Source organism: Hylobates moloch, unplaced genomic scaffold, assembly GCF_009828535.3.
Source record: "Hylobates moloch isolate HMO894 unplaced genomic scaffold, HMol_V3 SCAFFOLD_11, whole genome shotgun sequence".
Lineage (NCBI taxonomy): Eukaryota > Metazoa > Chordata > Mammalia > Primates > Hylobatidae > Hylobates > Hylobates moloch.
The window spans coordinates 82,911,233-83,037,036 of NW_026652286.1; the positions used below are offsets into that span (position 1 = coordinate 82,911,233).

The 125,804-nt window shown below is 42.5% G+C and overlaps 1 protein-coding gene and 2 long non-coding RNA genes across 3 annotated transcripts in view; 2 read left to right on the plus strand and 1 right to left on the minus strand.

The window, feature by feature from the left end:
• Positions 1–16,910: 16,910 nt before the first annotated feature.
• LOC131384634 (uncharacterized) lies at positions 16,911–76,904 on the plus strand. The gene is made up of 4 exons (XR_009215693.1): positions 16,911–16,985; positions 56,310–56,422; positions 70,981–71,096; positions 76,331–76,904. It is a non-coding gene; the product is annotated as an uncharacterized LOC131384634 (long non-coding RNA).
• Positions 22,719–26,172, minus strand: LOC131384635 (uncharacterized). The gene is made up of 3 exons (XR_009215694.1): positions 26,128–26,172; positions 24,917–24,975; positions 22,719–22,874 (listed from the first exon to the last, which is right to left on the minus strand). It is a non-coding gene; the product is annotated as an uncharacterized LOC131384635 (long non-coding RNA).
• A 25,492-nt stretch (positions 76,905–102,396) lies between the features above and the next one.
• The window catches only part of FDX1 (ferredoxin 1), a 34,536-nt gene continuing 11,128 nt past the window's right edge, over positions 102,397–125,804 (plus strand). The window contains exons 1-2 of the mRNA XM_032167330.2: positions 102,397–102,763; positions 108,294–108,418. Coding sequence (XP_032023221.1) covers positions 102,579–102,763; positions 108,294–108,418 — 310 coding nt within the window. The 5' untranslated portion in view covers positions 102,397–102,578. The remainder of the gene's footprint in view (positions 102,764–108,293; positions 108,419–125,804) is intronic.

Here is a 125,804-nt window from a genome sequence, read left to right on the forward strand (position 1 = left end):
CCCGCCTCGGCCTCCCAAAGTGCTGGGATTACAAGCGTGAGCCACCACGCCCGGCTGGAGCTGACCACTTTCATTACACAATTTAAAAACACAAAAACAAACACACATATATACAGCCCTGCTTGCCGCCAAGGAAACAGGGGGGATGTTTTTACCACAATTCTTAGATTTCTCAACCCCCAGCTTCTCTTCTACAAAGGTGTAAAACCCCTGACCAAAGAATTATGGCGCCCTGGCTGGGCGCGGTGGCTCACGCCTGTAATCCCAGCACTTTGGGGGACCGAGGCAGGCAGATCACGAGGTCAGGAGATCAAGACCATCTTGGCTAATGCGGTGAAACCCCATCTCTACTAAAAATACAAAAAATTAGCCAGGCGTGGTGGTGGGAGTCTGTGGTCCCAGCTACTCGAGAGGCTGAGGCAGAAGAAAGGAGTGAACCCAGGAGGCGGAGCTTGCAGTGAACCGATATTGTGCCACTGCATTCCAGCCTGGGTGTCAGTGAAAGGGATGCCGGCAAACTCAAACCACACCAAGTACAGCCAAGAGATCTTTATTGGAGAGGTTGAGATCAGGTTGCGCAGGAGAGAGAAAGAGAGAGCTGTTGGGTGGAGTAATTTATAGCCCCCAGGGCTATGTGGGCACTGATGATTGGATGGGGGTGGGCCTGAAGGGAGGAGTAGGAGGTGCCTTCTTTTATTGGGTCTCATTTAGCGGGCCGACGTAGTGCTGGGTGAAGAAGAACCCGGAACCAGCGCCATCTTTTGGCGCCTTGCGTCACCTAACATTCCTCCCTTTTGTTTCTCTTACAGGTGGGTGAAGGGGCGTCGTATCTCATCTGGCTACTTCTGCCGAGTGGGGGCGTTGAGGGGGAGTAAAGGGAGGACTGTTAGGGGCATCTATCAGTAGAATAAGCCCGAGTAGTGTGGCGGCGTATGTAAACACCTCTTGGGGTGTGAAGTCCGTGAAGGTTCCTTGAAGGTATAAATCCTCTAACATTGTGATCCATTTGAAGGGTAGCGATGGATTGGCTATGAGCCAGCTGTCAGCATGGAGATCGTTGAGAAACTTGTGGAATCGGTTGGCGGTTGTCATGACTGGCTTGGGTTAGCAGGTTGTGAGCCCGTCTGTGGAATCCGTCCCGTCCTCGCTGGTGGCTAAAGGTTGGTAGTTTCTGAGGAGAAGCTGGTTAAATGTTTGGTTATATATGGAAGAGATTTGGTTTTTCATAAACTTAATGAGGCAGGGGAGTAGTGTGCAGAAAGCGAGGATACCCATTAGGGGGCCTAAAAAGGGAAGGAGCCAAGCTAAGGGGGGTTTTGAGGGTTTCCCAAAGGGAGGGAGTTGTGCTAGCATTCATTAGTTTATGTTTTATCTGATGTAGGTTTTTAATGCTAGTTTCGATTACTTGGGACTCATTAATGTAATAACAACAGTTCTCCTGTAAGAAGATGCAAGTACTGCCTTTTTTGGCTGTGAGTAGGTCGATGACGTGGCGGTTTTGAAGGGTGACACCAGCTAGAGATGTGATTTGTCGTTGGAGGGCGGCTAGAGACTGTGCCATTTCCTCAATGGCCATCTGCAGCTGGGTTTGGAAATCTGAAAATTGGGATATGCTGTATCCTAAAGAGGTGGCTCTTAGTCCTGTACCTATGAGAGAGGTTGTTAGAGACATTCCAAGCATGATAGGTAGGAAGATTGCTCTCTTTTTCCGACGGTCCTCAGGAGAGTTGGGCTTAGGGTGATCAAACTGATAGGCTTGAAGGCCTTCGGAGAAGGAGAGCAATGTGAGTTGAGGGACTAGTGTGGTGGGTATGCAGGGGCCAGGGATAGAGGAATTAATGGATTTGCATAAGGAGCCGTTACACAAAAGAAAGAGGCCGTCTGGAGCTGGAAAGTTGGGGGGGTGACAGTTTGTTTGCATGTTACATTGTGGGGCGATAGGGGGTGGTAGCTGGTGTTGTAACAGGTAGAGATAGGGACGCTGAGGTTGGCAAGGAGGGGGACATGGGAGATTACAAAGCCAGTGGTCGGGGGTGAGGAGTTGCTTGTGTTTATGGAGCTAGATAGTGGAACCGCAGCAAGAGGGGGTTTGTTGATGTTTGTGCATAAGAAACAATCAGAAGTGGGGACCTGAGAGGTGTTTAATAGTAGTAATCCCTGATTGAGGAACAGAAGCCAGGAAGCCTGTATGGAGGTTGTGTCGGCCTGTGGGTGTAACTGGGATTGTATTTCAGTCTCTCCTTGAGAAATATGTATGTTAATTTCGGCTAGAACCTGTTGGGAGTCAGTTTTTAGGGTACGGGTGATGGTTATAGTTTGTGCTGGATAAGACCAGGCATTGCTTGGGTATATTCCCCCTGTGGCTGCCTGGCTGTAGATTGCGTTGGCTGGGTCGGTGATGTGAATTGCTCGAGATGAGGCATTGTTTTTGGTGACATATGAATGGGGTCTGCCTGTCTGTTTTTTTTTGGTGATCCAATTCATAACACAGCTGGTCCAGGGACACCTATAGTTTTGGGGCCATTCAGTTTTACAGGCACTGCAGGATTGTTAGTGTGGAAAGCAAATGGCAAAGTGGAACATGTGGAAATAAGGGTCCTAACCGCTATCTATCATGGTGAGTTTAGGGAGGGGAAGATCTACTGAGGATGCGTCGATGGAGCATCGGGTGTAACTGATGACATTGGTGTGTGACCTCTGGTTAGCATTGTAGGTTTCTTTGAGGGTGAACAGGTAGTAGGGTTGTGAAGGGGGCCTGTTGGCAGAGGAGGGTCCGTAGAAGAAGACGTAAGAGGTGGAGAGCCAGAAGAGCGGGCTCGGAGCAGGCATGAGGGCGGCAGCTTACGCCTCAGGAATAGTAGGAAGGGAGGACGTTTTAGAAATGCGAACTTTGAGAGGGTTGTGGGGTATGGACGTGCAAGTGTATTTGGTAGGAGCAGGTGGATTCTTCGTTTGATCCGGGTGGGTGGCCGGCTTCAACCTAGAAATGTGAAGCCAGGGAGTTAGTTGTCCTGGAGATTCTTGGAGTCTGGCAGCGGTGGGTGTGCAAAGGACAATTTGAAAGGGACCTCTCCATTTGGGGGTTAAAGACACCGACTGTGCATGGCCGGATGGTGAATAATATACCTACTCACCTAGCATGAGTGGAAAGGTGGTTTGTGCATTCTTGGTATCGGGCAAGAGGCACTCCTGTTTTTTCCATAGCTCACAGCGGATAAAGTACAGGAGAGGGTAACTTGGGTGTTGTGGGATATGGGGGAGGAGGGAAGAATGCCAGGTGGGAGCGCAGGGCGGCCATACATGATTTCAAAAGGGGATGTATGGTTGGGCTTTTTTGGGAGGACCCAGAGCTTAAAAAGGCTGCAGGAAGTAATTTTATCCAATCTAGCTGTAACTCTAGGGAGAGTTTAGTGAGGGTTTCCTTGAGTGTGCAGTTTGTGCGTTCAACTTTTCCGGAGGATTGGGGGTGATAGGGGATGTGGAAGTGCCATGGGATGTTGAGAGCGGCTGCTATGTTTTGTGAGATATGGGATGTGAACTCGGGGCCATTGTCAGTTTGCAGGGATGTGGGGATTCCGAACCACGGAATTATCTCAGACAAGAGGATTGAGGCGACTGTGTACTCCTAGATAGGTGACTTGAATGAGGGAGAGCTGGACCTTTTGGAGGAATACTCGGTAGCCTCGGTCAGCAAGGAAGTTGAGAAGAGAGGTGGTGTCAGTTTGTGAGACAGTTAGAGAGGGACTGCATAGGAGGAGGTCATTAACATATTGTACAAGGATGGACTAGGGAAAGTGTAATTTTTGTAGGTCTGAGGCAAGAGTTTGACCAAAGATATGGGGGCTTTCTCTGAACCCTTGGGGAAGCACTGTCCCTGTGAGCTGTTGTGACTGTTTAGTGTCTGGGTCAGTCCAAATGAAGGTGAACAGGTCTTGTGACTGAGGGGAGAGGGGAATGGTGAAAAAGGCATCTTTAAGATCTATGACTGAGAAATGTGTGGCACTAGGAGGAATAGAGGATAAGAGAGTATAGGGGTTGGGGACTGTGGGATGAATGGGCTTGACAGCCTCGTTAATGAGTCTGAGGTCTTGGATGAGGTGGAACGTACCATTGGGTTTTTTTACTGCTAGAATAGGGGTGTTAAATGGAGAATGGGTTGGCCTGAGGAACCCTTTTCTTAAGAGGTCTAAAATAATTGGTTGTAATCCTTTCAGGCTGGAGACGGGGAGAGGATATTGGGGTTGGCTGGGGAAGTGGTGTGGGTTTTTAAGGAATATTTGTATGGGAGGACAGAGTGCTAATGAGGGGGTGCTGGTGTCCCATACTATGGGGTTGATGCTGGCTGGGAGCGAAGGCAGAGTAGGAGCAGGAGTTTGATCTATGGAACTCACCACCAAGGCAATGAGTGAGGTGGATTGCAGGAGGGTGATTGGGTTGAAGGTGATGGAGATTTTAAATTTAGAGAGAATGTCTCTTCCTAACAAAGGTAGTGGGCATTGTGGAATCGATGGGAAAAGATGTGGCCGGAGAAAGTGCAGGAGAGGGGAGGAGTGGCTCTTGGACGTATGGTTTGGCTTCCGACCCCGACTATGGGAGATCCAAAAAGGGAAGTGACACCCCAAAATTGTCTTAAAACGAAGAAAGTAGCTCTGGTGTCTAGGAGGAAGGTGATGGGACGTCCATCCACTATTAAAGAGACCCTGGGCTCCTGTGTGGTGATGATTTGTGTCAGGAAGGAAGTCCCAAGGCCCCATAAGTCTTGAATGGCCAATCCTAGAAGATCAAGAGTTGGGATGGTGGCCGGCCCGGCCCCTCTTTGGGAGCTGGGGCAGTCTACACCCCAGTGGCCAGATTGGTGGCATTTAGGACATGGCCGGTTGGGGGGCCTGGGATTTGGGCACTCTCGGACCCAGTGCCCTTCCTTTCCGCATTTGAAACAGGGCCCTGGGGGCTGTCGTTGGGATGGGTGGGCAGACGAAAACTATGGTCGTGTGATCGAGGCGAGGCTTGAAGGGCTTGTGCCAGTAACTGGTAGTTTTGCCTCTTTGCCTTCTCATCTCGATTGTGATACACCTTAAATGCCGTCACTAAGATCTTGGTTTGAGGGGTGAGGGGGCCTTTGTCCAGTTTTTTTTAGTTTACCTTTGATATCAGGAAAACTCTGAGAAAAAAATGGGACACGAGGAGTTGCCTACCGTCTGGGATTTCGGGATCTATGTTGGTGTATTGTTGGAGTGCCTGTGTAAGGCGGTCTAGAAAAGCGGACGGGTTTTAAGTTTTTCAAAGGTAACTGCCTTTTGAGCTGCCCTCAGTAGACCGGCTATGATGCAAGTAGTGAAATGGTCTCAGGCTGATACTCCATTTTGGGTGTTATAATCCTAATTGGGCTCATGCTCAGGTACTGCCTGCGCTCCCAGCGGTAGGGCTGGGGTTGTTTGAGGAACCTCATCTGCATAAGTTCGAGCTTGTTCCCAGACTCGCCTACACTCCTCGGGGAGGAGGGTGTTAGAGAGAATCATAAGAATTGGAAGTGTAGGAGCCTAGGCGTTTTTCTATTTGTGGTAAGTCAGCCATAGAAAAGGGGACGCGGACTCAGACAATACCTTCAGCTCCCTCCACCTCTCTAAGGGAGGTAAGGGGGGGAGTGTGACTTTGAGCGAGTAGTGGGGGGGGCTGAAGGCCAGGGCTGACGGCATAGGCGGTTGAGGGTGTGGAGGTGGGGGGGCAGCGGGAGGCTGGGCGACTTCCGGTTGGGTGGCAGCCGGAGGGCGCGGTGGAGGGTGGTGGTATGGGGGGGTTCGTCGGCTGGGTCGAAGTCAGGGGCAGAGGGAGAGGTTGGCGGTTTAAGAGCGGCAAAGAGCTGCTGTGGTTTGCAAGGGAGACAAAGGTTAGGTCTATCCTGTAGGAGAAAGAAGCCGTGGATATATGGGATCTCTACCCATTTTCCTGTTCGCTCGCAATAATTGTAGAGATCCTGGAGAATGTTAGGATCGAGAGATCCATAAGTGGGCCATTTGCTTTGGTTGTCTAGGGGATATGTGGGCCAGTTTTGAGTGCAAAATTTGACTGAGCGTTTAAGTTTAATATCGGCAGCGAGGCCTAGGGCAGATAAATTGTTTAAGAGGCAGGCTAAAGGGGAGTTGGCCGGCAGGGATGCAGAGCCTCCTATGGTGAGAGAGGAAGGGGTATATGTATATGGCAGCTGGCTAAACAGGGCATCCCCTATTAGCCAATGGCCGTGTCGCAAGTCAGAACCTTCGAGCCGGTCGTCACCGAAACAAAAGAACTGATGGGCCTCTGTAAGGCCAAGGGCCGTGGGTTACCTGGTACCAGGATTTTTTGAGCGAGAGAAGGGAAGAAACCCAGGCCGGACGAGTGAGGAGGGAAAGGAGAAAACTCAGTTCCCTGCGGGCCGAGTTCACTCTCAGCTATTTGGGGTCTACCGTGGCCTTAGGGGCTTGAGGCGAGGCGCTTCGTGGGGTCTCTTGCCTGCCTAGAGAGGTAGACCCCGGAGGGGAAGACTTACCGAGACGAGGCCGGTGTTGGGCAAACAGGAGAATGGGTGAAGGCCGGTCGGGGGTTTGGGTTGAGTCTAAGAAGAGATCGGGATCCCACTAAAAGTGGGGAGTCCCGATCCGAGTCACGGCACCAAATGAAAGGGATGCCGGCAAAGTCAAACCACACTGAGTACGGCCAAGAGATCTTTATTGGAGAGGTTGAGGGGAGAGGGAGGGAGAAGAGAGAGGGGGAAGAGTGACTATTTATGGAATTCTCGGTTGTGGCTGATGATGTTGGATGGGGCCTGAGGGAGTTTTCACATTAAACAGCTGAGCTTCGAGGGGCAGGTCAAATACATAGGCTCTGGGGTAGATCATTGGATTTGAATCCTAGCTTTGCTGGTTATTAGCTGATTTACTATTGGCAAATTACTTATTAAGTCCTTGCCTTAGTTTTCCCATCTGGAATATGGAGGGAAATAGTAGTGACTACTTTTATGGCTACTGTAGCAATTTAATTAATACATATAAAGAACATAGAACAGGGCCTGGTACATTGTAAGTACTCTGTAAATATCAGCCACCATCATTACCACGGTACAGGTCTCTTGGACAGTTAGATTTTAAATAGTAATGGTTGGTGTAGTGGTGTTAGCAGTAGGATTGAAACTAAAATTTAGAGATTAGTTAAGGGTAACTGCAATGTTCCCTACAATAATAGTTGAGTTAAAACAATGAACAAGATGGACGATGAAACAGTTCATTGAAATGTTAAACAACATTGTTTCTGTTGCAGGGTTCAGGAACCATCTAAGAGGTCTGCAGCCTTTTGTATTTGTGCCAGTGTTCACCTTTTCTGGAAAGTATCCACCAAAGTCATTTCTTTTTATGACTAACTCTTCTTGTTTCTTGATTTTCTTGTCCAACTCTCCAAGCTCACTATGTATCTAGATTCTATCTAACGTGGATTTTAGGGTGAAAACATTCAACCTTTTGCCATTAAGTCTCACGTTAGCTCTATGTATTTTATAAAATGCCATTCATCAATTTAAGTTCCCTTCTAGTCCTAGTTTGTCGGGAGTTTCTATCATGAAAGGGTGTTGAATTTACTTGATTGTTTTTTCTATTGAAATAATCCCATAGACTTTTGAAACAAAATTTTTGTAAGACAAGGTCTTGCTATGTTGCCCAGGCTGGTCTCAAACTCCTGGTCTCAAGTGATACTCCCACCTTAGCCTCCCACTCTGCTGGGATTACAGGCATGAGCCACTGTGCCTGACCATCGTTTCAATTTCTACTGGGTGTACGGTGTGTCCTCTCTCTCATTCCTGACTTAGGTAATTTGTGTATTCTCTTTTATTCTTGGTCAGTCTAGCTGAAGATTTATCAATTTTGTTGATCTTTTCAAAGAAACTACTCTTCATTTTATTAATTTTTTTCTGTTGTTTCCCTGTTTTCTATTTCGTATGTTTCTGCTCTGATCTGTTTTTTCCTTCCTTCTGTATACTATGGGTTTGCTTTTCTTCTCTTTTCTTTTTCTAGCTTCTTAAGATGAAAACTTACATTGTTGATTTTGGATTTTTCTTCCTTTTTGATAGAAGCATACAAAGCTATAAATTTTCCTCTAAGCCTACCTTAGCTACATCCCATAAATTTTGACATGTTGTGTATTCATTTTTACTCAGTTTAATATATTTTAAATTTTTCCTTGTGATTTATCCTTTGACAAGATTATTTAGAAGTGTGTTGCTTAATTCCCTAAACTTCTATCTGTTATTGATTTATAATTTGATTCCATTGTGCTTAGAAAACATAGGGTGTATGATTTCAATAATTTTCAATTTATCAGGACTTGCTGTATATACTAGTATATGATCTCTACTATAAAAAATGTTCCGTGTGTGCTTTAAGCTAGCTCTGGTAGAGAGTGAGATTCAGCTTGTATCCTCATCTCCCTTCACACACCAAAATAAATATTTGATACATAAAAAATGAAATTTTACAAAGTACAGAAAAAGATAAGAGAGATTTGAAGTAAATAAGATAGACTGAACACATACATTTTCTTTTTTTTTTTTCTTAAATCCTATCTCAAAAACTAACCTAAGCACCTCCAAGGAGAAGGTAAAACAAGAAAATAAAATTATTTTTGCCCATGAGTTCCAGAAAGACTTAGGCATGTAGTCCCCAGTAACCTTTGAAAATAGGGGCATAAGATTGGGCTGAAAATAGAAGGGTTGGTTGAAAGGAGCAGTTAGTCCACTCAGACCTCCTCTTCTGTCCTATGACCTGTCCCTCACTTCTATAGAAAACTGGAGCAAAGTTTACTCTCTGGAGAAGTTGAACCAGAGAGGCTTTGAACTCTGGAAGACTAAACACGGTGGGGGTTAGCCATCACCATACTGAAAAGTGGGAGTGTCAAATTAAACTTTTTTTTTTTTTTTTTTTTTTGAGATGGAGTTTCACTCTTGTTGCCCAGGCTAGAGTGCAATGGCATGATCTCGGATCACCACAACCTCTGCCTCCCGGGTTCAAGCGATTCTCCTGCCTCAGCCCCCTGAGTAGCTGGGATTACAGGCATGTGCCACCACGCCTGGCTAATTTTTCATATTTTTAGTAGAGATGGGGTTTCTCCATGTTGGTCAGGCTGGTCTCGAACTCCCAACCTCAGGTGATCCGCCTGCCTCGGCCTCGCAAAGTGCTGGGATTACAGGCATGAGCCACTGTGCCTGGCCTTAAAGTCTTAATAATAAATCGTGGGATCTCCCAGAGGTCTTACAGGCAGGCTTATATCATAGACCTCCAAAGTTTGGAGGATGTCTTGCTTGTGAAACTGACCAGCCCAAAACAAAGGCCCTTTATATGCTGATACATAGAGGAGGTTGCCCAAAGAAACAGCTGCATCTCTGCTCAAGTAATTTATTGTGAGGCCCCTTCATTCAAAACCCCCTCTGCACATAGGACTTTCTGTCAGCTATTTGTTTCTTTTAGGAATTATTCTTCAGTAAGTCTTAACAATTTATTGCAAAATATTATTTATTTTAGTGATGACTTAAAGCCTGGGCTCTGGGGCATTGCTCAGCCTTTCTCATCCACTGAAAGGGTTAGTGAAGGAACATCATTTGTTAAGACTGGGTCTATGATCAGCCCAATGTTGGCAGATCCACACCTCCACCTTTGCACAGGCTGATACAAATTTTGTTAGCTGAAAAGAGCCAATGCTTCAGAAGAATCTAATAGCTAATTTGACTTTGCATTGTAGATCATGCTCTTCTTATCAACTCTAAGGTGCCTCACTTGTAATCTAAGAATTTTCAAGATATAATTTAGTTTTTAAAATAAGTAATCCATTCCTCATGCAGAAATATAATCAACTGGTGCAAAAAAGTATCCTCAAACTTGAGCAGCCTCATCTTCTTCTCGGAAGAAAGAAACAGAAGTTATCCTGCGCTTCCATTATTCAGGGAAAAAACAGACAAAAGACAATGAAGGTTGCGGAGATGACAGTGGAGGATGATGGTGGGCCAGCACTGGTGGGGGCTGTGGCTGCTACTAAGGAGATGGAGGTGGAGAAGATGACATTCGAGACAATGACTAAGGAGATGACGGCAGATGTGATCACAATAGACCCGATGGCTGCTGAGGCAGAGGTAGCAGAGACAACCTATATGATAGGTGGTATAACATGGTGTCTCCTCTGTGGTGAATCTGAAACGGGAAAAGTTCCCTCACTTCCCTCGAAGAGCAAGCTATGGGAGTGTGGCTCACTTCTTCCGTGCCACATTCCTCAAACTTCTAGGGGGAGCATGCAGACGGGCAGGTCGTGGGGATTGCATCCCACGGCAGTAGCGTCTAGGGTTGAATATTTACAGCTCCTGAAGCCCCAGTGGGCGTTATGTCACAGTGCGTTCTTCCAGTTTAGCCATCCGCAGGCTGCTTGTGTTACTTAGCTCAGTTAGACCCCGTCTTACCGCAAGGACAGAGGGCTTTCTGTATCCCAGGATTCTTGCCTTAGTGTACTGGAAAAATCGGATGACACGTGGGCTTGGGGGACGGGTGCAAGGTTTTGTATTGAGTGATGGTAGCTCTCAGTGAGGTGGTTGGGGAGGCCAGAGGGGGATAGAGTGGGAAGGTACTTTTCCCCTGGAGTCGGCCACTCGGAGTCTGGGCTCTCCTTCCACCAACCTGGCCAAACTCCGCATGGTTCTGCCACTCAGTGGCCTGCCGGCGTCTGCTAGTACTTGTTGATGTGCTCTTCCGCAGGTATGTTCCTCTTGACGTCCAGCCGCTTGTGTCTCTGCCCACTAGGGTCTTGGGGTTTTTATAGGCACAGGATGGGGATGTGGCCCAAATCCAACATTTGGGCACTGAAAACAGAAATGCCTGTCCTCACCTAGGTCCGTGGGCACAGGCCCAGGGGTGGAGCCCTAGCCAAGGACCTGCCCTTCTCCACCCAGAACTTCCCTGACCCCCTCCCATTTCAAATCCAGTGGCGACAGCAGGTGAGGTGGCTGCAGCCCAAGAAAACAGGCCTTATTATTTATGGGGAGGCAGCAGCTGCTGGTGAGGAGGAGATGACAAAGTTGATGTGGCCATAATAACTAGAGGTGGGAGGTAAATGAGTTTTCTGCAATAATCAATGAGATCGTCCTTCATATCCCAAGGGGACCACAGTGGCAAGTAGAAAGAAAAGCCACTGCAATCTATAGAATTAGCCATTCATCATGATTCTGAAGTGTGGATGGAGAGCGCTACACACACTTCCAGAGAGTCTTGTTAATCCAAGGTGTTTACAGGTGAGCAGCCCCTTCCATGGCCCAGGGAAGCTAGAAAATAGAAAGAAACCAGTAACTGGTTGTTAGAAACAAGAACCACAGATCTATACGTCATTGCAACATCAGAGCTCCAGCCTTTGGGTTCCCTTTCTTGCTTATGCAAGAAGACAGTTCCCATCTTGAATTCCCATGGGTGTAATTAGAATTGCTGTCCACTTGGGGGTGGGCATATAGAGATAAGGAGAGAGACTGTTGGTCAGGAGTGAGGATTCTGTGACAGAGCTGATCAGCTCGGAAGGGGCTGGTAACCTCCATGTTCTCTGATGCTTTGATACTGTTTTCTCTGTGTCACTGACCAGCTCCTCATTGAGAACAATAGCAAATAGAAAATGAAATCTCGTGTTTGAGAACAATCACACATAAGAAATGAAAATAGATACGAAATAAAAGTGTCTATTCAATCACACACAAACAAACGTATTTTGCCTGGATATTCATGAAACTGAAAAGTAGATTCTTTTATTTAGAATTTAGAACAGAATGACTTTGCTCTTACTACATAAATAAATGTTTAAACTACACCTAACTGGCCGGGTGCAGTGGCTCACGCCTGTAATCCCAGCACTTTGGGAGGTCAAGGCAGGTGAATCACTTGAGGTCAGGAGTTCGAGACCAGCCTGGCCAACATGGTGAAAACCCGTCTCTACTAAAAAATATATAAAAATTAGCTGGGCGTGGTGGCGGGTGCCTGTAATCCCAGTTACTCCTGAGGCTGAGGCAGGAGAATCACTTGAACCCAGGAGGCAGATATTGCAGTGAGCTGAGATCATGCCACTGCACTCCAGCCTGAGTGACAGAGTGAGACTTCGTCTCAAAAAAAAATACTAATAATAAAAGAAAATAAAAATAATAATAAACTACACATTAACACAATCCAAAAAAGTGATACTTTACCACACACCCAATAGGATGGCTACTATAAAAAAAAAAGTGTTGACAAAGATGTGGAGGAATTAGAACTCTTTTTTTTTTTTTTTTTTTGAGACAGAGTCTCACACGGTCACCCAGGCTAGAGTGCAATGGTACGATCTCAGCTCACTGCAACCTCCACCTCCTGAGTTCAAGAGATTCTTCTGCCTCAGCCTCCCGAGTAGCTGAAATTACAGGCACACAACATCCAGTTAATTTTTGTATTTTCAGTAGAGACGAGGTTTCTTTGTTAGCCAGGCTGGTCTCAAACTCCTGACCTTGTGATCCACTCGCCTCGGCCTCCCAAAATGAGCCACCACACCCAGCCCAGGAATTAGAACTCTTGTGCACTGTTGGTGGGAATGTAAAGTAACATCTGGTATGAGAAATAGTATGGTGATTGCTGGTGGGAATGTAAAGTAGCAGCTGGTATGAGAAATAGTATGGTGATTTTTCAAAATTAAAAGTAGAATTACTACATAATCCAGCAATTTCGTTCCTAGATAAATACTCGAAAGAATTGAAAACAGAGTTTTGAAGAGGCATTTGTACACCAAAATTCATAGCAGCATTATTCATACTAACTGAAAAGTGGAAGAAACCCATGTCCACCAGTGAATGAATGGATAAACGAAATGTGATATATACATATAATGGAATATTATTCACCTTTAGAAAAGAAAATTCCATTATATGCTACAATATAGATGAAACTTGAGGGCATTATGATACGTGAAATAAGCCAGAAACAAAATGACCAATATTGTATGATTCCACTTATATGATATATTCAGAGTAGTCAAATTCATGGAGACAGAAAGAAGAGTGGTGGTTGCCAGAGGCTGGGGAGAGGGGAAATGAGAAGTTATTGTTTAACAGGCATACAGTTTCAGTTTGGCAAGATGAAAAAGTTCTGCAAATTGGTTTCACAATAATGCGAATATACTTAACACTACGGGATGATACACTTAAAATGGTTAAGATGAAAAAATTTGTATTTTAAATATCTATATTTACCATGATTAAAAATAAAAATAAAAATTAAAAATGACCCTGACCTGGCGCGGTGGCTCACATCTGTAATCCCAGCACTTTGGGAGGCCAAGGTGGGCGGATCACGAGGTCAGGAGATCCAGACCATCCTGGCTAACAGGGTGAAACCCCGTCTCTACTAAAAATACAAAAAATTAGCCGGGCGTGGTGGTGGGCGCCTGTAGTCCCAGCTGCTCGGGAGGCTGAGGCAGGAGAATGGTGTGAACCCGGGAGGCAGAGCTTGCAGTGAGCTGAGATTGCACCACTGCACTCCAGCCTGGGCAACAGATCGAGACTCCGTCTCAAAAAAAAAGACCCCATGAGCAATTTATCAAACATGAGACAGGGTGTGTGTTTATGAGTGTATTTGTGGTCACACTGATGTTTCATACTGTGGCTATCAAGTTGATTATGTGAGTAATTTCTCGCACCTGCACAGGAAGTTGACCCCTCCCCTCACTTCCCCTCCCCTCCCCTTCCCTTCCCTTCCTTCTGTTAGAGTCGGGTCTTTGTTCTTAGAGCTCCCAAGATGGTGGCGGCCCGCTCCCAAGGTGGCAGCAAGACTTTTGTTCTCTGACCTGGGGTTCTTGGCCTCATGGATTCCACGGAATGGAACCTTGGGCCATGCGGTGAGTGTTACGGTTCTATTAGAAGCCGTGAGTCACGGAAGAGAACTGTGGAACCCAGTGACTAGTGTTCAGCTCGATTAGGACAAACCTGGGCACTTAGCCGTGCAGGAGCAATAGTGAGCCTCTAGCCCGATCGGGAGCGGCAATGGGCGCCTCGCTGGATCAGAAGTGCAGCGGACACCTTGCCTGATCCAGAGGGGTGGAAGTCAGTGGCAGGTCTGTGACAGCGGCATTCAGCAGTGGTGGACGGTGAGCAAAAGCTCAGCTCGACCCAGAACAAACACATACCAGAAGAGTGTGCAGTTGCAAGATTTAATAGAGTGAAAACAGAGCTCCCATACAATGGAAAGGGACCCAAAGGGGTTTGCCACTCCCTGCTCGAATGCCTGGGTTTATGTCCCGATCATTGTCCCTCCCTTTGTGCTCTCAGGCGATATATGATTTGACTATTTCTTTACCTCCTGCTTTTAGCCTAATTTGTATTTTAGTGAGCCCTCTTTACTACCTGATTGGTTGGGTGTGAGCTGAGTTACAAGCCCCATGTTTAAAGGTGGGTGCAGTCACCTTCCCCAGCTAGGCTTAGGAATCCTTAGCCTAGGAAATACAGCTAGTCCTGTCCCTCCCTCCCTCCCTCCCTTCCTTCCTTCTTTCCTTCCTTCTTCCTTCCTTCTCTCCTTCCCTTCCTTTCTCTCTCTCTCTCCCTCTCTCTTTTTTTTTTTTTTTTTAGACAACGTCTTGCTCTGTCATACAGGCTGGACTGCAGTGCCCTGATTGTGGCTAACTGCAACCTCAATTTCCCAGACTCAAGCAATCCTCCCACCTAGGTCTCCCTAGTAGCTGGGAAAACAGGCAAATACTACCATCCCCAGCTAATTTTTTTGTAGAGACAATGTTTTACCATGTGCCCAGGCTTAGGTCTTGAACTCTTGAGCTCAAGTGATCCACTTGCTTCTGCCTTCCAAAGTGCTGGGATTACAGGTGTGAGCCACAACACCCAGCCCAGGCTTTTCCATACATCCTCTGAAATCTAGGTGAAGGCTGCCAAGTGTTCCTCACTCTGGCATTCTGTGCATCTATAGAATGACATCACATGGAAGCCACCAAGACTTACAGCTTACATTCTCTGAAGTGGCAGCCTGAGCTGTACCTGGGCCCCTTTGAGCCAAGGCTGTAATTAGAGTGACTGGGATGTGGGAAGGTGTGTCCTGAGGCTGCACAAGGCAGTGGGGCCCTGAACCTGACCCATAAAATCATTCAGTCCTCCTAGGCCTCAGAGGTTATGATGGAAGGGGCTGCTGCAGAGATCTGTGAAATGTCTTTGAGGCATTTTCTCAATTGTGTTAGATATTAGCACCTGGCTCTCTTTTAATTATGCAAACATGTCTAGCAAGTGGTCACTCCACAGCCTGCTTAAATTTTTCTCCTGAAAAAGCTTTTTCTTTCTCTGCCACATGGCCAGGCTGCAAATTTTCTAAACCTTTATGCTCTGATCCCTGTTTAAATATAATTTCCAGCTTTAAGTCATTTATTTGTTCCCACATCTGAATATAGACTGTTAGAAGCAGCCATAACACCTCTTGAACACTTTGCTGCTTAGAAATTTCTGCTGTCGGTTGGGAGTGGTAGTTCATGCCTGTAATCCCAGCACTTTGGGAGGCCAAGGCAGGAGGGTCACCTGAAGTAAGGGATTCAAGACCAGCTTGACCAACATGGAGAAACCTCATCTCTACTAAAAATACAAAAAATAGCCGGGCGTGATGGCACATGCCCGTAATCCCAACTACTCAGGAGGCTGAGGCAGGAGAATCACTTGAACCCAGGAGGCAGATGTTGCAGTGAGCTGAGATCACGCCACTGCACTCCAGCCTGGGCAACAAGAGTGAGACTCTGTCTCAAAAAAAAAAAAAAGAAATTTCTTGCCAGGTACCCTAAATCATCACTATGAAGTTCAGACTTCCACAGATTCCCAGGGTATGAAAAGAGTGTAGCCAAGCTCTTTGCTAAGGCATAACATGCCTGATTTTTGCTCTAGTTTCCAGTAAGTTCTTCATTCCCTCTGAGACCTCCTCAGCCTGGACTTTACTGTCCATGTCACTATCAGCATTTTGGTCACAACCATTTAACCAGTCTCTAAGAAGTTCTAAACTTTCCCTCATCTCCCTGCCTTCTTCTGAGCCCTCTGAACTCTCCTAATCTCTGCTTGTTACCCAGCTCCAAAGTTTCTTCCACATTTTTGGGTATCTTTATAGCAATACTCCACTCCTGGTACCAATTTTCTGTGTTAGGCCATCCTTGTACTCCTATAAAGAAATAGATCGAGACCATGGTGAAACCCCGTCTCTACTAAAAATACAAAAAATTAGCCGGGCGTAGTGGCGGGCGCCTGTAGTCCCAGCTACTCAGAGAGGCTGAGGCAGGAGAATGGCGTGAACCCGGGAGGCGGAGCTTGCAGTGAGCCGAGATTGCGCCACTGCACTCTAGCCTGGGCGACAGAGCGAGACTCCGTCTCAAAAAAAAAAAAAAAAAAAAAAAAAAAAAAAAAAAAAAAAAAAAAGAAATAACTGAGACTCAGTAATTTTTAAGTAAAGAGATTTATTTGGCTCACGGTTCTGCAGGCTTTACCCGAAATAGAGCAGCATCTGCTTCTGGGGAGGCCTCAGGAAGCTTATAATCATGGCAGAAGGCAAAGGGGGAGCAGGAACATCACATGCTGAAAGCAGGAGCAAGACAGAGAGAGAGGTGTGGGGGACGTGCAGAGGTGCCACACGTTTCTAAATGACCAGATCTCATGAGAACGCACTATCACAAAGATAGGACCAAACCATGAGGAACCCACCCCTATGATCCAAACACCTTCCACGAGGCCTCACCTCCAGCTTTTTCATTACAATTCAAAATGAGATTTGGGCGGAGACAAATATCCAAATGATATCACCCTCTTAGTAGTTAAATACCTTATATTAATAATTTATTCTTTTAAATTTCCCTCATTCAGATTACTGGTGTGATTACTGTCTCCTGACTGGACCCTGACTGCTATAGAATTGGTACCTGAAAGTGTCACAGAAGACAGATTCTAAAAGGTGAGTTTTGGGATTGGGTGAAACGTTGAGATTTTTGCCAATGGGAATTAGATGCTAGTAACCCATGCACGCAGCAACATTACAATTAAGCTATCACCTCTGGTTAATTACAATTAAATGCTAATTACGTAACTGTTGTTGGAGCTTATACAGCTGCTGCACTTGACCATTATAGATTCTTCCAAGTGTGTTGGAGCACTTAGAGAAAGAAAAAATGACAAGCTCAAGTCCTTTAACTCTTAGATAAAATGATGGTCTTTGAATCATACAGCTTCTATGGCAGCAGTAAAGTATCTCATTTCTTGTAGTGATAGGGCTAATGCTGAAAATCAAACATAAAACTTACGTTGCAGAATTACAGCATTAGTTGAATTCACAGCTCTTCCAAATATCTCTTGTGAGAGTTAGGGTATTCATTGGGAAATAATGGCTCCTTGAAACTTGAGATGAGAACATCTGATTGGATTCAGATTAGCCTGAGGATTTCTGACTCCTGAGACACTCTAAGCCTCCCTTACCAGTAGAAGTACCTTTCCTTCTTATGTTGAGATGTCTAGCTTTCCTGTGATAATCTCAGTGGGTCATGCATTGAAAAAGGATGTCCTTTCTTCCCAAGCACAAGCACCCTCTGTTTCCATCAGCCCCATAACTACAGCTGAGTGTCAACATGCTTATAGTGCCAGAGCAACTGGATGGTAGTAGGTTATACACCTAAAAAATTGCAAGGTTTTGTGAATATGTGTAAACAGAAACTGAAGAATATGTATGAAAATAGATTCTAAAGGTATTAGATCAGCAGTCCCCAACCTTTATGGTACCAGGGACTGGTTTTGTGGAAGATAATTTTTCCATGGACAAATGGAGGGGTGGGGATGGTGGATGGTTTTGGGATGAAACTATTCCACCTCAGATCATCAGGCATTAGAGTCTCATAAGGATCATGCAACCTAGATGCCTTGCATGTATAGTTCACAATAGGGTTCATGCTTCTATAAGAATCTAATGCTGCTGCTGATCTGACAGGAGATGGAGCTCAGGCAATAATGCTTGCCTGCCTGTTGCTCACCTCCTGCTGTGCTGCCCAGTTCCCAACAGGCCACAGACCAGTACCAGTCCATGGCCTGGGGTGTTGGGAACCCTTGGGTTAGACCAAGGAGGGCAGAATATCAAGATGGGTTAAATGATATGATATGGTTGCACTTACTAGAGATTTCAGATTTAATGTATTAGCTCATGCAGCTGTAGGTGTCTCTAATAGCGTGCTTGATGGATTTACTAAAACATGGACTGACTGGACTGACTGGTGGTCTGTGTCAATGAGGTTGATGTCAGAGCTTCCCTAGCATGATGTAGAAAAGGGAACCCAGAGGCTTAGGAAGATAGGAAGTTTGGAAATGGGTTTATTTATTTAATTTTTAAAAATAAAAAAAAAATTTTTTTTTGAGACAGAGTTTTTCTCTTGTCTCCCAGGCAAGAGTGCAGTGGTGTGATCTCAGCTCACTGCAACCTCCACCTCCAGTGTTCAAATGATTCTCCTGCCTCAGCCTCCCAAGTAGCTGGGATTACAGGCACCCACCACCATGCCTGGCTAATTTTTTTTGTATTTTAAGTAGAAATGGGGTTTTCCATGTTGGCCAGGCTGGTCTTGAACTGTTGACCTCAGGTGATCCGCCCACTTCAGCCTCCCAAGTTGCTGGGATTACAGGTGTGAACCACTGTGTCCTGCAGAAATGGGTTTATTATGTGCAACTGCATGCCTACCCTTCAATCACAGCCCTTTTAAGTCTTGACACACTTCCAGGGTTACCTGTACCCCAGTTTGAAGGCCACTGCTTGAGTTTGACAGCAACTCAAGAGGGATGATAGAAGATCAAGAGGGATGATGCAAGATCTAGAGAGGTTTTCTTGTTTTTGCTTTAAACCAATAGACTTAAATATGTTAAAGATCTGGGTAGAAGAAGTCAATAGACAGGGAAAATGAAAATCTAGGCATGAGAATACACACACACACACACACACACACACACACACACGCACACATACACACACCACAGCAACTGTCTAAAAATACGGTCCTGAGGATCCTATGTGAATGTGGCAGGGTTATATCTCTGGGAATTCACTTGTTGGTTTGTTTTCTTACTCCCTTCCCTTCCATTCTCTCACTAGGAAGGACACCTTATTTCTCCTCCCCAGAGCACTATGATGGCCATAAGTTACTTACTTTGTGAGCAGAAACAAAAGCTCAAAGAAGAAAGCTGTGGAAGCTTTAACTTCCAGAACCTACATAAGACTCTGGCTGGGCAAGAGTGGAGGAAGATATGTAGAAAATTAGGTGTGAAAAGATGAAGAAATAAGGATGTTTTCAGTCCACGAAAGCAGACTGAAAACAGCCTCTTGCCCCTAACCACTCAGTGCTCCAATGTCCCACCCAGTCCTCCCCTCTGCCTGCTCTCTGTCTATGATTAACCTACCTTGTAGCATTCTCATGCTCTAGTAAGTCTTCTCCTTTAGACACCCTGTGGTAGGGATGATGTATCCCTTTCCAAGTTGGGATGGAAAGACCCAACTGGAAATTTCCCTATATACTGGGCCAAAGTGGACATAGAACCTTGATGCTTGTGTAGGCCATACCATTTTTTTTTTCGATAATTGACACTGCTAGTCTTTTTTTTTTTTGAGACAGATTCTCACTGTGTTGCCCAGGCTGGAGTGCAGTGGTGCTGTCTTGGCTCACTGCAACCTCTGCCTCCTGGGTTCAAGCGATTCTCCTGCCTCAGCCTCCTGAGTAGCTGGGATTACAGGCATGTACCACCACACCCAGCTAATTTTTGTATTTTTAGTAGAGGCAGCGTTTCACCATGTTGGTCAGGCTGGTCTCGAACCCCTGACTTTGTTGATCCGCCTGCCTCGGCCTCCCAAAGTGCTGGGATTACAGGCGTGAGCTATTGCACCTGGCCTGTTTTTTTTTTTTTTTTTTGTCTTTAGTAGAAATGGAGTTTCACCATGTTGGCCAGGCTGGTCTTGAACTCCTGACCTTGTGATCCTCCCGCCTTGGCCTCCCAAAGTGCTGGGATTACAGGCATGAGCCACGGCGCCTGGCCTAAAGATAACTGATTTTCTAAAACAAAAATCAATTGTATCAATGCATTTGTTTTTATAGCATATATGAAAGTGTTCATGGAAAGGGGTACCGATCCAGACCCCATTCCTTCTTGCATGGACCTCATGCAAGAAAGAATTCAGGGCCGTGTGCGGTGGCTCATGCCTGTATTCCCAGCACTTTGGGAGGCTGAGGTGGGCGGATCACAAGGTCAGGAGATCGAGACCATCCTGGCTAACAGGGTGAAGTCCCATCTCTACTAAAAATACAGAAAATTAGCTGGACGTGGTGGCACGTGCCTGTAGTCCCAGCTACTAGGGAGGCTGAGGCAGGAGAATGGCGTGAACCCAGGAAGCAGAGCTTGCAGTGAGCCGAGATCACGCCACTGCATTCCAGCCTGGGCGACAGAGCCAGACTCCGTTTCAAAAAAAAAAAAAAAAAAGAAAGAAAGAATTCAAGGTGAGCCCATAGAGTAAAGTGAAAGCAAGTTTATTAAGAAAGTAAAGAAGCAAAAGAATGGCTATTCCATAGGCAGAGCAGCAGCATAAACTGCTCAACTAATTACACTTATAGTTGTTTCTTTATTATGTGCTAAACAAGGAGTGAGTTATTCATGAGTTTTCCAGGAAAGGGGTGGGCAATCCCTTTAGCTGAGGGTTTCTCCCCTTTATACACCACACAGGGTAACTTCCTGATGTTGCCATGGCATTTGTAAACTGTCATGGTGCTGCTGGGAGTGTCTCTTAGCATGCTAATGCCTTATAATTAGAGTATAATGAAGAGTCAGAATGACCAGAGGTCTCTTTTGGCACCATCTTGGTTTTAGTGGGATTTGGTCAGCTTCTTTATCACATGTTGTTTTATCAGCAAGGTCTTTGTGACCTATATCTTGTTCTGACCTCCTATCTTATCCTGTGACAAAGAATGCCTAACCTCTTGGGAATGAGCCTAGTAGGTTTCAGCCTTATTTTACCCAGCCCCTATTCACAATAGAGTCACTGTGTGATTCGAATGCCTCTGACAAAAGTAAAATACATGATAACACAGAGGCTGAAAGGCCTATACTGTTGCATGGTTCTCATGCAACACATGAAGTGGTATAATATTATTTGAAGATAGACTGTGATGGATTAAAGATGTATATTTTAAACCCTAGGTTAAGCACTAAAAATGTATGTGAATGAAGTATAGTGAGCCAATAATAAAGATGAAATGGAGTCACTAAAAATACCCAAATATAGAAATATAGAAATAGAGGAAAGAGGAATCACAGAACAAAAAAAAAAAAAAAAAAGAAAAAAAAACTACAAAATATTAAGGCTGAGCACAGTGGCTCATGCCTGTAATCCCAACAATTTGGGAGGCTGAGGTGGGAGGATCACTTGAGGCCAGGGTTTAAGACCAAACTTCAGCAACATAGGAAAATCCCATCTCTACCGAAAACAGAAACAAAAAAGTAAAAGAATCAAAGAACAGATGGAATAAATGGAAAATGACTACAAGATGGTAGATTTTAATTCAACCATATCGATAATTACAAAATAGTCTAAATATACCAATTAGATGACAGAAATTATCATTTGGATAAAACTCAAGATTGAATTTTTTAAAAAATCTCAAGAATATACTGTCTACAAGAAGCCCATTTCAAATGTGAAGATATAACTAGGTTAAAAAAATCTAGCCTAATCCCCTGTTTATTAGCATCGACAAAACGTCTAATGTTAGGCATTACTGCCATGTCTTCTCCACCCACAATTAGACTGCACAAAAATATAAGACCCTCCAAGGCAAACAGGAGACCTAGTCCTCGATCTCCATAGTAGCCAGAGTTTCATTTGCTCCTTCTATTACTACATGATGCCATTTTCACTTCCTCCTCATTTATCTTTGAGCTTTGTTGCATTGGATAGGAAGAGAAATGTTCTTTTTTGTTTGTTTGTTTTGAAACGGAGTTTCGCTCTTGTTGCCCAGGCTGGAGTGCAATGGCACGATCTCGGCTCACCGCAGCCTCTGCCTCCCGGGTTCAAAGCGATTCTCCTGCCTCAGCCTCCCAAGTAGCTGGGTTTACAGGCGCCTGCCACCACCACGCCAGGCTAATTTTGTATTTTTAGTAGAGACAGGGTTTCTCCATGTTGGTCAGGTTGGTCTTGAACTCCCAACCTCAGGTGATCCACTTGCCTCGGCCTCCCAAAGTGTTGGGATTACAGGCGTGAGCCACTGTGCCTGGCCTGAGAAACGTTCTTTACAATGATCTCTTCTACTGACCACAGGCTCAGCCACAGGGAATCCTACCTTTATTACCAGGGCTACAGCGCTTGGTGACATAGATAACACCCATCTGAGGTCCTACCTTTTCACAGCTCCACTATTTGTAGAATGTAATAGTTCTCCATCCTTCCCTGTCTCTAAACTCTTAGATAATTCAGCTCTATCCTCCTCTTAGCCTCAATGGAAAAACAAAAGTGTCTTAACTTTCCAGTGGTGATCAAGAAGCCCCAGCCTTCAGCTTAAAAAGCTCTGGCTTTTCTCTTTAAAGGGGACTGCTCCGTGGTGGTAAGGAAGTGCTTGTGCATCAGTTAGACTTGCATTCACAGGCAAATAACAGAAAAACCACCTGTAGTCCCTTGACCACATAGAGGTTTAATTTTCTTCACTGATGTCTATCTGTAGATAGCTGCTGACCTTGGTTCTACAATTTGGTGATGTCAGAGTCCTTGCATCTGTGCTTGTCCTGACTTTTCTCTCATGGGTACAAGATGACACTGTAGATTCAGCCATCAGTTCTGCATTCAAGAGAAAAGGAAGTGGGTGAAGGAGAACACAGACCTTATGTGTTCTTTCTTCAGCGAAGCAGAAGTTTTTTCTGAACCTTATCTTCCTTGATCATGTTAAATGAAAAACTTCAGTTGCATTAAATTTAAAAGAGCTTAATTGGACAATGAATGATTTGCATTATCGGGCAGGCTCCTGAGCCAGAGTAAGCTCAGAGACTCCAGTGCAGCCATGTGGTAGAAGAAGATTTTTGGATAGAAAAAGGCAAGTGATATACAGAAAATGGAAGTGAGGTACAAAAACAGCTGGATTGGTTATAGGTTGGCATTTGCCTTATTAGAACACAGTTTGAATGCTCAGCAGTGTATGAGTGGTTGAAGAATGGCTGCTGGGATTGGCTGAGACTCAGCTCTTGTTACAGACACATACTCCTAAATTAGGTTTTCAATCTTGTCTACCTACTAAGTTAGGTTACTGTCCATTCACAAGGGCTCAAATATGGAAGCACAGAGTCATTCTCAGGCCATATTTAGTTCGCTTTAACAATCATCAGGCCTCATGATGTCCCATGGGCCAGAACTGGGTCCCAGGGCCATCTCTAGATGTGAGGAAAAACAGAAAAGCAAGTATTCTGCTTTTCAGGCTGTATAGTAGGAAGCATAAATGGATAAGAGGTTCGGGAATGGCTTTGGGTAGCTGTTCAACATTATCTTTCATAATCCCTTGTTCCTTCCTGATGAGTAGAAAACAAGGCAGAGTTAATTTCTCAAACACAATATGCTGGTACTTGGGTCAGAGCAGCGTATTACATACATATGATGTCCAGGCACTGCAAATAAGAACCACTGTACTCCAGTAGGTCACAAAAAAGAGAACAGAACGAGCTGTGCATCAGAAATGGGGAAAGTAGTCAGAGGACAAGAAGTATTAGAAGGAATGGGAGTGAAAAGGGGAAGAATCACAGAGACTTTGACCTAAAGAAGCACAAACAAAGTAACAGCTTGAGGGCTTGGGACCCCAAGGCTCAATTCAGGAGCACAAAGGGAAGAAACTTCAGAGGCTGCGCTGTAGCCCCAGGCAGCACATTTGTCAGCACGACCAAGAGCATCCTCTGCAGGCTGCTCGTACCTAGCTGGGCAGGACTTGAGGAATTATGAGGGCCAAGTTGGTGAATACTGCTTTCTGTGTTTTTGGTGTTACCTTATGCCTGGACTGGAGTGGAAACACACAAGTTACACGATTAAATCTGATATATCAATAAAGTTGTATTTGACATATATATGTATATATATATATATATATAGTTTCTTTATGATTTTGGAAAAAAACATACTTTACATAAATAAGAACTATCTAGTCATTGAAAGGTCACTGGAAATAAAAACACAGAGGACAGGGAAATGAAAATAAACTCTCCACTAAATTTCATATTACAATTCCATAAATTCCAATTCTTTTTTTTTTTTTTTTGGAGACAGAGTCTCCCTCTGTTGCCCAGACTGGAGTGGTGCAGTGGTACGATGATCTTGGCTCACTGCCACCTCCACCTCCTGGGTTCAAGTGATTCTCCTGCCTCAGCCTCCTGAGTAGCTGGGACTACAGGTGTGTGCCACCACGCCTGGCTAATTTTTGTATTTTTAGTAGAGGTGGGGTTTCACCATGTTGGCCAGGCTGATCTCGAACTCCTGACCTCAAGTGATCCACCAGCCTGGGCCTCCTGAAGTGCTGGGATTACAGGTGTGAGCCACTGTGCTTGGCCCAGTTCTTTTTATGCTATCAATTAATTAAATTTGTTTTCATCACATAGGCCCAAATCATTAGGAATTATACTTGTGTGTGCGTACACATGAATACATTCACACATCCACACAACGAAACCTTTTTCTTTCCCCCGTTTCTCTTACCAAATAATTTATACATTCAATACATGTTTATAGAGCACCTACCCTTTCCTTTTATACCTTTCCTACTTCCTATACTGTAGACCTTATGGGAGTCATGATCAGAATTATAGGTGTTGGTTAGGGTTGAGGAGATATAAGAGAACACATACCCACTCTGGATAGATATGCAGACACTTCTCTTTTTTTTTCCCCCTTCTAATCTCAGCTCCTGGAAGCAGAGATCAGTAATAAATTAGGAAGATCAATAGATCAATTACATGTCTAGCCCTATCACTATCATGCTGGGTATATCACAAGACTTCTCTATCTCATTGCCTTTTAACTAAGACAAAACTGGTATTAGTCTTTTCTGTTTCCTTCTCTTTATTTTTTTTTTGAGACAGAGTCTTGCTCTGTCCCCCAGGCTGGAGTGCAATGGTGCAATCTCGGCTCACTGCAAGCTCTGCCTCCCAGGTTCATGCCATTCTCCTGCCTCAGCCTCCTGAGTAGCTGGGACTACAGGCACCACACCCGGATAATTTTTTGTATTTTTAGTAGAGATGGGGTATCACCGTGTTAGCCAGGATGGTCTGGATCTCCTGACCTCGTGATCCACCCGCCTCGGCCTCCCAAAATGCTGGGATTACAGGCGTGAGCCACCGCACCCGGCTCCTTCTCTTTTCATCTTTCTTGTCCAACTACCTAACAGATCTGTTCCGCAGATAAATGAGATTTTGCTGGTCAAATTTCTCTGGGAAAAAGCAAAATCAAACTATACAAGAAAAAACATTTTTCTTCAATAAAGCTTTCTTTTTTTTATTTAAATTTTTTTTTATTGGGGCTGGGTGCAGTGGTTCACTCCTGTAATTCCAGCACTTTGGGAAGCTGAGGCAAACGAATCATTTGAGCCCAGAAGTTCAAGACTAGCCTGGGCAACATAGACCCTGTCTCTATAAAAATAAATAAATAAAGAAATGAATAAAAATAATTGATTTTGTTTTTATAGTGTCTCCCTATGTTGCCCAGGCTGGTCTCAAACTCCTGGGTTCAAGCAATCCTCCAACATCATCCTCCCAAAGTGCTGGAATTACAGGTGTGAGCTTCTGCACCTGGCCTTGATAAAGATTTTATGCCTACCTCCAATAGGTCCACTCAGAATGAGGGGTGTGTAACTGTCTTGAGAATGTTACAGAACTCTGCTATCTACATTTGTTTGGCTGGCGTTTTCATTTCCAAAAGTTTACCAGAAGTCATAACTTTCTTCACTTCCTTTAATGATACCAATCTAGGTTAGTTCCGTGTCTGATATGTTATTACAGTTTTCCCTTATACCATCATCACATTCATTTATGGAACTTGTAGTTGTTGAGTACCTACTTACAATTGCCAGGCACTCCTCCTTGTTCTAGGCATGGGGGTACAAGAGTGAATGAGAGAAAATTTCCTGTCTTCTTGAATCTTACATCATAATAAGAGAGATATGTAATAAACACACACACACACACACGCACACAATGTCAGAGGGCAATAGGAAAGAAAATAAAGCAGGCCAAGAGGACAGAGAGAAAGAGGTAGAGGGAGTGCTGTTTTAGACTGCGTAATAAGAGAAGGCCTCCCTGAAAAGTTAACATTTGAATGGAGATGTGTGTAAACTGAAGAAGAGAGCCATGATAATATTAAGGTGAGCAATATTCTAGGCAGAGGGACACAAATGCCAAGTTCCCAATGTGGGAAAGTACAGAGAAAACTCAAGGAATAGTAAGATGAGTTAGGAGGGCAGGTGAACAGAGAGGCAGGAGAAGACCAGGTCATGCAAAGCCTTATGTGCCATGGTGAGGATTTTACCCTAAGTGTGATGAGAAGCCATTGAAAAGATATAAACAAGGAAATGACATGATCTCATTGATGAAGCTCTCTCTGCTGTATGGAGAATAAAACAAGAGTGGAATCCAAAAGATCATTTGAGAATCTACTGGAGAGATCCAAATGGTAGAAAATGGTGCCTTGAACTGACATAGTAGTGATGAAGGTAGTGGGAGAGAGATGGTAAAATTGTGATATAGGTTGAAAGTAAATCCAGTGGGATTTCCTGGTAAGTTGAACATGGACTAGGAAAGAAAGAAAAGTTATGAACAATTCCAGGATTTTTGGCCTGATCAGCTGAATTAGTAGAGGTTCCATCTGGTATGCTTTGGCTGTGTCCCCACCCAAATCTCATTCTGAATTCCCATGTGTTATGGGAGGCACCCCGTGAGAGGTAATTGAATCATGGGGGCAGGCCTTTCCCATGCTGTTCTCATAATAGTGAATAAGTCTCATGAGATCTGATGGTTCTATAAGGGGGAGTTTCCCTGTACAAACTCTCTCTTTGCCTGCTGCCGTTCGTGTAAGATGTGACTTGTTCCTCCTTGCCTTCCGCCATGATTGTGAGGCCTCCCCAGCCATGTGGAACTGTAAGTCTATTAAAACCCTTTTCCTGTATAAATTACCCAATCTCGGGTATGTCTTTATCAGCAGTGTGAAAATGAACTAATACACGTTTAATAAAATATAGAACACTGGGAGAGCAGTAGATTTGTGACAAGTGGAGAAGGAAATTCAGAGTTCAGTTTGGAACATGTTTAGTTTGAGATGCCTATTGGCTGACTGAGAGGAGATGTTGAATAGGCAGATAGATAAAGATGTGTCAAATTTAGGCTAGGCTGAAAATACGAATTTAAGACTCTTATGCATCTAAAACCACAGAATTGCAAGTCAGTTGAGGAAATGTTTAGAAAAGAAGAGTGCGATCTACTGTATTAACTACTTTTTTTTTTTTTTTTGAGACGGAGTCTCGCTCTGTTGCCCAGGCTGGAGTGCAGTGGTGCCATCTCCACTCGCTGCATGCTCCAACTCCTGGGTTCACGCCATTCTCCGCCTCAGCCTCCTGAGTAGCTGGGACTACAGGCGCCCGCCACCACACCCGGCTAATTTTTTGTATTTTTAGTAGAGACGGGATTTCACCATGTTAGCCAGGATAGTCTAGATTTCCTGACCTGGTGATCCACCCGCCTTGGCCTCTCAAAGTGCTGGAATTACAGGCTTGAGCCACCACGCCTGGCCTGTATTAACTACTTTTAAGAAGCTAAGATTGACCAAAATCTGACCAGTGGATTCAGCCCTATGAAGGTCAGCAGTGACGTTGAGAAGAATAGATTCAGCCGAGGACTGGGGTCAAAACCCTCAGAATTTTGATTAGACGTCCATTCTATGAAGATCTGTTTGTATCAGTCTCCCCAGCTTGTATTGTAACTTTTATAGAAGTAAGGATGTCTCTTTTAGTCATCATTTTATCTTGATTTTTTTGTTTCAGTGCCTGGCACATAGCAAATGCTCCATAATTATTTGTGGAATATTCCATTTGTTCAGATAATTTCAAAGGAATTGATTGTGAGGATTTCTCTTGAGGTTGTAGAGTGAGGATTCAGTGGTGATTTTAAGGGGATGGGAAAGTGATTTTTGTTTTTGTTTTTGAGACGGAGTCTTGCTCTTTCACCCAGGCTGGAGTGCAGTGGCTTGATCTCAGCTCAGTGCAAGCTCCACCTCCCGGGGTCATGGTATTCTCCTGCCTCAGCCTCCCATGTAGCTGGGACTACAGGCGCCCGCCACTGCGCCCAGCTAATTTTTTTGTATTTTTAGTAGAGACGGGGTTTCACTGTGTTAGCCAGGATGGTCTCGATCTCCTGACCTCGTGATCTGCCTGCCTCGGCCTCCCAAAGTGCTGGGATTGCAGGCGTGAGCCACCATGCCCGGCCGGGAAAGTGATTTATAACATCATCAAAGAACCACTCTTTTATTTTATCTTGAGAAATATTCACTTTTAAAATTTCAAATGGTGTAAGTGTTTCAAGGCAATGTCAGCATGTACAAGAAACATCTGAAATGGCTGGGCACCGTGGCTCATGCCTGTAATCACACAGCACGTTGGGAGGCTGAGGCCGGTGGATCACCTGAGGTTGGGAGTTTGAGACCAGCCTGGCCAACATGGTGAAACCTCATCTCTACTAATAATAGAAAAATTAGCTGGATGTGGTGGCGCACACCTGTAATCCCAGCTACTTGGGAGGCTGAGACAGGAGAATGGTTGAACCCAGGAGGCAGAGGTTGCAGTGAGCCAAGATTGCGCCATTGCACTCCAGCCTGGGCAACAGAGTGAGACTGTCTCCAAAAAAAAAAAAAAGAAAAAAAAAGAAGTGAGGGACCGGTCATAGAACAGAAGAGGAGGTCTGAGTGGACAAATTGCTCCTTTCAACCAACCCTCCTATTTTCAACCCAGTCTTCAAAGGTGTTTTCTCAAAAAAATAAAATCTTATATTTGGTAACCTGAGACTTAGAAATACATGCATATTATAACTATTACTTGGTGTGTAAAGAATTAACTTTGAGAGAAGCCATGAGAAGGAAATAGAATTTCCCCTTAGGTTGTTTTCTTGAGAGAGGAAACCAAAATGTGTCAGTGTTTCAAGAGCTGGTCCTGTACCTTTGAGTATGTTTCCTGTGCATGCTCACTGAATTAGGCAATAGTATTGATTTTAGGAAACGTAAGAGCTAAGACTACCCATTTGTTCATATTAGCTCAGATTCTCCCTTTGCCTAACTTCCTGGAAGCACATTCAATATCATGAACAACGTGGCAATTTTGTCACAGATCATTAAGGAACATTTGGTAAATTACTGCTTTAGTGCGTAAAATAGCCTGCACTATCCCAAAAGTTTTAATGTAGCTTTCCAGTGGTACGTAATTTGCTCTGAGTATGTGGATTGAAAATCTGGCTCAGTGAACAGAAAAGTAGACTGAGTAGCCACATGCCCAGTGGAATCATAATTAAAATTAGGCCAACCAGACACAGATGACTGGAATATACTCAGGAGGAAATAGGGACATTTGAAGAGGTCACAGGACTTCTGTCATGTTAAATACACTCCTGACAATGACAGAGGATAAAAATTGGCTTCCTGGGGAAAGGGAGAAGCATAATTGAGAAACAAAAAAGAATAATGAACATTTCTCAGAATTCTGAGAAACGGGTTTTGGTGGGTTAGAGTTGGCTGCTATTTCTTCTTCTTCTTCTTCCTCTTCTTTTTTTTTTTTTTTTTTTTTTTTTTTTCTTTTCCTTTTTTTTTTTTTTTTTTTTTTTTCTTCTTCTTCTCCTTCTTCTCCTTCTCTTTCTCCTTCTCCTTCTCCTTCTCCTTCTCCTCCTCCTCCTCCTTCTCCTTCTTTTTCTTTCTTTCTTTCTTTTTTTTTGTCTTAAAACAGTCTTGCTCCGTCTCCCAGGCTGGAGTGCAATGGCACGATCTCAGCTCACTGCAACCTCCACCTCCCAGGTTCAAGCAATTTTTCTGTCTCAGCTTCCTGAAGAGCTGGGATTACATGTGCACCACCACACCTGCCTAATTTTTGTATTTTTAGTAGAGATGGGGTTTCCCCGTGTTGGCCATGGTCTCAAACTCCTGACCTCACGTGATTCACCCATCTCGCCTTCTCAAAGTGCTGGGATTACAGGCATGAGCCACCGCACCTGGCCTGAGTTGGCTTCTTTACTGCAACCTGTTTTATCAGCAAAACAGGTTTTGTACCGACTTCCTATCTCATCCTGTGACTTTGAATGCTATTAATATGCAGTGTGTTTACCAGGCAAATGATCACACCTAGGGAAAATGTTAGGAAATGGAAGGAGAACTTGGTCTGTAAGTGATTGAAGATTTTAACAAAAATGGAAACTGTGACATACAGCAATAGTACTGAACTGCTCCAAGCCTTCATTATCCCTGAAACTGGAAACCCTGGAAACTGCACTGAAGACTCGTGTGCTCGTGCACCTTCCTCCTGCCCTTAGAACAGAAAAGGGAGAGGAGAGTCACACGGTCACAGCCAAAGGTAGAAAAGGGCCAATTGGTTGTTACTCTCATCTTTTTGGCCTCACAGGCCTGGAAGCTGACTTGACCTTTCCCTCTTAAATGTTGGATCTGAAAAATGGTTATATTTTACATGTTCTAGAAGACAGAATTAGCTCTGGCTCTAAGTACTTGTGAATATAAGCTTTAGTTATTCAGGGTAAGGTAAACCTAGAGGATTATTTGTTCCATTTAAAGTCTATGCCTGAAAGTGGACTCATTCTCAACGTTATTGCCACCTCTGACACTGGCGATTCATTAGTTTAGTCTTCAGCATCCCTGAGCACCTACTATGTGCTGGTTGGTCTCTGTGCCAAGGGTTTTAAAGGTAAATCTGGGTCAAGTGCAGTGGCTCATGTCTGTAATCTCAGCACTTTGGGAGGCCAAGGCAGGAGGATTGCTTGAGCCCAAAACTTCGAGACCAGCTTAGGCAACATAGTGAGACCCCATCTCTACCAAAAAAAAAAAAAAAAAAAAAGCCAGGAATGTTGTCTTGTGCCTGTAGTACTATTATAGGAAATGGGTCCAGATCCAGACCCCAAGAGAAGGTTCTTGAATCTTGCACAAGAAAAAATTCAGGGCAAGTCCACAGTACAAAGCAAAATCAAGTTTATTAAGAAAGTAAAGGAATAAAAGAACGGCTACTCTATAGATGGCAATATTCCCGCTGGTTGCCTGTTTTTATGGCTATTTCTTGATTATATGCTAAACAACGGGTGGATTATTCATGCCTCCCCTTTTTAGACCATATAGGGTAACATCCTGACATTGCCATGGCATTTGTAAACTGTCATGGTGCTGGTGGGGTATAGCAGTGAGGACAACCAGAGGTCACTCTCATCGCCATCTTGGTTTTGGTGGGTTAGAGTTGGCTTCTTTTTTTGTTTGTTTGAGACAAAGTCTTGCTCTTTCACCCAGGCTGGAGGGCAATGGCACAATCTTGGCTCACTGCAACCTCCGCCTCCCAGGTTCAAGTAATTCTCCTGTCTCACCCTCCCAATGGCTGGGATTACAGGTGTGGGCCACCACGCCCAGCAATTTTTGTATTTTTAGTAGAAATGGGGTTTCGCCACATCTGCCAGGCTGGTCTCAAACTCCTGACCTCAGGTGATCCACCTGCCTCAGCCTCTTAAAGTGCTGGGATTATAGGCATGAGCCACTGTGCCCGGCCTAAGAGTTGGCTTCTTTACTGCAACCTGTTTTATCAGAAAGATCTTTATGACCTGTATCTTGTGCCGACCTCTTATCTCATTCTGTGACTTAGAATGCCTTAGCTGTCTGGTAATGCAGCCCAGTAGGTCTCAGCCTGATTTTACCTAGCTCCTATTCAAGATGGAGTTGCTATGGTTCAAATGCCTCTGACAGTACCAGCTGCCAAGCAGGCTGAGGCAGGAGAATCCCTTGTGCCCAGAAGTTTGAGGCTTCAGTGAGCTATGATCATGCTACAACACTCCAGCCTGGGTGACAGAGCAAGGCCTTGTCTCAAAAGTAAATAGCTAAATAAGTAAGAAGACTGCTAAGCAGGGACAAACATGCAAACCGATAATGCCAATAAAGTATTATAGGTACTCTGACAGAAGTAAGGGGGAAGTGGTCAGTTCTGTTGGGCATATAGTGGTGAGGCTTTAGAGGGGACTGTTAGGGTGAATTTCAATTGGCAGTCAGTAAGCAGCCATGGAGGAGGGGGTGGAGGAAGAGCTCAAGGTGCAAGTGCACGGAGGTGGGAAACACCTGGTGAATTGAGGGACTACGGAAGAGAAAGAGTTGGAGAGTTTGTTCCAAGGCCTAGGAGGCAGAGATGAGGGAGGCTGAAGAGAGAACAGGATAAAAAAACAGCAGATGTTATAGACTTCCTCTGCAGAGTTATCAGTGAACAAGAAGATATATCTTCTTTGAAATGCGAACAGGCCTTGTGCTTAAAATGGGGCGATAGTGACAAGTCAAAATTAGTCAGTCTGCTTCCTGGGTTTCATAAGCCAAAATGCATTTGTGCTGGCTTTGAAATGACAAAAATGATTCTTTGCTCTCAACTTGGTGTTAAGCCGGTAGAGTTCCTTACTTCTTGGAGTGACCCAAACTTTCATTTCCAAGGTATCTGAGTCCTCAGCAGTCCTGCCTGTGTCTTGTTACTAGCATCCTGGCTGGGAGAGTGAGGAAATGTATCAGGGTCACCTCTCTTCTCCTATTATGCTGAAATAACTCTTTTTCTTTTATACTCAGAATTAATCACCCAGTCTACACCCAAACGTTCTTTTCTGTTTGCCAAAAAGTGCAAAGTAAGAGTTTCACTTTCCTATTCAGTGGGCTCTTCAATATGTCCCTTGACTGAAACATTTTTTTTTTTTTGTCCCTTTGGATTCTAAATCCTAAGGTCATTTCTCCTTCCAGGAAGGTGGATCATGAGATGTACTGCTTAGAGTTCTGCCCCTGGGAAGATTTTCCTTCTCAATTGTCTTTCAAGGCTGCCCCTAAGTGGGTGAAAGTTGCAACAATAGTCCTAATTGTGCTAGTGTCCTTAGACAAGGGAAGAGTCATCTGGAAACTAGTCTTGAACATTTTCTTCTTTAATCAGCAAGCCACAGGGAGTTTCCACAAGGCCATATGTGTGGGCTGGGGGAGGATGGGTCTCCTCCAGCTCCCAAAGTAGGAGACAGTGCACTCTGTCACGCCACTATCACCCACAGTGGGGAATTCCTCCCTCAGAGGTGCGGAATCTGATGCCTGAACAGCCAAGTGTCAGCCCTCAAGTCCTCCTTCACTTAAAAATTATATCTAAAAATTCATCTGAAAGTTTGTATTACTTTTTGATTTCTTTGTTTTGAGACAGGGTCTGGCTCTGTCATGCAGGCTGGAGTTCAGAGGCATAATCTTGGCTCACTGCAACCTCCGCCTCCTGGGTTCAAGCAATTCTCCTGCCTCAGCCTCCCGAGTAGCTGGGATTATAGGCACCCACCACCTCGCTAATTTTTTGTATTTTTAGTAGAGACAGGGTTTCACCATGTTTGTCAGGCTGGTCTCAAACTCCTGGCCTCAAGTGACCTGCCCTCCTTGGCCTTCCAAAGTGCTAGGATTACAAGCATGAGCCACCACGCCTGGCCTAACTTTGTAGTACTTTATAATTTCTTACAAATTTAAATCTTTATTCCATCTGGAAGTTCAAGGTAGGGACCAATTTTATTCCTTTTCCAAATGACTAGCCTGTTGTCTGAATAATGTGTTTCTTTTCCCCACTTTATTAATAAATCCAGTCTCATTTGTATATGGATCTGCTTCTGTTCTCACTATTTGGTTTTACTGATCGTCTGTCCATTCCTGCAGCAGTATATCAGCAATAAATACTGCAGTTTAAATAACTGGCAAAGCTCTCCCTAATATTCTTCTGTGTTAGAATTTTCTTGGCTATTCGGGCATATTTTTATTTTCCAGACAAATTTTAATATTTTTTGCCAAGTTCCAAAAGAATTCCATTAGAATTTTGGAATTGTTATTGAGCTGTAAAAAATTTATAGATCAGTTTCAGAGAAAACTGACATATTTACAATGTGTGTCTTCCAAGCCAAGAATATGACATATCTTTTTATTTGTATGTGTTCTTTCTGGATGGACATTAATTCTGAGTGATATGAACTAGTTTCTTCTCCAGAGACGTTTTCGTTACCACTCCTGCTATGGGAAGGACGCTCTACAAAGTGTAATCATTTCATTTTGGGCCGCCAACATGTCTTGACGGTCAGTATAAACATATGAGTGTATTGCTGAAAACTGTGGTGTGATGATTAACTCTCCAAGATCCCTATACAGGGATTGTCAGTTGAAAAAACTACGTGGAAACCTTAAAACATCCAGAAACCACCAATATGTGTAATTTGCCTATAAAGGATGTCATTTACTAAAAAACTGTCATTATTCCTAAGCAGGAATGGAGGCTGTAATGTTATGTTGACCACATATTTGTAGCACATCTGAGAACTGTTTGTATAAATGCACTGGCTAGAAGCCCCATTCACTGGTCCAAAACCCATTCTAATATTGACAACACAATAAAGAAGAATGGCACATGCCAAGTTATTTAACAAAACTTGCCAAGGAGGTCACTGTGCTGGCTTTCCTTTTCTGTTGTGTACCCAGTGCCTAATACAACGCCTTGCATAGAGTTTGTGCTTAACTATTGAAGGAATGAATGGAGTCATCAACAAGGATTAATATGCATGCTTTTTTTTTTTTTTTGAGATGTGAGTCTTGCTGTGTTGCCCAGGCTAGTCTCAAACTCCTGGGCTCAAGCAATCCTCCTGCCTCAGCCTCCCAAGTAGCTGGGACTACAGGTGCGTGCCACTGCACCTGGCTATATGCATGCTTTCTAGGGTAAAAACTTGAAGAGTGTAATTTGCTGCCATCCTAACTTATTACCATCACCCTCTGGCATCATGGCAGTACTAAAAACTTCTAGATTGGCAGCTGGGACTGTTTAAAAATTCATCTGAAAGTCTGTATTACTTTTTTGTTTCTTTGTTTTGAGACAGGGTCTGTCTCTGTCATGCAGGCTGGAGTTCAGAGGCACAAGCTCTCCTACCCTTGATTCACCAAATAACCATCTCCAGGGTCAGCCTTTGTAGCTTGGTCAGTTCCTCCTAGCCCACCTTCCACTCCAGTAGTGGATGATCCCAAAGACTAGGACTCCGTTTTTCTTCCCACCAGCCTTCTATTGCCAAAGATCCTTTGTGCCTTTACCCAGCCAAGTCACAAAACATTGAATAACCACACTGACATTTTTTTGTTGGCACTGGAATCAGAGGCTGCCATGTTATAATCTGAGATTCGGAATGATCACCCTAATGACAGATTTTGTCTGGTCTCCTTCTCAGGGTGGGTGGGCTGGTGGGCTAGAGTGAGTCAATCACGGCCAGATTGGGGCAGTGAAAATACTTGTTACCCACAGTTGCAGATATGAAGAATTTATGAATGAGAATGTTAGATTAGAGAGAATGCACAGAGTAAAAAAGAAGCATGTCCACCCAGGTAATCGCAGCAAGAAGAGTCTGTAACCAGTAGAAGCAAGAATCACAGCAAGAAGAGTCTGTAACCAGCAAGAAGAGTCTGTAACCAGTATCAGGAGCTGGAATAGAAAGCCAAGGGATTGAAGACCAGAGAATATTGAATAGAGCCAAAATAGCTGCAGCCAGAAGCTGAGCTTTTATATATTATCATAGATCCATGGCATGGGCAACCTGAATTTATTTAAATGTTCTAGGATGTCCAGATATAATGGAGAACGAGGTAGGTATAAGTGTTAGGAGGCTACTGCACCTAAGTGAGAATTATTAAAAGAGTAGGAGGCTGGGCACAGTGACTGTAATTTCAAAATTTTGGGAGGCCGAGCAGAAGGATTGCTTAAGCCCAGGAGTTCAAGATCAGCCTGAGCAACAAAGTGAGACCATGTCTCTACAAAAAAATACAAAAATTATGGCCAGGCGTGGTGGCATGTCCCTGTAATCCTAGCACTTTAGGAGGCCAAGGCGGGCAGATTGCCTGAGGTCAGGAGTTCGAGACCAGCCTGGGCAACATGGTGAAATCCCGTCTCTACTAAAATACAAAAAAAATTAGCAGGTGTGGCGGTGTGCGTCTGTAGTCCCAGCTACTCTGGAGGCTGAGCAGGAGAATAGCTTGAACCGGGGAGGTGGAGGTTGCAATGAGCCGAGATTGCACCATTGCACTCCAGCCTGGGTGACAGAATGATATTCTGTCTCCAAAACAAAACAAAACAAAAAATAAAAAAAACCCCACAAAAATTAGCCAAGCATGGTGGCATGTGCTTGTAGTTCCAGCCACATGGGAGGCTGAGCTGGGAGGATCACCTGAGCTCAGGAGTTTGAGGCTGCAGTGAGCCAAGTTCACACCATCACACTCCAGCCTGGAGAGCATCACACTCCAGCCTTGTCTCTAAAATAAAAACATAAATAAATAAATAAAGAGTAAAAAGAGTATCAGTTGCCGTGGGACCAGAGAGACCAGAAACAGATTCCAAAGCAATTTCAGAAATATAATTAATAGCAATGACGCCTGCATAGCCAAAAGTCATGAATTCTAGTTAGTTGAGGCAAAGAAGGTACAGATAAAAAAATTCAAATGATAAGATCCAGTCTTTAAATATTGTGAAAATTTGGGATAGTACAATAGTTACTTTCATGGATTATTTTAAACATTGTTTAAAATGCATTGTAGTTATTGTCCATGACAACTTTGTAAGATATCCTTTAGAATTACCTCCATTTTAACCAGGTGCAGTGGCTCACCCCTGTAATCCCAGCACTTTGGGAGGCCAAGGCATGAAGATTGCTTGAGCTCAGGAGTTCAAGATTGGCCTGGGAAACTTTGCAAGACCTGTCTCTACTGAAAACAAAAAAACAAAAAAAGCAGCCAGGCATGCTGACACATGCCTGTAGTCCCAGCTACTTGGGAGGCTGAGGTGGGAGGATTGCTTGAGCCTGGAAGATCGAGGCCACACTGAACTGTCATCGCTACCACTGCACTCCAACCTGGGTGACAGAGTGGGACACTGTCTCAAACAAACAAAAAATAAGAGTTACCTCCATTTTAACAACCCCGAGAGTGATTTACCCAGGGTCACGTGGCAGCTTGGAAGCATGGCTGTGTAAAATAACTAGGGGCTTTTAATCTCTGTATTACTTAGGATTCTCCAGAGAAACAAAACCAATAAGATAGATAGATAAATGGATGATAGATAGATAGATAGATAGATAGATAGATAGATAGATAGATAGATAGATAGATAGATGTATTATGGGAATAGGCTTACAGAATTATGGAGGCTGAGAAGCCTCACAATGTGTCATCTGCAAGCTGGCGAACCAGGAAAGCTAGTGATTTAATTCAGTATGAGTCTCAAGGCCTGAGAACCAGGAGCTCTTATGTCCTACGGCAGCAGGAGATGGTTGGCTCAACTCAAGCAGAGACAGTGAATTCACCTTTCCTCTGCCTTTTTGTTCTATCTGTGCCCTCAACAGACTGGATGAAAATAGATCTTCTTTACTCAGTCTACTGATTCAAATGCTAATTTCCTCCAGAAATGCCCTCACAGACACACCCAGAAATAATGTTTTACCAGCTATCTGGGCATCCCTTAGCTCAGTCAAATTGACACATAAAATTAACCATCACGGGCTGGGTGCAGTGGCTCACCCCTGTAATGCTAGCACTTTGGGAGGCTGAGGTGGGGGGATTGCTTGGGCCCAGGAGTTTGAGACCAGCCTGGGCAACATGGCAAAACCCCACCTCTGCAAAAAATACAAAAATTAGCCAGGTGCGGTGGCTCATGCCTATAGTCCCAGCTACTCTGGAGGCTGAGGTGATAGGATCCATTGAGCCAGGGACATGGAGGCAGCAGTGAGCCATGATTGCACCACTGCACTCCAGACTGGGTGACAGAATCAGACTGGGTGACCGAATCCGTCTTTCATGGTCCAAACCCAACTCATTCTCTCTCCCTCCCTTTCTCTGTTGCTCTCTCTTTCCCTGACACAGATATTCACTTAGCATTTAAACGTGACTTCTGAGACTAAAGTGAAAGAGATTTGTCAGTTATCAATATGTTCTGATATAGATAGTTTGATAAATAGATAAACATATAAATATTGTTCAAGTGCTTTTGGAGCTAGTGAGTTGGCTGCATTGTTATATCTGTTTCAGGAACTCTAGAATGATATGTAAAACCCTCTTCCCTCCCTTCTTTACTTCCTTCCTTCCTTCCTTTTATCCACATTTTTTTCAGCAAACATTTAAGAGTGCTAATGTTGTGTCAGCTCGTGCTTGGCTCCAAGAGATTCAAAAATAAAAATGACAAGGTCTCCTAATCTCTAGGATAGGGAGAGTCAAATTTGCATGAGGACTTTTGAGAAAAATCAAGGATGCCTGAGGGGATTTGAGTCCTAAAGGCTCAGCACTTATGAAAAAGGATAAAGTCCTTCCCAGCCTGGCAGGAGCAGGAAAAGCCTGTGGTGGGGGAAGGGAGTGAAGGCATGTGCCTCCTCATGGAACACAGGGTCGGAGTCAGCTAGGAGGGATAAGAGTACAATAGAGGGTTGTGTGACACAGATACGCTGCCAGCCCTCAGCATGGACCCGGCACATGGGATCTGTGAACTTAAAAGAGTCAAGTGACTACCTTTGGCAACCAAAAGAGACACTGCCTTTTAGAAGGCATATCATCTGAAATTGGCTGAAAGAGCTGTCCTACTTAGGAAGACAAATCTCTCCTTTGGAAAGAGCTGGAACTTTTAGTAAAACTGAACAGTGAGGTGGCGGAAGGTGAGTTAATGAAGTGCTGGGTAGGGAGGTCGTGCAGGCAGGTGTAAAGAGCAGAGCCAGAAGACGTGGGTTGCAATTTCGCCTCCACATACTAGCTGAGCAGTCTTGAGCAAATAATTGCTGTAATTGTTTCTGGGCGGTAAAATACCAAGTGAGAACAATGACTGGTCTCATTTATAGAATTATATGAATTACTTTTTAATCCTCATAACCAACTTATGAAATAATTCTTATTACTATTCCCTTTGTTTATTTATTTAGAGACAGAGTCTCACTCTGTCACCCAGGCTAGAGTGCGCACCTCACTGCAACTTCAACCTCCTGGGCTCAAGAGATCCTCCCGCCTGAGCGTCTCCCCCTCCCTACTCCCCAGTAGCTGGGACTTTAGGTGTGTGCCACCCATTCTTGGCTAATTTTAATTTTTTTTTAGAGTTGGGGGTCTCACTATGTTGCCTAGGCTGGTCTCGAACTCCTGGGCTCAAATGGTCCTCTGGCCTCAGCCTGCCAAAGTCCTGGGATTATAGGCATGAGCCACCACGCCCAGCCTACTATTCCCTTTATATAGATGAGGACACTGAGGCTTCAGGAGGTTGAATATATTTTCAAAATTTACATAGCTAGTAAATGGCAGAGCTAGAATTGAACCCATGTTTGTTTGATTTTAAACTCTGTGTTCTTTGCCATTTACATTCTTCTGCCCCTCTTCTAAGGATCTGTATTAGGGACTAAAGTAAACCAAGTTATATTAAAATGTTGGTAATTAATTTGACTATTAAATGCCTAATTGTTCTAGTACTTAATCTTAGTTTCAGCCAGGCACAGTGGCCCAAGCCTGTAATCCCAGCACTTTGGGAGGCCAAGGTGGGTAGATCACTTGAGGTCAGGAGTTCAAGACCAGCCTGGCCAACATGGTGAAAACCCTGTCTCTACTAAAAATACAAAAGTTAGCCGGGTGTGGTGGCAGGCGCCTGTAGTCCCAGCTACTCGGGAGGCTGAGGCAGGAGAATTGCTTGAACCCAGGAGGCGGAGGTTGCAGTGAGCCAAGATCGCACCACTGCAGTCCAGCCTGGGCAACAGAGCGAGACTCCATCTCAAAAAAAAAAAAAAAATCTTAGTTTCATTTGAAGAATAGATATGAGTGTGTATATTATTTTTTCAAGTGTCATTACTTTTTAATTTAAAAAGTTTTTCCTTTATTTTTACATTTTTGTTGTGTAATTGCTTTCTGAGGAAAGAAAAATCTTTTGAACGTTATAAAAATGGTTAGATTAATTAGTGCAATCTTGTCAGGGCAGTATATACCTCAATTAACTAAGCTTATCCACAAATGGCCATTATTTTCTTGCTTCAGCAGTGACATAGGAAAGGTCTGTGTGCCTGGGAATCTGGAGATCTAGGTTTTAATCCAAGATCTGAGTTCATTGTCCTGTATTTATCTAAGGCCAGTCACCCTCTTTCAGCTGCTATTGCTTCATGTTTAAAACAAGAGGATTAGATGAGATGATTGGTAAAGTCCCTTGCAGCATTAATAGCCTACGATTCTATAAAATTTTAGAAGAAGACATAATTCAGAAGGATATAATTTTAAATCAATTTGTGTCACAACAGTAATAATAAACATAGTGACTCTAAGCAAGTAATAGACTGAGAGAAAGAAACTATGAATTCGATAAATTTGACTAGCTAAGGTCTAAGTTCTTTCCAACTTTGAAATCCATGATCACATATTACGACACTGTAATTTTATAGTACTTTGTAGGGTTTCAAAGAACTTTCATTTGATTTATCCTCTCTGATCCTCACAGGGACAATATGAAGCGGTGAGAAGAGTTGTTTTATCCACACTCTACAAATGAAGGAACTAAAGATTAAGTGGGTGGCATTGGGTCACTTGGCTAGTTGGGGACAGAGCTGGGACAGCAAGGCTTTCTGACTCACACCCTGCCTCTATGCCATAGCATTCCTGGGCTCAATAAACAGTAACTGTGAAAGAAGGTCGCCTCACACAAAACTACATTTTATTCTAGTTTGACAGATGAGTAATCCTCAATGATAAATTCTTTTTCTGAAAAGTCTCAAAGTCCCTTGGGCAGTTTTGAGTCATCTGTAATGTCAAAAAGTTTAGGACAGACAGTATTTGCAACTTTCCTCAAATCCAAAAATCAGAAAAGCTGGGGAGAGGTTTTTACTTTTTCTTTCTGTTTTTTCTCTTTTTTTGTAGACTAAGTCACAAGAAGGAAGGGTTTTACTTTTTCTTTTCAACTTAAAAAAGTAGAGTAATTAATATCCTAAATTCTCTTTGTCCTAAGACACCTTTCCTAAGAACCATGAGCTTTTAGCTAAGTATGGAGGACATTTAGTAGCTATGACTAAGCAACTCATCTTTCAGTTACAGAATAGCCTACATTGGCCGGGTGCAGTGGCTCACCCCCGTAATCCCAGCACTTTGGGAGGCCAAGGTCGGCCAATTACCTGAGGTCAGGAGTTCGAGACTAGCCTGGCCAACATGGTGAAACCCCGTCTCTACTACAAATACAAAAATTAGCTGGGCATGGTGGCGGGCACCTGTAGTCCCAGCTACTTGGGAGGCTGAGTCAGGAGAATCACTTGAACCCAGGCGATGGAGCTTGCAGTGAGCCGAGATGGTGCCATTGCACTCCAGCCTGGGTGATGAGCAAAACTCCATCTCAACAACAACAACAAAAAAAATTATTGTTATATTTGTGGAAAAGATAATTTGGCATCTTTTCACTTATTCAAAATATTTAAATACTGTATAAAAATCAATTTATATATACTTACATATAATATACATTTATATGTAAATATTTATTATTATTGAAGTTGTTATGTTATTTTATAGAAGTTATACATGCACACAATAAGAAAAAATCTTGTCAGTAGAAAAAGAAGGGTGTAAAATGAATATGACCTCCATCCATTCCAGCCTAGGCCCACACTCTAGAAACAAGCACTTTCATCGGCTGTTGTTAGATGGTGTGGCGGTTGCCGTTATAATTTTAAATACCACGCTTACAGCTCTGTTTTTCCATTTGTCAACTTTAGAAAGTACCTACTGACTTCAAAAAAGATGAGAAATTTCTTGTGTTTACACTTCCTCCCAATCTTTCTGTTCCTCTCTATCTCCAATTTGTTAGTTATATTATACAATTTTTAATTTTTTTCTTTCTTTTTTTTTTTGAGACAGAGTCTCGCTCTGTTGTCCAGGCTGGAGTGCAATGACGTGATCTCGGCTCACTGCAACCTCCACCTCCCTCTCCTGGGTTCAAGTAATTCTCTTGCCTCAGCCTCCTGAGTAGCTGGGATTACAGGCGGGTGCCACCATGCCCGGCTAATTTTTGTATTTTTGGTAGACACGGAATTTCACCATGTTGGTCAGGCTGGTCTCGAACCCCTGACCTCGTGATCCGCCCACCTCGGCCTCCCAAAGTGCTGGGATTACAGGTGTGAGCCACCACGCCCAGCCCTAATTTTTCTAAAAATTATATTTAAAATTATTATTTATAACTTTAAATAATGTACCTACACTTCCATTTCTAAATTTATTTATTTAGATGGAGTCTTTTGATTCTCATTTATATAAGAGATTCCACCTCTCAGTTGTGTGTGTGTTCATGTGTGTATATTCATGGTTTACTATGTTTACATTCTGCTCTGTAATTATAATTAAGTCTTCTGAGGATTAAAAATGAGAATCTTGAGTGGAAGTGATCCTTCCACTCAGCACAGTGGTAGGCACATAGGTTTTCTACAATTGACTCGTATGGATAAACCTCATGTGGAAGAAAAAGTAATTTTTTTTTTTTTGAGACTGAGTCTCGCTCTGTCGCCCAGGCTGGAGTGCAGTGGTGCGATCTTGGCTCACTGCAAGCTCCACCTCCCAGGTTCACGCCATTCTCCTGCCTCAGCCTCCCAGGTAGCTGAGACTACAGGCGCCTGCCACCACGCCCGGCTAATTTTTTGTATTTTTAGTAGAGATGGGGTTTCACCGTGTTAGCCAGGATGGTCTTGATCTCCTGACCTCGTGATCCGCCCGCTTCGGCCTCCCAAAGTGCTGGGATTACAGGCGTGAGCCACCGCGCCCGGCCAAAACTAATCTTATTTGATGGAAATTTTCCAGCTCAGATGAGATTCTTCTAAGCTTCAAGATCTAATGGATCCTTCCTTCCTTCTCTCCCTCTCTTCCTCCCTTTGAAGCTTCCTTTCTTTCCTCCTACTTCTCTCCTCCTTCCCTCCCTCCCTCCCTCCCTCCCTCCTACTTTCCTTCTTTGTCTTCTTTTCTGGTTTTCTCCATTTCCTGCGGGTCACATTCAAATGGTATGTTTCTTGTTTTCTTTCTTGGATGGCTTTTTTAATTTGCTAGTTTTGAACTGGACTCAAGCAATCCTCGTGCCTCGTGCCAACCCCCAAAGTTGCTGGGACTACAGGTGGACCACCATGCCTGGCTCATATTTTGTTGGAATACTCTGAATTTTTGTTTTGGTTTGTTTAAGAAGTAATATTCCGGAATTCCTGACAGTTTAAATATGTCTTTATTTAGCCGTTACATTTGATTGATAGTTGGACCAGGCTTAGCTTTCCAATATTCCTTTTTTTCCTTTCAAAACTTTGAAGGCTCTCTGCCAACAGAATGTAAGATTAATGAAGGCAAGATTTTTGTCTGTTTGATTCACTGATCACTGATGTCTCCCAAAGATCTAGAACAATGTCTAGCACACAATACACTCAATATATATTGGTTTTATTAATTAATTATCTTCCGGTGATTAGTATTGCTGAAAAGAAATTGGATGACAATCCAGTTTCTAATTGGCATGTGTAGGCTGCTCTGTGACTGAAGAATTTTCAAATCAGCTTTACACCGTTCAGGAAAAATCCATTGTGATTGGATGTTTAGTACCTGCCAGGAAACTGGTACTCAAGATGTTGAAGCTACAGTTATTTTATGATAGCACACCTCCCTTGATCTGCTTATTTTTATTCCATCACCATTTATCCCCCCCTTTTTTTAATTTTGTGACCATTCTTATGATGCTCCTGATTTGTTGGTTACACAAATCAATTTTATTAAAATCCAAAGATTACAAGTCTTTAGGTATATTTTGTGCCAAATTAAATTAGAAGACAAAAATTACGCTTTCATAGTTGCTACAAAGGTAAATAATGGAGAGATTTGGTACTATATATACATATATATAGTTTATTTTTTTGTGTATATCTTTGCAATCTATTTTGTATATAGACAAAAGAGACTGTGAAATATTTAGCCATGCAGAATATGTGACCAGACCAGAGCATGTGTAGGAAGACTTTTCGGTGATCATTAACTCTACCCTGAAATGATGGGCTACAAGTTATAATGTGTGTTACCTACACTTCAATCAGTAATATTAGCAAATCTCCAAATGTTAGTCACATTGGTTTGTCTCCCTTGTACATTCTTTATTCATGATATTACAGTGCTGTAACTGGGTGGTCCTTTTTAAACAAAACATTATTTGCAAAACAGAGGGTATTATTTGCTTTTAAAGCTTTGTGAATAAAGGCTTCAAAATGTTTTCTTATAAAAAAAGAAATTGGATGACAATCTTATTATTGTTTTCTTTCTTTTTTTTTTTACCTTCTAGGATTTTCTTTGTATTTTGAGTTCTATAATTTTATCAGGATATCTTTTTTTTTTTTTTTTTTTTTTTTGAGACAGAGTGTCTCACTGTTGCCCAGGCTGGAATGCAGTGGCATGATCTTGGCTCACTGCAACCTCTGCCTCCCGGGTTCAAGTGATTCTCCTGCCTCAGCCTCCTGGGATTAGAGGTGTGTGCCACCACACCTGGCTAATTTTTGTATTTTTAGTAGAGACAGGGTTTCACCATGTTGGCCAGGCTGGTCTTGAACACATGACCTTGTGATCTGCCCACTTCGGCCTCCCAAAGTCCACTGTGCCCAGCCTTTTTTTTTTTTTTTTTTAAAACAGTCTTCCTCTGTTGCCCAGGTTGGAGTGCAGTGGTGCAACGCCAGCTCACTGCAACCTCCACCTCCTGGGTTCAAGCAATTCTCCTGCCTCAGCCTCCTGAGTAGCTGGGATTACAGGATTACAGGTGCATGCCACTGTGTCTGGCCAATGTTTGTATTTTTAGTAGAGATGGGGTTTTGCCACGTTGGCCAGGCAAATCTCGAACTTTTGACCTCGGGTGATCTGCCCGTCTTGGCCTTCCAAAGTGCCAGGATTACAGGTGTGAGCCACCACACCTGGCCTTACCAGGATATCTTTAGCTCTGCGTGTGTGTGTGTGTGTGTGTGTGTGATGTGTATGCATATTTTTCCTCCCCCTGCTTAAAAATTGGTGAGATTTCAATCTAAAACCTTTGTTCTTTTCTTTTTTTGAGACCAAGTCTCGCTCTATCACCCAGCCTGGAGTGCAGTGGTACCATCTCGGCTCACTGCAGCCTCCACCTCCTGGGTTCAAGCGATTCTTGTGCCTCATCCTCCTGAGTAGCTGGAACTATAGGCGTGCGCCACCACACCCAGTTATTTTTTGTATTTTTAGTACAGATGAGGTGTTGCCATGTTGGCCAGGCTGGTCTCGAACTCCTGGCCTCAAGTGATCTGCCCACCTTGGTGTCCCAAAGTTCTGGGATTACAGGCGTAAGCCACCATGCCTGGTCCTAAAAACTCTTTATCATAGGAAAATTTTATTTTCTGGATTGTTTATTTTTCTCCATAGTCCTAAATACATTCTAAAACCACATTTTTATAGGTATTAGATTTCTCAGAGTTAACTTCTACATATTTTAATTTTCTCTCATATTTTCTGTCATTTTACTTTATCTTTCAGGTAATCAAATTGATCTTTGGTTGTGTCTATATTATTGTTTAGTCATCCCTTTGAAATGTTTATTTTTAGTTCCTAAGAACTCTTTTGTGTTCTCTGATTGCTACTTGTCATAGCAAACTGTAATTAGGATTGTAGTAGGCTATAAATTTCTGATTATCCTAATTAGCATTTTTACTAGTATTGTTTTAAATACTAATTTTATTAATTTGCTACTTTAGGTGTTCGGAATATGATTGATTTCGTGTGTGTGTTAATTAGGTTTTTTTTTTTTTTTAATTCTTTTCCCCTGCTTCGATTATCTTTTTCCTTTGGGTCAGTTGTTTTATTTTTTTAAAGCTTTCACTTTTGTATTGTTTTTCCTGAGAAGTGTGGTGTTCTCTATTGTCTATTCATTTGAATGAATTCAGAACCAAACAAATGCCTTAATTTAGCACAACCAGCTTGTGTGGGTTTCCTCTTCAATTGTTTAGGTTTGTTTCTCCAGGAAGGTTTTCCCTGAATAGAATGACTGGCACGAGTTCTGTGTAAGTAGGCAGGACTTTTGGACAGGAAGGCTTCCCTGTGGGTTTCCTGTGGGCGGAGTAGGCAAGAAGGCTGGGGAACCTGAGGTTCCCCCGGAGGAGGTAGAGATGCATTTTGAGTTTGATTGTTTCCCCTCTGAGTTTATAAATGTAGAGATTCAAAGTTTCTTCAGTTACCTCCTTTTTTTTTTATTTTTTATTTTATTTTTTATTTTTTTTGAGACAGAGTCTCGCTCTGTCGCCCAGGCTGGAGTGCAGTGGCGCAATCTCGGCTCACTGCAAGCTCCGCCCCCTGGGTTCATGCCATTCTCCTGCCTCAGCCTCTCCGAGTAGCTGGGACTACAGGCGCCCGCCACCTCGCCCGGCTAATTTTTTGTATTTTTAGTAGAGACGGGGTTTCACTGTGTTAGCCAGGATGGTCTCGATCTCCTGACCTAGTGATCCGCCCGCCTCGGCCTCCCAAAGTGCTGGGATTACAAGCGTGAGCCACCGCTCCCGGCCCCAGTTACCTCCTTTTAAGCTACAAGACCCTCCGGAGGAACACTCTCTCTGCCCTTTCTTTCTAAAGAGCAGTGCCCTGGCTTGTAGCCTGAGGCCAAAAGTCTCAGCTGCCTAGCTTTGTTTACACAGGTCACAGGAAAGGGGCCCAGCTGTCCCAAGGCACTGAATCCAGTTCTTTAATGAGGCCACTGTTGATTGCTCCCACAGCCCATCATTGTATTGTTGACCAAGTGAGGAGTTTCTCTGGGCCCCCTTGGGAAGACACATGCTTATTTCCTGTGCCCTGGCCTGCAGTTTCTCGTCAGTTCATCCATCTGCTTTGTGTCTTTTAGAAATTTCCCAAAACTCTTGTGTGCTGATGACACTCCTTCTTGTTTCCTATTGCTGTTATTCACTCATTTTCTTTAAAGAATATTTTCTGTCACTTTTATGGGAATGTGGAAGATAGAAGAGGTAAATACATGTGCTCATCCACCATTTTGTGTACAAGCACACACACACCATACACATACATGCACACACACACAATACACATACATGTGAAAAGCAAATACAATAATGCGTCCAGTCAATCCTTTGGAGGAAAGGCAGATTCCTGTTAATATAAATTATCAGACTACAATCACTAGATCTCTCAGTTGGTTCCAGTGTTTTGCCCAGGTTATGCTTATTTTAAAAATTAATGCTCAGCAATGTGTCAGAAATTACAGCTATGAAGTCTGAAAATAAAAAAAATTACAGTGTCATTTTAGAATTATTTTACAGAATTATCTGTACCTGAAAAGGAAGATATGGTCACTGTTGCTAGTGTCTTCCCAGTCCCTTTACCTTGGGATTTTGACTTGAGTTCCTCAGTTCCTCAGTAAAAGAGGCGGCTTGCCAAGGCATCGTTTTAGGCACAGTTTTGTAAGAAGTGCTGCTGTTCAACTATTATATCCTCTAGACACACAAATGCCATTTGGATTCTCCTACTTCAAATTCCCATCCTTACAAATTCCTTAAACAAGTGTTTAACTTAAGACAAAAACAACCACAGGCCAGGTGTGGTGGCTTACGCCTGTAATCCCAGCATTTTGGAAGGCCAAGGCAGGAGGATTGCTTGAGTCTAGGAATTTAAGACCAGCCTAGGCAACATAGTGAGATCCCATCTCTTAAAAAAAAAAAAAACAAAAAAACAAAAACCAAAAATTAGCCAGGTGTGGTAGTGCATGCCTGCAGTCCCAGCTACTCAGGAGGCTGAGGTGGGAGGATTTTTGAGCCCAGGAGGTCAAGGCTGCAGTAAGCCAAGATGGCGACACTGCACACTGGCCTGGGCAACAGAGCGAGACCTTGTCTCAAAAAGGATAAAAACAAAACAAAACAAAACAAACAACAACAAAAAGACACAAACATTTTGATTGTAAGAAACAGAACCCGAACTCTGAAATGAGCAAGGTGCTCAACAGCTAGGAAATCTGAGGTCAGATCTGAGTTCTACTACTCACTAACCCTGTGGTCTTGGGAAAAGGATTTACATTTTCTAAACCTCCATTTTCTGAATTTTAAATTGAAGATAATATTAGTTCCTACTTCATAGGATGGTTTTGAATATTAAGATAGTATACGTAAGTCCCTTAGCACATTACCTGACACATAGTATGGGCCTCATTAGATATTAGCAATTATCATTAAGATCTGCAAATAATTAATATTTATGTTACAGAGCAGTTATGGAATAAATATTCAATTCCTTCTTATTTTGATATTCATAAAATATAGAGAAATATTCCTTACTTCCTGGTTCCACCTGGATAGTATTATTTTGGCTTTTTTTTTTGAGACAGAATCTCGCTCTGTCATCCAGGCTGGAGTGCAGTGGCACAATCTTGGTTCACTACAAGCTCCGCCTCCTGGGTTCACGCCATTCTCCTGCCTCAGCCTCCCGAGTAGCTGGGACTACAGGCGCCCACCACCACGCCCGGCTAATTTTTTTGTATTTTTAGTAGAGATGGGGTTTCACCATGTTAACCAGGATGGTCTCGATCTCCTGACCTCATGATCCGCCGTCTCGGCCTCCCAAAGTGCTGGGATTACAGGCATTCTTTTTTTTTTTTTAACCCGGCCTGTTCTTTTTTTTAAAATAGTAAAGTACACATGACATAAAATTTACAATGTTAACTCTTTTTAAGTGTACAGTTCAGTGACATTAAAAATACTTACGGGCCGGGTGCAGGGTCTTGCTCTGCTGCCCAGGCTGGAGTGCAGTGGTGTGATAATGGCTCATTGCAGTCTTGACTTCCCAGGCTCAAGTGATCCTCCCACCTCAGCCTCCCAAATAGCTGGGACTACAGACACATGCCACCATGCCTGGCTAATTTTTTGTAGAGATGGAGTTTCGCCATGTTGCCTGGGTTGGTCTCAAACTCCTGGTCACAAGTGATCCGCCTATCTTGCCCTCTCAAAGTGCTGGGATTAAAGGTGTGTCATTCTTTTTTAAGACTGAAAAATATTCCACTGCATGTGTACACCATGTTTCGTTTATCCACTTATCTGTTCATAGGCACTTGGGGTGCATCAGCTCTTGGCCGTTATGAATAAGGCTGTTATGATACGGGTGGGTAAATATTTGGTCAAGTCCTCGCTTCTTTTTTTTTTTTTTTTCTGAGACGGAGTCTCGCTCTGTTGCCCAGGCTGGAGTTCAGTGGCATGATCTCGCCTCACTGCAAGCTCCGCCTCTGCGGCTCCCACCATTTTCCTGCCTCAGCCTCCCGAGTAGCTGGGACTACAGGTGCCTGCCACCAGGCCCGGCTAATTTTTTGTATTTTTTAGGAGAGACGGGGTTTCACTGTGTTGGCCAGGATGGTCTAGATCTCCTGACCTCGTGATCCACCCGCTTTGGCCTCCCAAAGTGCTGGGATTACAGGCGTGAGCCACCGTGCCCGGCCCCTGCTTCCATTTTTTGGGGTACACACCCAGAGGTGGAATTATTGCATCACAGGGCACTGGCATTTAAATTCTCACTCTTCTCATTTGGTGTCTCACACCAGTTTGCATTCCTGTTTGAGAGATTTGTAAATCACATACCATATTTGTTTTCTTCTCTGTTTCACAGATAAATATGCTGAGGCATGTTTTCAAGGAGGGGAAATAGATTCCTTTTCCTCAGCCTGGCACAGAGCCAACCTGCAGGGTAGCCCTGTGGTGACCTGGCAGGATCTGCTCTCCAGTCACTCCCGAGGGCCCTTCTCGGGACAAGGATACTTTTCTGTGTGGCCTGTTGATTTGAGTAGGTATAGCCTTTCTGCTAGCCACCAGACACAGCTCTGTAAGAATTTACTCTCAACTACCCCATGAATAAGAAAACACTTAGGGAGGCTTTTACCTATCCATGAATAGTTACTTCTGTTCAACAGTCCTACAGATGTTTTCGAATGCCTGAAGTGTGCCAGACATGTGCTAGGCAACAGGGTTAGAAAAGTGTGGGAAGCTTGGTCCCTGGCCTGGGGAACTTTAGTTCAGTGGAAAGCTTACAGATATTCCCCCCATACCCTTTCAGAGCGTGGATGTTTACAAAGTTGTCAAAGAGTATTTTGGTATGCTTTGGCAATGGTGGATCTAGTGTTGTGGGCCTTCTAAAAAATATGAAATGATGAATTCACAATTAGTTATAAGGTTTTGAAAGGGATTAATACCAATGGGTGGGGTGGGATGGGAGGAAGGTCCTGAAATGGGTTTTATTAACTTGGTAGTAAATCATTTCTGGATTTGAGGAGTATTAAAAGGATCCTTTACTCCCAAATCTCTCCCTCGATAGTCATATAATGAGATGCCTAAAGTTTCTGTCATTATTTTCATTCCACAGTTAATAAATCAAAGGGGTTGGTGATATTAGAAATACTTGAGAGCCAGATAAGACTGAAGCCCATACCACCTTCAATTATCCAGGGCTTAAGAAGCCTTTAATGGGTCAGGATTGCAGAATAAACAAGCTGTTAAAAAAAATACCATGTTCTGGCAGGCGCCTGTAATCCCAGCTACTTGGGAGGCTGAGGCAGGGGAATCACTTGAACCCAGGAGGTGGAAGTTGCAGTGAGCTGAGATCACACCACTGCACTCCAGCCTGGGCAACAGTGCAAGACTCTGTCTCAACAAACAAACAAACAAACAAAAAACAAAAAAAACCATGTCCATGGTAGAAAATTTGGAAAAGCAAAAAGAGCAAAACAAACTCACCTATTAATTGTTGTACTTCCCAGAGACAAACATTGCCAATATGTTGGTGAATATCCTTCCAGTCTGTTTTATATCCCTTGAATTGTAACTTGTTTTCTCTCATTTTCAATAACAATAGTCAGGAACACTTCTGGGCCATGCATTTTATAAATGTAGGTTTTAATATTTAAACATTTTTTTTCCTACGAAAAGGAAAAATAAGACAACCAAATACTATTGTTGAACTGATTCTAAAGCCTAGTCAGGTGGCTATTATAAAAAATAAAAATGTAGTTACTGCCACCTAAAGGAAAAATGTTAAACATACTGAAAATATATTTTAAGATTATGTTTGATATATAAAGCTATTAAGGGGGCTAATTTTGTGTTTTTAAAAATTTTTCTTTCTTTTACCAGGTTGCTTTTATCCTTCTTTTGAAATATTATTCATTTGAATCAATGAATAATTACTATATTATTCATGAATCATATTAATAATGAATATTCATATATTTATTATATAAGTAATATATTCACTAGCATAAAATTTTAAGTGACAAAATTATATACAGTGAAGAGTAGGTCCCTGTATGACTTCGTTTGTGTTGCTATACAAGAATACTTGAGGCTGGGTAATTTATAAAGAACAGAGGTTTATTTGGTTCATGGTTCTCAGGCTGTACATGAAGCATAGTGCTGGCATCTGCCTCTGGTGAGGCCTCAGGAAGCTTCCACTCATGAAAGAAGGCAAAGAGGCAGCTGTGTTACATGGCAAGAGGGAGAGAGAGAGAGAGAGAGACAGAGAGAGGAGGTGCCAATCTCCTTTAAATAACCAGCTCTCATGTGAATGAACAGAGCATGAACGGAGCAAGAACTTCCTCATTACCATGAGGATGGCAAGAGAGATCTGCCCCCATGACCCAAACACCTCCCACCAGGCCCCACCTCCAACAGTGGGGAGCATATTTCCTTCCTTCCTTTCTTTCTTTCTTTCTTTCTTTCTTTCTTTCTTTCTTTCTTTCTTTCTTTCTTTCTTTCTTTCTTTCTTTCTTTTCTTTCTTCTTTCTTTCTTTTTTCTTTCTTTTCTTTCCTTCCTTCCTTCCTTTCTCTTTCTTTCTTTTCTTTCTTTCTTTCTTTCTTTCTTTCTTTCTTTCTTTCTTTCTTTTTTTCTTTCTTTTTCTTTCTTTTCTTTCTTTCTCTCTTTCTCTCTTTCTTTCTCTTTTTCTTTCTTTCTCTCTCTTTCTTTCTCTCTTTCTTTTCTGAGACACAGTCTCACTCTGTTGCCCAGGCTGAGTGCAGTGGTGTGATCTTGGCTCACTGCAGCCTCAGCTTCCTGGGTTCAAGTGATTCTCCTGCCTCAGTCTCCCTAGTAGCTGGGATTATAGGCACCCGTAGTTCGCCTAGCTAATTTTTGTATTTTTAGTAAAGACAGGGTTTCACCATGTTCATCAGGCTGGTCTCAAACTCCTGACCTCGTGATCTGCCCGCCTCAGCCTCCCGAAGTGCTGGGATTACAGGTGTGAGCCACCGTGCCTGGCCCTGGGGAGCATATTTCAACGTGAGGTTTGGAGGGGACAAACATCCAAGCTATATCAATTCCCTATCTATCTCTGCCCTCTTAACCGTAATTCCCCTCCACAAAGTCAATTGCTACAGGCAGTTTCTTGTGTATTTTTTCAGAGATAGTCTGTACATACATAAGACTCAATGTTTGTGCATGTGTATGTGTATATTGATACATGCATTATACTACTCACAAGTGGTAGTATATGGACCCATTAGTCTCCACTTTGTTTCTGTTTGTGTATTTTGTCTTGTTTTATTTTCACTATCCGGAGATCATGTCAGCATATATTGGGATGGCTTTAAAACAAATGGGGGCTGGGCGTGGTGGCTTATGTCTGTAATCCCAGCACTTTGGGAGGCCAAGGCAGGTGGATCACTTGAGGTCAGGAATTCGAGACCACCCTGACCAACATGGTGAAACCCCTTCTCTACTAAAAATACAAAAATTAGCTGGGCATGGTGGCTTGCGCCTGTAGTCCCAGCTACTTGGGAGGCTGAGGCAGGAGAATGGCTTGAACCCGGGAGGCGGAGGTTGCAGTGAGCCAAGATTGTGCCATTGCACTCCAGCCTGGGAAACAGAGCAATGCTTTGTCTCAAAAAATAAAAATATAAAAAAAAAATAGGCTGGGCATGGTGGCTCACACCTGTAATTCCAGCACTTTGGGAGGCCGAGGCGGGTGGATGTCTTGAGGTCAGGAGTTCGAGACCAGCCTGACCAACATGGTGAAACCCTGTCTCTACTAAAAATACAAATATTAGTCAGGCATGGTGGCACGTGCCTGTAATCCCAGCTACTCGGGAGGCTGAGGCAGGAGATTTGCTTGAATTCTGAAGCCGGAGGTTGCAGTGAGCTGAGATCACATCACTGCACTGGGTGACAGAGTGAGACTCCATCTCAAAAAAAATCCACAAAAACATTGTATTTCATTGAACCATAATCTGTTGTAGAGTCTCCAATTCATAGATATTTAAGTCATCTCTGTTTTTGCTATTCCTTATTCAATGATGGAAATCTTTGTACATAAATCATTGTACATAAATCTTAGTACATAAATCTTTGCATATGTATCAAAAATATGTATAGAGTATGATCCTAGGAAGGAAATTGTTGAAGCTTTTGATTTCTTTTTTTTTTTTTATGGATCAATGATAATAACTCAATCCTCTATTTGACAAAGAAGAAGGAGAAGGAAGAGGAAGAAAAAGAAAGTGGGATAAAGGATCAGAAAGGGAGGAAAATAGAAAAAACTAGAGTGTGACTCCAGGGTAGACCTGTTTTGTTGTCACTGAGTTGGTTGGTTAGTTTGTCTGTTGTATTTTTCATGTTTCGCCATGTTGGCCAGACTGGTCTCGAACTCCTAGCCCGAAGTGATCAACCCGCCTCGCCCCCCAGAGTGCCGGGACCACAGGCGTGAGCCACCACGTCCAGCCCCCACATTACTTCTGGCCTCCGTGGTAGACCTCCGAGATGGAGCGGCCGGGCAGAGGCGCTCCTCACTTCCCAGACGGGGTGGCCAGGCAGAGACGCTCCTCACTTCTTCCCAGATGATAGGTGGCTGGGCAGAGGCGCTCCTCACTTCCCAGACGGGGCGGCCGGGCAAAGGCGCTCCTCACTTCCCAGACCATGGGTGGCCGGGCAGAGGCGCTCCTCACTTCCCAGATGGGGCGGCGGCCAGGCAGGGGCTGCAATCCCAGCACTCTGGGAGGCCAAGGCAGGCGGCTGGGAGGCGGAGGCTGCAGCGAGCCAAGACCACGCCACCGCACTCCAGCCCGGGCAACACCGAGCACCGAGTGAGCGAGACTCCGTCTGTAGTCCCAGCACCTCGGGAGGCCGAGGCGGGCAGAGCAGTTGGGGTCAGGAGCTGGAGACCAGCCTGGCCAACATGGCGAAACCGCGCCTCCAGCCAAAGGAGAAAAAGCAGGCAGCGGTGGTGGCGCGCGCCTGCAATCCCAGGCAGCCCGCAGGCCGGGGCAGGAGAATCACGGGAGCTGGAGGCAGGAAGTCTGCAGCGAGCCGACTAGATTCCAGCCTCAGCCACAGAGGGAAGAAAAGAAAGAAGGAGGGAAGGAGGGAAGGAAGGGAAGCTTTTGATTTCTTATCCAACTCTAACCCTTCCTATTTCCCTGTGTTCATTTTTCCAATACGGTTATATAAAAATGCTTAGTTGTCCAGGCGCAGTGGCTCATGCCTGTAATCCCAGCACTTTGCGAGGCCGAGGCGGGCGGATCGTGAGGTCAGGAGATCAAGACCATCCTGGCTAACGTGGTGAAACCCTGTCTCTACTAAAAATACAAAAATTAGCCGGGCATGGTGGCATGCGCCTGTAATCCCAGCTACCCAGGGGGCTGAGGCAGGAGAATTGCTTGAACCCGGGAGGCGGAAGTTGCAGTGAGCCAAGATTGCGCCACTGCACTCCAGCCTGTGCAACAGAGCGAGACTTCATCTCAAAAAAAAAAAAAAAAAAAGCTTAGTTAAGTCAAAAGTCAGTATTTACATTTTTGTCACTATTAAATATTATTCACCACTGAATCAAATAGGATCTTGTCATCATATCTTCTTTCTTGTATAACCTTCTGCTTTTTCTGACATTAATAATTGCTAATCCCCCTCATCACTGGCCAAACTGCCTAGTTTTCTACATACAATTACTATTTTTTTCTATTCAAAGGATACTGGAGATTTGGCAAACTTTTGGTAATCCTTTCCCTCCAAATTCTCAAACACATTAAATAATTATTAAAGGTTGGGCATGGTGGCTCATGCCTGTAATCCCAGCACACTGGGAGGCCAAGGCAAGAGGATTGCATGAAACCAGGAGTTCTAGAGCAGCGTGGGCAACATAAGGAGACCCTCTACAAAAAATAAAAGCAAAAATAAGTCGGGTGTGGTGGTATGTGCCTCTAGTCCTAGCTAGCTGGGAGGCTGAGGTGGGGGGATCACTTGAGCCCATGAGTTCCAGCCCATAGCAGTGGGCTATGATTGTGCCACTGCACCTCAGCATGGGTTGACAGAGACCTTGTCTGTAAAAATATATTATTATAATAATAATAATTAACAGTTCTATTTTTCTCCCTAGATAGCTCCCTTTCATTCTGCCACAGCCTTCTGCCTTTGGGATGGCTGCTTGCTAGGTATAATAGATGTTTTGTTTGCAAGATATTTTCTCTCAGAATTTTGAGGGCATTGCCCTGTTGTCTTCTGGCATTTTGTATTGCTATTGAAAAGCCTGATGCCAGTCAGATTGCTGATCGATAAGGCAATACGTGACCTGGTTTTTCATTCTGGAAGTTTTTAGTATCTTTTCTTTATTTCCAGTATTCTAAAATTTTAAAATTAATTGCCTTAGAGAGTGTGGCAGAGACGGCTATTAGACCATCAAAAAAATGTCCTTCTTCCTTGGTGCAGAGTGGTTTAGAGGAAGCCTGTGCCTGGCGCTGCTCAGCATTTCCCAGCCCCATTGCATCCAGGAAGAACCTTGTGACTGGTTCTTTCTAACGGAAGGAGTGTGAGCTGAACCGATGTGTGTCAGCTGAGGTGGTGGTGGTGGGGCCAAGGGCAGGGACTGGGGTGGAAGGCATGACAAGAAGGGATGCACCTAGTTCAGGAAGACCAGTGTCAGAGGAGTCAGGGCCCAGGGATCCAACGTCCATGTTAATGCTTCCACTCTATCCCCAGTGCCAGCCCTGCACCCCACTCCTGCCCCTGCTTGGTGCTTGATGACCCTGTGTCTGGCTTCTCTGGGGAGAACTGACTGTATCTTGTTCACTTCCCTTTCTCCAGGCTCTCAGGTAATTTTCTCTACTCTGGTAAGTAAGTTGCTTCTCATTCTTTCCTTTTCCATCTTCCAAATACTTATTGAAATCCTTTTCTGTTATTCTCTTTATCTTTATGAATTTTACTATTTTATTTCCCTTAACTGTCATTGTGATAGTTTGGGGAGTGTATTAGGTTCCAAGGGCTGCTGTGACACATTACCACAAAATTAGGGGCTTAACACAACAGAAATTTATTCTTTCACAGTTCTGGGGTCCAGAAATCTAATCTAAACTCAGTTTCATTAGGCCTAAATCAAGGTGTCGGCAGGTCCATGTGCCCTCTGGAAGCTCCATGGGAGAATCCTTGCCTTGCCTCTCTCGGCTTCTGGTGGCTGCTGGCATTCCTTGGCTTGTGACTCCATCACTCCAGTTTCTGCATGATCACAATTTCCTCCTCCTCTTCTGTTGGTACCAAATCTCCTTCTGCCTCTCTCCTATAAGGACACTTGTGATTGTATTTAGGGCCCACCCAGAGAATTCAGGATAACCATCCAAAGATCCTTGACTTAATTACATCTGCCACGTACTTGCCACATAAAGTAACACTCACAGATTCTGGAGATTAGGATGTAGACACATCTTTGGGAGCCATTATTTAGCCTATGACAGGGAGAGAAGATGAAAGCATACGGTCAGTCTACCATATTTAATGTGGGTTCTTTCCATGTTTTCCTCTAGTGCCTTGCAATTTCCTTTTAGCATTTCAATCTTTGATCTAATTGGAATCTATTTCAGAGTGGAGCTCCCTGTTATCCCAAATGCCAATTTTTAATTTTATTATTTTATTTTATTTTTTTGAGATGGATTCTTGCTCTGTCACCCAGGCTGGGGTACGGTGGCACAATCTCAGCTCACTGCAACATCCACCTCCCGGGTCCAAGTGATTCTCCTGCCTCAGCCTCCTGAGTAGTGGAGATTACAGATGCCCACATCCAAGGTGGCTAATATTTTTTTTCTTTTTTGTATCTTCAGTAGAGATGGGGTTTTGCCATGTTGGCCAGACTGGTCTTGAACCCCTGACCTCAAGTGATCCACCCATCTCGGCCTCCCAAAGTGCTGGGAGTACAGACATGAGCCACTATGCCCGGCTGCCAATCTTAAAATATTTTGTCTTTTCTCCCTAGATACGAAATAAAAGTGATTAGGTCTTAAGAGAATAAAATTAAAACACATTTATTTTCCTGTAACATGCAAAAATGCAAAAAAAAAAGAAAGTAAAATAAAATAGACATAACTTTGGAGAAATTGCCTTTGCTCACTGTGGATTCTGGAGGGTGTGAGTGATGGACAGGTCCATCTGTGCATGGAGAATGGAAAGCCCCTTCTCCAGGATCACCCTTTACCTTAAGAGAACACCTCAGCTCCAGGCACCAAGCTGGAGTATTACAGGCACTTAGCTTTACTCCTATAGACAGATAAGAGTGGGAGGACTGTGTGGTAAGGAATGAAACCCTTACACTCTTTCTGGCTCTTCCCAGTCTTACAAGGAGTGACACACTTTGTGGCCTACAAGCTTGTCACTGCAATTCATGCAATGGGTGGTAAGAGGACAAAGCACGCTAGGTCCCTGATCCAACCTCCCAGGGATGACAGGTCTGGCTACTCCTCAAACTGAACCTGAAAAAATGCAAATCATTCACATTTTCACCCTGATTCTGGCACACCCCGAGGCAAAAATAACCATTTGCCTTCATAGGAGCTTCTGTGTAGGCTGTGAATAAGGAGGTTTCTATCTCAGCTTTCTTTTTGCTCATTTAAAGACAACTGAGAGTACGACAGGGTAATTGTTTTGTTTTAAACACTGTAATTTAGTTCCTTTCTGGACCTTCTATGTATGAGTCATTTTCTGTAGCAGTGCTAAGAGATGCAAATAGAAAAACATTATTTCTGAAAGCTTGAGATTTCAAGCTGGGCCTTTTATTCACATTCTCTTGTTAGTTTTAGTCTTACTCGTGACATTCATGTTATTAGAAGAATGACACAATTTGAATCACATTTTTGTCCCATGTACTAATGTAGCAAACAATTTCACAATCGTCCCTTTCTTTGACATGTGAGTCATTATCATTTGGTTTTGTTCTCCTTCACTCCTGAGCTCACTATCTCCTGATCACACGTATACACATTTCTCTGATAGCCTAGATCTTTATGGGTGATCAAGATTTTTGTTTATTCTATTTTGTTGCTTTCATACCTGCTAGTATCCTCTTTAAGTTTGACTCTCTTATATTTCGGGGTATGCCAAACAAATACTTCAGGAGAAAGGAGGCAATGTGTTGAAAGGAAGCTGTGCACAAAGCAAGAAGAAAAGAAGAAGATATAAGAAGGAAAAGTAGTGGCTCTTAAACAAAGATCTTGCATCTTTTCCTTCTTTATTTTTTTTCCTTTTCTTTTCTTTTTTTTTTTTTTTTGAGGCAGAGTGTCACTCTGTCATCCAGGCTGGAGTGCAGTGGTGCGATCTCGTTTCACTGTAACCTCTGCCTCCTGGGTTCAAGCGATTCTCCTGCTTCAGCCTCCCGAGTAGCCAGGACTACAGGCACAGGTCACCACGCCTGGCTAATTTTTGTAATTTTAGTGGAGGTGGGGTTTCACCATGTTGGCAAGGCTGGTCTCGAACTCCTGACCTCAAATGATCCACCCACCTCGGCCTCCCAAAGTGCTGGGATTACAAGCATGAGCCACCATGCCCAGCCCTTCTTTAAAATTGGAACCCTGGCCAGGTGCAGTGGCTCACACCTGTAATCCTAGCACTTTGGGAGGCCAAGGCAGGCAGATCACTTGAGGTCAGGAGTTCAAGACCAACCTGGCCAACATGGTGAAGCCCCATCTCTACAAAAAATACAAAATTAGCTGGGCATGGTGGCACGCGCCTATAATCCCAGTTACTCAGGAGGCTGAGACAGAATTGCTTGAACCCAGGAGGGAGAGGTTGCAGTGAGCTGAGATTGCCCCACTGTACTCCAGCCTGGGCAACAGAGTGAGACTCCATCTCAAAAACAAGCAAACAAACCAAAAAACCAAACCCAACTTTGAACCCAGTATCAGAAAGCACATTTAATTTGGAACTCTATAGAACGTCTGCACGCGAACAGATGCCATATCTGTAACAAAAATTAGGGCCACAGCCACTTTCCTTGTATCGCCTCCTTTTTTCTTTGGCTTTCTTGTATAAATCTTAGCATAAGGCCTGGTTGCTTGGTTTACAAAATATTTGTTTATGAAAGTTGCAAAGGTGAGAGGAGGGATTTCAGTATCAGAAAGACTGGGTTTCAAATTTTGGCTTTGCTCTGTGACTTTTGGCAAGTTATATAACTTCATTAAGCTTCAGCTTTTCCCTAGTAAATATTTGACGGATGAGAGGTAAATGAGAAAATGTGTATAAAAATCTTAGTATAGTGCTTAGCATCTCAAGCAACCCAGAATATCAACTAATTTGTTAAATGAATAGTTCTTGAATATTTACTGTATGCTGAACTGTCTGCCAGGCTGAGGCCGCTGTGGTGAATAGGACAGGTAAGATTCCTGGCCTTGGGGAGCTTCCATTCTGGTGGGAAAAACAGACAATAAGCATGTAAACAAATCAATAAAATAACCAGATGGTGAGAAGCCCTGAAAGAAATAAAAAAAAGTGTATTATTAAGAACAGCAGGGAGGACCTGTGTCCTATGCTGGGAAAGTCAGGGAAGACTTCATAGCAGCCCGAAGAATGAGAAAGAGCCAGCCGTACTATGAGCTGTTTAAGGCAGAGGAAATTGGGTCACGGGCTTAGAGAGAGATTGGGTTCTACTCGCTGTCAGAGGCCAGCAGTGCAAGGTTCCTCCTTATCTTCTTATGGCCTGTGTCCTTCTATAGCCCTGGCCACTGAGAATTGGCTCTGACTGTGACTGTGACTTGCTGTCCTCAACTTCCTTATCCAACTTAAATTGGATGGTCCGTCATTATAGTCACCCTCTTGAATAGATCCCAAAATTCCCTTGTCCTTTTAATTGTACTTTAAACTCACTTGGCCAAACTCCAACCCTGGTTAAATCCAGCTCTCTGCCCTACTCCATGTCTTTACCCATTGAGTATGGTGGAAGAATAGCCCACAATCTCATTGGCGGGTGCTATGGTCTGAATGTTGCTATGCTCTCCAAAATCATAGGCTGAAACTTAATCCTCAGTGTCATAGCATGGAGGTGGAGACTTTGGGGAAGTGATTAAGTCATGAAGACTCTGCCTTCATAAATGGGATAATGTAAAGGAGATTAAAAGGAGCCTGTTTGCTGCCTTCTACCATGTGAGAATGCAGCAAGAGGTACCATCTATGTGCAATGAGCCCTTACCAGACATTGAACCTGCTGGCACTTTTATCTTGGACTTCCCAGCCTCCAGAACTGTGAGCAATACATTTCTGTTGTTTATAAATTACCCAGTGTAATACATTTTGTTATAGCAGCACAAATGGACTAAGACTAAGGACCTCAGTTCCACTTTAAATTCGCCGAGGTCGTTATGCTACCAAGCAATCTTATGAGATTTCTCTGTTCCCTCTGTTCTACTCTCCCTACTCCAGGTTGATGAAGAGAGGGGTTGGAGTATCATGATCTCCACTCCCCCTTCACCAGGTAGATAAGAGAGGGGCAGCTCTGTGAACCCAAGCTTGCCTAGCCCCAGCTCCCCTTCCTGCCACTCTCTCTACTCAGACCCTGGTCATTCCATTCTTCAAAGCTCAGCTATTCTCTCTCTTGAAAAGTGCCCTTATTCCATCAAACACATAAAACCTGTTCAAAGAACTAAGGCAGCAGGTGATTCTTGGCATCCAACAGGAGCTTACAACAAAGGGTGGGAGTATGTAAGACAGGATTCTTCTTTTATCAGTTGCCCCACTAACCTAGGGCAAATCATAAATTTCCATCTCTGAGATGTGCTCTGATGATGATGTGTGGGAGAGCATTTTAAAAAGTAGTAGAGCGCTAAGCACATCCACAAACTATAATCCAATTCAATAAATTATATCACATCTTGATAATCAAATGTTGCAGAAATTTTAATTACTCCATGTATTATTGTAATAATTACTCCATGTATTATTAATTACTCCATGTATAATTAATAAGTCATGGGTATTTAGGGAATTACAAGCTTTTTAAATGTATTTTTTCCTCTTTCCCTAAAATACATACACACCATAAAATCACAGCCTTATGGCTTTAATTTTAAAATACTTGTTAACCTTTTATTTATAATCCAATGAGTATCACAAATCCACCTCCAACTCACCTTAATTTCTAAAGTTTTGTATGTTTGCAAAAACAAACTCTTGGCATTCGGATTAAAATCAAATCTGTTGTTCTTTCCATGGCACATTGCTTTGTCCTGCTGGTTATTGTATTAGTTCATTTGAGGGTCCTTCCGCTGGGAGTTCTCACTCAGACTGACTGGGGAGAACTCTGGCAGGCTGCCTAATGGACTCTTAGGGTGTGGAATCTGCAGTGAATTCCCAGTTCGAATCTTCCTCTGACAAATTTTGCTACTTGCCAGACTGTTTCCTTTCTACTCGGGCTCCATCTACTGGACAAAAATGACCAGTAGTGCCTACGCTTCTCCATTATGGCTTTGAAATTTTCAAATTAGGTGGAAATCTAATACATCTTCTCTTTGTTAAAAGAAACACTTTAGACAAATTAAATTTAACAGTGTTTGAGCAGAGAACGATACAATAATTGGGCAGCCCCCAGAACCAGAATAGGTTCAGAGCAAACCCGGGGCTACTACATAGTTGAATAACATTTATGGAGAAAGGAAAGTGACGGACTAAAGACACAAGTGAGGTACAGAAACGGCTGGATTGGTGACAGCTGGGTGTTTTCCCTATACAAACAGTTGGCCACCTGTGATTGGCTGAAACTCAGCTGCTGTGATTGGCTGAGCCTCAGCTGCTTGTCACAAGAATGGGTCATAGTATGTTTGCACATTCAGTTAGGTTACAGTTCACTGTGTATGGAGAAACCTTTAGGCTGAACTTAAAATATGTAAGGAAGTAGCTTTAGGCTAAACTCAATTTAACGTTTAAATTTAATTTTACACATTAAAATTATTGTCCCAGTTTGTTCGTGCTGTTGTAACAAAATACCGCAAACTGGGTAGCTAATACACAACAGAAACGTATTTCTCACAGTTTTGAAGTCTGAGAAGTCCAAGATCAAAGTGCCAGCAGATCTGGTGTCTGGTGGGAGCCAGCTTTCTCATAGAGCATGACTTCTTGCTGTGTCCTCACTTGGTGGAAGGGGCAGAGGCCCTTTTAAAAGGGCACTTAGTTGATTCATAGGACTCTGCCCTCATGCCCTAGGCCTCCAAAGGCCTGCTTTCTAAATACCATCCTCACCTTGGGGTTTAGAATTTCAACATACGAATTCGCGGGGGACACAAACATTCAGACCACAGCAATTATACTTAATTCTGCCTTTTCAAGGTCTCTGCTCTATTCCTGGACACAAAGAGTTTACATGTTTTTGGGTCCTAACTCCTGGACACATTTTCTTTTCTTTTTTGAGACAGGTTCTCACTCTGTTGGCCAGGCTGGTGTGCAATGGTGTGATCTCGGCTTACTGTGACCTCTGCCTCCCAGGCTCAAGCGATCCTCCCACTTCAGCCTCCCAGTAGCTGCAACTACCGCCACCATGCCTGGATAATTTTCATATTTTTTTTTCTAGAGATGGGGCTTTGCCATGTTGCCCAGGCTGGTCTTAAACTCTTGGCCTCAAGCAATCTGCCCACCTGGGCCAAAGTGCTGGGATAACAGGTGTGAGCCACCGCGCCTGGCTCTGGACACATTTTGCCTTTTGGAGGAAAGTTCTAGTGTCCTTTAATAATAATTAATTATTTGGACTAAAGACTTTTGGAAGCTACAGCCTTTCATTCATGTTACAGGTCCTAAATTGCTGTTTTCAGTGTGCAAAGGTTGCCTTTCTGAAGGACCTTCTATTGATAATTTTTACCTCTATTAGGATCACATGGACTGACTTGAGTCGGGTTTTTTTTTTTTTTTTTTTTTGAGACAGTCTCGCTCTGTTGCCCAGGTTGGAGTGCAACGGTGCGATCTCGACTCACTGCAACCTCCACCTCCTGGGTTCAAGCGATTCTCCTGCCTCAGCTTCCTGAGTAGCTGGGACTACAGGTGCACACTACCACGCCCTGTAGTTTTTGTTGTTTTTTTTTTTTTTTTGTATTTTTAGTAGAGTTGGGGTTTCACCATGTTAACTACGATGGTCTCAATCTCTTGACCTCGTGATCAGCCTGCCTTGGCCGCCAAAGTGCTGGGTGGCTCTAATTGAACCCATTTCTTATATAGTTTTCCAGGCCCTTTACCCTCCTTCTCTCAAGGAAATCTGGTCCAAGAGATTATCTGCAAATTTGTTTTTTTTTTTTTTTTGAGATAGAGTCTCACTCTGTCACCCAGGCTGGAGTGCAGTGGTGTGATCTCGGCTCACTGCAACCTCTTCCTCTCAGGTTCAAGAGATTCTCCTATCTCAGACTCCTGAGTAACTGGGACTACAGGCACGTATCACTGTGCCTGGCTAATTTTTGTATTTTTAGTAGAGACAGGGTTTCACCATGTTGGTCAGGCTGGTCTTGAATTCCTGACCTCAGGTGATCCACCGGCCTCAGCCTCCCAAAGTGCCGGGATTACAGGCGTGTGCCACTGCACCCGGCCTATCTATAACTTTCTAACAGTTGGAATTGCATTTTTGGCTGTTTCACTTTACTTCTACGCTCAGGTTTGATGAAAGAAATAATGTATACAGTGGTCCATTTCCAAGACAAAGTGCCTTGAATCGGCTTCAGTCAGCAAACTACAGAAGAAACAGGATATACCAGGCCCCTGCTTGGATAGCCAACACCTGCTTGTCAGCCCCCGTCCCCTCCCACCACCTTAGTTGCCCTCACCTGAACCAAAGAAGTTTAAGATGAAAGTTTACCAGCTTGCAAAATAGCTCACTTTGTCTGTTCTTATCAGCCTGCCCAGCTACTTAGGTCGTAAGTCAAATTCTTGAAGAATCCTTAAGTTAAGTAGGTTGCAATGTATTGTGGCCTACAACAAAATGCAGCAGGACAACCCTGAAGAAGACACCCAAAGCCCCTACCCAACAACCATTGGGTGACGTCCGGGAAGATTGTGACCCCATAGTACTCAGCCTATGAGGAACTGGGGGAGGCACCTGTGCATGAGGGCATAAATTGCTTGTTGAAACCGTACTGGGTGTGCCTGCCTATCAAACACCCAATCTTGCAAGACTGTCCTTAGAAGTCTCACTTTCCCTGTTCTCCAGGTCTCTGAGTCCATTCTTTGATTTGAATGGGTGAGTTTGTTTCTCACATTCGAGGATGAGTTTCTTCAGTTCATTATTTTTTTCAACGAATATTTATTGAATGCCTCCTATGGGCAAAACACTGGTTTAGGCATCAGGAGTGTATTAAAGTTGCGGCCCTCCTGAAGAGTATATTCTGGGAGGTAGGGGGAAGCATTGAAATGAGGACAGACAATAAATAAGTAAACATATAGAATGTGAGATGGTTGATTGGTGGAAGACTCTATAGTATAGAGAATAGTAAAGCAAGGAAAAGGAGATGGAGAGTAGGGGGTGGGCAAAAAAATGATATGGTTTGCAAAAGCTTCACTAATAAAGTGACATTTGAAAAGACACCCAAAGAAAGTGAGAGAATGCGGCATGTGGCTGTCTGGGGGAAAACACTGTAGGCAAAGGGAAGAGTAAATGAAAAAGCCCTGATGTAAAGGCATGTGTGGCTGGAAAGGAATTGAAGAATAGGAAATAAGATCAGATAGGGCAGGAAGCAGCAGATCATGTGGGGCCTTGTAAGCCACTGTAAAGATTTTACCTCTGCACTAAGATACGAAGCCATTTGAGTACTTTGAGCAGAGGACTGACATTTGTGGTAAGATTGTTCTGGCTGTTATGTTAAGAATGGACAACAAGAAGAGCAAATGCAGAGGCACAGAGAGAAAACCCATGGCTACTGGAACAATCAAGGCAAGAAAGTATGGGGGCTTGGACCAGAGTGGTAGAACATGGAAGATAAGAATTGATCTGACTTTAATAGATCCTAGGGATTAAACTGACAGAATTTGCTTATGGATTGATTGGATGTGAGATGAGAGATGAAGAGAGGCCGTAAGCATGACTGCAAGGTTTTTGGCTTAAGAAAACTAGAGGATAGAGTTATGATTAGTTGAGATGGAGAAGACAATGAGAGGAGAGAGTTTTTTTTTTTTTCATGGGAAGTAATACAGAAATCAATATATCCATTTTGCATGTGTTAATCTGAGAATCCGGTTAGACATCCAAGTAAAGATGTTGAGTAGGTAGTTGGAAAATCAGATTTGGAATTCAAGGTAGAGGCCTGAGCTGGAGGTATAAATATATGCTTCAGCAACAGATGATATTTAGATATATTTTGAAGCCAGGAACCTACATTAGATTTCCAAACAGAAACAGGGGAAAATAAAAGTTTGAGGATTGATCCCTGAGGCACTGCAACAGTTAGAATTGGGAACATGAGGATAAACCAGCAAAAGAGACTGAGAAAAGACCCCAAGATAGGGGCAGAACCAAGAATGCTGTCCTCCAAGACAATGGAAGGAAGTATTTGCCGCATGACAAATGCTGTGGGTGGGATCAAGTAAGACAAGGACAGAAAATCGGCCCTGACATTTAACTATGTGGAAATCATTGATGACATAGATTAGAGCAATTTCAGTGAAGTGATGAAGTGAAAGTTTAAATTTGATGGTTTAAGGAAAGGATGGGAGGATAGAAATGGAAGATAGTGTATACATTGGTCATCTCTTAAAAATAATAATCCAAACTAGAAACAACTCAACTATCCCATCAACAGGTGAATACATAGCCAAATTGTGTATAAAGAGCATAAAGAGAGAATGTTGGAGAATACGGTGTCAGAATGCACAAGATAATTAATATTTATGATAATCTGTTAGATTATGTGATGACAGCAAAAAATAAATCTGATTGCCTACATGAGAGTTTTTTATTCTTTTACTTCACCCAAACACACCAGGCTATCATCTTTACTTTTCTGTAACAAAGCTCATGTTAACTGAGTTGCAAGTCAAAGCGGAAAACTACTAAAATGAGTTAGAAGAAAACAAGGTACATTAAACCTATAAATTATATAGACATGGAAAAAGTATGAGATTTTAAAGTGAAAAAAATTAGATTAAGCTCTTGAGTCACTATTTGTAAACTGTCCTTGGGCAAGGTACTCAACCATTCCCCTGAACCTCAGTTTTTCATCTGTGAGATAAAAGCAATAACAATAATAGCCTTCAGAAAGCACATAATACAGGTCTCAGGCTAAGTTTTTTATGTGCATTACCTCATTTAGTCTTCACATCAACCATGTGAGGTGGGTACTGTAATACTGTTATAACCCCAGTCTACAGAAGAGGAAACTAAAGCTTGAGAGGTTAGGTAATTCTCCCCATGTCATGCAGCAAGTACATGATGAAGCAGGGATTCAAAGCATGACTCTAAAACCCAGGGCCTTAATTATTACACTATACTACTGCTATGGTTTCCATGTGGTTTGTCCCTGCCAAAACATGTTGAAATTTAATTGCAATGTAAGGATGTTGGGAGGTGGAACTTTTTTTTTTTTTTTTTTTTTTTGGCAGAGTCTCACTCTGTCGCCCAGGCTGGAGTACAGTGGTGTGATCTCAGCTCACTGCATCCTCCTCCTCCCAGTTTCAAGCGATTCTTGTGCCTCAGCCCCCTGAGTAGCTGGAATTACAGGTGTGTGCCACCCTACCTGGCTAGTTTCTGTATTTTTAGTAGAGATGGTGTTTCACTATGTTGGCCAGGCTGCTCTCGAACTTCCAACCTCAGGTAATCTGTCCGCCTTGGCCTCCCAAAGTGCCGGGATTACAGGCATGAGCCACTATGCCCAGCCTAAGAGGTGGAACTTTTAAGAGGTGGGACCTCATGGGAGGTATTTGTGTCATGGGAGCTCCATCTTTATAGGCAGCTCCATTCTTGCAGTAGTGAGTTCTTTCTCACTCTTGAAAGACTAGACTAGTTCTTTTTAAAAAATAATTAATTTTTAATGTTTGTGGGTACATAGTAGGTGTGTATATTTTCAGGGTACATGAGATGTTTTCATACAGGCATGCAATGTGAAATAATCACATGGTGAATGGGGTATCCATTTCCTCAAACAATTATTCTTTATGTTACAAACAATCCAATGACACTCTTTTTAGTTATTTTAAAATGTAGAATTGAGTCATTATTGACTATAGTCACCCTGTTTTGTCATCAAATCCTATCCCATACTCATTCTAACTTTTTTTTTGTACCCTTTAACCATCCCCACCTCCCCTCTGCTCCCCAGTACCATTTTCAGCCTCTGGTAAGCATCTTTCTACTATCTCCATGGGTTTGATTGTTTTGATTTTTAGATCCCACAAATAAGTGAGAACATGTGATGTTTATCCTTCTGGGATGGCTTATTTCACTTAACATAATGACCTCCTGTTCCATCCATGTTGTTGCAAATGGCAAAATCTCATTATTTTTTATGGCTGAATGGTATTCAGTTGTGTATATGTACATTTTTTTTATCCATTCATCTGTTGGTGGACACTTAGGTTGCTTCCAAATCTTAGCTATTATGGGCCGGGCACGGTGGCTCACGCTGTAATCCCAGCACTTTGGGAGGCTGAGGTGGGCAGATCACTCGAGGCCAGGAGTTTGAGATCAGCCTGGACAACATGGAGAAACTCCGTCTTTACTAAAAATACAAAAATTATCCGGGCATGGTGATGCACACCTGTAATCCCAGCTACTAGGGAGGTTGAGGCAGCAGAATCTCTTGAACCCAGGAGGTGGAGATTGCAGTGAGCTGAGATCGTGCCAATGCACTCCAGCTTGGGTGACAGAGCGAGACTCTGTCTCAAAAAGGAAAAAAAAAAAAGAAAACAAATCTTAGCTATGATGAACAGTGCTGCAACAAACATAGGAGTGCAAATATCTCTTTAATATACTGGTTTCCTTTTTTTGTGAGTGTACACCCAGCAATGCGACTACTGGATCATATGGTAGCTCTATTTTTCATTTTTTGAGGAACTTCCAAACTATTCTCCATATAGGTTGTACTAATTTACATTCCCATTAATAGTGTATGAGGGTTCCCTTTTCTCCACATCCTTGCCAGCCTTTATTGTTACCTGTTTTTTGGATATAAGCCATTTTAACTGGGGTGAGATGATAGATATCTGATTGTAGTTTTGATTCGCGTTTATCTGATGATCAATGATGTTGAGCACCTTTTCATATGCCTGTTTATCATTTGTATGTCTTCTTTGGAGAGGCGTCTATTCAAGTCTTTTGCTCATTTTTTGATTGGACGATTAGATTTTTTTCCTACAGAGTTGTTCGAGCTCCTTATATATTCTTGTTACTGATTCTTTGTGAGATGAATATGTTGCAACTATTTTCTCCCATTCTGTGGGTTGTCTCTTTATTGTTTCCTTTTCTGTGAAGAAGTTTTATGTGATCCCAGCTGTCCATTTTTGCTTTGGTTGCCTGTGCTTGTGGGGGTATTGTTCAAAAAATTTTTGCCCAGACTAATGTCCTGGAGATTTTCCCTAATGTTTTCCTCTAGTAGTTTCATAGTTTGGGGTCTTGGACTTAAGTCTTTAATCAATTTTGAGTTGTTTTTTTTTTTTTCTTTTTTCTTTTTTTTTGTTGAGACAGAGTCTCACTCCATCGCCCAGGCTGGAGTGCAGTGATGTGATCTCAATCTCCACCTCCCAGGTTCAAGCGATTCTCCTGCCTCAGCCTCCTGAGTGGCTGAGATTACAGTTGCCCAGCTAATTTTTAAAAATATTTTTAATAGAGATGGGGTTTCACCATGTTGGATAGGTTGGTCTCGAACTCCTGACCTCAGGTAATCTGCTCACCTCAGCCTCCCAAAGTGCTGAGATTATAGGCATGAGCCACTGCACTCAGCCTGATTTAATTTTTTATATGGTGAGAGATAGAGATCTAGTTTTATTCTTCTGCATATGGATATCCAGTATTCCCAGCACCATTTATTGAAGAGATTGTCTTCTTCCCAGTGTATGTTCTTAGACCTTTATCAAAAATGAGCTCACTATAAGTGTGTGGATTTGTTTCTGGGTTTTCTATTGTTCCATTGGTCTATGTGTCTGTCTTTATGCCAGTGTCATGCTGTTTTGGTTACCATAGTTCTGTAGTATAATTTGAAGTCAGATAATGTGATTCCTCTGGTTTTGTACTTTTTGCTTAGGATAGTTTTGGCTATTCTGGGTCTTTTGTGGTTCCATACAAATTTTAAAATAGTTTTTATCTATTTCTGTGAAGAATGTAATTGGTATTTTCTTTTTTTTTTTTTTTTTTGAGATGGAGTCTTGCTCTGTCACCCAGGCTGGAGTGCAGTGGCGCAGTCTCGGCTCACTGCAAGCTCTGCCTCCCGGGTTCACGCCATTCTCCTGCCTCAGCCTCTCCGAATAGCTGGGACTACAGGTGCCCGCCACCACGCCTGGCTAATTTTTTGTATTTTTAGTAGAGATGGGGTTTCACCGTGGTCTCGATCTCCTGACCTCGTGATCCACCCGCCTCGGCCTCCCATAGTGCTGGGATTACAAGCGTGAGCCACCGCGCCCGGCCTAATTGGTATTTTCATAAGGATTGCATTGAATCTGTAGATTGCTTTGGGTGGTATGGACATTTTAACCATATTGATTCTTCCAATCCATGAACATGAACTATTTTTTCATTTTTTGTTGTCCTCTTCAATTTCTTTCATCACTGTTTTATAGTTCTCATTATAGAGATTTTTCACTTCTTTCATTAATTCCTAGGCATTTAATTTTATTTGTAGCTGTTATAAATGGGATTACTTTTTAATTTCCTTTTCAGATTGCTCACTGTTGTCATATAGAGATGCTACTGATTTTTCTATGTTGTTTTTGTATCCTGCAGCTTTACTGAATTTATCAGTTCTAATAGTTTTCTTGTGGAATCTTTAGGTTTTTCCAGCTATAAGATTATATCATCTGCAAACAAGGATAATTTGACTTCTTCCATTCCAATTTGAATGCCCTTTATTTCTTTCTCTTGTCTGATTGCTTTAGCTAGGACTTAATGCCCTGTTGGGTGGGGAGACCAACTATCCTTTCAGGATCCCTCCTCAGACAAGCAGGCCTAACAAAGGCTATTCCTGAAGCTAGGATATGAGGAGCCTCAGAAATTATATCCTTCCTATTCATATAAATGAGGACAAAAGGTGTCACTCTCCCAATCCTGGAGATCCCATCCCTCAATCAGGGTATGGCCCTCCATTTCATTTTGGGGGCATAACATCTTCATAGTACAGGGTAAAGTCCCAATACTAATAGGAGAAAGCTTAATACTCTAACAGGTTTTTGAGAATGTGTCAGTAAGGGCCACTAAATCCGATTTTTCTTGGTCCTCTTTGTGGTCTAGGAGGACAGGCAAGGGTGCAGCTTTTCAAGAATGTGTCAGTAAGGGCCACTAAATCCGACCTTCCTCAGTCCTCCTTGTGGTCTACTAGGAAAACTAGTGTTTCTGCTGCTGTGTTGGTGAGTGCAACTATTCTGATCAGCAGGGTCTGGGGACCATCGTGGGTTCTTGGGCAGGGGGAGAAACAAACAAACCAAAACTGTGGGTGGTTTTGTCTTTCAGATGGGAAACACTCAGGCATCAACAGGCTCACCCTTGAAATGCATCGTAAGCCACTGGGACCAATTTGATCCGCAAACCCTGAAAAAGAGGTGGCTCATTTTTTTCCTGCACTATGGCCTGGCCCCAATATTCTCTCTCTGATGGGGAAAAATAGCCACCTGAGGGGAGTATAAATTACAATACTATCCTGCAGCTTGACCTTTTCTGTAAGAGGGAAGGCAAATGGAGTGAAATACCTTATGTCCAAGCTTTCTTTTCATTGAAGGAGAATGCACAACTAGGCAAAGCTTGCAGTTTACATCCCACAGGAGGACCTCTCAGCTTACCCCCATATCCTAGCCTCCCTATAGCTCCCTTTGCTATTAATGATAAGCCTCCTCTAATCTCCCCTTCTTGGAAGGAAATAAGCAAAGAAATCTCCAAAAGATCACAAAAACCCCCAGGCTATTGGTTTTGTCCCCTTCAAGCTGTAGGGAGAGGGGAATTTGGCCGAACCCAGGTACATGTCTCCTTCTCCCTCTCTGATTTAAAGCAGATCAAGACAGACCTGGGGGAGTTTTCAGATGATCCTGATATGTACATAGATGTCCTACAGGGTCTAGGGCAAACCTTCGATCTCATTGGAGAGATGTCATGCTATTGTTAGATCAAACCCTGGCCTTTAATTAAAAGAATGCGGCTTTAGCTGCAGCCCAAGAGTTTGGAGATACCTGGTATCTTAGTCAAGTAAATGATAGAATGACAGCCAAAGAAAGGGACAAATTCCCTACTGGTCAGCAAGCCATCCCCAGTGTGGATCCCCACTGGGACCTTGACTCAGGTCATGGGGACTGGAGTCATAAACATCTGTTGACCTGTGTACTAGAAGGACTAAGGAGAATTAGGAAAAAGCCCATGAATTATTCAATGATGTCCACCATAACTCAGGGAAAGGAAGAAAATCCTTCTGCCTTTCTCGAGTGGCTATGGGAGGCCTTAAGAAAATATACTTCCCTGTCACCTGACTCACTAGAAGGTCAGTTGATTCTAAAAGATAAGCTTATTACCCAATCAGCTGCAGATATCAGAAGAAAGCTCCAAAAGTGAGCCCTAGGCCCTGAACAAAATCTGGAGACATTATTAAACCTGGCAACCTTAGTGTTCTATAATAGGGGCCAAGAAGAACAGGCCCAAAAGGAAAAGTGAGATCAGAGAAAGGCCACAGCCTTTATCATGGCCCTCAGACAAACGAACCTTGGTGGTTCAGAGAGGACAGAAAATGGAGCAGGCCAATCACCTGGTAGGGCTTGTTATCAGTGTGGTTTACAAGGACATTTTAAAAAAGATTGTCCAATGAGAAACAAGCCACCCCCTTGTCCATGTCCACTATGCCGAGGCAATCACTGGAAGGCACACTGCCCCAGAGTACAGTGGTTCTCTGGGCCAGAAGCCCCCAACCAGATGATCCAACAGCAGGACTGAGGGTGCCCAGGGTAAGCACCAGCTCATGTCATCACCCTCACTGAGCCCTGGGTATATTTAACCATTGAGGGCCAGGAAATTGACTTCCTCCTGGACACTGGTGTGGCCTTCTCAGTGTTAATCTCCTATCCCGCATGACTGTCCTCAAGGTCCATTACCATCTGAGGAATCCTGGGGCAGCCTGTAACCAGGTATTTCTTCCACCTCCTCAGTTGTAATTGGGAGACTTTGCTCTTTTCACATGCCTTTCTTGTTATGCCTGAAAGTCCCACACCCTTATTAGGGAGGGATATATTAGCCAAAGCTGGAGCTATTATCTACATGAATATGGGGAACAAGTTACCTATTTGTTGTCCCCTACTTGAGGAGGGAATCCCTGAAGTCTGGGCATTGGAAGGACAATTTGGAAGGGCAAAAAATGCCCACCTAGTCCAAATCAGGCTAAAAGATCCCACCACTTTTCCTTATCAAAGGCAATATCCCTTAAGGCCTGAAGTTCATAAAGGATTACAGGATATTGTTAAACATTTAAAAGCTCAAGGCTTAGTAAGGAAATACAGCAGTCCCAGCAACACCCCAATTCCAGGAGTACAAAAACCAAATGATCAGTGGAGACTAGTGCAAGATCTTAGACTCATCAGTGAGGGAGTAATTCCTCTATATCCAGTTGTACCCAACCCCTATACCCTCCTCTCTCAAATACCAGACGAAGCAGAATGGTTCACTGCTCTGGACCTCAAGGATGCCTTCTTCTGTATTCCCCTGCACTCTGACTCCCAGTTTCTCTTTGCCTTTGAGGATCTCACAGACCACACGTCCCAACTTACGTGGACCGTCTTGCCCCAAGGGTTTAGGGATAGCCCTCATCTGTTTTGTCAGGAACTGGCTCAAGATCTAGGCCACTTCTCAAGTCCCAGGCACTCTGGTCCTTCAGTATGTGGATGATTTACTTTTGGATACCGGTTTGGAAGCCTCGTGCCAGCAGGCTGCCCTAGATTTCTTGAGCTTTCTAGCAAATCAAGGGTACGAGGCATCTAGGTTGAAGGCCCATCTTTGCCTACAGCAGGTCAAATATCTACGCCTAATCTTAGCCAGAGGAACAAGGGCCCTCAGCAAGGAATGAATACAGCCTATACTGGCTTATCCTCACCCTAAGACATTAAAACAGTTGCGGGGGTTCCTTGGAATCACAGGTTTTGCTTACTATGCATTCCTGGATACAGTGAGATACCCAGGCCCCTCTATACTCTAATCAAGGAGACCCAGAGGGCAAATACTCATCTAGTAGAATGGGAACCAGGGACAGAAACAGCCTTCAAAACCTTAAAGCAGGCACTAGTGCAAGCTCCAGCTTTAAGCCTTCCACAGGACAAAACTTCTCTTTATACAACACAGAGGAGCGGGGATAGCTCTTGCAGTCTTTACTCAGACTCGTGGGACATCCCCACAACCATTGGCATACCTAAGTAAGGAAATTGATGTACTAGAAAAAGGCTGGCCTCACTGTTTATGTGTAGTTGCAGCAGTGGCCATCTCAGTGTCAGAGGCTATCAAAATAATAGAAGGAAAGGATCTCACTGTATGGACTACTCATGATGTAAATGGCACACTAGGTGCCAAAGGAAGTTTATGGCTATCAGACAACCGCCTACTTAGATAGCAGGTGCTACTCCTTGAGGGACTGGTGCTTCAAATATGTATGTGTGTGGCCCTTAACCCAGCCACTTTTCTCCCAGAGGATAGGGAACCAATTGAGCATGACTGCCAACAAATTATAGTCCAGACTTATGCCACCTGAGATGATCCCTTAGACGTCCCCTTAGCTAATCCTGACCTTAACCTATATACCGATGGAAGCTCATTTGTGAAGAATGGGATACAAAGGGCAGGTTATGCCATAGTTAGTAATGGTACTTGAAAGTAAGCATCTTCCCCCAGGGACCAGCTCCCAGTTAGCAGAACTAGTGGCACTTACCCGAGCCTTAGAACTGGGAAAAGAAAGAAGAATAAATGTGTGTACAGTTAGCAAGTAGGCTTATCTGATCCTACATGCCCATGCTGCAATATGGAAAGAAAGGTAGTTCCTAACCTCTGGGGGAACCCCCATTAAATACCACAAGGAAATTATGGAGTTATTGCATGCAGTGCAAAAACCAAAGGAGGTGGAACTCTTCCACTGCCAAAGCCATCAGAAAAGTGAAGGAGAAAAGACAGAAGGAAACCATCAGGCAGATGCTGAGGCCAAAATTGCTGCCAGGTGGAACCTCCCATTCCTGCAAAAAATTGGGTTTTTACCAACTTAACCTACCACCCTTGTTATGAAGGAAAAGACCCTTTCCAACTTCTAAATATGCAATCATTAGCCAACTTCCCCATCTCTGATAGGACCAAGAGTACACTAACAGGACATGCAATCCAACTTTTGCGTTCTTACATTTCCAACCTCACCTATTACACAAGCAATGAAAAGCCCATACACAGCCCTGTAACTACTAATACCATCTTAACTTTCCAAGCCCCTTTATGCATCCAACGCAACCTGTTATCAGGTCTGCCCCTGGGGCACCTACTACCCCATCAGTGTAATTACACCCTACAACTTCAAGGCCCAACTGATCATAGTAACTTCCAAGTCACTCAAACAGCTCCATTCAGACGGTTCGTCCACTTCTCAGGGTCCCCCAAAATCATCACCTCCTCCCTGCTTAACAAACAGTCCACGTTTTGTAATGGCAAACATACTCCCTCCATGACCATTCACCCCTGCACCCCCTGCAGCAGCGTTCCCACCACTAGTGAATGCCTTCTCATCCCTTTTTTCAATCACTCTCTCAAATGGTTCCTAGTTAGATACAAAAAGGTTTTTTCTCCAATGGGAAAATAGAACACAGGGAGCCACTCAGTTTGCTCCCAACACCCCTTTCCAGCCCTTCACTGGAGCTACCTTGGCAATTACTCTAGAAGTATGGGGAAATGAAAATAACAAACTCACACACCTTTTTAACATACACAACCAGTTCTGTCTACCCAGCCAATGTATATTCTTCTTATGTGGAATGTCAACCTATATCTGCCTCTCCACTAACTGGACAGGCACGTGCACCTTAGTCTTTCTAAGTCCTAACATTAATATTGCCCCAGGAAATCAGAGCCTATCGGTACCCCTCAAAGCTCAAGTCCATAAGCGCAGAGCCACACAACTAATACATCTACTTATAGGGTTAGGAATGGCTACTGCTACAGGAGCCAGGATAGCCAGTTTATCTACTTCATTATCCTACTACCACACACTCTCAAAGGAATTCTCAGACAGTTTGCAAGAGATAACGAAATCTATCCTTACTCTAGAATCCCAAATAGACTCTTTTGCAGCAGTGACTCTCCAAAACCACTGAGGCTAGACCTCCTCACTGCTCAGAAAGGAGGACTCTGCACCTTCTTAGGGAAGAGTGTTGTTTTTACACTAACCAGTCAGGGATAGTACGAGATGCCACCCGGCATTTACAGGAAAAGCTTCCGAAATCAGACAATGTCTTTCAAGCTCTTATACCAACCTCTGGAGTTGGGCAATATGGCTTCTCCCCTTTCTAGGTCCCATGGCAGCCATCTTGCTATTACTCACCTTTGGGCCCTGTATTTTTAACCTCCTTGTCAAATTTGTTTCCTCTAGGATTGAGGCTATCAAGCTACAGATGATCTTACAAATGGAACCCCAAATGAGCTCAACTAACAACTACCAAGGACCCCTGGACCAACCCGCTGGCCCTTTCAATGGCCTAAAGAGTTCTCCTCTGGAGGACACTACAACTGCAGGGTCCCTTCTTTGCCCCTATCCAGCAGGAAGTAGCTAGAGTGGTCATCGCCCAATTCCCAGCAGCAGCTGGGGTGTCTTGTTAAGTGGGGAGATTGTGAGGTGAAGCTAGCTGGGCTTCTGGGTTGGGTGGGGACTTGGAGAACTTTTCTGTCTAGCTAGAGGATTGTAAACACACCAATCAATGCTCTGTGTCTAGCTAAAGGTTTGTGAATGCACCAATCAGCACTCTGTAAAAATGGACCAATCAGCACTCTGTAAAATGGACCAGTCAGCACTCTGTAAAATGGACCAATCAGTAGGATGTGGGCAGGTCCAAATAAGGGAATAAAAGCTGGTCACCCGAGTCAGCAGTGGCAACCCGCTCGGGTCCCCTTCCATGCTGTGGAAGCTTTGTTCTTTGGCTCTTCACAATAAATCTTGCTGCTTCTCACTCTTTGGGTCCACACCACCTTTATGAGCTGTAACACTCACTGTGAAGGTCTGTGGCTTCACTCCTGAAGTCAGCGAGACCATGAACCCACGGGGAGGAACAATCAACTCCGGACATGCCATCTTTAAGAGCTGTAACAGTCACTGCGAAGGTCTGTGGCTTCGCTCCTGAAGTCAGCAAGACCACGAACCCACTGGAAGGAAGAAATTTCGGACACATCTGAACATCTGAAGGAACAAACTCTGGACATGCCATCTTTAAGAACTGTAACACTCACCATGAGGGTTCACGGGTTCATTCTTGAAGTCAGCAAGACCAAGAACCCACGAGAAGGAACCAATTCTGGACACAGACTCACTGCAACCTCCACCTCCTGGATTCAAGCGACTCTCCTGCCTTAGCCTCCTGAATAGCTGTGCCTACATGCACAAGCCACCATGCATGGCTAATTTTTTGTATTTTTAGTAGAGAAGGGGTTTCACCATGTTGCCCAGTCTGGTCTCCGAGTCCTGAGCTCAAGTGATCCACCTGCCTCAGCCTCCTGAAGTGTTGGGATACAGGTCTGAGCCACTGTGCCCGGCCTCCCCTGGATTAGTTCTTACAGGAATAGATTAGTTCTTTGCCAGACCAGGTTGTTATAAAAGTGAGATTGCCTCTAGTGTTTTGCATCCTCACATATGTCTGCTTACCTCTTGACCTCTCCCTATGTTATGACTCAGCACAAAAGCCCTCACCAGAAGCCAAGCAGATGCTGATACCACACCCCTTGGACTTCTCAGTCTACAGAGCCATGAAACAAATAAACCTTTCTTTATAAATTATCCAGCTTCCGGTGTTCTAACAACACAAAATGGATGAAGACAACTACCTTATCATAATAATACTATGATAGTCAAAATAGATAATGTCTGTTAAAATGCTTAAACAGTTTACACATGTTATTTTTACCTCATTAGAGTGATTTATTATTCATTAATATGTAGAGCAGCATTAAGGTATAACAACATAAACATTGAGATCATTAATCAAGGGTCCTGAGATTCTACTCTTGTTCTCCATAAATTAGCTGAGTAAATATGGTAAGTCATTTAACATTTGGCCTTCAGTTTTCTTAATCTATAAAAATGACAAAGTATCATTTAGAACCTTCTAGCTAGGAAATATATCATTTTGTGATCTCCTAAATGTAGTTTTTTCTCACATGCTGCCTCTAAGTTTTTGAGATAGGATCTTGCTCTGTTGCCCAGACTGGAGTGCAGTGGCATGAACATGGCTCACTGCAGCCTTAACCTCCTGGGCTCCAGTGATCCTCCTGCTTCAGTCACTTGAGTAGCTGGGACTACAGGCTCATGTCACCACACCCAGCTATTTAAGATTTTTTTTTTTGTAGAGACAGGGTCTCCCTGTGTTCCCCAGCCTGATCTCAAACTCCTGGGCTGAAGTGATCCTCCTGCTTGGGACTCTCAAAGTGCTGGGATTGCAGGTGTGGGCCACCATACCCAGCGTTTAAGTTTTCTCCATTAAGAGACTGTTGCATTTTCCCCCTTTGCTCCTGCCTTGCTGAATGAGTTGAGTTCGTATACATGATTATTACAAAGTACAACATGCTTAGGAAAATCTGTGACAAATAGAAAGAGGAATCTTTTTTCTTTTGAAACTTTCACTTATTTTGTTTTGTTTAGTTTTGAGTAGGCAATGCATTTACATTGCCCAAATTTAAAACACTATCACAAGTCAGACAATGAGGAGTCCCACTCCTTATCTTACCTGTCTACCCTTTTTCCTGCTCTCATTTTGTTCCTATCTATGCTTCCAGTGTTTTTCTATGCCAAGTTCAAACAATATAAATATAAATTTTCTTATTTTCTCCTTTTCCTCTTAGACATTTCACTTTTTTCACTTAATAGTATATTCTGGAAATTACCATACATCAGTACACAGTGAGCCACCTTCTCTCTATTTTTTTTCAGCTTCATATTATTCAATTGTGGGACAGAACCATAATTTATTGAATCTCCTAAAGAAGGACACTTGTCTCTAACATTTTGCTATTGCAGAAAATGCTGCAAATAAATAACACTGTGCAGACTTCATTTTATATTATGTACAGGTGGATCTGTAGAATACATTCCCAGAAGTGGGAACCCTAGATTAAAGAGTAAATTAATTTGTGCATTAAAAAAATGTCATATTGCCCTTAACAAAATTGAGACTATTTTGCACAACCAGCAATGTATCAGAGTGCCTGTTTCCCAACAGCCTCACCAACACAATGTGTTCAAATGTTGAATTTTTAGATAATCTGGTAGGAAAAATGATATGCAGAGTGATTTTAATTTGCGTGAAGAAGCTTTTAAAGAAAGAGTTGAGAAGTTGACATTTAAGGTGAGTTTTGATAGAAATAGATTCTTCAAAGTGTCCCCCAAATAGGAAGCTTCACAGTTAATAAATAAAACCTCTTGTAAATAACAATTGGCATTGAAAGAAGCAAAATATTACTTTGTAATCCAAAGCATATTGTCAGCCAAGTTCAAGGAAGCTTGGTGATTGCTCAATCTTAAGTTACTCAATCTTAAACCAGAGAGATGAAATGGTGCATTCGTGAGCACTGGCCTTGAACTGTTAACTCTCCCATCACTGTTAACTGGAATTTCTTCATTGTTGGGCTCTTATCCATCCTTCATATTAGTAATTCCAAATTAATAACTGCATATTAATAAACTCCAAAGGTGACATTACACATATCTGATGTCTTGAACAAATATCCTTGAGCAAAGTGGCAGAAACAAGATGAGAAACAGAGCTGGAGGAAATTTTGTTTTATATTGAGTCAATTAAACTCCCTCTCTCCCTGTTTCTCTTTCTCTCCACATGCACAGAGCAGCAGAAGCATTTCTTTCAGATTCAAAGAAATGGAAATGTGTGCATTCCATTCTAATGTCCTCTCAACTCTAAAGGTAAGTAAATCAATTTTAAGGAGTTGAATGCTATATAAAATATGTACTATACCTGCTGTGTTTACATGTTATAAAAACTACTATACCAAAGGCTATCTAATATCATTTCTTTTGGTAACACCCAAACCTCATTTAATTTAAATATACACTGTACTTCAGTTTATTCATCAGTAAAATGGTAAGGATGCTGATCCCCACCTCATAGGGTTTTTGGTGAAGATTAAATAAGTCAAAACAGCCAGGCGTGGTGGCTCATGCCTGTAATCCCAGCACTTTGGGAGGCCAAGGTGGGCAGATCGACTGAGGTCAGGAGTTCGAGACCAGCCTGACCAACATGGAGAAACCCCGTATCTACTAAAAATACAAAATTAGCCGGGCGTAGTGGCACGTGCCTGTAATCCCAGCTACTAGGGAGGCTGAGGCAGGAAAATCGCTTGAAGCCGGGAGGCGAAGGTTGCGGTGAGCCGAGATTGTGCCATTGCACTCCAGCCTGGGTAACAAGAGCGAAACTTTGTCTCAAAAAAAAAAAAAATTAAGTCAAAACATGTAAAGCATCTAGAAGAATGCATGGCATACAGTAAACACTCAACACATGGTAGCTATTATTATATTTATTCTTTTGTTAGTGAAAATTTTCCTATGACTGCAGACTCTTTGGACATGGTACCTATGGTAGGCATCATACACATCATTTCTAATGTGTATGTTGAGGAAAGTCTTGAAACCTTAATGCACAGTTGTCAGAAAAAGCTTGGAAAGTGGAAAAATGAACGAATATACAATTTTGTATATTTGTGTTACAATTCTGTCCTTAGAAAGGACTCTCTCACGGTTAGTGTCAATGCTGAACTTGTTTGATATATAAACCCAAGTACGGGAGGCAAAATAATGGTCCCCATAGATGTCCACGCCCTAATCCTTGAAATTTGTGAATATGCTCCTTAACATGGCTAAAGGGATTTCACAGATGTGATTCAGGGTAGAGACCTTGAGATGGGAGATTATCTTGGATTATCAGCCAGGGCCCAAATTAATCACAAGCCTTTAAAAGCAGAGAAGTTTTCTTGCTGAGGTCAGAGAGATATGATGACAGAAGAAGGGTCAGGGAGATGTGAGGGGAGGACTTGACTAGCTAGTTGGCTTTGAAGATAGAGGAAGTTAAGCCAAGAACACAAATAGCCTCTTGAAGCCAGAAAAGGCAAAGAAACAAATTCTGTCCTGGAGCCTCCAGAAAGGAGTACAGCCCACCTGATGCCTTGATTTTAGCGCAGTGAGGCCTGTTGCAGATTTCCGACCTATAGAACTGTAAAATAATACATTTGTTACAGCAGCAATAGAGAATGAATACACCACAGTAGCAATCTTTTGCAAGGACATAAAACTTAAGTCCACTTATTACATGTTTTGTACTAAAAAAATTAAAATGAAACATGCCAGGAAGGAATAAACAGCACCACATAATGCACATTCATCTGAACCGAAGATGAATTAGATGCACAATATTCCAATTTTTATTCTATAAGCATTTGAGATGGCTTAGTCCAGGTCTGAGGCTAAATAAAACTTTTGAGCTATGGGCAAGAAAATTAAACCACTGCTATCACTCAAGGGCAATGCCAAATCTGTTTCAACTGGGACTTTTACACATAGATGCACAAATGCCCTGGGTGGTTTTCTTATTCCTGGTGAAACTGGATCTTTGGAAACTCTTGGCAAGAAACAGTTTTGCTCAAATTTCCAAAATTAAAAATATAGCCTAGGCCGGGCGTAGTGGCTCACACTTGTAATCCCAGTACTTTGGGAGACTGAAGCGGGTTGGATCACCTGAGGTCAGGAGTTTGAGACCAGCCTGACCAACATGGTGAAACCCTGTCTCTACTAAAAATACAAAATTAGCTGGGCATGGTGGTGTACGCCTGTAATCCCAACTAACAGGGAGGCAGAGGCAGGAGAATCACTTGAACCTGGGAGGCGGAGGTTGCAGTGAGCCGAGATCATGCCATTGCCCTCCAGCCTGGGCAACAAGAGTGAAACTCTGTCTCAAAAAAAAAAAAATATGTATACACACACACACACACACACACACACACACACACACACGGCCTATGGCCTATACTACATTTCTAAAATTGTAGAGTTAAAGAAGTTTCAGACCTTTTTTTATTTTTATTTTTTGAGACAGAGTCTTGCTCTTGTCACCCAGCTGGAGTGCAATGGCAGGATCTCGGCTCACTGCAACCTCCGCCTCCCAGGTTCAAGCCATTCTCCTGCCTCAGCCTCCTGAGTAGCTGGGATTACAGATTCCTGCCACCATGCCCAGTTAATTTTTGTATTTTTGGTACAGATGGGGTTTTGCCATGTTGGCCAGTCTGGTCTTGAACTCCTGATCTCGTGATCTGCCTGCCTCGGCCTTCCAAAGTGCTGGGATTACAGGTGTGAGCCACTGCGCCTGGTCATTTTTTCTGACTTAAAACTTAAATAACATTGCGCAGTTCACTTTTATTAATTAATAATGAGAGTATGAATTAAGAGCTACTAATCCATGTTTCCATGCTGCAGTGCAAGATAGTACTAAAAACATAATATGCCAACCTTAAAATATCAGAACTCTCTAAAGAGCTCAGGGATAGTTAGCCCACATATAAATCCATTTGGAAAGTTTCTATCCATTTTCTGAAGTACTTATATTTTAGAATGGAGGTGAGTAAATAGCCTTTATTCTAGCTTATTTCAACTACCTGGTGGTTGCTATGATACCAATTTTTTGAGACTTACTGAAACTTTATTACCCAGTACATTGTCCATTTTTGTAAGTGTTCCCTCTGTGTTTACTGGGGAATTGGATTATTTGTTAAGTAAAGGTTAGTACATGTGCCAAGTTTTCTACATTCTTACTTAATGTTTGATCTATTACTGAGAGTGGTATGTCAAAAAAACTCCAAATGTGATTGTATATTTGTCTATTTTTCCGTGTAATTCTGTCATGTATATGTGTACATACACACACACACACACACACACACATAGATTAGATAATTGCAAACTTAGAGTTGCTATATATTCCAGGTTAGTTTACATGTTTAACATTACATATTAATACATTTATCCTTTATAATGCATTTTCTCCTTGAAAGTCCATTTAATCAGACAGCAATATAGCAAACTAGCTTTATTTTCATTGTATTTACCTGGTATTTCTTTTTCTATTATTTGATATTCAACCTTTCTGTGTCTTTATATTTTTGATGTGTCTTTCCTAAATGTGCTAGAGTCAGATTTTTTTCATCCTAAATGAAAATCAACTTTTCATTGGTGCTTTTAACCAACTGACTTTTGACATATTTGACCTTATTTTCAACATTTCATTTCATGTCTTTTAAAATATGTGCTTTTCCTATGATGTTTTTCCCTTCTTTTCTTCTTTCTTTTGGAGTTCAAATAATGTATTTGTCAGGATAGATGCTGAACTGCTGTAATAAGGAGACTTTAAAATAAGTATCTTAACTAGGAGAAATGTTTATTCTCTCCCATGCGACAGTTCAGAATAGGCTGGGGCTTGGGCACTGTGCCTTCAACAGGGGTGGGCGGCTCTGCTGCATGAGGTCATGCAGGGACCCAGGTTGGTGGATTGGCTCTGCCATCTTGTTTAGCTTTCATTTTTGGATCTCAAGTGATCACTCCAGTTGCCATTTTCTAGCCAATGGGAAAGAAAATTGGGAGGAAAACAAGTAGCTTTCTTGTAAAATGGTTATCTGGTTGCATTCATCACTTCTACTTGCATCCCATTAGCAAAAACTTTGTTATAGGAACACACCTATCTGTAGCAGAAGCTGGGAAAGACGGTCTCTGGCTGGTGTGCCATGTGCTCCACTAAAATTCATGGTATTCCATTATTAAAAGGAGGCAGGGGAGAAAGCACCTTGCCAATAACACTCATTAGCTCTTGTTACTCTGTTCCTGTTCCACATGAATGTTGGTCCAATAATATAGTTCTATCTTGCTTATTAGAAAACACCCTCTGATGAAATTATAGTTGTTGTCATTATTTTCCAATTGATCATTGCTTAGATTTACCCACATTGTTGCTAATTTTTTGTATATCATTTTTTCTTGCCTCTTTGTCCCATCCTTTGGGTTCAATTTCACTATTCTTGAAGAATGTTGCATTAGCTATGCATCTATTACTGCCTAACAAATTACTCCAAAACTTGATGAATTGAAACAGCATTTATTATCTCAGTTTCTGGAGGTTAGAATCTGGCGTAGCTTCTCTGGATCCACTGTTTCAGGGTTTTTCTCATAGGCCACAATCAAGGTGTCACCTGGGGATGTGGTCCTCTCAAGGCTCAAGTAAGAAAGGGTCAGTTTCCTAGCTCACTCCAGCGACTGTTGACAGGATTCAGTTCTTAGACCATTGAAAGGAGGTCTCAGTTCCATTCTGGGTGTTGAGGCCACCCTCAGTTATACCTTTGTTTAGTGAGGGTCTGATGGAAATAAGCTCCATCAACTTTTATTGTTTTAAAAATATAGCCATGTACTGCATGATGACATTTTGGTCAACAATGGTCCCATAAGTCTCCCATTTTTAGCTCCTCTAATGGAGCTGAAAAGTTTCAATCACCTAATGATGTAGCTGTCATCACTGTAGTGCAACACATTACTCACACTTGTGGTGATGCTGTTGTAAATAAACCTACTTCACTGACTTTTTATCACTATTTTAGAGTAATTATAAAAAAGTAGTTTGCTGTAAAACAACCTCAGTCAGGTCCTTCAGAAGGGATTTCAGAAGAAGATATTGTTATCATAGGAGATGACAGCTCCATGCATGTTATTGCACTTGAAGGCCTTCCAGTGGGACAAGATGTGGAGGTGGCAGACAGTGATATTGATGATCTTCACCTTGTACAGGCCTAGGCTCTTGTGTGTGTGTCTTAGGTTTTTTTTTTTTTTTTTGAGATGGAGTCTTGCTCTGTCACCCAGGCTGGAGTGAAGTGGTGCGATCTCGGCTCACTGCAAGCTCCACCTCCTGGGTTCATGCCATTCTCCTGCCTCAGCCTCCTGAGTAGCTGGGACTACAGGTGCCTGCCACCATGCCTGGCTAATTTTTTTTTGTATTTTTAGTAGAGACGGGGTTTCACCGTGTTAGCCAGGAAGGCCTTGATCTCCTGACCTCGTGATGTGCCCGCCTCAGCCTCCCAAAGTGCTGGGATTATGGGCGTGAGCCACAGCACCCCACCCTGTGTCTTAGTTTTTAACAAAAAAGTTTAAAAAGCAAACCAAAAAAAGTTTTAAAAATAGAAAAAAAGCTTATAGAATAAGAATATAAAGAAATAAAATATTTTTATACTACTGTACAATGTCTGTGTTTTAACCTGAGTATTATTACAAACAAGTCAAAAAGCTAGAAAAATGAAAAAAGTATAAAGTAAAAATGTCACAGTAAGCTAAGGTTAATTTGTTATTGAAGAAAGAAAAACATTTTTTATAAATTTGTGTAGCCTAAGTGTACAGTGTTTATAAAGTCTGCAGTAGTGTACCATAATGTGCCAGGCTTTCACATTCACTCCCCACTGACTCATCCAGAACAATTTCTAGCCATGCAGGCGCTATTCATATTAAGTGACCTGGAAGGTGTGCCATATTTAATTTTTTATACTGTATTTTTACTGTACCTTTTCTATATTTAGATATGTTTAAATACACAAATGCTAACTATTGTGCTATAATTACCCACAATATTCAGTATAGTAACATGCTGAACAGGTTTGTAGCCTAGAATCTATATGCTATTCCATATAGCATAGTGTTCAATAAGCTATATGATCTAGGTTTGTGTAAATACACTCTATGATGTTTGCACAAGGCCAAATAGACTAATGACGCATTTCGCAGAATGTATCCTCCTCATTAAGTGGCTCAAGACTGTATTTTTATTTCAGCTTTATTCTAGTTCTTTCTTTCTGGGACTCCAAATAGAAGTAGACCATTTGATTTTGTCCCAGAAGTCAATGATGTTAGTTTTTTTTTTTTCAGTCTTTTTGCTCTTTGTCTATTATTTTGAAAGTTTCTACTGCTGTGTTTTCAAGTTTTGTGACCTTTTCTTCTGTGGTGTTATTGGCTTTCATACATTTTTGTACATTTAGAAATTTAAAAACAATTCCAAATAACTCACTGTCAAAGAATAAACAGAGTGGAAGTTTGAAAATATTTAAACTGAAGTCATAAAGATACTGAAATATAAAGGAAATACATTTCAAACTCATTTGATGTAGACAAACATACTATTTAAAGGGAACTTAAATTCTTAGAAAAATTTAAATTTGGCTGGGTGCGGTGGCTCACACTTGTAATCCCAGCACTGTGGGAGGCCAGGCAGGCGGATCACGAGGTCACGAGATTGAGACCACGGTGAAACCCTGTCTCTACTAAAAATACAAAAAAAATTAGTCGGGCGTGGTGGCGGGCACCTGTAGTCCCAGCTACTCGGAGAGGCTGAGGCAGGAGAATGGCGTGAACCCAGGAGGCGGAGCTTGCAGTGAGCCGAGATTGCGTCACCGCACTCCAGCCTGGGCGACAGAGCGAGACTCCATCTCATACTAGGCGAAGTGACAATAGAAAAATTTAATTTTTTTTTAAAAAACAAAATTAAAAATTGATGAGCTAACTACCTAGCTCAAGAAGTTAGAAAAAAAACTGGGTGTAGTGGCACATGCCCGTAGTCCCAGCACACTACAGCCTCAAACTCCTGGGCTTAAGTGATCCTCCCTGCTCAGTTTCCCAAGCAGCTTGGACTACAGGTGTGCACCACAACATTCTGCTAATTTAATTTTTTTTTTTTTTTTTTAGAGAGACAGGGTTTCACTATGTTGCCCAGGCTAGTCTTAAACTCCTAGCCTCATGTGATCCTCCTGTCTCAGCCTCCCAAAGCTCTGGGATTTCAGACATGAGCCACCATACCCAGACTCAGTTACATCTTTAATTCAAGTTTAGGAAACTCACCAATATCATTAACTATATTTATAAATAGCCTTGGGGTGGAATGTGAATTTCTTGGGACAAAATCAACTTAGGTCTAATCATATACTTAAAAAAAATTTCAGATAATGATATATTCTGACTTTACTCCTAAATTATATAGATCATGTAGAATCTTAAGCATCTACTGTTGAATACAGAGTTGAAAAAATATATACATAAACAATAATAAAACCATAGTGAGAAGTGAAGCCAGCTGGACTTCTGGGCCGGGTGGGTACTTGGAGAACTTTTCTGTCTAGCTAGAGGATTGTAAATGCACCAATCAGCACTCTGTAAAAACGCACCAATCAGCACTCTGTGTCTAGCTAAAGGATTATAAATGCACCAATCAGCGCTCTGTAAAAACGCACCAATCAGTGCTTTGTGTCTAGCTAAAGGTTTGTTTGTTTGTTTTTTGAAATGGAGTCTCGCTCTGTTGCCCAGGCTAGAATGCAGTGGTGTGATCTCGGCTCACTGCAAGCTCTGCCTCCTGGGTTCACGGCATTCTTCTGCCTCAGCCTCCTGAGTAGGTGGGACTACAGGCACTTGCCACCACGCCCGGCTAGTTTTTTTTGTATTTTTAGTGGAAATGGGGTGTCACCATGTTAGCCTGGATGGTCTTGCTCTCCTGAGCTCATGATCCACCTGCTTCAGCCTCCCAAAGTGCTGGGATTACAGGCGTGAGCCACCGTGCCTGGTAGTAGCTAAAGGTTTATAAATGCACCTATCAGCACTCTGTAAAAACGGACAAATCAGCACTCTATAAAATGGACAAATCAGTGCTCTGTAAAATGGACCAATCAGCAGGATGTGGGCAGGGCCAAATAAGGAATAAAAGCTGGCCACCCACGCAAGCAGCAGTAACCCTCTGGGGTCTCCTTCCATGTTGCAGAAGCTTTGTTCTTTCACTCTTCACAATAAATCTTGCTGCTGCTCACTCTTTGGGTCTGCACTACCTTTATGAGCTGTAACACTCACTGTGGAGGTCTGCAGCTTCACTCCTGAAGTCAGTGAGACCACAAACCCACTGGAAGGAAGAAACTCCGGACACATCTGAACATCTGAAGGAACAAACTCCGGACACACCATCTTTAAGAATTGTAACACTCACCGCGAGGGTCTGCAGCTTTATTCTCGAAGTCAGCGAGACCAAGAACCCACCGGAAGGAACCAATTACAAACACAGTAGCATAGTTACACACATATCAATAAATATTTATTGACTAAAGGCATATCCAAAGAGTTGCTGTGATAATTAGATGAGATAAATTATTTTTTAACTTTTATTTTAAGTTTAGGGTTACATATGCAGGGTTACATATGCAGCCTTGTTACATAGGTAAACGTGTCATGGGAATTTGTTGTAAATGAGAAGAAAATCATAAAGTTCCTAACATAGTTTATAACAAAGGTATTAAATGGCTGCTCTGTGCAGGGCACTATGCCAGGTGCTGGGGATATGAAGATGACTAAGACAGCATCCCTACTCTTTGGGAGCTTTGGTTTACAGAAGCTACACAAATTACTTGTGATGGAGCAGAAAGTACCATGAAGCTCAGAGTAGATACTCAATAAACTTTGAATTTTCATGGCATTATCTTCTTTACAAAGTACTTGCATGAACATTATCACATTCAACACAATGGTTACAATACGTTTCGTGGGAATAAGCAAAGGTTTTAGGTGTTCAGCAGAGAATAAGATGACCTGTTGGGATACATAGGCATGACTTCCTGGGAAAGATGGCATTTGAGAAGGGTGCTATGGTTCGAATGTTTGTGTACCCTCCAAAATTAATGTTGAAACTTAATCCCCAATGCAACACTATTAAGAGATAGGGCCTTTAGGAGGTGATTAGGCCATGAAGGCTACACCCTGATAGACGAAATTAATACCTTTGTGAAAGGAAATTAAATCTTGGGTTCCCAAACTCATTATGCCAAAGGGAAAAGTCAAGCTGAGAACTGTGTCACTCAAACCTGCCTCCCCGTTTTGGTTCCTAAATAAGATGGCTACAGGATGAAAGGATACACACCAACCTACACACATCCCCCATATTTTGTCCACAAGGAAATTCCTAGTGAGCTGCAAGATCTTTACCCTAAGGTGTTTCTGTTAAAATTTCACCATGGCAATGTAAATTGACAGCTTACATTTACAAGTGCAGTCACCCCCCTGCCAGTCAGACACAATGCACATTTTCTTTTTTTTGAGATGGAGTCTTACGCTGTCGCCCAGGCTGGAGTGCAGTGGCGCATTCTTGGCCCACTGCAGCCTCCACCTCCTGGGTTCCAGCGATTCTCCTGCCTCAGCCTCCCGAGTAGCTGGGACTACAGTCACATGCCACCATGCTCACTAATTTTTGTATTTTTTAGTAGAGATGGAGTTTCACCATATTGGTCAGGCTGGTCTCGAACTCCTGACCTCGTGATCCGCCTGCCTTGGCCTCCCAAAGTGCTAGGATTACAGGCGTGAGCCACTGCGCCTGGCCCACAATGCACATCTGATTGTTCCCCTGCCCCATTTCGTCTATGTTATATTATGTGAAATGCAGATTGCCTGCATTTCTCCTCTGCCGCATTTGCCTATGTCATCTTATGTAAAGAAATGCAGATTCACTGAGCCAGACAAAGGCATGAATGACCATTTTTTCCCCCTCCCCTCTTAAATGAGAACTGTGTACTTCTCAATATCCCACACTTTCCCCTTTAAATTAGGAGCCCTCAACATCATCTTCAGAGAAAGGCATAGAACTCTCTTCCAGGCATACATCCTTAAATTTGGCAAATAAACCTCTTAAAATGATTGAGATTTGTCTCCTCATTTTTCTTGATTGACATCTGGTAACCATGAAGGGACCCTGAGTGAAGGTGGCCTGGCCTGCAGCAGCTCTTCTATCTGTGCTTGGTACTAGCTTGGGCATATTATAGCCCAAACCCATAGGATGATTTGCTGAAGTCCAGGACCTCTCTCCTCCAGGGATCCCTGATCTTCCAATGTTTTTCAATTATGGGGCTGATGTTTATTTGCTGTAAAAAAAAAAAAATAACTCCTTTTTTGTGAGGAGTTTCCACTCACTTCCATCAAGGAAGGTGAGCCTGTCTGCTTCTGCATTGGCGGAGAGCAGTCTTCAGCTTGGGCCCCATCATTAGGTAAGAAACTGGCTTGGAATTCTGTCTTGCAAATTGTTTTTAAACAAATAAAGTTAGCACTAACAACTAGCTGTTGTTAATTTCTGCTTACACTTGGAGGATTCAGAAATCATATAATTTGTGTGATCATTGCTAGTTTTGCTTAACTGTTTTGTTGTTTGTTTCTGTCTTGCTGGTTTTTTTGTGTGTGTGTTTTGGTCCTTTCCCTTATTGGATTTGACCAACTCCCTATCCTCTAGCTCATGAGTGTGGAATCTTCCACTCTAAAGAGATAAAAGCACCTTGCTTCCTTCAGCCCTCTGGGGCATTCTCAGGCAACTGAGAATCACGTGAGGGTGTCTGGGAGGAATGCTCCCTAAGACGTGCAGCAGCTCTAAGTAGGTTTCCCACTCAGAAGAACATATTTAGGGTCTAATCTCAGCAAACAGGTGCATATAAGGAGCTGACCCCTCCTGCACCTTGAGCCCCTGACACGCTGTGCCAGGTAGCTGTGACACAGGTAGACTGAACCGGTTCTGGGGGTAATGACCCTGAGAAACTAGGTCTGCAAGCAGCACACTTTGGGTCTGACACATGTCCTGACTTGGCCAAATCCAAAGGGGAAATCAAAATTGTTGGGAACGAGTCCTCTAAGTTAGCTAAAACCCCAGCAGCTGTGGAACATAGTTCCACCTTTAGAAACTCTGGCCCGGTATATGCAAAATACTTGTGGTGAATTATCATGTAAATATTTAACCAAGTGGACCACTATAACTAAAGCAGATTCTAAGTTACAGAGGCCTAAATGGAGATCTTTTGAGATGCACAAATTAGTGTATCTGTGAACCAGGATGGAAAATGCAGGCACAAAAACTAAACAACCAGAATGGGAGAGCTACTTTCAGTGGTACCTGGAGAGCAAAAGGGGGGAAGATTGCCTCATCTCCCTACAGAAGACCAACAATCAACTTAGAAAAGATAATCAAGAACTCTCTAATTTTTTCTCTCTCTTAAAGAAACCCTGGGAATCCCTTACTTCCCCCTTGGCACCTCTCCCACCTCCATCAATACCCCGACTCTACCCTGATCTCTCTGAACTTCCCCAACCAGATCTGTACCCTCCTCCTGCATGTTCCAATCTATCATCTTCTCCTTGTCTACCACTGGCTCAAAAGAAGACAGTAGAGAGTCTAACTTCAAAGACCATACCTCCTGCTGATTCTCTGGTAGCCCCAGTGGCAGCCTCTCATTGGAAGATGTGGAGGAGAGGGAACTTGCAGGGACATCTCTCATGATCACCCTATTTCAGGAACCCTGGTGATTGTCTACCAACCTAGTCAAAAGCTGAATTATGAGGCATAAAGAATTTCCTGGCTGGGCATGGTGGCTCACACCTGTAATTCCAGCACTTTGGGAGGTCGAGGTGGGCGGATCTCGAGGTCAGGAGATTGAGACCAGCCTGGCTAACATGGCAAAACCCTATCTCTACTAAAAATACAAAAAATTAGCTGTGTGTGGTGGCACGCACCTGTTATCCCAACTACTCGGGAGGCTGAGGCAGGAGAATCACTTGAACCTGGGAGGTGGAGGTTGCAGTGAACTGAGATTGTGCCACTGCACCCCAGCCTGGGTGACAGAGTGAGACTCTGTCTGAAAAAAAAAAAAAAAAAGAATTTATTGACCCCCGTAAAGATCCAAGTGGGGTTGCGTGAGAATTTGAGCTAATTATTAGAACCTATAACCCAGGTCATTCAGACCTTTATCAGCTAGTCCACATGTTGGTCTCAGAAGCTAAAGCTAAGGAATGGCTGGAAAAATCACAATGGTCAGACCCTATAGCAGATTTGACCCCTTAAGGCCCAACAGAGCCACAAAAATGAGCCCCCCAAAATCCAGAAGACAGGCACAAAGATGCATAGAAATGAGCCACTGCTCTGTTAAATATCATTCCTTCAGTGTTCCAAAGGGTTGTGGATTGGAATAAAATCCAATAATGCTGCCAGAACCCAGCTGAATCAGTTTAAGATTATTTTACACATTTTGATAAAATGTTGAGACAATATTGTGGGATGTCAGCCGATGTTTTTGAAAACAATAGAAATGGTACATTATTAAGCAAATTTCTTTCTTTCTTTCTTTCTTTTTTTTTGAGATGGAGTCTCACTCTGTTGCCCAAGCTGGAGTGCGGTGGTGCTATCTTGGCTTGCTGCAACCTCTGCCTCCCAGGTTCGAGCAATTCTCCCATCTCCGCCTCCCGAGTAGCTGGAATTACAGGCATGTGCCATCATGTCTGGCTAACTTTTGTATTTTTTTTTTAGTAGAGATGGGGTTTCACGATGTTTGCCAGGCTGGTCTCGAACTCCTGACCTCAGGTGATCCACTGGCCTTGGCCTCCCAAAGTGCTAGGATTACAGGCGTGAACCACCACGCGCGGCCATGTGCAAATTTCTTAAATGAACTACATAACGATTTAGCCATCTTTGTAAAATGCCACATGACAAATTGGGCCATGGCCAGAACTAATGAACTAGTTAACTTAGCTGACCAATTATCCCGCACTATGCTAAAAAAGGAAAAACAAAAGATTGCCCGAGTTATGCATTCACAGCTAAAGCTATTATCTTCTCAAACCTCTCAGCCCCGGAAAGACTTTAAGATCCCTCAGTTTGAGGACTCTTCCCACCCAGTCTGTTACTACTGTTAAGAGACCAGGACAACTTAAAAGAGACTACCTTACATGGAAAGGAAAGAAAAGGCAGGTAAGTGCAACTCAGGAAGACTAGGCGTGCTCCGAGGAAGTTCAGGGGTTTCACCTCTCCAAATAGTCTACCCTGACAAAGAAATTGGGAGAGATTAATATAATAATAAACCATGAGCTTACAACTGCCTTAATTGATACAGGAGCAACTATATCTCTTATAAATCCCACCTTATTTAGAAACCCCATTCCTCGGAGTAATGAAAGAATTAACATGGTGGATGTGTCTAATAAAACTATACCTTACCATTTTGTTGGGTTCAGCTTCCCCCGCCACAGGCTCTAAGTGTGACATGCTCAGTCTGTCTTGAGTGTTTCTAATATGCCCTGGGGCCCCTGTTAATCTTTGGGCCAGGATCTCCTCAACATCCATAATGCCCATATGGCATTATGGCATTATCTTTTTCATCAAAAAGTGAACTCTTTTAAGAATTGGAGCCAGGAGACCAAAAATACCAAATTCAAAAACGTCCTGACAATGTACCACAATTTAGTACTAGTAATGTTAAAACGTCATCTTGTGACCAGGAAAGTGAAATGGAGACAGAGAAGGAAATATTAAGGGAGAAGAGAGGACATTGGAATAAAGAGCAGGAAACAGTAAAACTCCTTTTGGCTTCCACAATCTTCCTGTTAACCCAGAAGCAGAACACTTACTTCAGGATGTCCCCTCCCACTTATGGTCTCAGTCACATACAGATATAGAGAAAATATTCTCAGCCACTCCTATAAAGGTAGAGATAAACCCAAAGAAACCCCTACCCAACCTTAAACAATATCCTCTATGACAACAAACCATAGATGAAATTGCCCCTATCATATAAGATTATCTGAAAAACAGGGCTCATTATTCCCTCCACAAGTCCCTGCAACAGCTCTGTGTTTCCTGTAAAAACATAACAAAACAAAACAAAAAACAAGTGGGAGAGGATGGAGATTTGTATAGGACTTGAGGGTAATAAAAAATGTCATAATACCCAGAGACCCAGTAGTCTCCAACCCACATACCTATTGGGGGAACCCGCCCCCAATAATTCACATAGGTTCTTTTCTATTTTCCCTAAGTGTCAGCCAGTCTGAGAAATAAAGGGAAAGAGTACAAAAGAGAGAAATTTTAAAGCTGGGTGTCCGGTGGAGACATTACATGTCGACAGTTTCTGTGATGCCCCCTGAGCTGTAAAACCAGCAAGTTTTTATTAGTGATTTTCAAAAGGGGACAGAGTGTACGAATAGGGTGTGGGTCACAGAGATCACATGCTTCACAAGGTAATAAAATATCACAAGGCAAATGGAGGCAGGGCAAGATCACAGGACTGGGGTGAAATTAAAATTGCTAATGAAGTTTTGGGCATGCATTGTCATTGATAACATCTTATCAGGAAACAGGGTTTAAGAGCAGACAACTGGTCTGACCAAAATTTATTAGGTGGGAATTTCCTCATCCTAACAAGCCTGGGAGAGCTAAGGGAGACCGGGGCTTATTTCATCCCTCATCTACAGCTGTAAAAGACAGCTGTCCCCAAAGTGGCCATTTTAAAGGCCTCCCCTTAGGGACACATTCTCTTTCTCAGCGATGTTCCTTGCTGAGAAAAAAAATTCAGCAATATTTCTCCTATTTGCTTTTGAAAGAAGAGAAATATGGCTCCGTTCTGCCCGGCCCACAGGCAGCCAGACTTTAAGGTTATCTCCCTTGTTCCCTGAACATTGCTGTTATCCTGTTCTTAAGGTGCCCAGATTTGATATTGTTCAAATACATATGCTCTACAAACAATTTGTGCAGTTAACGCAATCATCACAGGGTCCTGAGGCGACATACATCCTCCTCAGCTTATGAAGATGACAGGATTAAGAGATTAAAGACAGGCATAGGAAATAATAAGAGTATTGATTGGGGAAGTGATAAATGCCCATGAAATCTTCACAATTTATGTTCAGAGGCTGCAGTAAAGACAGGCGTAAGAAATTATAAAAGTATTAATTTGGGGAACTAATAAATGTCCATGAAATCTTCAAAATTTATGTTCTTCTGCCATGGCTTCAGCTGGTCCTTCCGTTCGGGGTCCCTGACTTCCCGCAACACATACACTTCTATCAGCTCTACCCACCACCAGTCACTATTTCTCAGTTGTGGATCTCTGCAGTGCTTTCTTTAGTACTCCTGTACGTATTTGTTTGCCTTTACTTGGAAGAGTATTTGTTTGCCTTTACTTGGAAGAAATGGCAATATATGTGGACTGTAATCCCCCAAGAGTATACAGAAAGTCCTGTTTACTGTTCCCAAATATTAAAAGTTGATTTAGAGGATTAATTTTTCCCCAGGGCTCAACACTCATTCAGCACGTAATGACCTTCTCCTTTGTTCAGACATACTCCCTTCCTCTCTGGAAGATAGTCTATATTTAGTCAATTAGCCACCAAGAGACACAAAGTGTCTAAAGAAAAACTGCAGCTATGCTTACCGCAACTTAAGTATTTGGGGCATGTTATCTCAGTCAAAGGACTGAATATTAACCCTGATAGAGTGAGAGGAATTTTAGCTTTCCCAATGCCCTCCACCAGGAAACAACTTAGAGGACTTTTGGGCCTGGCAGGCTATTGTAGAAACTGCATACCAAATTTCTCCCTTATAGCTCAACCTGTGTATGCATACCTAAAAATTGAACAACCTGATCCCATCATGTGGACTCCAGAGGGAAAATCGGTTGTACAACAAATAAAGGAAATTCTAATGCCCCAGTCTTAGGGCACCCAAACTACAAATTGCCTTTCTCCCTTTTCATACACGAAATCAGAGGTACTGCATCTAGGTACTGACCCAGAAACATGGTGATCAGCAGAGACCTAGAGGCTATCATAGCCAACAGCTGGACACTGTGGCTCAAGGGCTGCCTCCTTGTGTGAGAGCAATAGCAACCATGGCCCTTTGGTACAAGTCTGTTGAAGAAACAAATATGGGTTCCCCCTTTACCATTTTTGTGCTGCATTCTCTTGAAACCCTTCTAAACTCTCATCATACTCAACATCTCTCTGTCAACTGGTTAGCCTCTTATGAAATTCTTCTTTCATCATCTCCCAATACTACCATTTCCCACTGTAATAATCTTAACCTAGCCACTCTTGCTGGGCCATTCCAACAAAACCTGTCATGACTGTGTTCTGGTAACTGACCTATTTCTCATGCCCGGGACAGCCCTACAAGAGATGCCACTGGATAATGCTGAGATAGAATGGTATACAGATGGGTCTTATTTAAGAGGAGAGAATGGAACTTTTAGACCAGGATATGCTGTGGTTTCCTTACTAGAGGTAATTGAAGCCAGTCCTCTTCCCCAAGCTAGATCAGCTCAAGTGGTCAGATTGATTGTCCTGATCTGAACTTGTCAATTAGCAAAAGACAAGGCTGCAAACATTTATACTGACAGTGCTAGGCTTCTGGGGTTGCCTATGACTTTGTGAGGCTGTGGAAAGAGAGAGGATGTTTTAACTTCCTCAGGGCAACTTATAAAAAGTGGACAACAAGTATCAGAGCTGTTAGAAGCTATTCTAAAACCAAAACGTTGGCAGTTATAAAAATCTCAGGTCACTGTCAGACACCACAGAAAGTCGGGGTAACCAATTGGCTGATATTACAGTTAAAGGGCAGCATTTGATCCACCAGCCCCAATTTGGAAAACGGCCATAAAACCTGAAACACTTAAAAACATGTTGAAAGAAACCTAGAACACAGCTCCTATAAAAGAGAAATCTATCTGGAAACAGGCAGAGGGATTTTTGTCTCCCGAAACTGAAATATGGTGTGGACTTAATAATGAACCCATTATTCCAATAGGATGTCAGGTGTCCCTTATGGAATACGTTTACAACCTAACCCACTGGAATCCAGATAAAATTATATCCTGATGTAAACAATATTACTGGAAACCATCCTTCACAGTGGCACAAAAAGCTTACTCTTGATGTGCTATTTGTCCCAAATATAATCCAGGAAAACTCCTCCATGGGGCCCAGGGTCATTTTCCCCTTCCGGCCGGACCTTTTGAGGTACGGCAGCATGATTTTATCCAGCTGCCGTCATCTCAAGGTTATCAGTGTTTTAGTAATGGTCTGCATGTTTTCCCATTGGGTTGAAGCTTTTCCCTGCAGGCAAGCAACAGCCATGGCAGTTGGAAAAATCCTACTAGAAAAAATTACTCCACTATGGGGAGTCCCCTGTGAACTTCACAGTGATAGGGGAACTCACTTTACTGGCCAGATTTTTCAAAATATTTTTACAATTTGGCTATATTTCAACATTTTCAGGGTGCCTACCATCCCCAGTCCTCAGGCCTGGTGGAGAGGACCAATGGGATAATTAAAACACAATTGGCTGAGTTCACAGAGGCCTTTCACCTCCTCTGGCCCAAAGCACTCGCCCTAGTGCTGCTTATACTCCAATCCACCCTTCTTGGAAAACATCAACAGTCCCCTTATGAAATTATAACTGGAAGGCCCATATGTATGGGAATGAAAATAACCAATCCAACTTTTCTTAAGGGAGATATATCACAATATTGGGAGGGATTCATTTAACATCTTAAAAAAGCCAAGATTTGGTAAAGAATTCCTTTCACGGTGCGCTCCCTGAAGATAAGGTGCCTGGTCAAGGTCTGCAGCCTGGAGATTTTGTCTATTGAAAAAGACATTTAGTAAGGGATTCTTTTCAACCTCAATGGAAGGGCCCATACTAGGTACGATTAACTAATCTATATGCCACAAAATTAGAGGGTATAGCCTCCTGGATTCACATCTCTCATCTTAAAAAAACACAAACTCCTGAGTGGACTGTAACTCCTATCAAAGACCTTCGCCTCCAGTTCACTAAACATTGACCTTCAACCCAGCATACAAGCAGACGACAGCTGTGTGGACTGCTTAACCCCAAGACACAGGACCAGGCCTGTACACAAAAGAATGCCTATGTTTACTGTATAATACCCATTACAATTATTGTCCTAGAGCTGCTGGCAACTGCTGTCTTACAAAGAACACGACACTTGCCTTGTCTGATTTAACGTCCTCTTAGTAGCTAAATGAATTTTACAACCTTGCTATTATTGACCCTATATCCCTACACCTTCTTGCCATTTTCACCCACTGACTCCAATGAAACAAACCTGTTTCTACAATGGGCTCAGGATTATGCAGACAGGTTACAAAAGGACACCTGCTGGATATGCAGACTCATGTCTCTTTCCAGTGGCTCTGGCCTGCCATGGTGGGTATCCTCCTTCCAAGGTTAGGACTGAATAGAATACCAAAAATTTATTATATCACAGAAATGGTCTGGTATTCTTAGTGCTGGCATAAGAGAACAAGGAAGATGGGAAAAGTTTTTCAATGGAAAGGACCAGCTCATTAGCTCTCACTTTAGCATCCCCCACAACTAAAAGAAAAAGGTGGTAACTATGTCCCAAACAACAGCCCATTTCAAAATGGAATAATGCAAATTTGAGATGAATTTCTCTGGCCCACCCCTTCATTTGGCCAACTCAGCCAAAATGCTGGGAGCAAAGAAACCACACCAAGGATTTATGGCCAGAAAGTATGAGAAATATGGGGTGGATACTGGGAGAATGCTGTGACCACATTATCACATTACAAGACACTGACTGGCATGCCACCGATTGGTTGTAGCAACTAGGTATTTATTGGCTAGCTCTAAATGGGATATATTGGCTGTGTGGTACTAACTTACGGCTGTGGTCACCTCCAGGGTGATTAGGAGAATGTTCCCTAGGTTATGCTTGAGCACAAGGGTGAATAATTCAGACCCTGCCAAAACCAGCAAGCCTTTTTCATTTACGATCTCACTGGACATGTTCAGTATTCCAGGGAAATGATCACTTGAAGATTGAAGCTAAGTATTGAAGACGTTATATGGCATATAGAGGCCTTAATGAATTGCACCAAAAAGGCCCTAAATGATAGCCAGATGAGTATCTCGTTGCTAAACAATGAGGTCATGCTTTTGAGGAAAGCTGTGTTGCAAAACCATATGGCCTCAGATATACTCACAGCAGCACAGTGGGGGGCCTGCACCATCATAAAAGCTGAATGTTGTGTGTATATTCCACATGAATCGAAGAACATAATCCCACTTATGACTGATATGAAAACCCACATAACCAACCTGTCAGATCCAAAACCCTTACTAATCAATTGGTTGAGTGATTGGTTTGCATCCTTGGGAAGTTGGTGGCAGAAGCTGTTGCTTATAATAGGAATAATAATAATAATAATAATTTCTGTTCCGTCCTGTTTCTGCTTACAGTGTTGTTATGGTATGTGCTTGCAAATAAGTCCACACACAACCGAAAGGGCTAGGGTAATGATTGCCCAGGGCATTGCTCTAATTGAGGAGGCAGTAATATAACCTGACCCACCTTCCAGGTTTGCTTCCTATTTGTTGCTATACATCTGGCCTAGGTCCATATATATATATACATATATATGTGTGTGTGTGTGTGTATTTTTTTTTTTCTTTACCTTCTTTTCTCCCATTTTTTTTTTATCTTCATGGGACATAATGTCTTAGGAATGAGCCTTCCTAGCAACGTGGGACCTGAACTTCTAGGAGTTAACCATCCTAGTGAGGAGAAACCAGCTCAAAACAAAAGGAAGAAAAAGCAACCCTAGGCCAGAAAGCTGTATTTCTTCTAAAATGCTTTCTCCAAAAGATTTTAAAGAAAAAGAAGCAAAAATGTGAAAGGAAATTAAATCTCGAGACCCCAAACTCATTAAGCCAAAGGGAAAAGTTAAGCTAGAAACTGGGTCATGCAAACCTGCTTCCCCCTTTTGGTTTCTAAATAAGATGGCTACAAGATGAAAAGCTACATGCCTCCTCCATATTTTGCCCACAAAGAAACTCCTAGTGAGCTGCAAGATCTTTTACGTTATTTCTGTTAAAATTTCACCATGGCAATGTAAATGGATAGATTATCTTTAAAGATGCAGTCACCCTGCTGCCCACCAAACACAAATGAATATCTCATTGTCCCCCTGCCCCATTTTGCCTATGCTATCTTACGTAAAAATGTAGATTTCCTGCATTTTTCCTCTGCTCCATTTGTCTATGTCACCTTATAGATATAAAAAAAGCAGATTCACTGAGCTAGATAAGGGCATGAATGACTATTTTTCCTTATCCCCCTCATACATGAAAAGTATGTACTTAATATCCCACCTTTTCCCCTTTAAATTTGGAGCCTTCAAAATCATCTTCAGAGAAAGGCATAGAACTGTCTCCTGGGCGTGCATCCTTAACTTTGGCAAATCAATCTCCTAAAATGATTGAGAATTGTCTCCTCATTTTTCTCGACGGACACCTTTATGAACGGGTTGGAGGAAATTGGCATATTTGCCCTTCCTTCTTGCAGCATGTGAGGACACAGCAACAGGACACCATCTTGGAAGCAGAGACTGAACCTCTCTATCAGACATTAAGCCAGCTGGCACCTGGGCGACCCAGTATCCAGAACTGTGAGAAAATAAATTTCTGTTCTTTACACACTACCCAGTCTGTGTGTTATTTTGTTACAGCATCATAAACAGAATAAGACAAAAGTCTTCAAACAATGAATGGATTATGAAAGGAGTAAAAGATGGGCTGGGCGTGGTGGCTCACGCCTGTAGTCCTGGCACTTTGGAAGGCTGAGGTGGGCAGATTGCTTGAGCTCAGGAGTTCCAGACTAGCCTGGGCAACATGGCAAAACCCCATCTCTAAGGAAAAAAAGAAAAAAAAAGGGATGGAGGGATGGGAGTTTTATAGACAAAGAAATACATAAGCAAACAGATAAGCAAAAGCACGTCCTCAGTAATTCCATGTTGCTTTATCTGTATTCATGACCATGTTTACAAATCCATTCTGGAATTCTGCTGACTACTGATATTTGCAATTTTTGGCATTACCTCTCATCCACCTTAGAAAACCTGGAGAACATTTTTTCTATCTTTAATCTTCATATACATGCTTAACGAATTCTGATGATTATTAATGGAAATTACATAACATCAATTTATTCACCAATATTTATTAGACCCTTGATATGTTCAAGACCCTGTAGCTGGTGCTGTTGGAGTCACTAAGATGAACTATATAAACAACTACTCTATGTGTACGAATAACTACCCTACAAAGCAGAAAGCTATCAAGTGCCTTAAGGGAGTTGAAACTGTATTTGCTACAGGAAGGCTGAGAGAAGAGAGAACATCTACGATTTTTTTTCTTTCCAATTCTTTTCCTCCAACTAATTCATCCGACCTTGGAAGTTTGGTCTTACTAAAAAAAAAAAGTTAGCTGTTCTTTTACAACCTCCTCTTCAAGATTACTTGTCAGGGTTTGCCGTGCCCTTCGCAGCTTGAAAGACTTTCTCTTCATCCAACGATTTAAGGCAATTAGGAGCCACTGCCTTCTCTCTGCCATTGGGTTCAAGAAAGCACCATACATTGTCCGCAGAGACTTTACTCATGCTTACACTTTCTTGTTCTGAATCTTCAAAAATTAGCGGGGCGTGGTGGTACACGCCTGTAGTCCTAGCTACTCGGGAGGCTGAGGCAGGAGAATCACTTGAACCTTGGAGGCACAGGTTGCAGTGAGCCGAGATTGCGCCACTGCACTCCAGCCTGGGCAAAAGAGAGAGACCCCACGTCAGAAAAAGAAAAAAAAAGTATCTGATTGTGTTTAGCATATCTGCAATATCCCCTTGACCTTGGCCTTTAGCCTCTTTATGAGTACCCTGATGGAGGAAGGCCCAGGAAGCAGTAGCCTTCCTGGTTTGTGACGCACTGTATGTTTTGCGTATTAGTTTAACATCAGAACGGCCCTGAAGGCTGGAACATCTTATCTGTGTTTGAGAGTTATGGAAACTGATCCTCTATGAGAATAATTTTTCCAAGGTCTCAGATCTCTAAAGCAGTAGACTCTGGATCTGAACATTGCTATTTCTGACCTTAAAGCCCATGCATTTCCCACAACATATGAACCATGATAAGGTGTATTTTAAAGTACATCTTTTCTGGTTTTTGTGAACGTCTTTTAGAAATCTCAGCTCATCACAAAGTTTCCGGTTCAGTCTCGTGGGTTTCATGTACTCAGCCAGTATTTATTTGCCAGTCAAGGTCTAGGATGGCTACCTGTCCTCTGCAGCACCCCAAGCCTATTCATTACTGTCATTTACAATTTTATAGTCATAATAATTATTTCTTTGTATAATAGCATTCTGAGATTTTCCAAAATTTCCGACTGTCTTTGTTTTACAGTGCGCAGAATTCACTTTTGCTCTAACTTGACTCCAAGATGACACAATTTCCCAGTTTTTTTTTTTTTAACGGCTGGGGGATGGGGGGATGCGGCACAGAACACAGTGGTCTAGCTAACTGGTTTCCGCTAGACGTCCAGCTATCTTTCAAAATATTTTGTTTCTGCATGGCAACTCCAGCCGCTAAAAAAGCATCCAGCTTACGACGGAACCTGGAAGGTTGGTAAAGGCCCCCTGCGCTGGCCCCGCCCCGTGGGACCGGGCGGCGTGGGCGGGAGAGGCGAGGCGGGGCGGGGCCGCACTCTGCTTGCCAAGGTCTTTATAGGTCACCCGGAAGGCACGCGGAGTCTCGGCGCGCTGCTCCCAGCATTGTCTCTCCGCCACTCCAGCCCCGCGCCCCTCGCCGCGGCCCTCGGGCGTCTGCTCCGCAGCTGCTGCCCCCGCCTCTTAGGAGTCTCTCGCGGCCGCGAAGCGCGGCCTGCGTCGCTTCCGGAAGTTCCCTTCCGCGGGCTATGGCTGCCGCTGGGGGCGCCCGGCTGCTGCGCGCCGCTTCTGCGGTCCTCGGCGGCCCGGCCGGCCGGTGGCTGCACCACGCTGGGTCCCGCGCTGGAGTCAGCGGCCTGCCGAGGAGCCAGGGGCCGGGCGGGAGCGCGGAGGCGAGCCGGTCGCTGAGCGTGTCGGCGCGGGCCCGGAGCAGGTAGGGCGCCGTGCGGGCGCGATCGCCGGCGCGGGCCGGGGTCCCCGGTGGGTGGCGCCTGGCTCGCTGGGCCGAGTCTCTGGTTCCAGTGCCTTCTGGGCGCCGGACCCACAGCCCGGAGGCCTGCCTCTCGGCTCGCTCTTCTGGGGTGCTCTCGCGGCTCCGTCTCGCTATTCAGTGGCGTCGCTGCCTCCCTTCCGTCGCACCGCAAAGTTCCTTCCCGCATCGCCCACTCCCGGCGGGAATCGGGGACCCTGGACGCCCAGCTGCCTTTCCCAGCGCCTTCCGTGCCCTGAGGAAAGCCGGGGCTTGGCTGCTGCTTGTTCTCCGTGTGATTTGTCTGGGATCTGACCTTTGCTCTGCCCGAAACTGGCAGTGACCTTCGCGACAGGCTTCCCTGCTGCTGTCCTGGCCTGACACTCCTGCGAACTGTTTTTTTCAGGGCCTTGCCCTGCTTTGGGAGGACACCCAGGTCCCAGGTCTTTGTCAGGGGGTGTCCAGGTAGAATACACCCAGCCCACACCCTCTGCTGCCCTGTAGGCCCTTTGCTAGTTGCTCAAGTGTTGAAAGCCCCTGTGTTGAAGTAATCTGCTGGGACTTGAAACTTAGCTTTGGCACGGATTGTCTGCTGTGCCTAACTTGGTCAGTCCTTAGGAACCCAGTTTCCCCATTTGCAAGTTGGAGGTAATAACAGTGTAGACCTGCTATGGTTAATTGAAGAATAAATGAGTTAATACAGCGATACAGGTAGTCTTGTGCCTAGCACGTAGTGAGGGCTCAGTAGATGCCACTCGGTAGCAGCAGCAGCAGCAGCCTCTTAGGCTCACAATGTTGAGGGTTTTGTATTAAATATTGAAAGAGATGTGAACAATTTATCCCAAATGTGTTGAAGTTTTAGGTTCTTGGGCATATTTGTTTTTCAAAGACACTACTTAGATATACTAGAGATAAAATTTACACATAATTTCTAGCAACATGGTGGCGATTTATATAATGCAGATCTCTGGACAGCTCTTTGACCACATGATGTAGGGTAGCAGGAATCGAGAACTAGAGGGAGAGTGCGTTGGATTTGTATGCTGCTTTTTCAAGTTTCTTCTTGAGGTCTCTGAGAGCAGGGTCTAAGACTTTTAGTCATCTTTTCCCCACTAATCCCGTTATCTAGTAGTGGGTGCTCCATACATTTTTGTTGTGTGAACTTTGGGGGAAATCAGGGAGAAGGCAAGCCAGATTTATTTGTTCCTGTTTCCTCTGCACTTCCCTCCTTGTCTTTGACCAGTGTGGGTGCCTTGCTTTCTGTTACACAATGGATGAGTTTTGGACAACTGTATAAATTGGGACAGATATGGAACATGCTTGCGTAACTGGTATAAGGGAACATGAATGTTTTTGTAATAATTGGGAGTTACCTTTCTCAGATTTGTTTTTTGGATTTGGGTATGTCAGGTTGTCTTAAAGGGAAGCACGTCTATTTCCTCATAATCCTGCTGCCCTCTTTATTGGCACAATTTCTATTCATGGTCTTATCATTCCTCTTACAGACTTTGGAGCTATAACTGGATTTTCCCGTTCTTACTGTGTTAATGAGACTTGTGCTGTAACTATGGTAACTACTAATCACATAGGGCTATTGAAGTTTAACGTAATTAAAGGTAAATAAAATTAAATATTCAATCTCCCAGTTACACTAGCCACATTTCGAGTACTCAGTAGCCACATGTGACTAGTGGCTACTGTATTGGACATTGCAGGTATGTGTGGAACATCTTTGTTATGGCACAAAGTTCTTATGGACAGACAGAGCAGTAATAGAAACTGTAGTTCTGTCTTTGAAGTTTAACAACTCGATAAGCTATCAGTAATTGAGAGTCAGAAAAACTCCTTTTACTCTAAAATACCGTGACACAAGGGGGTTTGCAGTGATTTAGGTAGCAAAGATCTTTCACGTGTATTATTTCATGTGACTCTTAAGACAATTCTATGAGGTAGGGAGGGTAGATAAATGGGAATAAAAATTTCATATTAAGTAGCTGGCAAAACTAGGACTAGAACTCAAGAAGTTTTTGTGGATTTTTAAAAAATTTTAAATTTCTATTTATTTTTAAAATTTCAGTAGTTTTGGGGGCACAGGTGGTGTTTGGTTAGTGGGTTAGTTCTTTAGTGGTGATTTTGGAGGTGTTGGTGTACTCTTCACCTGAGTGCAGTGGTGCCATCATGGCTCACTGCAACCTACACCTCCCAGGTTCAAGCGATTCTCGTGCCTCAGCCACCCGAATATCTGGGATTACAGGCGCGTGCCACCACACTTGGCTAAGTTTTGTAGTTTTAGTAGAGATGAGATTTCACTATGTTGACCAACCTGGTCTCGAACCCCTGGCCTCAAGTAATCTGCCTGCCTCAGCCTCCCAAAGTATTGGGATTACAGGCATGAGTGACCACTCCCGGCATAGTGTCTACATCTTCTGACTCTTGGGTTCCATACTCTTTCAAATGAAGAATTGCCTTTTTCTTTCGTTTGCTCTTTCTCTCCTCTTCTTTGGTAAACCTGTTACTACTCTTGGCAGTTTTTTGTAGGGCTGTTCACCTTTAATACAGACCAACAGGTTGGGCTTCTTAGCAAAAGGGCTTGGTCTTTAAATAACAGTTATTAATCAGTGTGTGTTGAATTCTACTATGTGTTACGTATTTTGCATACATTGTCAGAACTATAAGATTAATGTTGTCCAATTTTATAGAAGGGGAGGCTGATGTAAAAGAGATTTCGAATTCCTTTGCTGTAAGCTTAGCTCTAGAGTGCTTCAGAAGAACAGCAATGCTAAAACCTCTGGCTTTCAGTAGTATGTATAAATGATGGAATTCTTTCTAATGTGCTTCCTGTAGCTTTAGCTACCAGGCATTTGTTGATGTCAAATCTCCAGACTTCTCTGCTGGGCTCAGACCCGTACCATATTTCCATCTGGCTTTTGGATATTCTCATCTGGGTTTTTCATTATTAAATTCAGCAGGTCTAAGCTTCAGCTTATTTCCGTCTTCCCCAAAGTTCCTTTGCTTCCTGTCTTAAACCTAGGTTAAATGGTACCACCTAATTGCGTGAGCTGGAAATCCCAATGTTTTTCTTACCCGCTTTTCAGTTTATCTTATGTAGATGGTCACTAAAACCTTTCGGTCTACCTCCTGGATGTCTGTTAAGTCACTGCGTTCTCAGTCCCTGATTAGTTTGTGCTGTTTTGATAACCTCCAAAGTGGCCTCCCTGCCTCTGGGGTATTTTCATTCTCATCCATTGTACTTTGAAAAAAATGGCAGTTATTCATGTCGAAAATCATGAATAATATGTGGGAATACTAGTTTTAAAGCTTGTTTTGGCTGTGAGAAGAAGTTGGAGAGCGCAGGCCCTTTTGAGGAACATTCCGGTACACACACACACCCTTTTGATGAGTTTTAATGAATAGAATCCTGTTTTTTTTCCAGTGTTATAATATTAGGGAGGGCATTATCCAGTGGGGCTTCAGTTGCCTCATTTGTGAAATGGAATCACTGGACTTGATAACTTTCAAGATAGTTATGGCTCTGAAATTATTTAATTCTGAGTTTTACTTATATTAAAGATTTGTTTGATGGGCTATTGCCATCTATTGGTAGTAGTAAGAATAACAACTCATTATTTTAAGTTGAAGAGAATCTTTTCAAGTGTGAGGTAAAAATTAAAATGACCACTGATGGAGGAATAAGGATCTAGCTGCTAGTATAATGTCTTCTCAGATTTTGGAGGGATGTTTGTGAGAAGTGAAGGAAATTTAAGTCAGCTAGCTGATAGCTAACATACTATCTTAAAAAACATGTAAGGAGGCATTTATCTTACAGATTCAAACAAATAAAAAACTTTTTATAGTCCCTTTGATTTGTAAGTATACAATGTGGACTGAAATGAGATGTCAAATATGCAGAAAACTATTAAACAACGTCTCTCAGCAATAGTATTCTATGTAGCACTGAAATAGCAATGCAGTCGCCCTATTGAGAGCAGAATGATTTGCTTTTTTTTTTTTTTTTTGGAGACAGAGTTTCACTCTGCCACCCAGGCTGGAGTGCAGTGGTATGATCTCAGCTCACTGCAACCTCCGCCTTCCAGGTTCAAGCAATTGTCCTGCCTCAGCCTCCCGAGTAGCTGGGATAACAGGCATGTACCACCACACCTAATTTTTGTATTTTTAGTAGAGACAGGGTTTCACCATGTTGGCCAGGCTGGTCTTGAACTTCTGACCTCAGGTGCTCCGCCCGCCTTGGCCTCCCAAAGTGCTGGGATTACAGGCGTGAGTCACCATGTCCGGCCATGATTTGCTTTTTAAAAGCTCACTACAACCCTGGTTAGGCTTTTATGGACACATACATGTTTTTCAGAGAGCTGTGTGATGACTTTTTTTGTTTGTTTGTTTGTTTGAGACAGGGCCTTGAGCTGTTGCCCCGGTTAGAGTGAGATGGTGTAATCACGGCTCACTACAGCCCTGAACTTCTGGGATCAGGTGATCCACCTCAGCCCCCTGAGTAGCTGGTACTACGGGCAAATACCACCGTGCCCTTTATTTTTCACATACCTACAACCATCTCATTTTTATTTTTATTTTTTGTAGCGATAGGGTCTCTCTGTGTTGCTCAGACTGGTCTCAAACTCCTGGGCTCAAGCAATCCCCTGCCTCGGCCTCCCAAAGTGCTAGGAGTACAGGTGTGAGCCACCACACTTGGCCTTTTCTTTTTAAACGACAGGGTCTTGCTGTGTTGCCCAGGCTGGAGTGCAGTGGTGCAATCATATCCCATTGCAGCCTCTTCCTCCTCCTGGGCTCAGGGATCCTCCCGTCTCAGCCTCCCAATTAGCTTCGACTACAGATCACATCACCACACCTGGCTAATTCTTTTATTTTTTGTAAAGATGGGATCTTGCCATGTTGCCCGGGCTGGTCTCAAACTCCTGGCGTCAAACGATCTTTCCACTTCAGCTTCTCAAAGTACTGGGGTTATAGGTGCAAGCTACTGCACTGGCTTGTATGAGAGTAAAATAGAGTTCATGAGTGATAATAATTGCTAAATGTTTTGTAACTGTGACCATTAGGGAGACATATACTGAGACCACCAGGTGGCATTGACCAGGTAGTCATTGCCATTTCCTGTAAGGTAGTAGAGCTTATTACCTGGTAGGTGGGTAGATACGTATGCCTTTGATTTGTCATGCCTTCTTCCCAAATAAGCTTTGGAAAGAAAAGAAAATACTTTCGACTAGGCGTGGTGGCTCAGGCCTGTAATCTCAGAGTTTTAGGAGGCCAAGTTGAGAAGATTGCTTGAGGCCAAGGATTTGAGACCAGCTTGAGCAACATCGTTGACACTCTGTCACTACAAAAAATAAAAAGAATTAGCCAGGCGTGGTGCTGGGCACCTGTATTCCCATCTACTCTGGAGGCCTTATAGGCTTTTAAACCAATTATTTTAAATTATGTTTTGAAATTACTAAAAATACTAAAGGACTGCTTTCTTTTCCAGCTCAGAAGATAAAATAACAGTCCACTTTATAAACCGTGATGGTGAAACATTAACAACCAAAGGAAAAGTTGGTGATTCTCTGCTAGATGTTGTGGTTGAAAATAATCTAGATATTGATGGCTTTGGTGAGTATGAAACATTTCTTAAAATGCATAAGTGAAACTGTTAGGTTTCAAATTTTTATTTTTATTTGTTATTTTTTTGAAAAAGAAGTTTAACCTATAGCATGCTATGTAAAATACTAACATTCAGGATGTGTTAACGTTATATTCTTGTTTATAAAGAATAATAGAGTGACACTGTTGTTCTGGTCTTTGTACATTTAAATAAGTCATGGCCAGAAATCTGCTGTGGCCTCATTACCTTACTATTTATGTGTGTGATGATGCAAAGCCGACGGTAGGGAATAGAGTTAAAAGATACCAGGTTAGACAGAATAAATGTTATAGCACAGAGGGGTACTTAAATATCTTGAATGTCAGCTCACCTTCCTAGGAAAGGTAACTTATCCTAGAAAGTGATTTATTTAGAAAGTTTTCATTTTTAGACTTCTGACCATATGCCTTAACTACACGTGCAAAGCCTGTGTTCCTGCAACTGCCCTTTTACACTTCCTCAGGCGTACCCTGTATATCACCTGTCAGTTTTGTTCAAGCACTGTGTGTTTAGATTAGCAGTTCTCAGAGGGTTTCCTTGACCATTAGCATTAGTGTCACCTGGGAAATGCAGATTCTCAGACACTCCTCCCCCACCCACCGCCCCTGTCCCCGCCCCAGACTTACTGAGTCACAAAGTCTGGGATAGGTCCAGCATTGTATGTTGTAACAGCTGTCTGTGTGATTTTGATGCATGTTCAAGTTTGAGAACCATTGGTCTGGAATAAGGTTCCAGGAGCATATCTGACTGCTTCTTTCAAGGCAATGTTCACATTACCCTTTAAAGAACCATTTCTAGATCAGAATTAATTTATCTTTCTTCGGTTTTCCCATGACGTATTAAATCTACCTCTCTTTGTTAATGCTTGTAACAGTTTTCCTTTTTAGCGAGAATGGCTATCTCTCTTATTAGATGTTAGTTTCTGAAAGACTGTACTCTATGAGGTTACCTGAGTAACCTCATGGAGTAGGCTTTGTCCAGAGTTGGCACTCAATAATATGTGCTGAATATCTCTTTAAACATTTTCCGAGGCAGGATCTTGCTCTGTCACCCAGGCTGGAGTGCAGTCGTGCAGTCACAGTTCACTGCAGCCTTGATCTCCTGGACTCAAATGATCCTCCTGACTCCGCCTCCTGAGTAGCTGGGACTGCAGGTGCACCATCACACCTGGCTGAATTTTGTATTTTTTGTAGAGACAGGGTTTTGCCACATTGCCCAGCCTGGTCTTGAACTCCTGGGCTCAAGAGATCTTCCTGCCTTGGCCTCCCAAAGTGCTGGCATTACAGGTGTGAGTCACCATGCCCATGCTTGAATACTAAATCTAATTTTTTTTTGCTAGTTTTAAAATAATTATAACAACTAGAATTTGAGTGTATACTGTATTCCAGCATATGTTAAATGAAGTAGTTTTTTTTTTTTTAACTCTCCATTTGATAGTTGAAGAAACTTGAGTCTCATGGAAATTAAGTTTCCCTGGTTATACATGCAGCAAGTGAGAGGGCTAAGACTCAAACCTGTCTTGAAGTCAAGATGGTATATCTCATTGTGGTTTTGATTTGTATTTCTCTGGTGATTAGTGATGTTGAACATTTTTCCATATGTTTGTTGGCTGCTTTTATGTCTGTGTCTTCTTTTGAGAGGCGTCTGTTCATGTCTTTTTTTTCCAACTTTTATTTAGATTCAGGGAGTACATGTGCAGGTTTGTTAAATGGATGTATCATGTGATGCTGAAGTCTGGAGTGTGAGTGATCCTGTCACCTAGGCAGTACGCTTAGAAACCAATAGGTAGTTTTCCTCCTTGCCCCTCTCCCTTCCCCCTCTGGTGGTGCCCAGTATCTACTGTTCCCAACTTTATGTCCATGGGACCCAGTATTTAGCTTGCACTTATAAGTGAGAACACTTTGCTTTTCTGCTTCTGTGTTAATTTACTCAGGATAATGGCCTTGAGCTGTATCCATATTGCTGGAAAGGACATAGTTTTATTCTTTTTATGGCTGTGTATTCTGTGGTATATGTGTACTGCATTTTCTTTATCCAGTCCACCATTGACAGGCACCCAGATTGATTCCATATCTTTGCTATTATGAATAGTGCTGAGGTAAACATACAAGAGCATGTGTCTTTTGGTAGAATGATGTGTTTTCTCTTGGGTATGTACCCAGTACTGGGATTGCTTGGTTGAATGGTAGTTCCATTTTTAGTTCTTTGAGAAATCTCCAAACTGCTTTCTGCAGTGGCTTAACTAATTTACATTCCCACCAGCACTGTCTAAGTGTTTCCTTTGCTCCGCAGCCTTGCCAACATCTGTAATTTTTGGACTTTTTAATGATATTCTTTATGACTGGTGCGAGATGGTATCTCATTGTGGTTTTGATTTGCAGAGTGGAGTATTTTTTCATGTTTCATGTTTGTTGACCACTTGTATGTCTTCTTTTTTTTTTTTTTTTTAACATTTATTTATTTATTTTTGAGACGAAGTCTTACCGTCACCCAGGCTGGAGTGCAGTGGCGCAGTCTCGGCTCACTGCAACCTTCACCTCCCAAGTTCAAGCGATTCTCCTGCCTCAGTCTCCCAGGTAGCTGGAATTATAAAGGTGTGCCACCACGCCCAGCAAATTTTTATATTTTTAGTAGAGACAGGATTTTGCTGCATTGGCCAGGCTGGTCTTGAATTCCTGACCTCAAGTGATCCGCCCACCTCGGCCTCCCAAAGTGCTGGGATTATAGGCGTGAGCCACACCTGACCTCTGCCCACTTTTTAATGAGGATATTTGGTTTTTTGCTTGTTAATCTGTTTAAGTTCCCTATTGATTCTGGATATTAGACCTTTGTTGGATGCATAGTTTGTGAATATTTTCTCTCATTCTGTAGGGTGTTTACTTTGTTTTTTTGTTTGTTTGTTTTTTTGAGACGGTAGTCTTGCTCTGTCGCCCAGGCTAGAGTGCAATGATGTGATCTCGGCTCACTGAAACCTCCACCTCCTGGGTTCAAGTGATTCTCCTGCCTCAGCGTTCTTGAGTAGCTGGGATTACAGGTGCTCCCTACCACGCCCAGCTAATTTTTGCATTTTTAGTAGAGATAGGGTTTCACCATGTTGGCCAGGCTGGTCTGGAACTCCTGACCTCAAGTGGTCTGCCCACCTTGGCCTCCCAAGTGCTGGGATTACAGGTGTCAGCCACCATGCCTGCTCTGCCCACTTTTTTTTCCCCCCGAGATGGAGTCTCACTCTGTTGCCCAGGTTGGAGTGCAGTGCCACTATCTTGGCTCACTGCACCCTTCACCTGCCGGGTTAAAGCAATTCTGCCACCTCAGCTTCCCAAGTAGCTGGGATTACAGGTGCATGCTAACCATGCCTAGCTAGTTTTTTTGTATTTTTAGTAGAGACGGGGTTTCACCATGTTGGCCAGGCTGGTCTCGAACTCCTGACCTCATGATCCGCCCACCTTGGCCTCCCAAAGTGCTGGGATTGTAGGTGTGAACCATCACGCGCGGCCCTCTGCCCACTTTTTAATGAGGTTATTTGTTTTTTGCTTGTTGATCTGTTTAAGTTCCCTATAGAGTCTGGATATTAGACTTTTGTTGGATGCATAGTTTGTGAATATTTTTTCTCATTTTGTAGGGTGTTTACTTTGTTGATAGTTTCTTTAATGTGTCGAAGCTCTTTAATCAGGTCCCATTTGTCAATTTTTGTTTTTGTTGCAATGCTTTTGAGGACTTAGTCATAAAAATTCTTTGCCAAGGCCAATTTCCAGGAGAGCATTTCTGAGGTTTTCTTCTAGGACTTTTGTAGCTTTAGGTTACATTTAAGTCTTTAATCTACTTTGAGTTAAATTTTGTATACAGTGATAGGTAGGGGTCTAGTTTCATCCTTCTGCATTATAATAGCCAGCAATCCCAGCACTGTTTACTGAATAGGGAGTTCTTTCCTCATTGCTTATTTTTGTTGACTTTGTCAAAGATCAGATTTTCTAGATGTATGACTTTATTTCTCGGTTCTCTATTCTGTTCCTTTGGTCTGTGTCTAGGTTTTCTAGTTTGTGTGCATAGGGGTGCTGATAATAGTCTCTAGGATCTTTGTATCTTTATGGGATTGGTTGTAATGCTATCTTTGTCATTTCTGATTGTGCTTATTTGGATCATCTCTTTTTTTTCTTTGTTAATCTAGCGTTCTATCCATTTTGTTTATTCTTTCAGAAAAGCGACTTTTGGTTTTGTTGATCCTTTGTATAGATTTTTGGGTCTCAGTTTTGTTCAGTTCTGCTTTGAGTTTAGGTATTTCTTTTCTTCTGCTAGTTTTAGGGTTTTTGTTTTTCAAGTTCTTCTAGGTTAATGTTAGATCATAAATTTGAGATCTTTAACTTCTCAGTATAGGCATTCAGTGCTCTAAACTTCATCTTAACACTACTTTTGCTGCATCCCAGAGATTTTGGTATCTGTGTCTCTGCTTTTATTTATTTCAAAGAATTTTTTGATTTCTGCCATATGGTGGAGCCACTTTAGCTGGTAGAAATATTTTCTGATCTTTGACAGAAGTGGGGAAACCATGCTATTGTTTGTGTGCGTTGGAAGTTGTGGCTGTTGTGCTGTTGAAAAAATTTTTAATCTTAATGTCTCATAACAGTGTTAACTAAACTTTCATTTAGTGATGGTGTGGTACTGAAATACGTCCCAAATCAATAACGTTGGAATGTATGCTAAATATGATCTAACACAGAAAAAGGCTAAACAATCAGCCTGACATTTGGTGCTGTTAATTTAGGTGTAGATACTGTAAAGACAAAAGTACTTAGAAAATAGGATTTTAAAAAGGCATTACAGTAGGAATATTTTTAAGCTCACAAAAAAATCACTTGGTGAAGGGTAATGGAAAACAATAGTGGTGGTCTGGCTGTGTCCACACCCAAATCTCATCTTGAATTCCCACCTGTTGTAGGAGGGACCCAGTGGGAGGTAATTGAATCCTGGGGGCAGGTCTTTCTTATGCTGTTCTTGTGATAGTGAGTAAGTCTCACAAGATCTGACAATTTTGTAAGAGGGAGTTTCCCTGCACAAGGTCTCTGCTTGCCTGCTGCCATCTGTGTAAGATATGACTTGCTTCTCCTTGCCTTCCACCAGTATTGTGAGGCTTCCTCAGCCACATGGAACTGTAAGTCCATTAAACACTTTTTCCTGTATAAATTACCCAGTTTCGGATATGTCTTTGTCAGCAGTTTGAAAATGGACTAATAAAGCAAATTGGTACCAGGAGTAGGGTGCTGCTGAAAAGATACCCCAAACGTGGAAGCGACTTTGAAACTGGGTAACAGGCAGACACTGGAACAGTTTGGAGGGCTCAGGAGAAGACAGGAAAATATGGGAAAGTTTGGAACTCCCTAGAGACTTGTGGAATGGCTTTGGCCAAAATGCTGATAATGATATGGACAATGAAATTCAGGCTGAGGTGGTCTCAGATGGAGATGAGGAAATTGTTGGGAATTGGAGTAAAGGTGACTTGCTTTGTTTTAGTAAAGAGACTAGTGCATTTTGCCCCTGCCCTAGAGATTTGTGGAACTTTGAACTTAAGAGATGATACTTAGGGTATCTGGCAGAAGAAATTTCTAAGCCGCAAATCATTCAAGAGGTGACTTAGGTGCTGTTAAAGGCATTCAGTTTTAAAAGGAAACAAAGCATAAAAAAAGTTTGGAAAATTTGCAGCCTGACAATGCAATAGAAAAGAAAACCCCATTTTCTGGGGAGAAATTCAAGCTAGCTATAGAAATTTGGATAACAAATGAGGAGCTGAAAGTTAATCCCTGAGATACTGGGGAAAATGTCTCCAGGGCATGTCAGAGATCTTCATGGCAGCCACTCCCATCACAGGCCTGGAAGCCTAGGAGGAAAAAGTGGTTTTGTGGGCTGGGCCCAGGGCCCCCTTGCTGTGTACAGCCTAGGGACTTGGTGCCCTGCGTCCCAGCTGTCCCAGCCGTGGCTGAAAGGGGCCAATGAAGAGCTAGGGACGTGGCTTCAGAGTGTGCAAACCTGAAGCCTTGGCAGCTTCCATGTGGTGTTGAGCCTGCTAGTGTACAGAAGTCAAGAGTTGGGGCTTGGGAACCTCCACCTAGATTTCAGAGGATGTATGGAAATGCCTAGATGTTCCGAGCAGTAGTTTTTTGCAGAGGCAGGGCTCTCATGGAGAACTTCTGCTAGGGAAGTGCAGAAGGGAAATGTGGGGTTGGAGCCCCCACACAGAGTCCCTATTGGGGCACCGCCTAGTGGAGCTGTGAGAAGAGGACCACTGTCCTCCAAACCTCAGAATGGTAGATCCACTGAAAGCTTGCATGGTATGCCCGGAAAAGCCACAGACACTCAACTGAGTGGTGTGGAGCATTTTTTTCATGTTTGTTGGCTGCTTGTATGGCTTTTTTTGAGAAGTGTCTGTTCATGTCCTTTGCCTATTTTTTAATGAGGTTGTTTTTTGCTTGTTGATTTAAGTTCCCTATAGATTCTGGATATTAGACCTTTGTTAGATGCATAGTTGGTGAATATTTTCTCCCACTCTGTAGGTTGTCTGTTTACTTTGTTGCTAGTTTCTTTTGCTGTCTAGGAGTTCTTTGTTTAATTAGGTCCCACTTACCATTTTTGCTTTTGTTGCAATTGCTTTTGGGGACTTAGCCAAAAATCCTTTGCCAATCCAATGTGTAGAAGAGTATTTCCTTGATTGTCTTTTTTATAGTTTGAGGTCCTACATTTAAATCTTTGATCCATTTTGGGTTAATTTTTGTATATGGTGAAAGGTAGGGAGTCTAAGTTCAGACTTCTGCATATGGCTAGCCAGATATCCCAGCACCATTATTGAATACGGAGTCTCTTAAAAAGAGTAAGTGCTGGCCGGGCGCGGTTGCTCATGCCTGTAATCCTGGCACTTTGGGAGGCCAAGGTGGGCAGATCTCGAGGTGAGGAGTTCGAGACTAGCCTGACCAACATGGTAAAACCCTGTCTCGACTAAAAATACAAAAATTAGCCAGGTGTAGTGGCATACACCTGTAGTCCCAGCTCCTTGGGGGGCTGAGGCACCAGAATCACTTGAATCTGGGAGGTGGAGGTTGCAGTGAGCTGAGATCGCACCTCTGTACTCCACCCTGGGTGACCGAGCAAGACTGTCTCAAAAAAAAAAAAAAAAAAAAAAAATATATATATATAATATATATATATATATATGTATGTGTCTGCAGAACAACCTCTGAGCTGCTCCTCTGGGCACACTGCCTATGGGGTAGCCCTGCTCCACAAGGAGTCCTACTTCTGCTGCTGCTATATGCTGCTGCCTCAGTGAAAGTTGCTATTTAACACGACCGACTCACCCTGAATCCTTCCCTGGGCAAAGCTAAGAACCTTCCTGGGCTAAGCCCCAATTTTGGGGCCCGTCTACCCTGCATCAATTCTGTATGAATTTTAGAATAGTTTTTTTATAATTCTGTGAAAAATGATGTTGGTAGTTTGATAGGAATAGTGTTGAATCTGTAAATTGCTTTGGGCAGTATTATTTGCTTATTTTTCTGATGAGGTATTGTTTATTTTTATAGGTTAGCAAAAGCTCTTTAAATGTCCTATTTGATAAAAATTGTGAAGACGAAAATTTTAAACATTTATTTAAATGGCTTCCAACTGCTATTTTGCATGAAGTTACATAGTCTCAAAATAGTGTAAAATGCTTTTTGCATAAATAATTTGTGTGGATTCCTTTATATTAATTTCTTCTAAATTAAAACATAAGTATTATGATCTTAATACTTGAAAGTATTCTTTTAAGTTTTTAAAAGTATTTTTTTCTTCATCACCTGTGACTATATATTACAGTAGTTTTTTTTTAAACTGCAGGTGAGAACTATTACAGGGTCATGAAATCAATTTAGTCACTCCCAACTAGCATTTTAAAGAAATCAAAAAGAACAGAACATATAAAAACATACCATCTTTTGCAAGGGTATTATCTTGTGAAATGTTTATTTAGCTATTTTACAAGTATATTTGTACTGGGTCATGATGTAAAATGAAATTCATACTGTGAGTCACAGTTAAATAAAGTTTTTTCTGAAAGTCATTGGTTGGAATGGAAGAATGTCCTGCCCGGGCTTCTTTCCCAGCTCTATCACTTTTTCAGCTTTGTGACCTTGGGTTGGGTATCTAACCTACTCATAACTCATCTTTTCACCTGTAAAGCGGGGATAATATTAATATCTACCTCATAAAGTTGCTGTAAAGATCAAATGAGTAAATCCAAGCAAGTGCTAAATAAATATTAGTTAATATTGTTAACATAGGTATTAATACAGATTGTTCGTTATAGCAAATTTTAAAAATACATTTAAAAAGAATTCAACACTTCATATCATCACACAGAGATAAGCACTGAAATAATCTTTTTTCCCAATACCCAAGAAATATAGAAAATTTAATGTAAATATAACTTAAAAATTCTGCTGGTATCATAGAAATTCACATATTCAGACTCAGAAGAAAAGCTTTAAAGATGAAGTATCCTGACATGTCCACAAATCTTTGTATTTAAAGATAAGCTTGAGATAAGTAAGCTAAACTAGATTCACCAAAGATAGAGTTAAGCCTAAGCTTCTTTCTAGAATAAAGATGAGAGAAATGAAATGAGGAAGGGTGCAATGTTATCGTTATAAAGAAGAGCTTATTACCACAACATTATGGGGGCAGCTGTTTCATTAATTCCTAAGGCTGAATTCAGAACCCCATCTAAATACTGCACTTGTCATAAGTCATACAGATGAACACCATACTCTAAACATGGCTGACCAAAGTACTTAGTTTCTTTACAGTTTCTCCCTGGGTGATCTCATCCGTTCTGTGACCTTAAATCCTTTCTAGATGTTGATAAACTCTTAAATTTACGTCCTTAGCTCAGACCTCTCCTCTGAGCCCTGATTTACAGATGTAACTTCTTGCTTTACATCTCTTCTTGGAAATCTAACATATTTAAAACAGCTTTTGGCATTTTTTCCTCCTGATGAAACCTGTGCTTCCTCGAGTCTTTCCTATCTCAGTAATGAGCACCACCCGGCTGTTCGAACCTGAAACCGTAGAGCACCATTCCTTCCTCTGTCTCCCCAACCTGACATCCAGTCCGTCGGCACCTCCTGCCAGTTGTGCCCCCAAGATTCACCTCCAGCACGTCCTGTTGGCTCCATCCCTACAGTCGGCACGTGGGGCTGGCCAGCCACTGTGCGCCTGGAGCTGTGCTAACCTGCTTCTGCTCTGGAGTTTAACAGCCAGGTAATTTGTCCTAAGAGAAATCAGACATGTCAGTCCCCTGATTAAAAGCCATGAGTGGGCCAGGCACAGTGGCTGATGCCTGTAATCCCAGCACTTTGGGAGGCCTACGTGGGTGGATCACAAGGTCACACGTTTGAGACCAGCCTGGGCAACATGGTGAAAACCCGTCTCTACTAAAAATACAAAAATTAGCCAGGTGTGGTGGCACGCACCTGTAATTTCAGCTACTTGGGAGGCCGAGGCAGGAGAATTGCTTTAACCCAGGAGTCAGAGATTGCAGTGAGGTGAAATTGCACCATTTCACTCCAGCCTGGGTTACAGAGTAAGACTCCATCTTGAAAAAAAAAAACAAAACCAAGATGGGCAGATCACGAGGTCAAGAGATCGAGACCATCCTGGCCAACATAATGAAACCCCGTCTCTACTAAAAATACAAAAAACAAGCAAGCAAACAAACAAACAAAAAACAGCTGGACATGGTGGTGCATGCCTATAATCCCAGCTACTTGGGAGGCTGAGGCAGGAGAATTCCTTGAACCAGGGAGTCGGAGATTGCAGTGAGCCGAGATTGCACCACTGCACTCCAGTCCGGCAGCAAAGTGAGACTCTGTCAGAAAAACAAACAAACAAACAAACAAACAAACAACCATGAGCGTCTTCCTTTCCACATAGGATAAAATCTGTATTCCCAGCCGTAAAAGGCTCTGCATTATCTGGCCCCATCTGCCACTCTCCCTCTTTTTTGTTTTTTTTTCTCATTGTTCTTTGTCTCACTTTGGTGATACTGGCCTTTTCTCAAGAGCTTGAACTCACCCAAAATTCGTACCTTTGAGACTTTGTATATACTTTACTCTCTCCCTGAGACACATCCCTCTCTCTTCCCATCCCCAAAATTTGGCTTTTCATCTATCAAATCTCAATTTATATACTTCCTTAGTGAGCCTTTGCCCAGCCACCCAGTCTAAAGTAGTGGTTCTCTTGTTACCCTGAACCCATTATCCTCCTTCTCAGCATCTTGTTCACTTGTTTCATAGTATTTGTCACAGTTTAGTAATTGTATATTTCTTGTGTATCTTTCCCAATAGACTGCGATGAGGGATAAAGTCATTCCTGTTTAATTCCTCATTGTATATGAAATGAAGTAATAAGTGAACAAATGAATAAAAACAGACAGTCATAAATTTTGGAAACAGTTCAAACTTGTAAACATTCTCATTGCCAACTTTTATATTAATATAGATCTTTTGGATGATGCAGGTAACCTGTTTTCAGAGTGTATCATAATATTCTGTCACTAGGGGGCAGTTACACACCTGAGATTCAACTTACCTAGTGTACTCTCAAGACATTTTTTTTTCTTCAATATTATCTATTTTCTTCGTGTGTCTGTTTTGAGGGAAATTATACAAATTGGAAGATCCTGATTGTGTTTGTATAAGTTTATATTTATTCCCCTCATGCTTGAGTCCCTATTGATATAATGTATTTCTGACTATGCTAGATCAATCTTTACTCTAGAAAATTAGATTTTATGTTTACACATAATTTCCATTTCTAATATGTAATATTCCCATGCAGCCATCCTCTAGATTTTTGTTTGGGAAAGGGATTAAGTGTTGGGGCGGGCAATTGTATTGTCAGCATCGTAGTAGATAATACAAAATGATCTTAATATGAGATACACACACACGAAATGTCTTTTCCCATTGGCAAACACTCAAGTTACATGAAAGGAAAGGAGCAGCAGTCTGCAGAGATCTGACTTTCTCTAGGAATTAATTTCACAGCTACAACTTCTGAGGATTTGCCCAAGTACTTACTATCATTATTCTGTTTTAAAAAAACAAAACTGGTTCATGAGTTCACCAACCTTGAAATTAGTAAGCATGCCTTAGTATTCTTTAGGTCATTTTATATGCATATATTTGAAATTGTGCAGATTAACAGTATTGAGATTCTTACTCTAGCAAAATCAGAAGCATTGTGAAAATCAAAACTGTTGTCAGGAATCCTATAATTTTAAGCTGGCAGGCTGTGTGAGTTGTAAATTTTACGTTTGTTACTGCAGCTAAAGATGGACCATTTTAGCTAATAAACAAATCCCTGCCAGCCTTTGTCAGCACCATGTGAACCACGCTGTTTATAGACATCTGAATATCTGTATGACTTTCTTGACTATGGTGATGATATTTTAAACTGTGGTTATAATTTAAAATCATTTTTAAAGCCTGTATCAGTTTCAGCCAAGCATTAAGTGCTAATACTGAAAAATGTATCTGAAAATGAGTTATTTTGGAATAGAGGTTAGATGTAACAAAATGCTAAGAAGAAAGCCAAAAACCTCATGCTAAGAAGAAAGCCAAAAACCTGTCATGATACATACTACTGTTAATTTAGGAGAATGCACTCTGAATTGTTAGCCAGAATGTCAACAAAATCAAAGCAGTACTAAAATGTATATACTTTTAAGTTCATGAAAATTGTTGTATAACCAAGCCAGGATGGTGGCTAAAATGCTGGCACCAGGGGCTAATATCAGTGTTGCTGTAAGGTGTTCCTAAATCAGGTTGTCATCTGTGCTAAGGCATGAAGTATGTTATTATTATTAATTTTAATTGACAGATCATAATTGTATTTATGGGGTAGGTACAGTGTGATGTTTTGATACATGTATACAATGTGGAATGATTAACTTAAGCTAATAAACATATCCTTCACCTCACTTATTTTTTGTGATGAAACATCTGAAATTTACTGTTAGTAACTTTTGAAATACACAATACATTATTATTAACTGCAGTCACCATGCTGTTGCTATAGATTTTAAAAATTAATTTTTTATAATATTTTGAAACAGAGTCTCACTCTCTCACTCAGGCTGGAGTGCAGTGGCATGATGTTGGCTCACTGCAGCCTCCACCTCCTGGGTTGAAGTGATTCTTGTGCCTCAGCCTCCCTAGTGGCTGGGATTATAGGTGAGCACCACCACACCCAGCTAATTTTTGTATTTTTAGTAAAGATGGGGTTTCACCATGTTGGCCAGGCTGGTCTCGAATACTTGACCTCAAACAGTTTGCCTGCCTCGGCCTTCCAAAGTACTGGGATTACAGGCATGAGCCACTGTGCCCGGGCTGTGCTAGAGATCTTAAACACAAATTCCTCCTAACTGAAACTTTGTAGCCTTTGAACAGCACATGCCCATTTCATTTCCTCACCCCCACTCCCATCCACTGGTAACTACCATTCTATTTCCTAAGGCAGCGGCCCCCAACCTTTTTGGCACTAGGGACTGGTTTTGTGGAAGACAAATTTTCCATGGACAACGTTGGGGTGGGGATGGATTTGGGATGATTCAAGTGCATTACATTTATTGTGCACTTTATTTCTATTATTACTACACTGTATCATATAATGAAATAATTATACAACTCATCGTAAGGTAGAATCAGTGGGAGCCCTGTGCTTGTTTTCCAGCAACTAGATCTAGGTCCCATCTGGAGGTGATGGGAGACAGTAACAGATCATCAGGCATTAGATTCTCATAAGGAGGGTGCAGCCTATATCCCCCACATGTGCAGTTCACAGTAGGGTTCTCATCCTATGAGAATCTAATGCGACTGCTGATCTGACAGAGGTGGAGCTCAGACAGTAATGTGAGCAATGGGGAGCAGTTGTCAATACAGATGAAGCTTCCTTCACTTGCCCTCTGCTCACCTGCTGTGTGGCCTGTGGCCCGGGACTGCTGTAAGACATGATGTATTTTTGGTTATTTGAAAGGTGGACATAGTAATGAAAAGAATTTTATTTCAAACGTTTGTTCTACTTAAGTATATTTTTAAAAAAATGTTTGAGGATTTTAGATTTTTAAACTTTAGGAATCCACTTTTCTATTTTGTTTCTTTGAGAAAATAATTCTTGAAATATGAGACTCGTACAATTTTTCAAAATCTTTGAGAATGCATTTCTCATAAAACATGATCACTTTGTGTTTACATATATGTGTATATCCATGTATATATACACATGTACATACATGTATACACATAGACATACACATTTTCCCTATTCATTTACTTTTATATAGCCAACCACTTATAAAGACACTAAAAGCTGACAGCCACCAGTATTACTCTGGGGCTGTGTATATAATAAGTTATATAACTTTTGCACCTCGTTCCTTCATATACATCATATATTAGTATACCCATATTGTGATCAGCTGCAAGTTTTAGCCTTGCAGTTGTTGTTTGTTACTTTTTATATCCTTTATTCTTTTATAGTTTTATAGGTTATCTTCCACTGTTTGTTTTGTAGGGTTCTCTGTGTATATGAAAAGCCAAAAAAAAAAAAAAAAGCTCCCCATTTTGTGAATAGGTTTTGTTTCCATAATCTATTTTCAGGTCAGCTGCTTGTTATTTGGAATTTTTTTTCCCATAAAAAATAATGTTGGCTAAATTTTTGAGCCAACACACAGAACCTATTTCTTCACAACTGACTTAATCACCATTTATAACTTGTGCTTTGGGATAAAATGCATTGCACCTTCTAACTCTTGAAATTGTAGCTGCTGCTGCTTCTTTCTTCTACTTTTTTAAAGAGACAGGTTCTCATGCCAGTCAGAATGGTGATTATTAAAAAGTCAAGAAACAACAGATGTGGTGAGGTTACAGAGAAATATGAACACTTTTACACTTTTACACTGTTGGTGGGAATGTAAATTAGTTCAACCATTGTGGAAGACAGTGTGGTGATTCATCCAAGATTTAGAACTGGAAATACCATTTGACCCAGCAATCTCATTACTGGGTATATACCCAAAGGAATATAAATCATTCTGTTATAAAGATACATGCACGTATATGTTCATTGTAGCACTATTTGCAATAGCAAAGACATTGAATCAATCCAAATGCCAATCAATGATAGGCTGGATAAAGAAAATGTACATATACACCATGGAATACTATGCAGCCATAGAAGGAACAAGATCATGTCCTTTGCAGGGACATGGATGGAGCTGGAAGCCATTATCCTCAGCAAACTAATGCAGGAACAGAAAACCAAATACCTCATGTTCTCACTTATAAGTGGGAGCTGAACAAAGAGAACACATGGACACAGGGAAGGGAACAACACTTACTGGGGCCTGCTTGGGGGAGGGCGCAGAGGGGAGAGCATTAGGGAAAAGAGCTAATGCATGTGGGGCTTAATATCTAGGTGATGGGTTGATAGGTGCAGCAAACCACCATGGCACACATTTACTTATGTAACCTGTACATCCTGCACATGTACCCCAAAACTTCAAACAAAAAGAGGTGGGATCTTGCTTTGTCACCCAGGCTGAAGTGTAGCGGCATGATCATAGCTCACTGCAGCCTTGACCTCCTGGGCTCAGGTGATCCTCCTGCCTCAGCCTCCCAAGTAGCTGGGACTACAGGTGTGAGTCACCACACCCAGCTAATTTTTTAAATTTTTTGTAGAAATGGAATCTTGCTATGTTGCCCAGGCTGTTCTCAAACTCCTGTCCTCAAGAGATCCTCATACTGTGGCCTCCCAAAGTGCTGGGATTATAGGCATGAACCACCATGCCCAGCCTGTACCTTTTAATCCCAGATCAGGACCCACCCTACACACACACACACACACACACACACACACACACACACACACCAGGAACACCTTAACTCCCTGGACCCACCCCCCCCCACACACACATACGCACACACACACACAAAACAGAGACTGCTTTCTCTGTGTTGCACCCGAGTCTGATAGTGGGAATATATGCATGGGTGATTCTCAGTGCAGAAGATACCATGGTGGATAGGAGCCTGGGAATTCTGTGATGCTGAAGAAGACTTAGAAGATGAGGCCTAATAACAATGTTATCCACTTTGTTTCTGTGGATAGCCTTTGGCATCTGAGGCTGTGGCTCTAGTGCAGTTGGGAGCTATAGGGATGCTCATTATGGCTCTGAACTCTCTGTGTCAAAAGAGAGAGAATTGGTGGCAGTTCTCATGTTTTAACTGGAAATAAGAAGGCAGTGCCAGATCAACTCTGTGCAAAATAAGATGCTGATAAAGGGAATCTACAAAAAACTCTGTAACTAACATCATGCTTAATGGTGAAAAATGGAATGTCTTTCCTGTAAAATTGAAGACAAGGCAAGGATGTCTACTTTCACCACTCCTATTTAACATCACACTGGATGTCTTAACCAGTGGAAGGCCAGAGAAAGAAAGAAAAGGCAATAGATTGAAAAAATAAAACTGGTTTTAGATGACATGATTGTTTATGAAGAAAGTCACAAGGAATCTACAAAAACATTCTTAGAACTAATAAGTAAGTTTAGCAAGGTCCTAGAATATAAGGTCAACACACACACACACACACACACACACACACACACACACACACACACACACACATCAGTTGTATTGCTGTGTACTTAACAGTGAATGTTTGGAAATGAAAACTAAAAAAAAAACCCATTTATAATAGCTTCCTGAAATGAAAATTTTAGGTTTAAACCTAACAAAATGTTTATGGAAAAGCAAAGAAACTAGAATAGCCAAAACAATTTTAAAACAAGAATAGTTAGAAGAAGTACAGTACAGGCCTTAAGACTTACAATGACACCACAGAGATGAAGACAGTATAATAGCAGCAGAGAGACAAGCAAACATGTCGATCAGTGAAACAGAATAAAGAGTTCAGTGATAGACCCATAAAAGATGGGCAGTTTTTTTGGTAACAGCTTTATTGAGATATCATTCAAATACCAAACAATTCACCTGTTTAAAGTATACAGTGAATTTTTTTTAGTATATTCAGAGTTGTGCAACATCACCTTAAAACATTTTCATCACTTCGAAAAGAAACCCCAGACTCTTTAGCTAGCACCTCTCAATCCCCCATTTCCCTAGCCCTGAGCAGCCACTACTTTCTGTATCTATAGATTTGCCTATTCTGGACATTTCACATCAATGGAATCATATAATATGTGGTCCTTTGTGAGCGGCTTCCACTTAACATAATGTTTTCAACGTTCATCTGTGTTTTAGTATGTATGCTTCATTCCTTTTTGTGGCCAAATAATATTTCATTTTATGGATGTATACCACATTTTCTTTGTCTCTTTATCACTTGAGAGATATTTGGGTTGTTTCCACCTCTTGGCAGTGGCCAATTGGTTTTTGACAAAGGTGCAAAGCAATTAGTGAAGAAAGGGTATTCTTTTCAACAAATGATGTTGAATCAATTGGATATTCATGTGGGAAAAAAAGGTGCATCAACCTAAACCTCACATGTTATAAAAACATTAATGCAAAATTGACTTAGATCTAAATGTAGAACTTAGAACTGTAAACTCCTAAAAGAAAGAACAAGAAAAAATCTTTAGGACCTGTGGGTAGGTAGGCAAAGAATTCTTAGACATGACTGGAAAAGAATTTATATATAAATTCTTATATATAAGAAAAATAAATTAGAGTTCATCAAAATTAAAAACTTTTGTTCTTCCAAAGACACTGTTAAGGGACTGAAAAGCCAAACTACAGACTGGGAGAAAATACTTGTAAATCACATATCCAGTGAAAGGACTTGTATCCCGACTATGTAAAAAGCTCTCCAAACTTAACAGTAAGAAAACAACCTAATTAAAAAATGGGCAAAAGATATGAACAGACACTTCACCAAGGAGAATTTAGAGATGGCAGTTAAGCTCATAAAAAGATTGAGGGGCATCTGGACCTGAACTTGTATGTGTGAACGACTCTGTGTTGTTTAGAGTTTTCTTCTAGAGGCACAAGAGACTAATAGTGATGTCATACTCCCAAGTGGCTTTGGGAAAAAAAATAAGGCAAAGTTAAAAAAAAAAAGATATTTTACACCTTTAATTTCTTGGAGAAAATGTGAATGAAAGTCACAATGTGACACCACCAGATACCTACTACTACAGAATGGGAGAAAATTTTTGCAACCTACTCATCTGACAAAGGGCTAATATCCAGAATCTACAATGAACTCAAACAAATTTACAAGAAAAAAACAAACAACCCCATCAAAAAGTGGGCA